Source organism: Salmo salar, chromosome ssa15 (genome assembly GCF_905237065.1).
Source record: "Salmo salar chromosome ssa15, Ssal_v3.1, whole genome shotgun sequence".
In the NCBI taxonomy this organism is placed as follows: domain Eukaryota; kingdom Metazoa; phylum Chordata; class Actinopteri; order Salmoniformes; family Salmonidae; genus Salmo; species Salmo salar.
In genome coordinates this window covers 63,670,039-63,795,442 of record NC_059456.1, presented here as the reverse complement: position 1 = coordinate 63,795,442, position 125,404 = coordinate 63,670,039, and the positions used below count along the sequence as shown (strand labels likewise).

Sequence of the window (125,404 nt, the reverse complement as noted above, 5' to 3'; positions counted from 1 at the left end):
TGTCTTCTCTATTCTTCCTGTTATTTTCCATTTTATTTTTCTGTTCTCCATATCTCTCCCCTTTATATCTCTTTAACTCTCTAGATCTTTTTTTCCCATTTACTCTCTTTTTCTGTCCTTTTCCTCCCTCTCTCTTATCCATAATTTGCTGCTGTGTATTAGAAAAAACTCCCACATACAAACAAACCCGGTGACTCTTGACCTCTCCACCCCCAGTAACTTCCTGTCCACGCTCCATTAGGACCAGTTTCCATGAGTCATAAAGACTTGCCCCATTTGTCTCATGCAACAGTTTTATACCACGTGGACGGTTTTATATGGCAAGAATATGTAGAGCTCTATTGATTTTCAGAAAAGAAGAATTGATACAAAATATAGAAACTGATAAACAATACAAGTAATAAAAGAATTGGTCCCATTCAGAAGCTGTCATTCTACAAAAATAAGGATTTATTTTATTCTAATGTCCAAGTTTATAAATTGCATTTTTAGACCACCGTGCAATTTTGATTAATAGCCATCTTACAGAAGTAGAATGGAAAAAAAGGACCATTCATTGAGTTTTTAAATAATCTATCACAGCGAGAGATGGTGGGAGAGAGGCGAAAGTTCTGCAAGCAGTGCTCTGCTCTAAACGACTGATTTCCTCCTCTAGTCCTCTCTGTAAAGGGGGGCTGATGAGGATGACTGGCTTTGGGTCTCTGAAACCCCACAAGTACAGAACAAATTCTGTCCCAAATCTGGTGACATTGAAAAGCAATGTGTGTGTGTGTATGGCCAACAGTGAGTGTGATGTCTGAGTGATGGAAGAAGTGCTCTAATCAAGACAATTAGTGGTTTGCATGCAGGGCTCAAACATGAAAACGATAATACATACTATTCATACACAAAGAATCACATACAACTAGGCTACAGTGTACCATTTACCAACCACACTACATAACAGAGACTGCCCCAACTGAAAAAAGTCCCGATTTGCAGAATCAGGATACTGTATGAAAGAAAGGTGAGAGGTCACTCCATTGGCAGTCTATGACATCACTATCCCCCACAGTGGACGCTTTGTCGTCATGGAATCTCCCCCATTTCCTGTTCATTATGCCATATGGGTCAGTGGAATATGTTCTATCCCACTGCTCCATTCAAAATTCAGGTGGTATGATTGTACTTGAAATAGCATGCAGCATCGTCTCACAGTGGTTGGTGCAGTATCCTGTCTGACCAATTGGGGTCACCATAACACTGACAAATACAGTGGTATCCAGTATCTGTCTGAATCCAATGAGATTCTTCACTCTTTTTTGAGTGATATGATATGGGTACGTGTTTGTGCACAAGTGTGTTTTGTATGTGTGTGTGAGTGTGTACGCAATTGTGAGTGTGCTGCTGTCAGTGGTTTGGGGCTACTAAACCGTAACCTAACACAAAGAGTCCTCTCTCTTTCTCAGCCATTCCTGTCATGTGATGAGCTGAACACATGAGAACCCTGAAGGAGCATTGAATGCATCAGGTGGTGCACAGAACACACACACACACACACACACACACACACACACACACACACACACACACACACACACACACACACACACACACACACACACACACACACACACACACACACACACACACACACACACACGGCCAAACAGACAGCATCACCATGTCTGACTCATGTGTCTCTGACTGCTGCGCTCGCACACACACACACAAACTCACACAAACACACACACAGCAGGTCTAACGAACTGTGTGACCTCATCCTCATCATACACCAAACATTCCATATAGTCCGGCTGGACAGGGATGTGTCTTCTCCCCTATGCTCATGAGAGAAATGGATACTCCAAAAGAGATCTATCTCCCTGGAATCTGTAGGTGTGTGCCTCTACCCTTGTTCTCATTGAAATCATGACAAAACATGTCATGCAAAATGTTCACCAGGATACTTTATTTTCAGTTCACACTCTTTGATGAGTGATGTGGTTTGATAACAGCAGAGGAGGTGTGATTTGAAATTGGTGTGAAAGAAGTGGATGGCCTAACTCACACCTCCCCTCCTTTCCCCCACATCTCTCTTATCTCTCTGCCTACCTTTCTTTTTCCTCCAATTCTCTGCGCTTCTCTTACTCCCTCCCCCCATTTTCACTCTGTTTCTTTCTGTCCTCCCATCCTCTCTCCTTTATCCATTTCCCTCCCTCTGACTATCTCTTGCCATCTCTCTCTCTTCCCTCTCAATTTCAATTCAATTTAAGGGGCTTTATTGGCATGGGAAACATATGTATACATTGCCAAAGCAAGTGAAATAGATAATAAACAAAAGTGAAGTTAACAATACAAAACAGTAAACATTACACTCACAAAAGTTCCAAAAGAATAGATACATTTCAAATGTCATTATGTATATATACAGTGTTGTAATGATGTACAAATAGTTAAAGTACAAAAGACAAAATAACATAAATATAGGTTCATTTTACAATGGTGTTTGTTCTTCACTGGTTGCCCTTTTCTTGTGGCAACAGGTCACAAATATTGCTGCTGTGAATGAACACTGTGGTATTTCACCCAGTAGATATGGGAGTATATCAAAATTGGATATGTTTTTACATTTTTTGTGAGTCTGTGTAATCTGAGGGAAATATGTGTCTCTAATATGGTCATACATTTGGCAGGAGGTTAGGAAGTGCAGCTCAGTTTCCACCTCATTTTGTGGGCAGTGTGCACATAGCCTGTCTTCTCTTGAGAGCCAGGTCTGCCTTCGGCAGCCTTTCTCAATAGCAAGGCTATACTCACCGAGTCCGTACATAGTCAAAGATTTCCTTAATTTTGGGTCAGTCACAGTGGTCAGGTATTCTGCCACTGTATACTCTCTGTTTAGAGCCAAATAGCATTCTAGTTCAGTTTTTGCTCAGTTTTTTTTGTAAATTCTTTCCAATGTGTCAAATCTTTTTGTTTTCTCATGATTTGGTTGGGTCTAATTGTGTTGCTGTCCTGGGCCTCTGTGGGGTCTGTTTGTCTTTGTGAACAGAGCCCCAGGACCAGTGTGCTTAGGGGGCTCTTCTCCGGGTTAATTTCTCTGTAGGTGATGGCTTTGTTATAGCGGGTTTGGGAATCGCTTCCTTTTAGGTGGTTGTAGAATTTCACGTCTCTTTTCTGGATTTTGATAATTAGCGGGTATCGGCCTAATTCTGCTCTGCATGCATTATTTGGTGTTTTACGTTGTACACAGAGAATATTTTTGCAGAATTCTGCATGCAGTCTTTGTCCCATTTTGTGAATTCTTGGTTGGTGAGCGGATCCCAGACCTCACAACCATAAAGGGCAATGGGTTCTATAACTGATTCAAGTATTTTTTAGCCAGATCCAAATTGGTATGTCACATTTTGTGTTCCTTTGATGGCATAGAAGGCCCTTCTTGCCTTGTCTCTCAGATCGTTCACATCTTTGTGGAAGTTACCTGTGGCGCTGATGTTTAAGCCGAGGTATATATCGTTTTTTGTGTGCTCTAGGGCAACGGTGTCTAGATGGAATTTGTGTTCGTGGTCCTGGGAACTGGACCTTTTTTGGAACACCATTATTTTTGTCTTACTGAGATTTACTGTCAGGGCCCAGGTCTGACGGAATCTGTGCCGAAGATCTAGGTGCTACTGTAGGCCCTCCGTGGTTGGGGACAGAAGCATTAGATCATCAGAAAACAGTAGACATTTGACTTCAGATTCGAGTAGGGTGAGGCCGGGTGCTGCAGACTGTTCTTGTGCCATCGCCAATTCGTTGATATATGTTGAAGAGGGTGGGGCTTAAGCTGCATCCCTGTCTCACCCCCCGGCCCTGTGGAAATAAATGTGTGTATCTCTCTCTCTTTCAGAAACTGGTGCTATTTAGCACTGATCTGTGGCTTTGACTGTGGGAGCCCCCAGGTGACCAGAGGATGTTGTTATAATTATACATTATACATGATTATTACAACAATACTCCTCAGACCTCCAAAAGATGTGATTTAGAGAGTGCAAATCTGAAACATGTATTTGTTTTGCTATATAAAACCCTAGAAAACATAGGTTTTTTCATTGGCTTTTTCCTTCGCTGGGCAAGCGGTTTGGGATTTGTTTGGCAAAATTTGAGTATACCCACTTCTCCAGGCTCCACTACACCACTGCATAGGGGCGATGGAAAAACAGCAGTCACACACAGAATGATGTTAAAGGTAAGGCAGTCCATTCTCTCGGACATAAGCCAGTAGGTCCCAATCACAAGAATACAAAAACACAAGCATTAGGCTACGCATTCCTAATAAAAATGGACAACAATTGCTTCCCATTGCAAAAAACATTTCACTAAAGTTTAAATGCAACAATGTTTCACACATAAGTTATTGTCAACGAGATGGCTAACAACAGCAAAGGCGCTGCAATACAAAACACAGTTCCACTCACCAGATGATAATTTGAAACTTAACTTCTTGTTGAAAGTTATTCTTGAAAAGGGAGAAGATGACAAACAGGCAACAACATCCTCTTTGATAACACCTGCTGCAGCTGCTGCAAACTAGCCTATAACAAAAGACAGCTAGCTAGACCGTCAGAAAACTAATTACATTTATATTTTAGTCATTTAGCAGACGCTCTTATCCAGAGCGACTTACAGTAGTGAATGCATGCATTTCATACATTTCTTTCTCCGTACTGGTCCCCCGTGGGAAACGAACCCACAAACACCATGCTCTACCAACTGAGCCACACAATGCTTGCTATTTTGCAGTTACCTTTTGGCTTTTGAGAAGGCAGAAGTTTCCATATGTTTTTTGTTAAAATGGTCCCACCCAGTTGATTCCACTGTCACTCCAAAATGTTGCCCTCATACAGTTGAACAGCACCTTCTATCTAGCTTCTGAAGGCTTAGCCAATGGCTGACTTAGCTAGCTAGATTTATCTCCCCAGAGACCACAAAAGAAGAATCCTGATTGGATATTCTTTCGCTTCAACGTTAACCCTTTCCAACAAAATTGAAGAGATTAAATCAGAACATCATTGAAAAGAATAATGTAATTATAATAATTATTGTTATTATAATTATTTTATAAATCCTTAACCCTTCTCTGAAGGGGTAGAAGGCCCTCATTGTTCCCCACTATGTTTGGGTTAGTAATCATTTGTAGAGTGGCTCTATTTTCCCTCAGCATGCATTTTTTCACCATTCTAAATGTTTAAAGAATCCATATGTCCTTCTGAAATATGAACATAGAAATATTGGACATTTTGAACTCTTATTATGGTGGCGATTTTACAAAATGTCGATCGTGGTCTAGAATTGGACTCGCATTTTCCTGGTCTCGGTCTTGACTTGGACCCCTTGTCCCCCTCCCGGTCTCACCCCTCCTCTGGTCTTGGTCTTGACTCGATTTGCTCCAGTCTCCCTTTAGATGGTCTCGAACACAACACTGTTAAGTGCCTTACTCATTTTGTATGACAAGAGCATATAAACAGACTTTTCACCTTGGGTATTTGAACAAGCACATTTTCGTTTACTTATCCCAATACTTTAACCGCTAGGCTACCTGCAGCCTACAATAATGTAGCCTACAACTTTTTTTCTGTGCTTGCCCTTAGTGCCTGGTATGGCTAGCTACAGTAGCCGGACACAGACTATCACAGACTGCAGAGTGTCAGTGAATGAACAAGTGAATGGCAGCCAGCCAGCCAGTGGGCATGTCACTACAGACTCCAACACTTTGTCTGTGTTGATCAAGGGCAGACGAGGAGCGTGCAACGACAAACAAAAGGCACAAAAGGGGTTAATTGCGCATAGCTAAATTGACATGGGTTAACTCAAAGGGAGGGAGAGAGACAGGAGAGAGAAGGACCTACCACAGTCGACCATTACCCACGTGATTGGTTCAAAATGGTAACACAGTTAGCCAAACAGTAGGCCTTGATATGTCTAGGAAAGTTAGACACCATTACAACATGCCACAAACATACTTTACGATCATATGGTTATTGATGGCAGAGGGTGGCTACAGACAGTAGCTCTACACAGTATCACATGTTCGTTGACATTATTTAAAAAATATATATTTAACCTTTATTTAATTTGGCATTAGACATTAAAATGAATTGTAATTCAGGGTGTCATACCGTCACCTCAAACTTTGCATTTTTATTCTGAGGGGCAAATTAACAGTTGGTTATGAAACAGAAATAGCAAAGTATTTCATATTTAAGCAAGCAATTTGGCTTTCTGCCTCTATCAATTCCGTGTTCCTCTGAAAACTAACTCACAGGGACAGCTGACAAGGTTTATTCAGCATGCTGGGAATTCAAGAGGAATCAACACTGCTCATCTATGGGAGGGAGAATGCAGTGACATAGAAATGCCAGTTAATATTTGTGTTTCAGTGTCTTTTCTTCTCAACCATTATAGATGAATCTAGTCAAAGGACCAAGGGGGAAGCCAAGCCCAATGATAACCATTAATGCAGTGATGAAAGCACCCAACGACCCTTATACAAATGGCCAAATGGGGCATCGATTTAGGCCTACAGTGATGCTCATTTCAACATATGTTCTGTTATAATGACCCTGTTAAATGGTCAGTATTAAAGGTAAAACAATCTGTGTTTTCCAAGGCCTGATCCTGCCACTTTGTTTGGTAGAAGGATGGGGCTGGGTGGGAACTGACAGTCCATGAGACTGACGTGAGAGTTTGTTTAAACATATTTTGAAGCACTGTTTACGGACTCAAAAACATAATCATTGGAAATATGTGATTTGGGGTTATAATATGGTAATAGGTTCAGGGTTGGGTAGGTTACTTTATAAATGTAATCACTTACTAATTATCTGTCCAAAATTGTAATCAGTAAGGTAACTTTTGGATTACCCAACTCATTAACGTTACTTTTGAATTACTTTCCCCTTTAGCGGGATTAGAAGAAGACAAAAGGGATCCATCAACCACATTTTGGTGTGTCATCATAGTGTTCTCAGATTTGCTCAGGTGGAACAAACTTAAACTTGCACCTTTTTTTAATGGTGAATTTAATGTAATTGAAAAAACAAACATTTTGTAAGTTATTGTGTAAAATAACAAAGCAAAAGACATGCTTTATTATAATAGTCCCATGATTTATTTTATTCTACTGTACTCAATGAATGACCATGGTAGTCGTGACCGCGCATCAGCGTGAACGCGCAACTCCTTTCTCCAGTGGCGGAGTTGAGCGCACTCAACGCATAGAGAAGAATAGTTTTGCTATAAGGAGGACAGAGCCGGGAGGAGTGAATGGATCAGTGCTCCAATGCATCAAACGCGCTCATTGGACACCCTCCTATATCCGCGAAAGAAACCCTACATGCCCGTTATGCCCTGCCGCGGAGGCTAGAGATTTTTGCCAAGAGAAGGGAAAACGCAGAGGACTCTGAAGTCGGGACACTCCTTCGTTTGAGTTGACTGTAACGTTAGTTCGTCTGTGCACTGTTTTCAATCTCCTGTGAGCCTAGCGTCGGAGAGGGGGGATTCAGCCAAGCAGGACAACAACTGTAGGCAAGATGCAGGGGGTTTCAGCAACAACTGGTAAGCCAACGCTTAGGCTACACATTTTACAGCTCTGAATTGTTCTGTTTCTTGTTTTGGGTGGTTTGTCTTGAAGTATCAATTTCTAGTGGCAGTATGGTGCTACAAAGTTACAACAGGGGAGAATACAAAAACGATCTCCTTTATGGCGCAAACTTGTCCTTTGTATTGTTCCCCGATACAAGTCTAACTAATGCAGTTTATGCGGGTGAGAAAGACGAACTTCAACAAACGGATTATCATTATTCGTAGGCCTACATAACAGGATATTTACCTTTCAATGAAATGTCACACACACACATCACAAAAAACGTCAAGGTCCTTGGGGAGAAGAGGGAAAATCGTCACCAAACCCCAAGTGGCAGCAGCTCTGACTTCACCATTGCCCCTGTGCCACGCATTATAAGGCATATGCTTCTCTCAGCCGTTCTCTTAGACACACACACACAGCTCAGCTCTCTAGACACGGGTGGATCGGCCATCTGGCAATTCTGGCAAATGCCAGATGGGCTACACAATTGTTTTGTTGGGTGGGCCGGTCAAAATTCACACCTAAAAATATATAAAGGTGACATGGCATACTAATCTATAATGAGCCTTTGGCTGATCATTGGGCAATAGCTGGCACTTACCAAGATGGGTTTTCTGAGCTGAGGTAACGCAAATACACATTCAAAGTCAAATGCGGTATCAGCAAAGAGACCTCCCCCGACTCGTGATCAGTTCGACAGCCAAGATCAGGATCGTAAAAAACGGAAAGGGTGCCTATAAATGCAGAAAGAGCACATTCTACATTGTCATCTCACTCAAAATGTCAAACTTTTTGTGCGGCTAAAACCATGATTTGGTCAAACAGTAAAGTGTATTATCCTCATGATCCCTGTAATGAAAGTGTCTGCCCTGCCGCTGTGCCTGCGCCCTAGATAGGGCCTGCTGCTGTGATGGTCAAGCCACTCTCATCTCCCACCATGAGCTCGAGAGAAAAATGCATTCTGATCATATAACATTTCAAAATGCAATTGCGGGAAAAGGCTTTCGAAGCTTCGTCCCCTTGTCACTGTCGAAGAGAAAAGGGTCTTAGTTTTCTGTAGGAACAGAAAACTTTCAATTTTCAGCTCAAAAGCAACTATTTTACAACCAAGATATTTGATATGGGTTTGAGATATGCGCACCAGCCATTGCAAGGGCATAGGCCTATAGATCTCGTGCTTGCAACTGCAAAGTTTGTTAGGACATTACATTTACTATTGGATGAATACATGGCTACTAGCAGTGGGTATTATATTTAGAGTTAGTGATCTAGTTAATTTGCGTTGAGTTTCCACTTCCTCAGGTTTTGAACCACAAATGAATTACCCAACATTAGTTAGTGCACATAACGATGTATGTAATTCATCTCTATGAGGAAAAAAAGGAGATTCTGGAGTCCTATTTTGACTAGGGTGACCAGATGTCCGGGGACAGTCCCCGATTTTGATGGCCTGAGCCCGGTTGGAGCTGTCCCCGAAAATGGCCCAGATTAGCCCTCAGAAGAAAAAGCAACTCTGAAGTTAAATTGAGGCCGATATCTCAATAATCAAATGATGTATCCAATGAGATTTGCATATAAAAGTGATGTCTATCCCTGTACCAAACTCTTTTGCTAACATAACCTTTTATGAGAACATTTGACCAGTGATACATTGTAACCACCGCATGAGCAACCATGCCCATGTCCAGAAAATGCATACAACAGCATAGGCTACCAAATTTAGGTGATCGTAAAATTACTAGATAGGCTAAGATTCTGTGTTATACAGTGTATTCAGACCAATGCCCCTTTTCCACATTTTGTTACATTACAGCCTTATTCTAAAATTGATTAAATATTTTTTCCCCTCATCAATCTACACACAATACCTCATAATGACAAAGCGAAAACAAGTTTTTAGACATATTTGCAAATGTTAAAAACAACAACAACAGAAATACCTGATTTACATAAGTATTCACACCCCTTTGCTATGAGACTCCAAATTGATCTCAGGTGCATCCAATATCCTTTGATCATCCTTGATTTGAGTCCACCTGTGGCCAATTCAGTTGTTTGATATGATTTAGAAATAAACACTATTGTCTCTATAAGGTCCCACAGTTCACAGTGCATCTCAGAGCAGAAACTATACCATAAAGTCCAAGAAACTGGCCGTAGATCTCTGAGATGTTGTGATGAGGGATATATCTGGGGATAGGTATAAAATCATTTCTAGTGTTGAAAGTTTCCAAGAGCACAGTGGTCTCCATCATTGGGAAATTGAAAAAAATATAGAAATACCCAGGCTGCCTTGAGCTGGCCATCCAACCAAACTGAGCAACCGGGCAAGAAGGACGTTAGTCAGGGAGGTGACCAAGAACCCAATGACCAGTCTGACAGAACTACAGAGTTCCTTGGCTGAGAAGAACCTGCCAGAAGGACAACAGTCTCTACAGCACTTCACCAATCTGGGCTTTATGGGAGAGTGGCCAGACAGAAGCCAGTCCTGAGAAAAAGGCACATGACAGCACGCCTGGAGTTTGCAAAAAGGCTATGTGAAAGACTCTGAGATCATAAGGCAAAATATTCTGTGGTCTGATGAGATAACAATTCTATGTCTGGAGAAAATTAAGGCACAGCTCATCTCCAATCTAACACCATCCTTACCGTAAAGCATGGTGGTGGCAGCATTATGCTATTGGGATGCTTTTCAGCGACAGGGACTGGGAGACTAGTAAGGTTAGAGGGAACAATGAATGGAGCTAAATACAGGCACATCCTTGATGAGGACCTGCTTCAGAGTGCAAACGACCTTAGACTGGGCCAAAGAGTTACTTTCCAACAGGTCAATGACCCCAAGCATACAGCCAAAGCAACACTTGAATGGCTTCAGAACAAGAATGTGAAAGTCCTTGAGTGGCCCAGCCAAAGCCCAGACTTGAGTCCCATTGAAAATCTGTGGAAAGACTTTAAGATTTCTGTTCACTGCCGCTCCCCATCTAACTTAACAGAGCTTGAGAAAATCTGCAAGGAAGAATGGGAGCAAATCCACAAATCCAGATGTGCAAAGCTGATACAGACATACCCAAGATGACTCAAAGCTGTAATCGCCGCCAAAGATGCTTCTACAAAGAATTGACTCGGGTGTGAATATTTATGTGAATACTTATGTAAACGAGAGAGTTCTGTATTTCATTGTCTATAAATTTGATCGTTTTCACTTTGCCATAATGGAGTATTGTGTCACGGCACACTCAGTGATGTGGCTGGTGTGGATATAAAATGCCAGGGCCGAATTCTTGTCCCAGTCCGCCTCTGCCAAGACATTAATATATTCTTTGTTGTAAAGTCCCCTCCTCATTTTATCCTATGTGTTTTGTCTGATGATGATTATTAGGCTACAGGGAAATAGTTGTCTTGAATGGAGGGAGGAGGAGGATGTTTGAGATGAGGATGTTTATATGACATGTAACTGGGGGACAGGATGTTCAGGGTACATATAGACTGAGATATGACAAGTGTGATGAAGATGGTGATCATGAGAGGCCAATAACTGATACTTGTAGAGAGGAGTTGGATTCTGATGTGTGCTGTTGAAGATTATGAAGCCAGTAAATAGGGGTGATGATAATGATCACAATTAATTATAATAATGATGATCATGATAACGTTCAATGATATGCAGGCTGCTATCTGGTGTGCAGGATGTAATCAGAGGGGAGTCAGAGGCTGAGGCTGATACGTGGTGTGTGTATGAAGACTAGTGTTCTAATGCTCTGCTCCATGTGAATCCCTCATGGTGATGAATATGATTAGACTGGAGGAGAGTGTCTGCAGACAGAATCTAGGAGAGGATCGCCTGGCCTCAGGATCGCCTGGCCTCAGGAATGAGATGACTAGATAGGAGAGGGGAAGGGAGAGGGAGCGAGAGGGAGGGGGAGTGGGAGAGAAAGAGAGAGTGAGTATGTAAACTCAACAAAAAAAGAAACGTCCTCTCACTGTCAAATGTGTTTATTTTCAGCAAACTTAACATTTGTAAATATTTGTATGAACATAACAAGATTCAACAACTGAGACATAAACTGAAGTTCCACGGACATGTGACTAACAGAAATGGAATAATGTGTCCCTGAACAAAGGGGGGGTCAAAATCAAAAGTAACAGTCAGTATCTGGTGTGGCCACCAGCTGCATTAAGTACTGCAGTGCATCTCCTCATCATGGACTGCACCAGATTTGCCAGTTCTTGCCGTGAGATGTTACCCCACTCTTCCAACAAGGCGCCCGCAAGTTCCCGGACATTTCTGGGGGGAATGGCCCTAGCCCTCACCCTCCGATCCAACAGGACCCAGAAGTGCTCAATGGGACTGAGATCCGGGCTCTTTGCTGGCCATGGCAAAACACTGACTTTCCTGTCGTGCAGGAAATCACGCACAGAACGAGCAGTATGGCTGGTGGCATTGTCATGCTGGAGGGTCATGTCAGGATGAGCGTGCAGGAAGGGTACCACATGAGGGAGGAGGATGTCTTCCCTGTAACGCACAGCATTGAGATTGCCTGCAATGACAACAAGCTCAGTCCGATGATGCTGTGACACACCGCCCCAGACCATGACGGACCCTCCACCTCCAAATCGATCCTGCTCCAGAGAACAGGCCTCGGTGTAACGCTCATTCCTTTGACGATAAACGCGAATCCGACCATCACCCCTGGTGAGGCAAAACTGCGACTCGTCAGTGAAGAGCACTTTTTGCCAGTCCTGTCTGGTCCAGCGACGGTGGGTTTGTGCCCATAGGCGATGTTGTTGCCGGTGATGTCTGGTGAGGACCTGCCTTACAACAGGCCTACAAGCCCTCAGTCCAGCCTCTCTCAGCCTATTTGTTGAGAGTCTGAGCACTGATGGAGGGATTGTGCGTTCCTGGTGTAACTCGGGCAGTTGTTGTTGCCATCCTGTGCAGGTGTTGTTACACGTGGTCTGCCACTGCGAGGGCGATCAGCTGTCCGTCCTGTCTCCCTGTAGCGCTGTCTTAGGCGTCTCACAGTACGGACATTGCAATTTATTGCCCTGGCCACATCTGCAGTCCTCATGCCTCCTTGCAGCATGACTAAGGCACGTTCAAGCAGGTGAGCAGGGACCCTGGGCATCTTTCTTTTGGCGTTTTTCAGAGTCAGTAGAAAGGCCTCTTTAGTGTCCTAAGAATTCATAACTGTGACCTTAATTGCCTACCGTCTGTAAGCTGTTAGTGTCTTAACGACCGTTCCACATGTGCATGTTCATTAATTGTTTATGATTCATCGAACAACCATGGGAAACAGTGTTTAACCCTTTACAATGAAGATCTGTGAAGTTATTTGGATTTTTACGAATTATCTTTGAAAAACAGTGTCCTGAAAAGGGACGTTTATTTTTTTGCTGAGTTTATGTGTGTGTATGCGCGTGTCAATGTACGTGTGAGACATTTGTTCTCAGTCTGTTAATATAGAATTGTGTAGAGAGCAGGGGCGAAAATCTGATATCAACTTTGGAGGGGACAATTACATGAAATTTTCTCAAGAGCAATTCATGAGGGGGACACCAAAAGTAGTGCTGTAACACATAGCCTACATTGTAATATGGTAAATGTATATTGAGGAACCAAAGAAATAAGGTGTTTGCCGTACTCCTAACTACCGGTACCCAAAACTACACAACTAATCACAACAGCAATACCATTGCCTTTAACAAATCTAGGTTCAGTCACCAGTTTAAGTTGAGAGTGGGGGTATCCATTGCATTTTCCAATTATGTTCCTATTTTACAAGTAAAAAACATTGAGAACCTTTCATAGTGTTGCCAAACAAAGACTCAACAAACTTACCTGAGACTCCCTGTCTCTGCCAGTCTGTCCCTGCATATCTGTCCCCAACTCTGCTGTCTGTGTGCCATCTGTTGCCTGCTCTGCCTAATGACATCATTGTGAAACATTTCCATTAGAATTTCATTTATTTCTTATGAACATTTTATCAACTAGTCTTTGAGATATTAAGCTACTAGGGTTCTTACTTTGCGTTTTGGTGTACTGAAAAATACTCTGTCTGTCTTTTATTTTTCTGCCATTTTTCTACCTGGCTGGCTGGCTACACACACACAGTGTGTAGGTTATTTACAGTAGTAGATGGGCTTCTATCATCTTATCTTTTATCATTCTATTTGGGCTTCGATCTAAAAGGTAGCTAGCAAATGTGAAACGGATTAAAATGACAAGAGTTGACAGCTGTATGAGTTCACCATTTACACAACATATGCTGTAACCTTTTGTAATTTTAATAGTTTGTTTCATATTGGCTGGCTTCCAACAATAGCTGAATTTGCAAAGCTAGCGAGCACCAATTCCGTTTCAATGGTGTTTGCTATAATCTTTGCTACCCGGGTTAAATAAAGGTGAAATAAAATAAATAAATAATAGTTCCCTTGCGACAATTTAGCTTTTGCAACGAGACCATTAAATATATTTAAGACAATGGTAGAAGAGAGTGTAGTTCAGTTTGGACTTCATTTTATCGCTAACCTTATCACAGGGACTTTGAAGCACTAACTTACATCATCTGCATGCTGATCTTGGAATAAATTCACGATAGCAAAGATTCCATCTTTGACGAGGCCACATAAACGGAATAATTACTAGCTAGCTTAATAGTTAATATTTGCCCGCTAGCTCTGCATATTCAGCTAGTGTGTGTGCGCGATTGACTGGATTAACCTCACGTCAGTTACGTTCATTGAGTGCCTTTCAGACAGTGGATAACACCCCTCTGTTACCTTGCCAACTAAGGAACTGGCAGTGGATCAAACCATTGTGAGGCAAAGGGTGGGGGGGTCGCAATCTTTTGAAACTTAAAAACGCGCTATTAAGTGTCTATAATCAGCACAATTGCTTTCATTGCGTATTATTAATATTATTTAAATTACATAGTTATGTTTCAGTGATATATTGGGGGGGGACAAATCATATTTTTCCCAGGATGGGGGGGTCATGTCCCCCCCGTCCCCCCCGGGATTTCCGCCCCTGGTAGAGAGTTAACTACAGTGGTGTGATCACACAGTTGCCACAGGTACCCAGACAGCCACTGACTTAACAGTTAAAGGCAATGTCCTCTACCTGTTAAGGTCTTTTGCATGGGTTTATTTGAAATATCTTGGTCATTTTGCCTTTAAGAGTGTCAATCATTGGGCCAAAGTGCACACTAAACCAAAAAGAGTTTGAGAACCATAGAACCATACCATTCTAATGATATTAGAAAACTAAATCTTAGCATAGTCATAGAGATGAAACGATATACTGTAGGTCTTAGAAAGATATGTACTAAATGGGAGACAGTCAGAGAGAGATGGATGGAGAGAAAGATGGAGAGAGAGTGATTGTCACGGGCTGGCTCAAGAAAGCAGGAGAGGTAGAGTCAGGCGCAGGAGACAGAGAATTCTTGACCACACTTCTTTATTCAAGAAAATGGATGTGGTCGCCAAAAAATAGGGACGCAGCCCTTAAATACTTCTGCGGTGGTGAACACAATGAAACCAACCACAGGCAGAGGAAAACCAGCACACGTTCCTCAAGCACATAAACCGGACAAGAAACACAATCACGCACAAACACAGACATCCTACGCTAAACTAAATAACCCCCCCCTACTAATGACTAACCCAAAACAGGTGCGTGCCTACCTAGACCTAACCAACAGAAAGTGAAACAAAAAAGGATCGATGGCAGCTAGTAGGCCGGCGACGACGACCGCCGAGCTCCGCCCGGCCGAGGAGGGGCGCCACCATCCGTCGGTGTCGTGACAGTGATAGTGTTGATTGGACAATAACAAAGGTTGTTGGGGTGGTGAACTGTAGAGAGTGTGTTTGTTGGTGGTCTCTGGGGAGGGATCGATTGGCTCTCCTCCCGGCTGCCTTCCGCCAGTCTGTCTTCTTTCTCCCACAGTTCTCTCCCTCCTACATATCTCTCTCCCTCTCTCAGACCTCCAGACATTCTCTTTTTCAGACCTCTCTCTTTCAGATCTCCCCTTTCTCTCTCTTCCACACTCTCCTTGTCTTATGCTTAGCAGCTTTCAAATGAAATAAGATTTTTATGATGTTGGCAGTTTTTGCGGACATTACTGTAGTGTTTATTGTAGTGTTTTTGCAGACTGTAGTATTTACAATAGTATTCTACAATATACTACAACATTTTATAGTAAGTATTTCACATGATCGAGGATACTACAGTGTGTAGTATATTTAAGCAATAAGGCACAAGAGGCAGTACTGTATCATGAATACAGTCATATGTAAATGGCCTTGTTCAGCCCAATGGCGAGCAATAATGAATGACACATTTTCATAAAAAACTTTATTTTAATAAGTAAATTCATACAAATTCATAGTCCGGACAGACATCTGGTCGTTGGTTATTTTGGTCATGTTGCTACAAACGTTAATTATTTTTGCAGAGTTGCTATGGAAAAAGACTGGTTATCCATTCGAACAAAAATGGTTGCTATCAAATCAAATCAAATTTTATGGGTCACATACACATGGTTAGCAGATGTTAATGTGAGTGTAGCGAAATGCTTGTGCTTCAAGTTCAGTAATATCTAACAAGTAATCGAACAAATTCACAATGACTACCTTATACACTCAATGTATTAAAGTGGCCAGAGATTTGAGTCTATATGTTGGCAACAGCCACTCTATGTTAGAGATGGCTGTTTAACAGTCTGATGGCCTTTTTAGATAGAAGCTATTTTTCAGTCTCTCGGTCACAGCTTTGATGCACCTGTACTGACCTCACCTTCTGGATGATAACGGGGTGAACAGGCAGTGGCTCGGGTGGTTGTTGTACTTGATGATCTTTTTGGCCTTCCTGTGACATCGGGTGCCGTAGGTGTCCTGGAGGGCAGGTAGTCTGCCCCCGGTGATGCGTTGTGCAGACCACACTACCCTCTGAAAAGTCTTGCGGTTGTGGGCAGAGTAGTTGCCGTACCAGGCGGTGATACAGCCCGACAGGATGCTCTCGATTGTGCATCTGTAAAAGTTTGTGAGTGCTTTCGGTGACAAGCCAAATTTCTTCAGCCTCTTGAGGTTGAAGAGGCGCTGTTGCGCCTTCTTCACCACACTGTCTCTGTGGGTGGACCATTTCAGTTTGTCCGTGATGTGTACGCCGAGGAACTTAAAACTTTACACCTTTTCCACTACTGTCCTGTCGATGTGGACAGGGGGGTTGCTCCCTCTGCTGTTTCCTGAAGTCCACAATCATCTTTGTTTTGTTGACGTTGATTGAGAGGTTATTATTTTGCCAAAGCAGCAGCTACTTGATGTGGAATAGAGTTCCATGTAGTCATGGCTCTATGTAGTACTGTGTGCCTCCCATAGTCTGTTCTGGACTTGGGGACTGTGAAGAGACATCTTGTGGCATGTCTTGTGAGTAGAGGTCGACCGATTATGATTTTTCAACACCGATACCGATTATTGGAGGACCAAAAAAGCCGATGCCGATTAATCGGCCAATTATTATTGTGATTTTTTAATTTTTTATGTGTATATATATATATACACACACACACACACACACACACACACACACAGCTCTGAAGTGACAACGATACTGAAGAGTCTGCTTAGGAGACAAATACTCTCAACTGTTTGAATAATAAAAATAGAGTTTAAGTTACCTGTGATGAATGCTGAAAACAAAAACTGTAATTTCTATATGCAGGAAATCCTATTTTAATAATGGGCATGGTAAGAATTGACTACCAAAGTGCGAGTCATAATTCCCATGACACCTTCTAGCAAAATCTGAAAAGCGGTTCCTTCATTTATTCCATAGGATATTTTTAGATTAACTTAAAATAAGGTCTGTGTTTGGTTTAGGCTTACACCACCTTGCCAATTTTATAACTGTGTAGATATCCATAGGATATAACTCTGGTCAATATAAGCAAAGATACATTTTTTTGTGGAGTGGATTTATGAAAATATGTTGACAAACATTACCTAGTGAGATTTACACGGTTATTAAAACACCGAGGCGGTTTAAGCACAAAACACAGACCTTATTTGAAGTAGATCAAGACATTCTCTATGGAAGACATGAACAGTAAAATAACGAAGGAACCCCTTTCAAGTTCAGCCGCAAGTTATTAAAGGAATTATGACGCGTCGACTATTTCTCTCTAAACCATATACCTTTGACTATTACGAGCCTGCTGCTGCCTACCACCGCTCAGTCATACTGCTCTATCAAATATCAAATCATAGACTTAACTATAATATAATAAACCTTAGGTCATTAATATGGTCAAATCCGGAAACTATCATCCTTTCACTGACATACGGAACCGTTCCGTATTTTATCTAACGGGTGCCATCCATAAGTCTAAATATTCCTGTTACATCGCACAACCTACAATGTTATTTCATAGTTCCGTAAAATTCTGGCAAATTAGTTTGCAACGAGCCAGATTCTGTATACCCTGATTCTGCGTGCAACGAACGCAAGAGAACTGACACAATTTCACCTGGTTAATATTGCCTGCTAACCTGGATTTCTTTTAGCTAAATATGCAGGTTTAAAAATATATACTTCTGTGTATTGATTTTAACCTCTCTAGGGTAGGGGGCAGTATTTGCACGGCCGGATAAAAAACGTACCCGATTTAATCTGGTCATTACTACTGCCCAGAAACTAGAATATGCATATAATTGTTTGATTTGGATAGAAAACACCCTAAAGTTTCTAAAACTGTTTGAATGGTGTCTGTGAGTATAACAGAACTCATATGGCAGGCCAAAACCTGAGAAGATTCCTTACAGGAAGTGCCCTCTCTGACCATTTCTTGGCCTTCTACACTCTCTTTATTGAAAACTGAGGATCTCTGCTGTAACGTGACACTTCCTACGGCTCCCATAGGCTCTCAGAAGGCGGCAGAACGTTGAATGATGACTTTGCAGCCCATTGCTGAAAAACAGTAGCGCATTTGGATAGTGGTCGATCAGAGAACAATGAGACTGGGGGCACGTGCATGAGACGACTCCATGTTTTTATTTTTTCGTCTTTGAACGAAAACAGGGTTTCCCGGTCGGAATATTATCGTTTTTTTTACGAGAAAAATCGCATAAAAATTGATTTTAAACAGCGGTTGACATGCTTCGAAGTACGGTAATGGAATATTTAGAATTTTTTTGTCACGAAACGCGTCGGGCACGTCACCCTTCGTCACCCTTCGGATAGTGTCTTGAACGCACGAACAAAACAGAGGATATTTGAACATAACTATGGATTATTTTGAACCAAACCAACATTTGTTATTGAAGTGGAAGTCCTGGGAGTGCATTCTGACGAAGAAAAGCAAAGGTAATCCAATTTTTCTTATAGTAAATCTGAGTTTGGAGAGTGCCAAACTTGGTGGGTGTCAAAATAGCTAGCCCGTGATGGCGAGTAATCTACTCAGAATATTGCAAAATGTGCTTTTGCCGAAAAGCTATTTTAAAATCGGACATAGCGATTGCATAAAGGAGTTCTGTATCTATAATTCTTAAAATAATTATGTTTTTTGTTAACGTTTATCGTGAGTAATTTAGTAAATTCACCGGAAGTTTGAGGTGGGTATGCTAGTTCTGAACGTCACATGCTAATGTAAAAAGCTGTTTTTTTATATAAATATGAACTTGATTGAACAAAACATGCATGTATTGTATAACATAATGTCCTAGGAGTGTCATCTGATGAAGATCATCAAAGGTTAGTGCTGCATTTAGCTGTGGTTTGGGTTTATGTGACATTATATGCTAGCTTGAAAAATGGTGTCTGATTATTTCTGGCTGGGTACTCTGCTGACATAATCTAATGTTTTGCTTTCGTTGTAAAGCCTTTTTGAAATCAGACAGTGTGGTTAGATTAACGAGAGTCTTGTCTTTAAAATGGTGTAAAATAGTCATATGTTTGAGAAATTGAAGTAATAGCATTTCTAAGGTATTTGAATATCGCGCCACGGGATTCCACTGGCTGTTGAGTAGGTGGGACGATTTCGTCCCACATACCCTAGAGAGGTTAAGAAAGGCATTGATGTTTATGGTTAGGTACAGTCGTGCAAATGCAAATGCGCTTTTGTTAAATCATCCCCGTTTGGCGAAGTCTGCTGTCTTCGTTAGGAAGAAATTGACTTCACAGTTCGCAACAAGCCAGGTGGCCCAAACTGCTGTATATAAGCTTGACTATGTTTGCAAGAGAAGTGACACATTTTCCGTAGTTAAAAGAAATTCATGTTAGCAGGCAATATTAACTAAATATGCAGGTTTAAAAATATATACTTGTGTATTGATTTTAAGAAAGACATTGATGTTTATGGTTAGGTACACGTCGGAGCAAAGACAGTCCTCTTTTGTGAATGCGCACCACATCGATTATATGCAAAGCAGGACAGGCTAGATAAACTAGTAATATCATCAACCATGTGTAGTTAACTAGTGTTTATGATTGATTGATTGTTTTTTTATAACATAAGTTTAATGCTAGCTAGCAACTTACCTTGGCAATGTAAAGCAGGTGGTTAGAGCGTTGGGCTAGTTAACGTAAGGTTGCATCCCCAAGCTGACAAGGTAAAAATCTGTCGTTCTGCCCCTGAACAAGGCAGTTAACCCACCGTTCCTAGGCCGTCATTGAAAATAAGAATGTGTTCTTTAACTGACTTGCCTAGTTAAATAAAGGTAAAAAAAACCCCATATATATATATATATATATATATTTTTTAAATCGGCAAATCGGTGACCAAAAATACCGATTACCGATTGTTATGAAAACTTGAAATCGGCCCTAATTAATCGGCCATTCCGATTAATTGGTCGACCTCTACTTGTGAGGTATGCATGATTATCTGAGCTGTGTGCCAGTAGTTTAGAAAGACAGCTCGGTGCATTCAACATGTCAATACCTCTCATAAATAAAAGTAGTGATGAAGTCAATCTCTCCTCCACTTTCAGCCAGGATAGATTGACATGCATATTATTAATATTAGGTCTCTGTGTACATCCAAGGGCCAGCCGTGCTGCCCTGTTCTGAGCCAATTGCAATTTTCCTAAGTCCTTTTTTGTGGCACCTGACCACACAACGGAACAGTAGTCAACGTGCGACAAAACTAGGGCCTGTAGGACCTGCCTTGTTAATAGTGTTGTTAAGAAGGCAGAGCATAACTTTATTATAGAGGAGCAACCAGACGCTGCAATGTTGAATGCACCGAGCTGTCTGTCTAAACTACTGGCACACAGCTCAGACACCCATGCATACCCCACAAGACATGCCACAAGAGGTCTCTTCACAGTCCCCAAGTCCAGAACAGACTATGGTATCGTTTGCAAATGTGATTATTGAGTTGGATGCGTGTGTGGCCATGCAGTCATGGGTAAACAGGGAGTACAGGAGAGGGCTGAGAATGCACCCTTGTGGGGCCCCAGTTTTGAGGATCAGCGGGGTCGAGATGTTGTTTCCTACCCTCACCACCTGGGGGCGGCCTGTCAGAAAGTCCAGGACCCAGTTGCACAGGGCGGGGTCGAGACCCAGGGTCTCGAGTTTAATGATGAGTTTGGAGGGTACTATGGTGTTAAATGCTGAGCTGTAGTCAATGAACAGCATTCTTACATAGGTATTCCTCTTGTCCAGATGGGATAGGGCAGTGTGCAGTGGGATGGCGATTGCGTTGTCTGTGGACCTATAGGGGTGGTAAGCAAATTGGAGTGGGTCTAGGGTATCAGGTAGGGTGGAGGTGATATCATCCTTGACTAGTCTCTCAAAGCACTTCATGATGACAGAAGTGAGTGCTACGGGGCGATAGTCATGCAAGGGTTAACATGTTTAAACGTTTTACTCACGTTGGCCACGGTGAAGGAGAGCCCACAGGCTTTGGTAGCGGGCCGTGTCAGTGGCACTGTATTGTCCTCAAAGCGAGCAAAGAAGTTGTTTAATATGTGTGGGAGCAAGACGTCGATGTCCGCTACAGGGCTGGTTTTCCTTTTGGAATCCATGATTGACTGTAGACCCTGCCACATACGTCTCATGTTTGAGCCGTTGAATTGCGACTCTACTTTGTCTCTATACTGACGCTTTGCTTGTTTGATTGCCTTGCGGAGGGAATAGCTACACTCTTTGTATTCGGTCATCTTTCCAATCGCCTTGCCATGATTAAAAGCAGTGGTTTGCGCTTTCAGTTTTGCACAAATGCTGCCATCAAACCACGGTTTCTGGTTAGGGAAGGTTTTAATATTCACAGTGGGTACAACATCATCGATGCACATGCTAATAATCTTGCTCACCAAGTCAGCGTATACGTCAATGTTGTTGTCTGAGGCTACCCGGAATATATCGCAGTCCATGTGATCGAAGCAATCTTGAAGCATGGAATCCAATTGGTCAGACCAGCGTTGGATAGACCTGAGCATGGGCGTTTCCTGTTTTAGTTTCTGTCTATAGGCTGGGAGCAACAAAATGGAGTCATGTTCAAATTTGCCCGAAGGGAGGGCGGTGGAGGGCTTTGTATGCATCGCGGATGTTAGAGTAGCAATGGTCCAGGATGCTACCAGCTCGTGTCGCGCATTCGATATGCTGATAGAATTTAGGAAGCCTTGTTCTCAGAGTAGCTTTGTTAAAATCCCCAGCTACAATAATTACATCCTCAGGTTATATGCTTTCCAGTTTACATAGAGTCCAGTGAAGTTCCTTCAGGGCCGTCGAGGTGTCTGCTTGGGGGGGATATACACGGCTGTGACTATAATCGAAGAGAATTCTCTTGGTCGATATTGCGGTCGGCATTTGATTGTAAGGAATTCTAGGTCAGGTGAACAAAAGGACTTGAGTTCCTGAATGTTGTTATAATTACACCATGAGTCATTAATCATAAGGCATACACCCCCGCCCTACTTCTTACCAGAGAGATGTTTAAAGAACCGGTTGGCTGTACTGACTCTGACAACATATCTCGAGTGAGCCATGATTCCGCAAAACAGAGAATGTTACAATGTCTCTCTGGAAGGCAACTCGTGCCCTAATTCTGTCCACCTTGTTGTCTAGAGATTGGACATTGGCGAGTAATATGCCCGGAAGCGGTAGATGGTGTGCTCGCCTTCTAAGTCTGACCAGTAGGCCGCTCCGTCTGCCTCTCCTGCGGCGACCGCATTGTTTTGAGTCAGGCTCTGAGATAAGATCCCATGTCCAGGGTGGAGGTCCGAACAAAGGATCCGCTTCGGGAAAGTCGTCTTCCTGGTCGTAATGTTTGTAGGTTGACGTCACTTTTATATCCAGTAGTTCTTCCCGCTGTATGTAATAACACTTGAGATTTTCTGGGCTAACAATGTAAGAAATTATACATAAAAAAACAAATTATTGCATAGTTTCCTAAGGACCCAAAGTGAGGCGACCATCTCTGTCGGCGCCATTGTGTAACCACTAACGTTCTCGTCACTTTCTAGCTAGCTAGCCAACTTCAGCTAACTCAGTCACCTCAAACATTACACCTGGAATGACTAGCTGCATTTTTGTTTGTTTTGAGTGTTTTTTTCTAATTGCATTTACTTGGATATGTCCATGATAATTACATTAACGCGGGATTTCACCTGCCGTATATTAACCCCCGCTGTACCAAACTAAATTAACCTGTTGAGTACAGACGTTCCGCTAGCGGAACCCCGTTCTGCCTGCGGAACCCCTAGCCAACAGCCAATGGCATCACACGGCGCGAAATACAAAACCAACGAAAATACCACAATTAAATTTTCTCAAACAATCAACTATTTTACACCATTTTAAAGACGACTCTCGTTAATCTAACCACATTGTCCGATTTCAAAAAGGCTTTACAGCGAAAGCAAAACATTAGATTATGTTAGGAGCGTACATAGACACAAATAATCACACAGCCATTTTCCAAGCAAGCATATATGTCACATAAACCCAAACCACAGCTAAATGCAGAACTAACCTTTGATGATCTTCATCAGATGACACTCCTAGGACATTATGTTATACAATACATGCATGTTTTGTTCAATCAAGTTCATATTTATATCAAAAACCAGCTTTTTACATTAGCATGTGATGTTCATAACTAGCATACCCACTGAAAACTTCTGGTGAATTTACTAAATTACTCATGATAAACGTTGACAAAATACATAACAATTATTTTAAGAATTATAGATACAGAACTCCTTCATGCAATGGCGGTGTCAGATTTTAAAATAGCTTTTCGGCGAAAGCACATTTTGCAATATTCTGAGTACATAGCTCGGCCATCACAGCTAGCTATTTTGACACCCACCAAGTTTGGGGCTCACTAAACTCACAATTACTATTAGAAAAATAGGATTACCTTTGCTGTTCTTCGTCAGAATGCACTCCCAGGACTTCTACTTCAACAACAAATGTTGTTTTGGTTCCAAATAATCCATAGTTATATTCAAATAGCTCCGTTTTGTTCGTGCGTTCAGGTCACTATCCGAAGGGTGACGCGCGAGCGCATTTCATGACAAAACATTTCAAAATATTCCATTACCGTACTTAGAAGCATGTCAAACGCTGTTTAAAATCAATTTTTATGCTATTTTTCTCGTAAAATAGCGATAATATTCCGACCGGGCAACGTTGTATTGATTCAAAGGCTGAAAGAAAGAAATGGAGTAGTCTCGTGAATGCGCATCTCAGTCTCACTGTCCCCAGGCTGACCACTTACAAATTCTGCTGCTGTTCTTTGCCCAGAGACAGCAGACACCCCATTCCACTTTCTGGCGGCTTTAGAGAGCGAATGGAAGCCTTAGAAAATGTCATGTTACAGCACAGATGCTGTATTTTCGATAAAGATGCAACAGAAGGACAACAAATTGTCAGACAGGGCACTTCCTGTATGGAATCTTCTCAGGTTTTGGCCTGCCATATGAGTTCTGTTATACTCACAGACACCATTCAAACACTTTTAGAAACTTTAGAGTGTTTTCTATCCAAATCTACTAATTATATGCATATTCTAGTTTCTGGGCAGGAGTAGTAACCAGATTAAATCGGGTACGTTTTTTTATCCGGCCGTGAAAATACTGCCCCCTATCCCAAAGAAGTTAAGAATATAACCAAATGTAGAATAGAACCAAGGGGAAATCATGTGTGAGTTGTGTGATAAATACAATAGATGATTCAGAAAGCAACATGAACAGCAGGTAGCCTAGTGGTTAGAGTGTTGGGCCAGTAACTGAAAGGTTGCTGGATCAAATCCCTGAGCTGACAATGTAAAAATCTGTCATTCTGCCCCTGAATAAGGCAGTTAACCCACTATTCCCCGGTAGGCTGTCATTGTAAATAAGAAATTGTTCTTAACTCACTTGCCTAGTTAAATAAAGTTTACATTTAAAAATGATGGTACTATTAGCAGACACGGAGTGTCTGTGACAGCCAATATGGCTTGGAACACTGCCGTTTTATAATATGAAATGGGTTGTTTGGATCCTGGATGGTGATTGTTGTTTGATTTCAGGGAGTTATTCACCTCAATCCACAGGTAATGCCTGTTAAAGGGGAATGGAAACACTAGCCTTTAGAACACCAGCTAACTCTAACTGTAAATCGCCATATTGGCATTGTTGCATCACTGACAGGAGAGTTTTGGAATTCCTGAATTAACTGAGACCATGACCTCTGTGTGCATTATGAGCATAATTTGATGGTGCCAAACCATATATGAAACCATGATACATATTTTGAAAGATGAGAAACAGCCCTTTAAAATGCTATGACATACAATAGCACCACATAAATGAATTGTAATCAGTCAAGAAGAAAGTCCTGTGAAAATGTGTATCTTATACAAAAATCTGAAATCAGAATAGTACTACCTTTTACTGTAAAATCTGACATAGCGATTGCATAAAGGAGTTCTGTATCTATAATTCTTAAAATAATTGTTATGTATTTTGTCAACGTTTATCATGAGTAATTTTGTAAATTCACCGGAAGTTTTGGGTGGGAATGCTAGTTATGAACATCACATACTAATGTAAAAAGCTGTTTTTTGATATAAATATGAACTTGATTGAACAAAACATGCATGTATTGTATAACATAATGTCCTAGGAGTGTCAACTGATGAAGATCATCAAAGGTTAGTGCTGCATTTAGCTGTGTTTTGTGTTTTTGTGACATATATGCTTGCTTGAGAAATGGCTGTGTGGTTATTTGTGTCTATGTACTCACCTAACATAATCTAATGTTTTGCTTTCGTTGTAAAGCCTTTTTGAAATCGGACAATGTGGTTAGATTAACGGGAGTCTTATCTTTCAAATGGTGTAAAATAGTCGTATGTTTGAAATATTGAAATTATTGCATTTTTGAGGTATTTGTATTTCGTGCCAAGCGATTCCACTGGCTGTTGAATAGAGCGTCCCACCTAGCCCATAGAGGTTAAGTATTCTAGAGTATACTACAGTTTACTACAGAATTCTATAGTATGTAGTATGGTAGTATTAGATAGTAAAGTGGAGTTTTTTTTTTCTTGTGGGAAGTTCCTTCCTCCTTTTGATGTGTTGATTGCGGCCCCCTACAGGTTTTAGCCTCCTTAAAGGTTCTACTCCTCTGACAAAAGATGACAGAGTACTTGTCACATTCCCTCTACTGTACAGATGAATCTGTCCCTGTTTGTCCCTGTTTTCTCTTCTTTTCTACATTACCACACACACTATTCCACTCTCTCTCTGTCTCTCTGTCTCTCAACTTTCCCTCTCTGTTTCTCTACCAGGGAAGTGGGTAAATGTGAATGTGGGTGCTGTCTCTCTGTCTGTTAGTGGGTCAGATCCAGATACAGGACAATGTCCCTGGCACACCAGCCATCCCAGCATGCTTTGCGGCGTATTGCAGCTTACGTTATTTATTATTAACAAAAGTGATTGGCTCCGGCTGTGTTTAACCTAGACTGTGTAAACATCACCCCTATGTGTTAAATAAACACTGAACACGGGAGAAGAGAGGAGGAGGATGGGGAAAATGTAGAAATGTCTCCCATCCAACACCCTCTTTTAATCTCACTCCCAAGTCCCCAACTCTCACACACTTGCTGCTTCCGTACTTTAGCTCTTTCACACTCAATGTCTCAAACTCTCCCTGATTCTTTCAGCGCTCTGTGTTATAAGTCTTTCTACCTCTCTCTCCCTCTTTCCTCCCTCCCTCTCGCTCTCTGAGACAGCATGACTCAGTACTAAAGGCCTATAGAAGCCCCAGGTTTCTTCCCTGCATGTGTGTCACATTGATTTCTCTAATTGTGTTCCTGCTTGGGACACACTCACTGTTGGAGGCAAGTCACGGAGCCTGCAGAAAGAGAGAGAGAGAGAGAAAGTGTGATTGTTGTGTGTGCATGTGTGCCTGCGTGCATGCGTGTCCATCTCTATGTAAGATGAGATCAAGGCCATTTAAAAAAATGTTATGTTTTTGCTGGATGTCCGGAAGGAACGGAAGCCCTTGCCTGGACTCGCTGTTTGAATGGACTGTAGGAATGTGTGTGCTTGTGTTCGCGTGCCATGCAGTGTGTGATTGTTTCCCTCAGATGATGCTGCTTGACTGGTGACATGACATTCATTTGTAAATTTACATTTTACATTTACATTTTAGTCATTTAGCAGACGCTCTTATCCAGAGCGACTTACAGTAGTGAATGCATACATTTCATACAATTTCATACATTTTTTTTTTATTTTTTTATTTTTTTCCTGTGCTGGCCCCCCGTGGGAATCGAACCCACAACCCTGGTGTTGCAAACACCATGCTCTACCAACTGAGCTACAGGGAAGGCTAAAGGAAAGCCGCACACTCTAAGAGCTCAGATGCAAAAATTTTATAACCAACGTTTCGACAGCGAAGCTGTCTTCATCAGGGTATCATCACAAACACTGCGAGATGAGTCATTTATATAGTGTCAAGAGACACACAGGTGTTTGTAATCATGGCCAAGTATGGCCTAATATCATTGGTTAACTCAAATATTTAAAAAAATGGCATACAAAGAACATACAAAAAGACAAACAAATGGATAGCATACAATCATAGCATTTGTAGTCTAAAATGTATCTAACAAACAATTACAAACATTGGCACATCACAAACATTGGCATATTCTGAAATATGATGATAGTCTCGGTAATGTGTTTTCTGATCTTCCCCTGGTCGTATTCTCGCGGGGCAGAAATCTCAGAGACCAATTGGTACACTCTGATTTACCACCCCAAGATATTCCTGAACAACGCCTATTTGCGCCCATACTGGATGGAAATTACAAGTGTAATGGCTGTGCTCAATGCAATGGCACTTATAAATGTAGATCCTTCAAACACCCCCAAACAGGGAAATCTATCCCAATTAAAGGTGTTATTACGTGTTCCACTATGGCAGTTATTTATCTTATAATTTGTCCCTGTGGTAAAAATTATGTGGGTAAAACAAAGCGTGAATTAAAAGTACGTATCTCAGAGCACCGTAGCACCATTAGGTGGAAAAACTTGACTTACCCAGTTGCGGCCCACTTTTTGGAAGCAAACCATTCGATTTCGTCTCTGCGTTATATTGGCATCGAACATGTCACCCTCCCGAGGAGAGGGGGTGACCTTGATAATTTATTGTTAAAACGAGAGGCTGCCTGGATCTTTAATTTAAAGACCCTTGCTCCCTTGGGTCTCAACATAGACTTTGATCTGAAGCCATTCTTGTGATTATTGTGATTTTGCCATTGTAATTGTTTGTTAGATACATTTTAGACTACAAATGCTATGATTGTATGCTATCCATTTGTTTGTCTTTTTGTATGTTCTTTGTATGCCATTTTTTTTAAAATATTTGAGTTAACCAATGATATTAGGCCATACTTGGCCATGATTACAAACACCTGTGTGTCTCTTGACACTATATAAATGACTCATCTCGCAGTGTTTGTGATGATACCCTGATGAAGACAGCTTCGCTGTCGAAACGTTGGTTATAAAAATTTTGCATCTGAGCTCTTAGAGTGTGCGGCTTTCCTTTATTTTCTAGTGTTCTGCTCCGCTAGCCAGCACCTCGCTTTATAGGTGTGCGTTTCTTTTTTCTAGAATGACATTCATTTGTGACATTCAGAGTAGGGAACATTCACTACAGTCTACTATTCTATTCACATTTTCGATCCTAAAGCCCATTGTTTGGATCTTGCTCCATCTCCAACTGTTCTGATGATATATGTGTTTATGTTGTGTTAAACATTAGCCATAATGACAGAGAACACAGGGGCTGTAAACTGGTGAACAGTGATGCTTTAATCCTCCCAGAGGTGCAGAGAAGAATGCTGGTGTGGTCCGTTACTGACACCCTAACCTCGTCCTCAGGCTATTGCACATATACAGTTGAAGTCGGAAGTTTACATACACTTAGTTTGGAGTCATTAAAACTCGTTTTTCAACCACTCCACAAATTTCTTGTTAACACACTATAGTTTTGGCAAGTCAGTTAGGACATCTACTCTGTGCATGACACAAGTAATTTTTACATTGATTGTTTACAGTCAGATTGTTTCACTTATAATTCACTGTATCACAATTCCAGTGGGTCAGAAGTTTACATAGACTAAGTTGACTGTGCCTTTAAATAGCTTGGAAAATTCCAGAAAATGATATCATGGCTTTAGACGCTTCTGATAGGCTAATTGACATCATTTGAGTCAATTGGAGGTGTACCTGTGGATGTATTTCAAGGCCTACCTTCAAACTCAGTGCCTCTTTGCTTGACATCATGGGAAAATCTAAAGAAATCAGCCAAGACCTCAGACAAAAATTGTAGACCTCCACAAGTCTGGTTCATCCTTGGAAACAATTTCCAATGCCTGAAGGTACCACCTTCATCTGTACAAATAATAGTACGCAAGTATAAACACCATGGGACCACGCAGCCGTCATACCGCTCAGGAAGGAGACACGTTCTGTCTCCTAGAGAGGATCGTACTTTGGTGCGAAAAGTGCAACTCAATCCCAGAACAACAGCAAAGGACCTTGTGAAGATGCTGGAGGAAACAGGTATAAAAGTATCTATATCCACAGTAAAACGAGTCCTATATCGACATAACCTGAAAGGCCGCTCAGCAAGGAATAAGCCACTGGTCCAAAACCACCATAAAAAAAGCCAGACTATGGTTTGCAACTGCACATGGGGACAAAGATCGTACTTTTTGGAGAAATGTCCTCTAGTCTGATGAAACAAAAATAGAACTGTTTGGCCATAATGACCATCGTTATGTTTGGAGGAAAAAGGGTGACGCTTGCAAGCCGAAGAACACCATCCCAACCGTGAAGCACAGGGGTGGCAGCATCATGTTGTGGGGGTGCATTGATGCAGGAGGGACTGGTGCACTTCACAAAATATATGGCATCATGAGGATGGAAAATTATGTGGATATATTGAAGCAACATCTCAAGACATCAGTCAGGAAGTTATAGCTTAGTCGCAAATGGGTCATACAAATGGACAATGACCACAAACATACTTCCAAAGTTGTGGAAAAATGGCTTAAGGACAACAAAGTCAAGGTATTGTGTGGCCATCACAAAGCCCTGACCTCAATCCCATAGAAAATTATGTGGGCAGAACTGAAAAAGTGTGTGCGAGCAAGGAGGCCTACAAACCTGACTCAGTTACACCAGCTCTGTCAGGAGGAATGGGCCAAAATTCACGCAACCTATTGTGAGAAGCTTGTGCAAGGCTACCTGAAACGTTTGACCCAAGTTAAACAATTTAAAGGCAATGCTACAAAATAATAATTAAGTGATTGTAAACTTCTGACCAACTGGGAATGTGATGAAAGAAAGAAAAGCTGAAATAAATCATTCTCTCTACTATTATTCTGACATTTCACATTCTTAAAATGAAGTTGTCATCCTAACTGATCTAAGACAGGGAATTATTACTAGGATTAAATGTCAGGAATTGTGAAAAACTGAGTTTAAATGTATTTGGCTAAGGTGTATGTAATCTTCCGACTTCAACTGTAGGCCTGGGACATCAACGATTCAAAGTTGGCGTTATTGGGAATGGGGAGTGACCTTACTGAGAAAATTACAAATACTTATGTAATTTTAAGGAATCACACGACTGCTTGGCGGGGCTCCAAATGGAGGCAGGACCTAGGCAGGAACTTGTGGGGCGAAGGTGTTGTGGTAGATTTTTTGGACGATTAAGATTATGCGTCTGGAGTTTCTCCCGATCGTTCTTTATTGACCAACGAAGGCCAAGTTTGACGCGTTTGACTCTTTGCGCATTTGGGCAGAAGTGTCAGGGAACGAGATTACTGACACCCAGATAAAGTGTGATTGACAGACGTTGTGTGTCTGTGTGTGTGTCTGTCTGTGTGTGCACGCTACATTTATGTGCATGTGTGATTACTGTCAACAACAAAAAAAACTATGTTACTGTAGATCACGTGTCTAACATTTAAAAGGACTAAAGCCGGGCCGAGTGGTGCAGCGGTCTAAGGCGTCACTACTGACCCAGGTTTGATCCCAGGCAGTGTTACAACTGGCCTTGACCGGGAGTCCCATATGGTGGCGTCCAATTGGTCCAGCGTCGTCCGGGTTAGGGGAGGGTTTGGCTGGGGGCCCTTTACTTGGCTCATCATGCTCTAGCGACTCCTTGGGGTGGGCCGGGCGCCTGCAGGCTGACTACAGTCGTCAGTTGAAATCAAGGCCAAATAATCTGGCCCGTGGGTGGTTTGAGTAAAAAACTATCAAAAGTTTAGATCTTTTGGCGGGCCGGGCACATGCAGGCTGACTTCAGTCGTCAGTTGAACGGTGTTTCCTCTGACACATTGGTGCAGCTGGCTGGTTAAGCGGGCGGGTGTTAATTAAGAAGCACGGTTTGGCGGATCATGTTTTGGAGGACGCATTGAAAACGCATTGAAAATGTTCAGTGTAGAAATGATAATGGTGGCTTCTACCTGAGAGACTGAGAGACCGACCCATTCAACATCACCAGCTGTCATCATAGGCAGCTCTATGGTGAGAAATATCTCGGTCCCAAAGGCAAAAACCCTGTGCTACCCAGAAGCACGAGTACAGGACATAACAAGGTTGCTTCCGACTGTTCTACCACAGATGCCGGGAGCTGACACACTCGTAGTCCATGTGGGGTCAAACGACGTCAGGAGGGCTAGCTCGGAACATTTGAAAATGGATTTTAAAGAACTGATTTTAGCATTAAAATACTCCAAAAAACAGCCAATAATTTCTGGTCCAGTACCACCACCAGATTCAGCGGACTGCTGGCATTACACATCTAGCTAAACGACTACTGTAGCTCTGTTGGAGTCTTTTATTGATAACTTTGACACTTTCTCGAAACAGAAGATACTCTACAGCAATGACGGAGTCCATCCAAGTCATCTTGGCTCCTGGACTCCTGGCATTTCAAGGTTGCGTTGAAACAATGACTGGTAAATAATCCAAGACCAGCGCAGTTAATCCCTACCATTGTGACAATGAGTTGTCATAATGCTGCATCAAATGTACATTATCTTAGGGGCATTGGCAAACACAATGTAAATAATTTAATTTATTTACCCCTAATTGCACTGAATACATCTGTTTATCCTATAGCTATTGTAAGCAGTATTCATGGGCCTATAAACCAGAGTTTCACTGTTAGCGCTGAGGCGGTGTGCAATAGTAGGAAGACCACTTTATGCAGCTCACCCTGCACTATCAACTCCAATGTAAATAACATGAGTAAGTCCACCTCTGATAAGCTTCCCAGTAAAGTATTAAAAACAATCAAGTAACCCAGAAAAGTGCTAAAAATAGCCCATATTATCATATGTAGCCAAAGAAACAAGGTCCATGAAGTCAATAACTTTCTCTAACAGATGACATTCATATTCTGACTTCTGACTCTTTGAAACTCACTTAGATAATACCTTTCATGATACAGTGGTAGCAATACATGGTTATAACATCTACTGAAAAGACAGAAATGTCAATTGGAGGCGGTGTTGCGGTCTATATTCAGAACCACATTCCTGTAAAGCTTAGAGATGATCTAATGTTAAATACTGTTGAAGTAATATGGCTACAGGTTCATTTGCCTCACCTAAAGCCCATTCTTGTTGGAAGCTGCTATAGACAAGCAAGTGCTAACAGTCAGTATCTGGATAATATGTGTGAAATGCTTGATAATGTATGTGATATCAACAGAGAAGTATATTTTCTGGGTGATTTAAATATTGACTGGCTATCATAAAGCTACCCACTCAGGAAAAAACTTAAAACTGTAACCAGTGCCTGCAACCTGGATCAGGTTGTCAGTCAACCTACCAGGGTAGTTACAAACAATACAAGAATTAAATCATCAACATGTATTGATCACATCTTTACTAATGCTGCAGATATTTGCTTTAAAGCAGTATTCAAATCCATAGGATATAGTGATCACAATATACAGTGCCTTGCGAAAGTATTCGGCCCCCTTGAACTTTTCGACCTTTTGCCACATTTCAGGCTTCAAACATAAAGATATAAAACTGTAATTTTTTGTGAAGAATCAACAACAAGTGGGACACAATCATGAAGTGGAACGAAATTTATTGGATATTTCAAACTTTTTTAACAAATAAAAAACTGAAAAATTGGGCGTGCAAAATTATTCAGCCCCCTTAAGTTAATACTTTGTAGCGCCACCTTTTGCTGCGATTACAGCTGTAAGTCGCTTGGGGTATGTCTCTATCAGTTTTGCACATCGAGAGACTGACATTTTTGCCCATTCCTCCTTGCAAAACAGCTCGAGCTCAGTGAGGTTGGATGGAGAGCGTTTGTGAACAGCAGTTTTCAGTTCTTTCCACAGACTCTCGATTGGATTCAGGTCTGGACTTTGACTTGGCCATTCTAACACCTGGATATGTTTATTTGTGAACCATTCCATTGTAGATTTTGCTTTATGTTTTGGATCATTGTCTTGTTGGAAGACAAATCTCCGTCCCAGTCTCAGGTCTTTTGCAGACTCCATCAGGTTTTCTTCCAGAATGGTCCTGTATTTGGCTCCATCCATCTTCCCATCAATTTTAACCATCTTCCCTGCCCCTGCTGAAGAAAAGCAGGCCCAAACCATGATGCTGCCACCACCATGTTTGACAGTGGGGATGGTGTGTTCAGGGTGATGAGCTGTGTTGCTTTTACGCCAAACATAACATTTTGCATTGTTGCCAAAAAGTTTGATTTTGGTTTCATCTGACCAGAGCACCTTCTTCCACATGATTGGTGTGTCTCCCAGGTGGCTAGTGGCAAACTTTAAACGACACTTTTTATAGATATCTCTAAGAAATGGCTTTCTTCTTGCCACTCTTCCATAAAGGCCAGATTTGTGCAGTATACGACTGATTGTTGTCCTATGGACAGAGTCTCCCACCTCAGCTGTAGATCTCTGCAGTTCATCCAGAGTGATCATGGGCCTCTTGGCTGCATCTCTGATCAGTCTTCTCCTTGTATGAGCTGTAAGTTTAGAGGGATGGCCGGGTCTTCGTAGATTTGCAGTGGTCTGATACTCCTTCCATTTCAATATTATCGCTTGCACAGTGCTCCTTGGGATGTTTAAAGCTTGGGAAATATTTTTGTATCCAAATCCGGCTTTAGACTTCTCCACAACAGTATCTCGGACCTGCCTGGTGTGTTCCTTGTTCTTCATGATGCTCTCTGCGCTTTAAACGGACCTCTGAGACTATCACAGAGCAGGTGCATTTATACGGAGACTTGATTACACACAGGTGGATTCTATTTATCATCATTAGTCATTTAGGTCAACATTGGATCATTCAGAGATCCTCACTGAACTTCTGGAGAGAGTTTGCTGCACTGAAAGTAAAGGGGCTGAATAATTTTGCACGGCCAATTTTTCAGTTTTTTATTTGTTAAAAAAGTTTGAAATATCCAATAAATTTCGTTCCACTTCATAATTGTGTCCCACTTGTTGTTGATTCTTCACAAAAAAATACAGTTTTATATCTTTATGTTTGAAGCCTGAAATGTGGCAAAAGGTCGAAAAGTTCAAGGGGGCCGAATACTTTCGCAAGGCACTGTAATAGCCATATCTAGGAAAACCAAAGTTACAAAGGCTGGGCCTAATATAGTGTATAAGAGGTCATACAATACGTTTTGTAGTGATTCATATTTTGATGATGTAAAGAATATTTGCTGTGTAATGAGCAACCAGACGCTGCACTTGAGGCATTTATGAAACTACTTATTCCAGTTACTAATAAGCACACACTCATTGAGAAAATTACTGTAAAAACTAGAGGTTGACCGATTATGATTTTTCAACGCCAATACCGATACCGATTATTGGAGGACCAAAAAAAGGCCGATACCTATTAATCGGACGATTTTTAAACATTTATTTATTTGTAATAATGACAATACTGAATGAACACTTATTTTAACTTAATATAATACATCAATAAAATCAATTTAGTCTCAAATAAATAATGAAACATGTTCAATTTGGTTTAAATAATGCAAAACAAAGTGTTGGAGAAGAAAGTAAAAGTGCAATATGTGCCATGTAAGAAAGCTAACGTTTAAGTGCCTTGCTCAGAACATGGGAACATATGAAAGCTGGTGGTTCCTTTTAACATGCGTCTTCAATATTCCCAGGTAAGAAGTTTTAGGTTGTAGTTATTATAGGAATTATAGGACTATTTCTCTCTATACGATTTGTATTTCATATACCTTTGACTATTGGATGTTCTTATAGGCACTTTAGTATTGCCAGTGTAACAGTATAGCTTCCATCCCTCTCCTCGCTCCTACCTGGGCTCGAACCAGGAACACATCGACAACAGCCACCCTCGAAGCAGCGTTACCCATGCAGCGCAAGGGGAAAAACTACTCCAAGTCTCAGAGCGAGTGACGTTTGAAACGCTATTAGCGCGCACCCCGCTAACTAGCTAGCCATTTCACATCAGTTACACCAGCCTAATCTTGGGAGTTGATAGGCTTGAAGGGGTGGGTATAATTTGTCGAATGTTCCAACCGGAATCTGTTCCAAAAAACGTAAAGTAAAAGGTTGCCAACCAACAACGCATACAAAGTAGCAACGCATACAAACCTAGCTAACTAGCTGCCGAATAGGCATCAACTCACCACGTAGCTTATTCTTAATGTTTGTCCATAGGCAACCAGAGTGAGGACAGACATTTTTTGCAATAAACGTGATGAGTGAAAAACGCAATGAAATAGACCACTCCCTACCCGGTATCTTATTCTGCCGCTATACAACTTTGTATGCGTTGTTTTTTTGTCAACCTTGTTATTTACGAAGTTTTTGGAATATATTCCTGTTGGAACGTTCCACAAATGATACCCACCCGGCTTGAAGTCATAAACAGCTTGAATCACAGCGAAGAGCTGCTGGCAAAATGCACAAAAGTGCTGTTTGAATGAATGTTTACGAGCCTGCTGGTGCCTACCACCGCTCAGTTAGACTGCTCTATCAAATATCAAATCATAGAGTTAATTATAACATAATAACACACAGAAATACGAGCCTTAGGTCATTAATATCGTCGAATCCGGAAACTATCATCCTTGAAAACAAAAGTTTTTTCTTTCAGTGAAATAAGGAACCGTTCCGTATTTTATCTAACGGGTGGCATCCCTAAGTCTAAATATTCCTGTTACATTGCACAACCTTCAATGTTATGTCATAATTACGTAAAATTCTGGCAAATTAGTTTGCAACGAGCCAGGCGGCCCAAACTGTTGCATATATCCTGACTGCGGCAATATTAACTAAATGTGCAGGTTAAACTATATACTTGTGTATTGGTTTTAAAGAAAGGCATTGATGTTTATGGTTAGGTACATCGGTGCAATGACAGTGCTTTTTTCGCAAATGCGCTTGTTAAATCAACACCCGTTTGTCGAAGTAGGCTGTGATTCAATGAGAAATTAACAGGCACCGCATCGATTATATGCAACGCAGGACACGTTAGATAAACTAGTAATATCATCAACCATGTGTAGTTAACTAGTGATTATGTTAAGATTGATAGTTTTTTATAAGATAAGTTTAATGCTAGCTAGCAACTTACCTTGGCTTCTTGCTGCCCTCGCGTAACATGCAGCCTCCTCGTGGAGTGCAATGTAAGGCAGGTGGTTAGAGCGTTGGACTAGTAACCGGAAGGTTGCAAAAACAAATCCCCGAATCCCCCCTGAACAAGGCAGTTAACCCCCGTTCCTAGGCGTCATTGAAAATAAGAATGTGTTCTTAATCTGACTTGCCTAGTTAAACAAAGGTGTAAAAAAAAATATATATATATATGTTTTTTTTTTAAATCGGCAAATCGGTGGCCAAAAATACCGATTACCGATTGTTATGAAAACTTGAAATCGGCCCTAATTAATCGACCATTCCGATGAATCGGTCGACCTCTAGAAAAACTGTTAAATCCCCTTGGATTGATGAGGAATGGAAAAATTGTATGGTTGAGAGGGATGAGGAAAAAGGTATGCCAATTAAGTCTGTCAGCCCAACTGATTGGGAAACATACTGCAAATGAAAAAATCATGTGACTAAACTAACGAAAAAGATAAAGAAACTACACTATGAAACAAAGATAAACTATATAAAGAATGATAGTAAAAAGCTTTGGGGCACCTTAAATGAAACTTTGGGAAATATAGCCAACTCGGCTCCTTCATCCCTCCTGCAGTATAGAGAGAGGGTTCACAGTAGAACAAAGGTACTTCTTCTACCTCACAGAACTTGAGAACTGAACAATATCCATGTTTTGGAGAAGGTGTAAATGGTCGGTGGAGAATCCAGCTACGACTGGTCCATTTTGTCTAATGTTTGTGACCTCATGAGAGACAATACAGCCACATTACCATAACTCTGTATATACAAGAGTCTCCGTTATGAGATTTACATCTAATTATTGTATAAAATGAATGAGAAAAGATAAAACTATTTGTGAAATTATGTAATGTGATTTTAAACTGTTTAATGAAAGATAATCCAATTCCCTTTAACATTTAAAGTCATTGGCCCGCCCCATGAGCACAGACATTGATCTGGCATCATGGGACAGCCCTTTTCTGCTGTTCCGAATATAAACCCCACTTGGAGAAGCCCACTTGAGACCATGCGTACCTCGATTACTGAGAGGGCTAAGGTTTGAGTAAAGACCATGCATTCCTCGGTTGTTGAATTCCTAACCAAACCACGTGGAGCATTGGCTACACTGATGGAAATGGTTAAACTCTGAGACTATCAATACCGACAGAAAAGAGCAAATCTTCGATACTAATTACTAGTCTGCAGCTAGAATTTATGTCGACTGAATGCGAAGACCGACAACCGCCGAAACATCTATTCTATAAGAAAATTTCTGAATGGGACTCTGAAGTATCCATTCTAACCACGAAAGACTCCAGGGACGCAAAGAGAAGTTCAGATGATCTTTCCAACAGAAAGACGGACGATTCCAACAGAGATCATGACGTTATAGTGTTATTGTGACTATGCATATTTGATAAACAGAGAGTAACAGCAGCATAAAAAGAGGGGTTTCGGGGGGGAGGTTTGGGGGGGCTCACAATGCAAATAGTCCGGGTAGCCATTTGATTACCTGTTCAGGAGTCTTATGACTTGGGTGTAAAAACTGTTGAGAAGCATTTTTGTTCTAGACTTGGCACTCCGGTACCGCTTGCCATGCGGTAGTAGAGAGAACAGTCTATGACTGGGGTGGCTGGAGTCTTTGACAATTTTTAGGGCCTTCCTCTGACACCGCCTGGTGTAGAGGTCCTGGATGGCAGGCAGCTTAGCCCCAGTGATGTACTGGGCCGTACGCACTACGCTTTGTAGTGCCTTGCGGTCAGAGGCCGAGCAATTGCCATACCAGGCAGTGATGCAACCCGTCAGGATGCTCTCGATGTTGCAGCTGTAGAACCTTTTGAGGATCTCAGGACCCATGCCAAATCTTTTTAGTTTCCTGAGGGGGAATATCTCTATCTCTGCCAATATAGAGCTGATATGCTCAGTGACTTGGGAATAATGTATAGCTTTGACATATTGACTATCACTAGTAGCTTATCTTGTTCTACATACTAAACACTGATGCAGTAATATTGTATCTGTGGACCAGTATAAAACCTATGGACATTGTAGAGCCTCCATGCACACTCAAACAACTACTGTATCTGGGCTATAGGTATAGGAGAATGATAGAGACTCTCCATGCTCCTTCTTTGTCTGTCCTCCCCAGGCTCAGGGCTGTCTGACTGGGTTGGACCTACACTGATGAGGGGGATTTTACTGGGAAAGTCATATGGAAAGAAAAAAAAAGTAATATTAAATGCACGTACCATTGGATTTCTCTGTGTTTGTGCGTGCATGCATGTGTGTTTTATGAGTTGTGCTCCTTCTAGCACACTGTAGGAATTGTGTTTTTCCCCTCTGATCATGAAAGAAGCCCACTCTCTGGAATGGAAGCTTCCTGCACACACAGGGGTGAGGCTGAGGGATCTGGAGGGAGGGAGGAAGAAGACAGGAGGAGGAGGAGGAGTAGAGGAGAGAGAAGATTAGAGGAGGGAGAGAGGTAGAACAAGGGAGGATAGAAGAGGATTGAGGGGAGAGAAGAGATAGATGTAAATGGAGGAAGAGGGAATGAGGGAGGGAGAGAAACAGGGAGGGGGGGTAGAGGGAGGTGGCGGGTGGTCGGTCATGGGTGGAAGAGAGGACAAGGAAGCACCTGTGTTAGTCTGCTGTGGAGCTCAACAACAATGTGTTCTAAATTGGTACTTTGGGCTGGCACAATTACCGTATGACTGTGTAACCAATGGTTATGGATGAAAATAAAATAACCCTCATAACCGTTTACATTTTACACACACACACACACACACACACACACACACACACACACACACACACACACACACACACACACACACACACACACACATTCATGCTCACCTGATGTAACCCATAAAACAAGTCATAAATGTAGTCTCAGTGCTGCTGATTGCACGTCCCTTATGTTCCGTGTCAATTTTACACATATTTGAATTTGAAATCACATCAGAGATTTAGGTATGTTTTCCCTATGATGCTCAGAGGGTGAGCAACACTCATCTGAAGTCAATTTGACCTGCAATTTGATCTTTGACCTCTGACCTATAACTCTGAAACGGTGTGTCTTAGAAGCAAGCTGCTTCCTGCACATGAAAGGTGTGACCATGTCGATCACATAAGTATGATTTCCTTATGACGTTCAGAGGGTTTGCGCTAAATACAGGGTTTTGACAAATTATGATTTATGATGTCGGATCACTGACGATCTGCGGGATGTATTACTTTTGACACGCATCAAACATTTGGCAAAAAAAAAAAAAAAATCCGGTTTAGACTATCATCCCAGAAAAAATAGCATCTGGAAGAGGACATTCTCAGCAACATTTAGATAACTGTATTTTCTGTGTTTACTGAGCTTATTGTACTGTGTCAAATTGACCCGGAACATAACAGTGTATAGTCAAATAGAACATAAGGGAAGGGTTAGAAGAATAGATACAAATAAGGTGCTATCTAGAACCTTAAAGTATTCTTTGGCTGTCCTCATAGGAGAACCCTTTGAAGAACCCTTTTTGGTTGCAGGTAGAACCGAACCAAAAAGGATTCTCCTATGGGGACAGCCGAAGAAGCCTTTTGGAACCCTTTTTTTGAAGAGTGTAGCCTACCTGACAGAAATCGAACAGTTTTAACACATTACATTCTTGTACATAATGAACTAGGCCAAACCCTCCATACAACCTGATGGGCTATGCTAAGCTAAGCTAATACCATGTCCTCAGCCCTCAGGTCATATCAGTCAGCTGGAAACCAAACACATGTCATCCGTCTTTTCTGTAGCACCTGTCCAAGCCTGTCACCATGTCTCCCCAGACTAAATAGCTTGCCTGTTTGCACACTCTCAGAGCATTATTACAAATTCACTGTGAGGGGAGAGAGAGGGAGGTAATAATGTATTTTTATTTTTTATTTAACTTTTATTTATTAAGGTGCGTCCAACTGAGACCAGGGTCTCATTCACAATTGTGCCCCGAGTACAAACATTCAAAATAAAACAAGAAGAATAACAAAACTACAAGGTACAATTAAAATACTACAATTTCAACAAATAAACCATTACAATCAAAAAAAGTGTGGGGTGGGGCAGGAAAATGGGATAACAGAAAGAGGGAAAAGAGATATAGGGGTGGGAAGGGTGTGTGCTGGTATCAGCAGAACTTTGGTTCTTAGCACCATGCTGTGTTTGAGAGGAAGGCTTTATGAAATGAAGTGTGTTGTTATCTTTAGACCCCTCTAGGCCCCCTGTTGGCTTATCATACAGAATACAGAGAAAGAAGGATCTGGAGACCCCATTTGGAACTACTCAATGCTGTGGAATTGTTAACGGTTCAGTAAATAGTTGTTAACACTAGTTCATTGTTAGTTGTACTTATGGAAATGCTCAACTGTCTCTTTGTATGGCTTTGTGATAATGGCTGCATTTAGTCTGTCTGTTTATCTTTCCTCCCATACATTGTCTCTGGAGTGTTAATTAGCGATCTGAATTTGAGGAGCTCAAGAAATTGAAAGTGTCAATCAAATTCAATCAAATGTATTTATAAAGCCCTTCTTACATCAACTGATGTCACAAAGTGCTGTACAGAAACCGCAAGCAATGCAGGTGTAGAAGCACGGTGGCTAGGAACAACTCCCTAGAAAGTAATAATACGAAGGGGAGTCATGCGTTCCTTTTCACATAGGACCTACTGGTACTGTTCTACTGTACTATCTCTGCCTGTACAGTTCCAGTTTGACCACTAGAGGCCTCTGTAACACAGCCTGAATGGTGCCTTTTCACAGCCTTCACACACACTGCCTTCACAGGAGAGGAACCATCTACAGGCCATGGCCACTCTGAGTCAGTGTTCAGCCAATGATGAATACACAATGGCATTTCATTACGGGAAGGAATTGGTATCAATTTACATGAAGTTTTAAGATATCATTCACTGGCTGCATGGCATTGCATAACCTTATTGTCGATTCCTGTGGTCTCTTTGGCCTGCACTCTCTATTCAACAAATCTTGCCTACTACAAGTTTAGCTCTACCTGCCTCAAACCATCATGAATGTGAACGCTCTAACTCTATATTTCTCATTCATTTGGGTTTGAAGTCCGCAGATTTCAACTGATTCACCTTGACTTTTAAGATATGAGAAGTTACAACCTGACATGTTACACTGTGATTGCTTAGTGTTCGCTGACTCACTGGTCTTGCCCTGAGTTTGGGGCCCTCTGGGGTTTGAGGGCATCCAGATTGAGCTCAGCGGTGCTTGGCTTGTTCTGGCTTTTGTCAAGGTGTTTGACTCTGAAGGTCACCGTGACAACGACAGACTGATTCTCCCCATCTCCGCTCTTCCTCTCTTTCTCTGTCCTATTATAGTCAGCACACACTGTGAGCCATATATCATGTCACTCTCTTCTTCTATCCTCCCTCACTCTCCCTCTCTGGGTTCAGGCAGTAATGATTTTGTAAAACTGGATACTCTCTTTGAATTCAATTTAATTCGAGGGCTTTATTGGCATGGGAAACATATGTTAACATTGCCAAAGCAAGTGAAGTAGATCGTAAACAAAAGTGGTATAAATAATACAAATTAACAGTAAACATTACACTCACAGAAGTTCCAAAAGAATAAAGACATTTCAAATGTCATATTATGTATATATATACAGTGTTGTAACGATGTGCAAATAGTGAAATCTCTCTTTGTCTCTCTCTTTCTTTATATATACAGTTGAAGTCGGAAGTTTACATACACTTTGGTTGGAGTCATTAAAACTCGTTTTTCAACCACTCCACAAATTTCTTGTTAACAAACTATAGATTTGGCAAGTCGGTTAGGACATCTACATTGTGCATGACACAAGTAATTTTTCCAACAATTGTTTACAGACAGATTATTTCACTGATAACGCACTGTATCACAATTCCAGTGGGTCAGAAGTTTACATAAACTAAATTGACCTTTAAACAGCTTGGAAAATTCCAGAAAATGATGTTATGGCTTTAGAAGCTTCTGATAGGCTAATTGACATAATTTGAGTCAATTGGAGGTGTACCTGTGGATGTATTTCAAGGCCTACCTTCAAACTCAGTGCCTCTGCTTGACATCATGGGAAACTCAAAAGAGATCAGCCAAGACCTCAGACAAAAATTGTAGACGTCCACAAGTCTGGTTCATCCTTGGGAGCAACTTCCAAATGCCTGAAGGTACCACATTCATCTGTACAAACATTGTACGCAAGTATAAACACCATGGGACCACGCAGCCGTCATACCGCTCAGGAAGGAGACACGTTCTGTCTCCTCGAGATGAACGTACTTTGGTGCGAAAAGTGCAAATCAATCCCAGAACAACAGCAAAGGACCTTGTGAAGATGCTGGAGGAAACAGGAAGGACAATTATCTGGATATTTTGAAGCAACATCTCAAGACATCAGTCAGGAAGTTAAAGCTTGGTCGCAAATGGGTCTTCCAAATGGACAATGACCCCAAGCAAACTTCCAAAGTTGTGGAAAAATGGTTTAAGGACAACAAAGTCAAGATATTGGAGTGGCCATCACAAAGCCCTGGCCTCAATCCCATAGAAAATTTGTGGGCAGAACTGAAAAAGCGTGTGCGAGCAAGGAGGCCTACAAACCTGACTCAGTTACACCAGCTCTGTCAGGAATAATGGGCCGAAATTCACCCAACTTATTGTGGGAAGCTTGTGGAAGGCTACCCGAAACCTTTGACCCAAGTTAAACAATTTAAAGGCGATGCTACCAAATACTAATTGAGTGTATGGTAACTTCTGACCCACTGGGAATGTGATGAAAGAAATAAAAGCTGAAATAAATCATTCTCTCTACTATTATTCTGACATTTCGCATTCTTAAAATAAAGTGGCGATCCTAGCTGACCTAAGACAGGGAATCTTTACTAGGATTAAATGTCAGGAATTGTGAAAAACTGAGTTTAAATGTATTTGGCTAAGGTGTATGTACATTTCCCGACTTCAACTGTGTTATATATATATATATATATATATATATATATATATATATATATATATATTATATAGATATCTCAAATATGATTTGCACTTTTCCCACAGCACCCCACACCACACATTATCAGAGCTATGATGTGAGATGTTAAAGGCATAGTTCACTCAAATTACAAAATTGTTTCCTTACGCTGTAAACAGTCTATGGAGAAGGTATGACTGCAATCAATGCTTTGGTTAACTTTCCCTGGCACTGTTTCAACATGCTGAATTTTTTTGCATTTGTGGTACACATCCCATTCAAGTCATGGGACTGATATTAGCATTTTTTACTCACAAAGTCCAAATCATCCAAAATTATCCAAAATTGATTGTGAATATCATCAAGGTAACTTATAGATGATTTATTATAAATTATATTGGTATTATGTGTGCACTGTATGACTTCAATGTGATTTGTGCCACAAATGTTAAAACGTTAGCATGTGGAAACAATGCCAGGAAAACTAAACCAAACCATACATTGCTCTCATATTGTACCTTGTCTATAGACTGCTTACAGGGTAAGGAAACCAATATGTTATTAAATAATTTGGGAGAACTATCCCTTTAAATTCACTATAGATGCACCTTCCTGTTCAGTGTGATTTGAACCGGGAACCCTTTGGTCTAGTGTCCACTTCACTCACCACTACATCACCACACCTTGACAGCTCTAGCTGTCATCACAAGAGCAATACAACACCCAGGCCTTAATGAGGGGATGAGGGCTACATCCCAAACAGATGGATCCTGTCACTCTGGTCTTTGTCCATTCATTTCCTCCTTCAGTTATTGTAGTTAAGGTTTTATTTTCTCATTGAGGCTCTAATTCACTAACAAGCACTTCATTAGATTAACAACAATCCAGTCGCGTCAAAATGTAATAAAAACCAACAACACGCCTCAGGCACACTGGCAGCGTGTGTTTGTGTGTGTGTGTGATTGAGATGCTGAGAGCCTGCAGGGCTTCCTTCCTATTTCCACTGTTCCAAATGCCTGCAGGTAAATGGATGTAATTAATTACCTCAGTGAAATATGTCTGAAATATGAAGCGCATGTACCCTCTTCAGCTGCCATCTATCAATGTGGAGCAAGACACAGCTGAATGATTGGGCTCATTATAGAGAACACTAGGCTTGGGGGATAAACCATTAATAGCATATACCGGGATATTTAAGAAAAACCAATGGTATGGTTTTCAATCCCGTAAAAAAAATTAAAATAATAATAATAATATATATATATATATGAGAGTTGAAGTCGGAAGTTAACATACACGAAGGGCACTTTTCGGCATTTGCTGTATGATTGATGAGAATCTCCATATACTAGACGTCTGCGAATGTTTCTAAAATTCGCTGACGGCGGCGGGCCGTGCACCGGGGCAAGATCTTCCGGGAAGTCATCGAACGAAGTCTTTCGGACATTCGGTTTCCGTTTTATAAAATGTTCAAATTTTGGTCATTTTTCCAGAACGCAGTTTTTTAAGGGGGTGATAAGTTTTTCAAATTTTTCTCATCTTTTCAAAATTTGACCCTTGGGTCTTGACTTGATGTGCATTTGCAATATGAACATTTACTGTGGCGCGCGCTCGCCATCTATTGGATTTTTCTGTGTGACACTTGGCATTTGCCATATGACATTTGCCATAAGCTTTGAATGAAATGCCATCCATTTCAGTGGTATTGTACATCGTGTATATATTTCGTACGGTGCCAATATATTCCTGTTCATTTTTGTCCATTTCAGGGGGGTCTTCCCTTACATACATTTAGGTTGGAGTCATTAAAACTTGTTTTTCAACCACTCCACAAATTTCTTGTTAACAAACTATAGTTTTGGCATGTCGGTTAGGACATCTACTTTGTGCATAACACAAGTCATTTTTCCAACAATTGTTTACAGACAGATTATTTCACTTATAATTCACTGTATCACAATTCCAGTGAGTCAGAAGTTTACTACATACTTTAAGTTGACTGTGCCTCTAAACAGCTTGGAAAATTCCAGAAAATGATGTCATGGCTTTAGAAGCTTCTGATAGGCTAATTGACATAATTTGAGTCAATTGGAGGTGTACCTGTGGATGTATTTCAAGGCCTACTTTGAAACTCAGTGCCTCTGCTTGACATCATGGGAAACTCAAAAGAGATCAGCCAAGACCTCAGACAAAAATTGTAGACCTCCACAAGTCTGGTTCATCCTTGGGAGCAATTTCCAAATGCCTGAAGGCACCACGTTTGTCTATACAAACAATAGTATGCAAGTATAAACACCATGGGACCACACAGCCGTCATACCGCTCAGGAAGGAGACACGTTCTGTCTCCTAGAGATGAACGTACTTTGGTGCGAAAAGTGCAAATCAATCCCACACCAACAGCAAAGGACCTTGTGGAGATGCTGGAGGAAACAGGTACAAAAGTATCTATATCCACAGTAAAACGAGTCCTATATCGACATAACCTGAAAGGCCGCTCAGCAAGGAAGAAGCCACTGCTCCATAACTGCCGTAAAAAAGCCAGGCTACTGTTTGCAACAGCACATGGGGACAAAGATCATACTTTTTGGAGAAATGTCCTCTAGTCTGATGAAACAAAAATAGAACTGTTTGGCCATAATGTCCATTGTTATGCTTGGAGGAAAAAGGGGGATGCTTGCAAGCCGAAGAACACCATCCCAATCATGAAGCACGGGGTGGCAGCATCATGTTGTGGGGGTGCTTTGCTGCAGGTGGGACTGGTGTGCTTCACAAATAGATGGCATCATGAGGATGGAAAATTAGGTGGATATATTGAAGCAACATCTCAAGACATTAGTCAGGAAGTTAAAGCTTGGTCACAAATGGGTCTTCCAAATGGACAATGACCCCAAGCATACTTCCAAAGTTGTGGCAAAATGGCTTAAGGACAACAAAGTCAAGGTATTGGAGTGGCCATCACAAAGCCCTGACCTCAATCCCATAGAAAATTTGTGGGCAGAACTGAAAAAGGGTGTGCGAGCAAGGAGGCCTACAAACCTGACTCAGTTACACCAGCTCTGTCATGAGGAATGGGCCAAAATTCACGCAACCTATTATGAGAAGCTTGTGGAAGGCTACCTGAAACCTTTGACCCAAGTTAAACAATTTAAAGTTAATGCTACAAAATAATAATTAAGTGTTTGTAAACTTCTGACCCACTGGGAATGTGATGAAAGAAAGAAAAGCTGAAATAAATCATTCTCTCTACTATTATTCTGACATTTCACATTCTTAAAATGAGGTGGTGATTCTAACAGACCTAAGACAGGTCTTTTTACTAGGATTAAATGTCAGGAATTGTGAAAAACTGAGTTTAAATGTATTTGGCTAATGTGTATGTAAACTTCCGACTTCAACTGTATCAAATAGGGCTATCTTCTGTATACCAGCCCTACCTTGTCACAACACAACTGATTGTCTCAAACGTATTAAGAAGGAAATAAATTCCACAAATTAACTTTTAACATGGAACACCTGTTAATTGAAATGCATTCCAGGTGACTACCTCATTAAGCTTTTTAAGAGAATGCCAAGAGTGTGCTAAGCTGTCATCAAGGCAGAGGGTGGCTACTTTGGTACTGTTCTTTTTTGGTTACTACATGATTCTATATGTTATTTCATAGTTTTGATGTCTTCACTATTTTTCTACAATGTAGAAAATAGTAAAAATAAAGAAAAACCCTTGAATGAGTAGCTGAGTTCAAACCTTTGACTGGTACTGTATATATAAAAAAAAATGTTATAGAGTCCCTTGTATGCACTTCCGGCAATACCGTATACCCCAGTAGGGTACAGAAATGGTATGACAGTATACAAATCTGGATACCTCCCAACCCTAGAGAACACTCACACAATCCAATCTGCCTTCCAGCTAACATGACTCCCTCACTATAGCATATGTCGGGTCTACGTTGTTACTGTTTCTAGACTGATAATAGTAACAACACAACAGCACGCTACCGTCTTTCAACTATTTTGACAGCCAGGACGTGCCAGCAACACAGAGGTGAACCAGTCACACTGACAACTAATTGGAGCCTGGTAGTACTGTCATAACCACAAACAGGATCTCTGCATGGATTGCCTTCTTCAATAGCCTTCTCATTGTCCTCTATTTAATTTTAGATCCTTGTTTTGTTGAGTGATATGAATAAGTAAACATTAAACAATAACTTGGCCCTAATGCCTCCTGTGAATCAAGGTTTGTCTGTATATTATGTGGAACATCTCTAGTTACTGTATATACATACAGTACATATACTGTACATTTATGTTTATAAAACGTGTAAATCTCTACTGTTGTATAAGTATGTTTATCTAACCACATCATACATTTAGCTCTATAAACTGAGTCTGCAGATACTTTCACTTGGGATGTCCCTTCATATTTAACATAAACCTTTCAAAGCCACTTCAAAATCAGCCTCCAGCTACTAACATAAACTGTATAACTTAAATGGTATTTTGGAAAGGTGAGGCGGTACTTATTTTTGTGGGCTATGTCGGTGTGCTTTATGAGCAATGGCGTGATCCATCATGTCACCCTGGAGTCTAGTGACAAATGTCCTCATGGGGAACTCTGGGCTGACAGAGTCACACTGGAATAGGCCCCAATCCATCAACTGCTGCTGCTGTGTGTGTATCACCCCACAGAATGTAGATAGGAGCTCTATTCAGTTATCACGATGACACCCTCCACATCTGTGTGTCAGAGAAAGGTTGAGGTGACATTTTAGTTAGGGAATGTTGGTTGCATGTTGAGGGATGATGATGAGATTTAGGGAGTATGTATTAGAATTAGGCCCCCTGTGTCTGGTCTGGAGCGTGAAGTCACGAGCCAAAAGTCCTGGTCTGCCCTAGAAAGCCTATATGTAAAGTATGATAGCCAGAACGGCCAAGCAACAAAAATGTTGATGGCCGTTCTGGGCTCTAAAATGAGTTTATAATAAGCTAGTTCGATTCCCACAGTGAATTCTTTTGAACTTCACTTCAAATCGAGATATTTAATTCAATAGTACATTTTTCGTCACACAGGACCATGTACTGACACAGACCAATCACGGGCCAGCAGGCTACGAGGTCGCTCACGCCCTCATGCCATAGACATTAAGGTTGACTCAGGCAGGATGAAAACGACTACATCGACCATGATCCTTTGCTAGTTATGGCCACTTTCACCATGATCCTTAGAATTTTTTTGGTGCCATTCAGCCCCCTTCAGCAATATGGGGATCTTCAAATTCAAATTTCCAGACATGAGTCCAGCGTGTGATCGGGAGCGTGCCTTTCTTGTTTCTCCTTTTCTATTGATGAAGCTTTTGTCCGGTTGAAATATGATCGATTATTTATGACAAAAACAACCTGAGGATTGATTTTAAACATCGTTTGACATGTTTCTACGAACTTGTATTGTACTTTTTTGACTTTTCGTCTGGATGTTGAGAGCACACTTTGTGCCTTTGGATTACTGAACTAAACGCACGAACAAAACAGAGGTTTTTAGACATAAAGAGGGACATTATCGAACAAAACAAACATTTATTGTGTAACATGGAGTTCTGACTTTTGTGAGTCCTCTCCTTGGCTGGAAAATGTCTGTATGGTGTTTTGTGGCTAGGCGCTGTCCTAACATAATCGCATGGTGTGCTTTCGCCGTAAAGCCTTTTTGAAATCTGACCCAGCGTCTGGATTAACAAGACGTCTATCTTTAATCCTATGTATAACACTTGTATCTTTCATCAATGTTTATGATGAGTATTTCTGTAATTTGATTTGGCTCTCTGCAATTTCACTGGAAGTTATTTGAGACAATGCATTACTGAACATAACGCGCCATTTAAACTGGTTTTTGGACATAAAGAGGGACTTTATTGAACAAAACAAACATTTATTGTGTAACATGGAGTCCTGGGAGTACCACCAGATGAAGATCATCAAAGGTTAGTGATTCATTTAATCGCTATTTCTGACTTTTGTGAGTCCTCTCCTTGGCTGGAAAATGTCTGTATGGTTTCTTGTGGCTAGGCGCTGTCCAAACATAATCGCATGGTGTGTTTTCACTGTAAAGCCTTTTTGAAATCGGACACTGTGGTTGGATTAACAAGAAGTTTATCTTTAAAGTGGTGTATAATACTTGTATGTTTGAGGAATTCTAATTATGGGATTTCTGTTGTTTGAATTTGGCGCCCTGCAATTTCACTGGCTGTTGTCAAGGTGGGACGCTAGCGTCCCAATGATACCAGAGAGATTAGAATAAGGTTGAGATAGTCAGTCAGTTATGGGAAAGGATGAGGGAATGACGTAGTGTGTGTGTTTGTCACATTCCATTGAAGCACAGTTTGTCAGTCCTCTGCCCTATGCCAGGTGTCCTACCCTGCAGCATCCTACTGCCACTACCTCTCTCTCTCCATCACTCTCTCCCTCCCTCTCGCTTCCTCCCACTCCCGCTCCCTTCCTCCCTCCTCCTCTCTCTCCCCCTCTCTCTGTGTTAATCTCTGCTGAGCCGTGTGTAATAGGCCATCTGGGCTTGTTGGGGAGATGAGATGAGCCTGCAGCTTGTCAGATGAACAAACCCCACCGAGGACCCTGCTCACTACACACACAATCACACCTTTAACAATAGCACCATACAATGCACAGACACACTAAATCACCCCTAAACTTACATCGCACAGGAATATACATATTTACACAATATAACTTGCTTAGATAAATACAATCACACACAGTGTACTGGGTACTAAACACAGCGGGCAGAAAAAGATTCTAACAAGCTTGGCAATACACAAAATATCACACCTTTACGAGAAGCAGAAAATGGACAGTGTGCACAGAAACACTTTAAATAATATCACACCTTTTCTAATGGACCAGGATAAAGCCATGGGCTCTCAAACACAGAACATCACACAGTTTATCACACATGCTCTGGCACAAAGGGATAGCAAAAAAAGAGCGGGATATCACACCTTAATTACTCTCTGTCAAACCCCACTGAAAAGAGCATGTGATATGCCAATATTAATGATATCGGTAATAAAAAAATAAAAAACGTTTTATTTCACCTTTATTTAACCAGGTAGGCCAGTTGAGAACAAGTTCTCATTTACAACTGCGGCCTGGCCAAGATTAAACAAAGCAGTGCGACAAAAACAACAACACAGAGTTACACATAAACAAAAGTAGGGTCAATAACACAAAAGAAAAGAAAAATCTATGTACAGTATGTGCAAATGTAGAAGAGTAGGGAGGTGGACAATAAGTAGGCCCTAGAGGCGAAAATAATTACAATTTAGCATTAATACTTGAGTGATAGATGTGCAGATGATGATGTGCAAGTAGAGATACTTGGGTGCAAAAGAGCAAGAGGGTATGTAATAATATGGGGATGAGGTAGTCGGGTGTGCTATTTACAGATTGGCTATGTACAGGTACAGTGATCGGTAAGCTGCTCAGACAGCTGATGCTTAAAGTTAGAGAGGGAGATATAAAGACTCCAGTTTCAGAGATTTTTGCAATTTGTTCCAGTCATTGGCAGCAGAGAACTGGAAGGAAAGGCGGCCAAAGGAAGTGTTGGCTTTGGGGATGACCAGTGCAATATACCTGCTGGAGCGTGTGCTACGGGTGGGTGTTGCTATGGTGACCAGTGAGCTGAGATAAGGCGGGGCTTTACCTAGCAAAGACTTATAGATGACATGGAGCCAGTGGGTTTGGCGATGGATATGTAGTGAGAGCCAGCCAACGAGAGTCATACAGGTCGCAGTGTTGGCTTTGGGGATGACCAGTGCAATATACCTGCTGGAGCGCATATATGAATACTGCTCAAAAAAATAAAGGGAACACTTAAACAACACATCCTAGATCTGAATGAAAGAAATAATCTTATTAAATACTTTTTTCTTTACATAGTTGAATGTGCTGACAACAAAATCACACAAAAATAATCAATGGAAATCCAATTTATCAACCCATGGAGGTCTGGATTTGGAGTCACACTGAAAATTAAAGTGGAAAACCACACTACAGGCTGATCCAACTTTGATGTAATGTCCTTCAAACAAGTCAAAATGAGGCTCAGTAGTGTGTGTGGCCTCCACATGCCTGTATGAATTCCCTACAACGCCTGGGCATGCTCCTGATGAGGTGGCGGATGGTCTCCTGAGGGATCTCCTCCCAGACCTGGACTAAAGCATCCGCTAACTCCTGGACAGTCTGTGGTGCAACGTGGCGTTGGTGGATGGAGCGAGACATGATGTCCCAGATGTGCTCAATTGGATTCAGGTCTGGGGAACGGGCGGGCCAGTCCATAGCATCAATGCCTTCCTCTTGCAGGAACTGCTGACACACTCCAGCCACATGAGGTCTAGCATTGTCTTGCATTAGGAGGAACCCAGGGCCAACCGCACCAGCATATGGTCTCACAAGGGGTCTGAGGATTTCATCTCGGTACCTAATGGCAGTCAGGTTACCTCTGGCGAGCACATGGAGGGCTGTGCGGCCCCCCAAAGAAATGCCACCCCACACCATGACTGACCCACCGCCAAACTGGTCATGCTGGAGGATGTTGCAGGCAGCAGAACGTTCTCCACGGCGTCTCCAGACTCTGTCACGTCTGTCACGTGCTCAGTGTGAACCTGCTTTCATCTGTGAAGAGCACAGGGCGCCAGTGGCGAATTTGCCAATCTTGGTGTTCTCTGGCAAATGCCAAACGTCCTGCACGGTGTTGGGCTGTAAGCACAACCCCCACCTGTGGACGTCGGGCCCTCATTCCACCCTCATGGAGTCTGTTTCTGACCGTTTGAGCAGACACATGCACATTTGTGGCCTGCTGGATGTCATTTTGCAGGGCTCTGGCAGTGCTTTTCCTGCTCCTCCTTGCACAAAGGCGGAGGTAGCGGTCCTGCTGCTGGGTTGTTGCCCTCCTACGGCCTCCTCCACGTCTCCTGATGTACTGGCCTGTCTCCTGGTAGCGCCTCCATGCTCTGGACACTACGCTGACAGACACAGCAAACCTTCTTGCCACAGCTCTCATTGATGTGCCATCCTGGATGAGTTGCACTACCTAAGCCACTTGTGTGGGTTGTAGACTCCGTCTCATGCTAACACTAGAGTGAAAGCACCGCCAGCATTCAAAAGTGACCAAAACATCAGCCAGGAAGCATAGGAACTGAGAAGTGGTCTGTGGTCCCCACCTGCAGAACCACTCCTTTATTGGGGGTGTCTTGCTAATTGCCTATAATGTCCACCTGTTGTCTATTCCATTTGCACAACAGCATGTGAAATTTATTGTCAATCAGTGTTGCTTCCTAAGTGGACAGTTTGATTTCACAGAAGTGTGATGGACTTGGAGTCACATTGTGTTGTTTAAGTGTTCCCTTTATTTTTTTGAGCAGTGTATATGAGTATATGGGGCTTTGGTGATAAAACAGATGGCACTGTGATAGACTACATCCAGTTTACTGAGTAGAGTGTTGGAGGCTATTTTGTAAATGACATCGCCGAAGTCAAGGATCGGTAGGATAGTCAGTTTTACAAAGGTATGTTTGGCGGCATGAGTGAAGGAGGCTTTGTTGCGAAATAGGAAGCCGATTCTAGATTTAATTTTGGATTTGAGATGCTTAAGTCTGGAAGGAGAGTTTACAGTCAAACCAGACACCTAGGTATTTGTAGTTGTCCACATATTCTAGGTCAGATGCTAGTTGGGCGGGAGGGTGCAGGCAGCAATCGGTTGAAGAGCATGTACTTAGTTTTACTAGCATTTAAAAGCAGTTGGAGGCCACGGAATGAGTTTTGTATGGCATTGAAGGTCGTTTGGAGGTTTGTTAGCACAGTGTCCAGAGAAGTGCCAAATGTATACAGAGAACCATCAGCAGCAAGAGCGACATCATTGATATATACAGAGAAAAGAGTCAGACCGAGAATTGAACCCTGTGGGACCCCCATAGAGACGGCCAGAGGTCCGGACAACAGGCCCTCTGATTTGACACACTGAACTCTATCTGAGAAGTAGTTGGTGAACCAGGCGAGGCAGTCATTTGAGAAGCCAAGGCTATTGAGTCTGCGGTAAGAATGCGGTGATTGACACAGTCGAAAGCCTATGGCCAGACTCGAAGAAGACTGCTGGACAGTACTGTCTTTTATCGATGACGGTTATGATATCGTTTAGGACCTTGAGCGTGGCTGAAGTGCACCCATGACCAGCTCGGAAACCAGATTGCATAGTGGAGAAGGTACAGTGGGATTCAAAATGGTCGGTGATCTGTTTATTAACTTGGCTTTCGAAGATTTTAGAAAGGCAGGGCAGGATGGATATAGGTCTATAACAATTTGGGTCTAGAGTGTCTCCCCCTTTGAAGAGGGGGATGACCGCGGCAGCTTTGCTTTCCAATCTTTGGGGATCTCAGATGATACGAAAGAGAGGTTGAATAGGCTAGTAATAGGGGTTGCAACAATTTCGGCGGATAATTTTAGAAAGATAGGGTCCAGATTGTCTACCCTAGCTGATTTGTAGGGATCCAGATTTTGCAGTTCTTTCAGAACATCAGCTGTCTGGATTTGGGTGATGGAGAAGCGGGGAGGGGTTTGGGCAAGTTGCTGCAGGGGGTGCTGAGATGTTGGCCAGGGTTGGGGTAGCCAGGTGGAATGCGTGACCAGCCGTGGAAAAATGCTTCTTGAAATTATCGATTATTATAGATTTATTGGTGGTGACAGTGTTTCCTATCCTCAGTGCAGTGGGCAGCTGAGAGGAGGTGCTCTTATTCTCCATGGACTTTACAGTGTCCCAAAACTTTTTGGAATTAGTGCCACAGGAAGCACATTTATGTTTGAAAAAGCTAGCCTTAGCTTTCCTAACTGACTGAGTATATTGGTTCCTGACTTCCCTGAAAAGTTGCATATCGCGGGGGCTACCCTTCAGTTCTGCTCTCTGCACCCTAATGTAAAAATGGCGGAGCTCTGAAATTCGAGCTGTGCATTATTTGATTTGGTGTATACAATCTCCTCACTGCACAGAGGACACATATCTGACCTCTCTAGCCTTTTCTAATCCCAATAACAATTGTGTACAGTGTACTCTATATTACCTGGTATTTCTCAGTATATTGCTGTAGGATGATTGAGTAAAGTTCCTGATGAAGCTAATGTAAATGTAGTCAGTAATATTCTAGCTCCCTTGTCATATCTCTGTCCATCCTGGCCTGGGGCCTGTTTGGTGTTGTAATCCCACAGTGTTGTAGTCCCACTCTGCTTCCTGTCATTATGCAGTCGCACTGTATGAATGCAACTCTATGAGCTTAATGATGTTATCATTATTTTACTTCTGGCTCGGAGTCATATTGCAGCTACAGCTACTATAGTATTTCACCTCACTAAACTACACCATTACAACATTCTAAAGCACAGTTGTAGTTCTCGCCACCACCATTACAACATTATAAACTACAACACTTATAATGTCTCTGCTGTCTGAAGTTCAAGTTAATCGATACCCACATAGAAGTTAAGTCAACTCAAACTGCACTCTTTTGCAACTATCAACTTGTAGTAGTCTTATTTTAGATAGATAAAAAGCTCTCATATGACTGAGTCCATGTTCAGGCCACAGTGGGTTCCATGCCCCAGGGTAAGGGGGTCACGGGACGGGCTCGGCGGGTGTTGAGGGGGACTCTGGGGGGACAGTGCCTCAAAACTGGGTTTCCATGGTCCAGCACCTCTAACTGTCACCCCCTGGGGCAGTGTCATCTGTTACACACGCTAACAGCTCATGTGACTCCTCTATCTCTCTCTCTCTCAGCCCCAGGGCCAGTCAACCTCAAACAGTGTGACAAGCATAGATATGCATTCGCCAGATCATTCCACTCTAGTCCACTGACATGCCTGACCGCTGCTCTCATTAGGAGAGCAGGTCTAGTAACTCTATCTAGCGGGCACTACAGGGATTATACAGTGGTTTGCCCTCTTTGTTATTCCGTTTCTTCTTCGCTCCACCAGATCTGTTTTAATTTTAATAATAAATTAAAGGCTCCTCCAGCTGGGTGAATTATTAATGGCTTTGCACCTTTAAAGATACACTGTGGCTGATGATAATGGGTGAAAGAGATGAGCAGATCAGAGGGCTTTAAACCCCATTGTGATTTGGGCTACTGAATATTTGAGGAGCTAAGTAAAGCCTACCACATGCTTTGGTTTGGCTGGCGCCTTAGGTGAACTGAACGATGATGCTCGTATACTCCCTTAAAAGACCTTTGCTTTTAAAACAAGAAAAAAGTGGCATTAGTACTGTTTTTCCATCTTGAGATGCCGTAGCCAGTATACACTTCCTCAAAATAGGCAGAATTTATCTTAGATAACTCAAGAAATCTGTAATTCATTTTGGCATTTTGGCCGATGAGATCTTAGTCGCGCAATTGTACATCTAACTAAGATGTTTGGTGCAGTATTTCTCATGAAAAAAAATTACATGAAAACGAGTCATCTCTCATTGAATGACATCAAACGCTTTATTGAAGAATCCCTACTGTTGATCAATCACCGATGAAGGGCTGTAGACTTCGGCTTGTCTCGAGAATTTGTTTTGTGTGCATGAAGAGCCGAAAAAACCCTTGACGAAGATCATATTGAATAAAAACATAATATAATGTATGCACAAACTGTTCTGAACTGTTTCGGATGGGAAGCATGCGGACGCCCTAAAGGGGATTGTCAGTGTCAACATTAGAACATTCAGTGTATTTGATCGTCTGGAGACTGATTTGATTAGGTATACACACTTGGGCAAAGCTTACAATGTTCCACCCATTTTTTTCCTGTTTGTAATTCCCAAACTCTTAGTCAATTACATTATTTTAGTAGCTTAGCAATAGAATTAGACCAGAATCTCTTTGATGCTTAGTGTGTATAAAGATTGTGTCTTAGTAGCTGTAGAGGGGCCTTCTGTTACAATGCCAGTGTCCTTTCGCGACCTCTTCCCCCTACAGAACAGAAGCCAGGCAGCATGTTGTGTCTCTGACATTGGCGATATTCACACACACAGGCCTTCAGAGATAAGCCTGAGTTCACTGAAACGCTGTCTGTCCTCACAGGATAGGCTATGGGGCATGCTTGCACATGCATTTGTGTTCTGCATTCACGTTATGTATTTGTACTTGTGAGTGGACTGTGAGCATGGTCTCCATGACGACAGCCCAGTGTCCTCTTTCCGGCTCACATCCGTAGGGTGCACTGAGCCTCACCATGGCGACATCTCATCGATTTATATGAACTATTTAAAAATCATTTTAGTTGTAGTATCTGTAGAATTCAGTATCAGGTCCCCTGCTCTGGAAGTAGGTAATGTCCTTGGGAGGGGGGTTTGTGAGGCAAATGCAGACATAGTCTTTGAAGGCTTTGGCAAGACTATGGCAGGCTTTCGAAATAATTGTTGTTTAAATGTTTTTGTCTGCATGTGAGTGGGTGAGGGGGGATTTGTGTGTATACAGTGGCAAGTGTGTGTGTGTGTGTGTGTGTGTGTGTGGGTAGGGGGTAGTTAGTCAGGTTGTAATGGTGGATGGTTTGCTGCAGGACTTCATGTGCCTTGTTCTCTGCGAGAGCACACACACAGACACACATACAAACACACACCCACCCACACAGACACACACACACACAGACTTTTTCACAGTGTCAGACCTTGCCAAAGGAATATAATCTTCCCTCAAATTAGAAAACATCTCCAAATAGTGTCTTCCATCTGTCTCCGTGTGTCTGTCTGTTTATGCAAGTGTGTGCTCTAGTGTTATTTGAGCACTGTTGGTCAAAACGAGTGCTATTTCATGCATATGTGTGTGTGTTGACCCCCTCAGGCAGCTGTGAGACAGATGCTGTGCTCAGGTCAGTGGAGCATATGCATGAAGAACAGGAGATTTAGACTGGTGTTCTTCACAGTGTGTATATGTGCATGTGTGTGTGCATCCGTCAGTGTGTGTGTTTGCATCTCTGTGACTTGATCAGAATAAAGCCCTACACTGTACTGTGAAGATATAATGAATCTGACTAAAGTCGTAGATGAGAGTAGAGTACAAGCAGTGTAGATGGTGAGAATCGCCTGGTTGTAGGACATAAGGAAAGAGGGTACACGTATAGGCCCGGGAGAGTTGACCAACTTAACTCAGTCCTACTTTCCCAAGACACACACACACACACACACCGTCCCTGTTCTCCAGTGTTGCATAAGCCAAAGGGATGTAGCAGGAAGGATGATGGGAAGTTTTTGAATTCCTTTCTGTTTCACAGTGTCCCAAATTCCTCTCGTCTGTGTGAAGAGTAAAAGTGTCTCTTCATCAATCCTTTCGATATTGCTCCCCTGCTATCTACTCCTAAATAGAAGATTAGGTCTGCTGCCCTCCTTGTGTTTTTCCTCAGATCGGTTTTACCTAAGTAGTTGTGTTTGGTTCAGCACCCTGCTTTAGTACAATGGAGAGGAGAAGCTGATCGACAGCAGAGAATATCAATCACCATGCATGCTTCAGACAGCAACAGTACAGTAAATGCTGAGGTATGTGAATTAATACAGGTTACCTCCCTATACCACAGTACATTTACAGCTTAGAAAGGCAAAGGCAGGATCAACACAAAATCAACAAGCTCTCATGCTAGCTTTTGACTCTCTTTCCTAAATTTGCACCGGCGTCTCTTGACATAATTTCACCCATCCCCCTCTCTTCCTCTCCTCTAATTCAACGTCGTGATTTAGGAACAGTGATTACTTCGACGCCGTTTCCATGGAAATCACAACTATTCATGGTGGGTTCCGTGCGGGCGTCAGGCGATGTCACCTGCTTCTTTCAGACAAGCCCCTCACCCGTCACCCTGACAGTGACTTTGCCCATTGAGGGAAGGAGGGAGGAGGGGAAAGGGAGAGAAAAAAAGAGGTATAATAGTCTGTGCATATGAAGAAGGCTGGGGCGCGTCTGGTTGAAGAAGGCTTTCTCCGTTTGGTTGAAGTCACTTGGGGTATGCTGCACCCTAGACTCTAGTGATCCGCTGTGGAGTAACTAGCTCTCTGGAGGTATGGAATTTATGGAGTTATATTTTAGGATTGGCCCTTTATCAATAAAATATGTACTGTATATCATCACCGTCTGAACCTAGAATTCTCAAACCTTCCCCCTATCGCTCATTCACTCACACACTTCCCCATCTTTCATTCAACCACTCCTCTCCCTTCATTCTCTATCTCTCCTCCTTATTCTCTCTCTCTTGCTTGCCCTCCCTCTCACCCACCCGGCAGGGCCTTCATTAGTTTCCATAGTGACACTGGATAGGCATTATTGCCAGCTGAGAACGGCTTTGAGAGTTGCGGCGGTGGGGGCATTGTTCACCAGCGCTCTGCTGAATGGGAGAGAGGGATCAGTACAGGGAGAGCGAGGAGGAGGACAGGAGCACACTTTTGGGGCTGGGACAGTGTGTTTGTAGTGTGGGGGAAGGAGGAGAAGGAGGAGGCTGGGACAGTGTGTTTGTAGTGTGGGGGAAGGAGGGAAGAGAGAGAGAGAGACAGAGAGAGAGTGGTGGAAGCTTGGGCAGAGTAAGTCAGTGAGAGATAGTGAGAGAGAGAGAGCCTGGAGTAGGAGAGTCATGCTGCCTGACTGACTGACTGAAGATCCACATTACTACTGTAATAAACCCATCCAGGCTTCTCTCACAACAACCCCGTGGCTGTAACGACATGCTGCTGGACTAAACTGGACCCTTGTGATTGGTGTTAGTGTGTGTGTGATGTGTGTCGGACTGGAGAAGAGTGACCCTTCAGAGATTTCAGGGAGAGAGAGAGAACAGGAAAAACATAGAGTGCAGATGGCAGCCTATGCTTAGCTGGTGAGTTCCTGTGTGTGTGTGTGTGTGTGTGTGTGTGTGTGTGTGTGTGTGTGTGTGTGTGTGTGTGTGTGTGTGTGTGTGTGTGTGTGTGTGTGTGTGTGTGTGTGTGTGTGTGTGTGTGTGTGTGTGTGTGTGTTTGCATAAGTGGAAATGTTTTAGCACTCTCATTTATGATAAATATGTGTATGTGGTTATATCTTTGACTTGTGTTTTCATATTCTCTGTTTATGCACATTGCTTATCTGTGCATCCGTAGCCAGTTGTAGTAATGTCTATAACGTTCGTCTCAGACCGTCTGTAAATATGTGTGTGTATATGAGTTCTCTCTGAACCTCTGTCTGGGTCGAAGGGGTACGCAGGGATGTATGGCGTAGAAGCTGTCTGCTGAATGTGGGCTAATTCTTTTAGCCTGTTGAAATATTCATGCTAGCCTGCATGTTTTATTGAGAGACTAACATTGGGGACAATTTATGCTGCCTTCAGTCTCCCCGCTGGTGTTATTTCAGTGAATATTATAGTGCTGGGTGTATTTTTACTCCTTGAAAGAGTGATGTTAGCCGAGCAGTGTGGGAATGAGTGTGTGAACTACGTTAACTGCTTACATTCCTGCTCAGTTTGTCTATATTACTGGGTGTTTGACTGATGAGGTGAGTAAGAGTTGCCCCTTCCTTCCGTTGTTTAGATCATTTATAGGGGTTTTCAAATGTAATGGCCGTGGTTTAAAATGTCCTTCTGGGTTTTTTTTACAACGCCCGGTCCCATCCCAGTTAATGATCAGCAGGAGGTAGAGGTCATGTTGAAACAAGGTGACACACCACTGACCTCATTCAGCTGTCCACTACCATCTAGGGCATGACCACATCCCACACTATCCCCAAAGATTACTCAGCTATAACAGCAAGCTAATTGAACCACTATTATTACTATTTTGGAGGTATTTTACTGTCATGTGTCTATTCACTGTCTGTGTTTCGCCACACCATCCTTCAGCTGACAAAGGGGCTTATCTTGAGTCGTATGGAGTCGTAGTGTTTCCATGACGACCGGCGCCAGCTGTGCGAGGCAGGGGACTGTTGTGTTCGTGTACTCACCGACCTTGTGACCGGGGATCAATGTGAATGATCCAGGAGTAAAACCCTAAAGGATTAAATATCTACAGCCTTCAAAATCTACAACCTCAATATCCACAGCCTTCACTATCTACAGCCTTCACTATCTACAGTCTTCACTATCTACAACCTTCGCTATCTATACCCTTAAATATCTACAGTCTTCACTATCTATACCCTTCAATATCTACAGCCTTCACTATCTATACCCTTAAATATCTATAGCCTTCACTATCTATACCTTTCAATATCTACAGCATTCACTATCTACAGCCTTCACTATCTACAGCCTTCAATATCTATAGCCTTCAATATCTATAGCCTTCACTATCTATACCCTTCAATATCTACAGCCTTCACTATCTACAGCCTTCACTATCTACAGCCTTCAATATCTACAACCTTCAATATCCACAGCCTTCACTATCTACAGGCTTCACTGTCTACAGCCTGTTATCTATACCCTTTAATATCTACAGTCTTCACTATCTATACCCTTCAATATCTACAGCCTTCAAAATCTACAGCCTTCAACATCTACAAACTTCACTATCTACAGCCTTCAAAATCTACAACCTTCAATATCTACAGCCTTCAAAATCTACAGCCTTCAAAATCTACAACCTTCAATATTCACAGCCTTCACTATCTACAGGCTTCACTATCTACAGCCTTCAATATCTACAACCTTCAATATTGACAGCCGTTACTATCTACAGCCTCCAATATCTACAGTCTTCACTATCTATACCCTTCAATATCTACATCCTTCACTATCTACAGCATTCACTATCTACAGCCTTCACTATCTATACCCTTCACTATCTATACCCTTCACTATCTACAGCCTTCAATATCTACAGCCTTCACTAGCTACAACCTTCAAAATCTACAGCCTTCAATATCTACAACCTTCAATATCTTCAAACTTCACTATCTACAGTCTTCAAAATCTACAACCTTCAATATTCACAGCCTTCACTATCTACAGGCTTCACTATCTACAGTCATCACTATCTACAGCCTTCAATATCTACAACCTTAAATATCTACAACCTTCAATATCTACAACCTTCAATATCTACAACCTTAAATATCTACAACCTTAAATATCTACAACCTTCACTATCTACAGCCTTCAATATCTAGAACTTTCAATATCTACAACCTTCAATATCTACAGCCTTCAATATCTACAATTTTCAGTATTTACATCCTTTAATATCTACAACCTTCAATATCGACAGCCGTTACTATCTACAGCCTCCAATATCTACAGTCTCCAATATCTACAGCCTCCAATATCTACAGTCTTCAATATCTACAGCTTTCATTATCTACAACTTTCAATATTTACATCCTTTAATATCTACAACATTCAATATATACAGCCTTCAGTATCTACAGCCTTCAATATCTACAGCGTACAATATCTACAACCTTCAATATCTACAGCGTACAATATCTACAACCTTCAATATCTACAGCGTTCAATATCTACAACCTTCAATATCTACAGCGTTCAATATCTACAACCTTCAATATCTACAGCCGTCACTATCTACAGCCGTCACTATCTACAGCCGTCACTATCTACAGCCTTCAATATCTACAGCCGTCACTATCTACAGCCTTCAATATCTACAGCCTTCAATATCTACAGCCTTCAATATCTACAGCCGTCACTATCTACAGCCGTCACTATCTACAGCTGTCACTATCTACAGCCTTCAATATCTACAGCCTTCAATATCTACAACCTTCAATATCAACAGCCTTCAATATCTACAGCTTTCAATATCTACAGCCTTCAATATCTACAGCCGTCACTATCTACAGCCGTCACTATCTACAGCTTTCAATATCTACAGCCTTCAATATCTACAGCCGTCACTATCTACAGCCTTCAATATCTACAGCCTTCAATATCTACAGCCTTCAATATCTACAGCCTTCAATATCTACAACCTTTGATAATCTACATCCTTTAATATCTACAACATTCAATATCTACACAACATCAGTTTTTTTCTGGACAGCTGCTACAAAGATTAAACCAACTATTAATTCAGATTTGTTTTATATATATTATATGTTGTCGTTACGTTTTGGGCTATTAAGCATAACTATGACTAAAGATTCTAACCATGATGAATAGGAAGATTGATTGAACCTCTCCTTGAGTGTCAGATGGTGGTTGTCTGATCTCCTGTCCTTGGTAAGTCAGGAGGGACAGGAGGAGTAGATCTAATAGGCTGGCTACACCACACCAGACACCAAAATACCAGGTTGAATTGTCAGCATGATCAGGCTGCTGTATCACAGCTGTAATTATCCTGGGCTGGTTTATACAGGGCACCTGGGGTCCTTCACTGGAGAACTGGCCCTGGCATTTCCTCCCTGCCTGCAGTGTGTCATATAGGATTTGGCTGAGGGTTTAAATATTGTTGGGTGTCGAAAGAGGTGTTTTAGCGGACATCGATTTTGGTACCACTTTAGGGAGTGGATGGCACAGTGTCTGTCTGAGCTCAAGAGTAGCGTTGTTGTCATAGTAACAATCAGCCCTGGCCTATCCCATCCCTTGGTGAACTTTCCTTCAGATTCTTTGGTGTGTTGGATTCTAAGGAGCATGAGGACAGTGTGTTTGTTTGTATATGTGCCAATGTTTATCTGCGTGTACTGTATGTCAGTGGTTTTGTTAATTATACTATGTGTGTGGCATGTGTGTGTTCCTGCTTAGCCAGTCAAAAAGCATTAGGGGCAATCTCCGATGAAGCATGTGTGTTGTGTCCAGAAGAAACGTCAGCTTCAGATCAGAGAAGGAGGATAACCGCACACACACACACACACACACACACACACACACACACACACACACACACACACACACACACACACACACAGCTAACCTTGTGGGGACACACAATTCAGTCCCATTCAAAATCCGATTTTCACTAACCCCTAACCCTAAACCTACCCCTAACCCATACTCTTACCCTAACCTTAACCCTAACCCTAAACCTAACCCTAGCTCCTTACCCTAACGGTAAAACTAACCCTAACTCCTAACCTTAACCCTAAACCTAAATCTAACACTAATTCTAACCTTAAACCTAAACCCCCTAGAAATAGCATTTGACCTTGTGAGGACTAACAAAATGTCCCCAGCTGGTCCAATTTTTGTTTGTTTACTATTCTTGTAGGGACTTTTGATCCCCACAAGTATAGTTAAACACATCCAGACCTACACACACACACACACATACACACACACATAAACTGCCTACATCTAAATAAAAGAGCTGTTCAGCAGAGCATTGTGTGTGTGGGGGGGGGGGTGTTGAGAGCCAAGTCTCTGTAGTGCTAGCAGCCAAGATGATATTTAACATCTCTTATCTTGCACATCCTCTTGGAGGGGAGGCCATTTGCCTCTCATTTCTGTCTCCTGTTTTAAAGAGCTTCATTACTTCAAAAGGAAGCAGGAGCCGCGAGGTATCAGTGATGCTGGAGCTGTGCCTTTGTAGTGCCCTCCTCTAGTCTCTTACCAGTCTGGGGAAGAAGAGGGATGAGTTCCAGGAGCGAGTAACAGGATATTTAACAAACCCAAAGAGCCCCTCTCTCTGCCGTAGGCCACGTTGTGTGTATGTGTGTGAGGATGTAAGACCCCAGAATCCAGGCCCTCTAGACTAACATCAGGAGGCAATTTTAAAGGCTGCTTTAAAGCTGGAAACTCAGTGCTTATACTCACACATGGGCAAGTGACAGGAATACCTTCAGCTGTAATATGCTGTTTTATAGATACACATAAATGCATCACAACGAAATGGCATTCTATTTCTCTCATTTATGTACTGTAGTTGGTGCATATGATGCTGCTGTGCTCTGTTATTAGATAGGCTATTGGGTGCTACTGTTGCAGGAATAGAAATGGGGAAACTATTATTGTTCTGTTTTTCCACCAGATTTACCACAGTATATGATTGCTAAACGCTTTTATGGGTACCACATTTGTTTTGTGATGCAATTTCCTGAAAAACGCTCTGCATTTTTTGCTTACCTTTTATGAATTTACCTTCAGGAATTCTCTCCATCCAGACTAAAGCTCCACAAATGTACATCCTCCACATATCATTGTCCTGGCTTTGGCTTTGACCAATAGGCTTCCTCTATCCCACTAATATGGTAATATATCTTAGCAGAATTGTTTTATCCAAAGTCGAGCCATATTGTCACATCCTGACCATAGAAAGATGTTATTTTCTATGGTAGAGTAGGTCAGGGCGTGACAGGTTTTTTTCTTCTTCTATGTTTTATACAGTGCCTTGCGAAAGTATTCGGCCCCCTTGAACTTTTCGACCTTTTGCCACATTTCAGGCTTCAAACATAAAGATATAAAACTGTAATTTTTTGTGAAGAATCAACAACAAGTGGGACACAATCATGAAGTGGAACGAAATTTATTGGATATTTCAAACTTTTTTAACAAATAACAAACTGAAAAATTGGGCGTGCAAAATTATTCAGCCCCCTTAAGTTAATACTTTGTAGCGCCACCTTTTGCTGCGATTACAGCTGTAAGTCGCTTGGGGTATGTCTCTATCAGTTTTGCACATCGAGAGACTGACATTTTTGCCCATTCCTCCTTGCAAAACAGCTCGAGCTCAGTGAGGTTGGATGGAGAGCGTTTGTGAACAGCAGTTTTCAGTTCTTTCCACAGACTCTCGATTGTATTCAGGTCTGGACTTTGACTTGGCCATTCTAACACATAACGTTTTGCATTGTTGCCAAAAAGTTCGATTTTGGTTTCATCTGACCAGAGCACCTTCTTCCACATGATTGGTGTGTCTCCCAGGTGGCTAGTGGCAAACTTTAAACGACACTTTTTATGGATATCTTTAAGAAATGGCTTTCTTCTTGCCACTCTTCCATAAAGGCCAGATTTGTGCAGTATACGACTGATTGTTGTCCTATGGACAGAGTCTCCCACCTCAGCTGTAGATCTCTGCAGTTCATCCAGAGTGATCATGGGCCTCTTGGCTGCATCTCTGATCAGTCTTCTCCTTGTATGAGCTGAAAGTTTAGAGGGATGGCTGGGTCTTCGTAGATTTGCAGTGGTCTGATACTCCTTCCATTTCAATATTATCGCTTGCACAGTGCTCCTTGGGATGTTTAAAGCTTGGGAAATCTTTTTGTATCCAAATCCGGCTTTAAACTTCTCCACAACAGTATCTCGGACCTGCCTGGTGTGTTCCTTGTTCTTCATGATGCTCTCTGCGCTTTAAACGGACCTCTGAGACTATCACAGAGCAGGTGCATTTATACGGAGACTTGATTACACACAGGTGGATTCTATTTATCATCATTAGTCATTTAGGTCAACATTGGATCATTCAGAGATCCTCACTGAACTTCTGGAGAGAGTTTGCTGCACTGAAAGTAAAGGGGCTGAATAATTTTGCACGGCCAATTCTTCAGTTTTTTATTTGTTAAAAAAGTTTGAAATATCCAATAAATTTCGTTCCACTTCATAATTGTGTCCCACTTGTTGTTGATTCTTCACAAAAAAATACAGTTTTATATCTTTATGTTTGAAGCCTGAAATGTGGCAAAAGGTCGAAAAGTTCAAGGGGGCCGAATACTTTCGCAAGGCACTGTGTATATATATATATATATATATATATATATATATATATATATATATATATATATATATATAAAAATCGTCTGATTAATCGGTATCAGCTTTTTTTGGTCCGCCAATAATCGGCATCGGCGTTGAAAAATCATACTCGGTCGACCTCTAGTACAGACAGTAACAGAGTCACTGCTCAACCAATCTGGAATACCTGATGATTAGGTGCAAGCCTTTCTACTTGCCTCGGGAGCTTACATCCATTGTTGTTACTGCAGCCTATATACCTCCGGATGCTAATGCTAAACTAGCAATGAAAGATCTGCAGGTTGCTATTAGCAAACAGCAAACTACACATCCTGATGGTGCTTTTATTGTTGCAGAGGATTTTAACCACTCAAATCTGAAAACTGTTTTTCCCAAATTCCACCAAATTGTCTCCTGCCCCATTAGAGGAGACAATACACTAGACCACATGTATACAAACATTCTGGAGGCTTACAAAGCCATTCCCCTCCCCCACCTGGGACAGTCTGATCACCTTTCACTGTTCCTGCTCACCAAGTATTTACCCCTCATTAAACGCGTGAAACCATCAGTGAGGACAGTCAAAATGTGGCCAGAGGGGTCAGACTCATTACTACAGCACCAGTTTCAACACACAGACTGGAGATTGTTTGCCACTCAGGCCACCCCTGACTCCCATACGGACATTGAAACATATGCTTCTTCCATTCTGGATTCCATCAACATCTGCATAAACAATGTCACCACCCATAAACTAATAAAGACCTTCCCCAACCAGAAGCCTTGGATGAACAGAGAGATCCGACTACTGCTAAAAGCACGCGGTGCTGCTTTTAGATCCGGTGATGCGGAAGCCTACAGTTCATCCAGGGCCAATCTGAAAAAGGGCATCAAGATGGCTACACATGACTACAAACTGCGGATTGAGGAACACTTCAACAACAACTCCGACCCTCGACGCATGTGGCAGGGCATCCAAGCCATCACAGACTACCGACCAAAAAACCCTACCCCCACAGCGAGCGACTTCTCCATCACTGACGAGTTAAATAGGTTCTATGCTCGCTTCAAAAGGGACAACAAAGATCCAGCCATCAAAGCTGAGCTCCCCCAGACGACCTCCCCCTCAGACTATCCATCGCAGATGTGTTGTCTGCACTGAGCAGGGTGAATGCACGCAAGGCTGCTGGTCCTGATGGCGTCCCCGGTCGTGAGCTCAGAGCATGTGCTGGGCAGCTGGCCGAGGTCTTCACTGACATTTTCAACCTGTCACTGGCCCAGGCGGCCCAGGCGGTTGTCCCCACGTGCTTCAAGACCGCAACCATTATGCCAGTGCCGAAGCAGTCGACCGCATCAAGCCTGAATGACTGTCGACCTGTTGCACTCACCCACACGATAATTAAGTGCTTCGAAAGACTGGTATTGGCCTATCTTAAGTCCTGCCTCCCTCCATTACATTTACATTTAAGTCATTTAGCAGACGCTCTTATCCAGAGCGACTTACAAATTGGTGCATTCACCTTATGATATCCAGTGGAACAACCACTTTACAATAGTGCATCTAAATCTTTTAGGGGGGGGGGTTAGAAGGATTACTTTATCCTATCCTAGGTATTCCTTAAAGAGGTGGGGTTTCAGGTGTCTCCGGAAGGTGGTGATTGACTCCGCTGTCCTGGCGTCGTGAGGGAGCTTGTTCCACCATAAGGGTGCCAGAGCAGCGAACAGTTTTGACTGGGCTGAGCGGGAACTGTGCTTCTTCAGAGGTAGGGAGTCGAGCAGGCCAGAGGTGGATGAACGCAGTGCCCTTGTTTGGGTGTAGGGCCTGATCAGAGCCTGAAGGTACGGAGGTGCCGTTCCCCTCACAGCTCCGTAGGCAAGCACCATGGTCTTGTAGCGGATGCGAGCTTCAACTGGAAGCCAGTGGAGAGAGCGGAGGAGCGGGGTGACGTGAGAGAACTTGGGACGGTTGAACACCAGACGGGCTGCGGCGTTCTGGATAAGTTGTAGGGGTTTAATGGCACAGGCAGGGAGCCCAGCCAACAGCGAGTTGCAGTAATCCAGACGGGAGATGACAAGTGCCTGGATTACGACCTGCGCCGCTTCCTGTGTGAGGCAGGGTCGTATTCTGCGAATGTTGTAGAGCATGAACCTACAGGATCGGGTCACCGCCTTGATGTTAGTGGAGAACGACAGGGTGTTGTCCAGGGTCACGCCAAGGTTCTTAGCACTCTGGGAGGAGGACACAATGGAGTTGTCAACCGTGATGGCGAGATCATGGAACGGGCAGTCCTTCCCCGGGAGGAAGAGCAGCTCCGTCTTGCCGAGGTTCAGCTTGAGGTGGTGATCCGTCATCCACACTGATATGTCTGCCAGACATGCAGAGATGCGATTTGCCACATGGTTATCAGAAGGGGGAAAGGAGAAGATTAATTGTGTGTCGTCTGCATAGCAATGATAGGAGAGACCATGTGAGGATATGACAGAGCCAAGTGACTTGGTGTATAGCGAGAATAGGAGAGGGCCTAGAACAGAGCCCTGGGGGACACCAGTGGTGAGAGCACGTGGTGCGGAGACAGATTCTCGCCACGCCACCTGGTAGGAGCGACCTGTCAGGTAGGACGCAATCCAAGCGTGGGCCGCGCCGGAGATGCCCAACTCGGAGAGTGTGGAGAGGAGGATCTGATGGTTCACAGTATCAAAGGCAGCAGATAGGTCTAGAAGGATGAGAGCAGAGGAGAGAGAGTTAGCTTTAGCAGTGCGGAGAGCCTCCGTGACACAGAGAAGAGCAGTCTCAGTTGAATGACCAGTCTTGAAACCTGACTGATTTGGATCAAGAAGGTCATTCTGAGAGAGATAGCAGGAGAGCTGGCCAAGGACGGCACGTTCAAGAGTTTTGGAGAGAAAAGAAAGAAGGGATACTGGTCTGTAGTTGTTGACATCGGAGGGATCGAGTGTAGGTTTTTTCAGAAGGGGTGCAACTCTCGCTCTCTTGAAGACGGAAGGGACGTAGCCAGCGGTCAAGGATGAGTTGATGAGCGAGGTGAGGTAAGGGAGAAGGTCTCCGGAAATGGTCTGGAGAAGAGAGGATTGGATAGGGTCAAGCGGGCAGGTTGTTGGGCGGCCGGCCGTCACAAGACGCGAGATTTCATCTGGAGAGAGAGGGGAGAAAGAGGTCAAAGCACAGGGTAGGGCAGTGTTAGCAGGACCAGCGGTGTCGTTTGACTTAGCAAACGAGGATCGGATGTCGTTGACCTTCTTTTCAAAATGGTTGACAAAGTCATCCGCAGAGAGGGAGGAGGGGGGGGAGGGGGAGGAGGATTCAGGAGGGAGGAGAAGGTGGCAAAGAGCTTCCTAGGGTTAGAGGCAGATGCTTGGAATTTAGAGTGGTAGAAAGTGGCTTTAGCAGCAGAGACAGAAGAGGAAAATGTAGAGAGGAGGGAGTGAAAGGATGCCAGGTCCACAGGGAGGCGAGTTTTCCTCCATTTCTGCTCGGCTGCCCGGAGCCCCTCCAACACTGGATCCCCACCAGTTTGCCTACCGACCAAACAGGTCTACAGAGGATGCCATCTCCACAGCTTTACACTCTGCCCTGATCCACCTGGACAAAACCAACACCTATGTGAGAATGCTGTTCATAGACTTTAGCTCAGCATTCAATACGATCATTCCCTCTAGGCTGGTCACCAAACTCCATGACCTAGGGATCAGCCCCTCTCTCTGTAACTGGACTTTGGATTTCCTAACTAACAGACCCCTGTCTGTCAGGTTAGACAACTTCACTTCCTCAACCCTGAACCTGAACACCGGTGTGCCACAGGGCTGCATGCTGAGCCCGCTCCTGTACTCCCTCTTCACCTACGACTGCGTTCCTGTACACGGTTCCAACACCATCGTCAAGTTTGCAGATGACACCACGGTGGTAGGCCTGATCAATGACACTGACGAGTCAGCCTACAGGGAAGAGGTCAAGCACCTGGTTGCATGGTGCGCTGACAACAACCTGGCCCTCAATGCAAAGAAAACTAAGGAGCTCATTGTGGATTACAGGAAGTCTAAAAGCTGCAGCCATGCCCCAGTTCTCATTGATGCCACTGAGGTGGAGCATGTGCCCAGCTTCAAATTCCTGGGTGTCTACATCTCCGAGGACCTCTCCTGGACCCTCAACACCTCAACCCTAGTCAAAAAGGTGCAGCAGCCCCTGTACTTTTTGAGGAGGCTGAAGAAGGCCCGCCTGTCTCCCAAGATCCTGGTGAACTTTTACCGCCGCACGGTCGAGAGCATTCTGACTAACTGTGCCACAGTGTGGTTTGGTGGATGCTCCGTGGCCGACCGGAAGGCCCTACATCGGGTGGTGAAAACCGCCCAGCACATCACTGGTGCTCAGCTCCCTGCCATCGTAGACCTCAAACACAAACGGTGTCTGCGTAGGGTGCGCGGTATCATCATGGACCCTTTACATCCATGCCACAAATTGTTTGCCCTCCTACCATCAGGCAGGCGGTACAGGTCTCTACATTCCCACACTAGCAGGCTCAAGAACAGTTTATTTCCAGCTACTGTAACCCTGCTGAACTCTGTGACACGGCACTAGCCATATCCACCCACCCACCACTTAGTACTGCCTCTCAGGGACCTTGTTGCGCTACTCTCTTTGCACTCTTCACGGTACTACTGGACTCTGACATTGCTTTGCAAAGTCTGATTAAGGACATTATTCAGGTGTACATGTACATGTCTACCTCGGTAACCTCATTGCTGCTATCCCTGCATTTCAGTTGCATGTCTCCTTGCACTTTCAATTTGCCTTCCTTGCACATTTAGACTTGTCATTTGTACTTGCCACTGCTCCATATTCCAATGGCGGCGAGCTTTACACCACTCCAGCCAACGCTTGGCATTGTGCATGGTGATCTTTGGCTTATGTGCGGCTGCTCGGCCATGGAAACCCATTTGCTTAAGCTCCCGACAAACAGTGCTGACGTTTCTTCCAGAGGCAGTTTGGAACTCAGTAGTGAGTGTTGCAATTGAGGACAGATGATTTTTAATGCGCTTCAGCACTCAGCTGTCCCATTCTGTGAGCTTGTGTGGCCTACCACTTTGCGGCTGAGCCGTTGTTGCTCCTAGACATTTCCATTTCACAATAACAGCACTTACAGTTGATTGGGGCAGCTCTAGCAGGTCAAACATTTGACAAACTGTCTTGTAGACAGGTGGCATCCTATGACGGTGCCACGTTGAAAGTCACTGAGCTCTTCAGTAAGGCCATTCTACTGCCAATGTTTGTCTATGGAGATTGCATGGCTGTGTGCTTGAATTTTATACACCTTATGCCGCCCTGTGATAAGCAGTGCCCACGTTGTCAAAGGCTAAATATTTTGCTTGTCCATTCCCAGAGTGCCTATCCAGATGATACAGGATATGGTAAAAAATTGTATGTGGCTTACAGGCTGGAGATAAAATGTATGACAATTTATTTAGATGGACACTTTCTACATCATCCATGCAGGTTTCTCCGCTCAAATAGGTTAACCTAAATGGTGCCTAATCAACAACAAAAAACATTCGGAGTCACGTTAACAAACAACATATCCTAAAAACAGGACAGGTCAAAGTAAAATGGACAATATGGAATGGACAATCACAACTGTTTTCGTGATTCAGTGATTTTTGACAAGCTGATCATAGCGAAAAATAAAATACTCCTGCATTTCCTGCTGTGTAAACACATTGTAAATAGGCTCACGATATCTCCCCCCCAAAATTGTGTAGCTGATATTCAGAGCTTAAATAGCCAAATTGAATTGGTCACAGGAATCAGGACTAATAAAGTCAATTCAACAGCCTGTTTTACAAATGGTGGGCCTACCACATGGATGGGCATTCATAACATTCCATTGCTGGCTGACATGGAAGGCTACACTCCAGTAAGCAGGAGCCAACGTCTTTGGGACGTCTTTTTTTGGTCCTGTCCAGGCGTCTTTTTTTGGTGTTTTACCACATAGATGGCCGTTCATAAAACTCTATTTCAGGCTACACCTCAGTAAGCAAGGACAGATGCTGATGCCTTTTGGACATCTTTTTTTGGTGCAGCCCTTACCTGCCTTGATTTCTATATCCACATTTTTGTCACGGTCCGAACCAAATCTGAACCTATCATAGATGTCTATGTTTGGTTCAGATTTGGTTCGGTCTGGACCAGTCAAACATAGACTCCTATAAATGACATCTTTTCAACTTTCATTCAGAACAAAAAATAAACCTAATTTCAACGTCCAGAAAAAACATATTTTCAACGTCTGGAAAATATGAGTTTTCAATGTCCAGAAAATAAGTATTTTCAACTTTCATTCAGAACTGAAAATTAACCTGATTTCAAAGTTTGGAAAATACAGATTTTTCAACATCTTTGGTGCCTTTTCAACATCCTGGAAGATGTGTATTTTATACATCCAGAAAATACGTCTTTTCACCTTTCATTCTGAACCTAAATTTAACCTAACTTCAAAGTCTGGAAAATGTATCTTTTAGATGTCTTTTCAAAGTCATTTTGCTTACTGGGACAATTTTAGTTTTGCGGTATCAGCATTTTTTGGTCTCGCCTTGGGCGGCAGAAAGGCAAGAACCGGCCTTGGTGACAGCCCTCTCATTAAGAGCCCACTGGCCTGGCCAGTTTACATGATTTAACTGAGTGAACAGGAAAGTGGCATGTCTCCTGTGGGCTTGCTAACATGCCTCAGGTGTAGAGTAGACAGGGTAATAAAGGACCTTATTTCCTCTCTAATGGCTCCAGAGTTTCCCCCTATAGCAGAGCAACACTCTGTGCTCTATAACCAAGGCCACGTTTTCCCACTCTGCACTGTGTTTGTGTGTGTGTTTGCTAGCTATCACGATGAACTGAGGGATTTTTTAAAATGTATATTTTTTTATTTAACCTTTATTTAAGTAGGCAAGTCAGTTAAGAACAAATTCTGATTTACAATGACGGCCTACCAAAAGGCAAAAGGGCTTCTGCGGGGACGGGGGCTGGGATTAAAAATACAAAATAAAATGAAAATATAGGACAAAATCACATCACGACAAGAGAGACACCACAACACTACATAAAGAGAGACCTAAGACAACAACATAGCATGGCAGCATCACATAACAACACAGCATGGTAGCAACACAACATTACTCTTTTTTTGATGGGAGGCTCTGCTGAAGACTGTAGACTACCTTTTGAGGTGTTTTGAGAGAAGGTCAGCAGTTGTTGTTTTTCCAAGGATATCACATGGCCAAGTCCTGTTTTGTTATTGTTTCAAGTACAAGAGTCACATGAAATGTTAAACCTTTCTCTCCGAGTCCTGAGTCTCACATATTATTCCCCGCATAGTTTTGAAAACAGGAGCATGATTGGTGTGAGCTCTTCAATTTTGGAACGTTCCCATGCTGACGCTGCCATTTTGAGGCCCAAAACACTGAGTGACTTTATAAAACAGGTAATTACGTCAAATTAAGACACTAAAGCCCAGTTAATGTGTAGTGACCTTTGTCTGTTTGTTGGGTAGAGTTGTGTGTATCAGCACAGGAGATCAGTGGGGGGTGTCGCCCCATCATGCCCTTAGCACACCCACCCTCACCCCTTCCATCCTCTCTTCTCCACCTAACCCACCTCTAGCACACATTCTCTCCCTGGTCTCTTCTGTTCTGTCCTCACCCCTTTCACCTCTCTCTCCTCCATCTCCACTCCTCTCATCCCCTCCCATCAGTGTACTGGTGTGGTCTGGACAGGGCTTGTCCTGTCCTGGGCGATACCCCAATCCCAACCCCAGACCCAGGCAGTACTGTATCTATCTTCCCCCACAGGACCACTCTGACTGTCAACAAACAGGGTGACACTCCCCTCTACAGGCACACACCCGTCCGGTCCTAAGGAGGACCCCACCACACGTGTGAAGGAAAAGAGAGGGAGGAGGGTTATGAAGCCAGGCTGGAGAGAGGTTAGGGGTGAGGATGAGGGGGAAGCTGGTCTCACCCCCCCCCCCCCCCCTGTCAGTGAGAGCAAACCACACTAAATAAACACACACACACACTGCCTCTTTAAATGCCACTTCCTGCTGCTGGTCTCTTGATAAACTGTCTCCAAGTGATACTGCAGGCTGTACTACACACACACAAGCACACAGACTGTTTCTCTCTCCCTACTGTCTGCACTGTTACATAGCCAGTAAATTACAGTGTGGGAGAGAATTTAGGGTTTGAGTGAAATGTTATTTTGCGGTAGTGAGAGGTGTCTAGGTTGTCTGTGAAATGTTGTACATGTGGAGTGTGTTTTTTTTGGGCGCTGTGTGAAATACTTGCTTTTTAGGGCTATGTTTTTGGTCTCAGTAGAATGTTATTGTGTGGTAGCGGTGGGACTGTTAGTAAGAGATGTAAAATGTTAAAGTGGGAATGTAATGTTAACAAGGTTAACATGTGTTAAGTGTCACAGGGATTTTGTGGTCTCTCTCAGTTTAGTGCTTGACGTCTTAAAGGACGTGGCTTACCTGCAGAAGCAATGAGTAGTAGTGGACCTTCACTGATCTGAGAGTGTGTGTGTTCAGTGTGTTTGTGCGGGCTTTTGTACGTGTGTAACCAGTGGCATTGGGTGAGGGAATATGGGGGTGGACATAATAATTAACATCCAAAATCACATTTAAAATCATCAATTCATCAATCATGCTGTCATCTGCTGGTCATTCAGTAAACTGGCCCTATCCGTCATAGTCATTGGTTAAATCAGACATGTCAATATTAATTAAAATAATCACTACTTTCACACATCAGGAGTCCTTAGTCAGTAGAAGATAGCAGACCGAGTATTGACCTGTAATCTAGAGGGAATCAAGTCTCAGAATCTACATAATCAAGGAATAGTTAAATTGTAGGCAATTTTCTCTTTATAGTAGGCTAGTTGTTGGTAGGGCCATGACTCATGTTTACTGTAGTGCAACCAACGTCCCCTAGTGACAGTGGTCACGGTGGGACTGTTGTGTTCCACCAGCTATGTGTGTGTTCTCCTTTCCAATGAGAGGATATGTGTCTGTCTGAGTAGCTGTAGATCAGTGATGGGCAACTTTGATGGGGGTGTAGGCCACAAAAAATCTGAACTCATCATGAGGGGCCACAGTGGTTTGCGGGTCTGCATACCCACATCCTACCCACACATGTAGTCAACTGATTTGTGCAATCAATCCATTTGTGCAGTTAACTTAACTCTCTAACTAAATACCAGTAGCCAGGTCCGGCCGTTGAATTCGTCATCTTTCTTCTCGAATCCGGAGCACTAGACAAAATAGAGGTAAGATAGATATCGATTTTGAGACATGTTCATTTTAGTATGCGAAATTCCTGTTCTTATTTTGAAGATTTATCACAACAACAAGCGTATTTTGCGAAATGTCACAGAGCACTGAGCTCATTTTATTCAGTTCGTGTCATGTTAGTTTTACTTTTTGCGACCCGTGTAAACAACTTTTCAGATAACCACTACAACATGTCAAATCCTCAAAATTCGCTTCGAGAAAGTGCACCGCTCTGTAAACAAAGCTTGGTGGTTATTATGGGATGTATTCGGTTACGAAATCGGACTTTTTGGATATAATGTTAATGATATGTTAGAGAAAGAACCCACTGAATGATTCAGAACATGAAGAATCATATTTGTCTTGGTAAAATGTATTTTATAACACAAGGAAGTGATCCACCCTAAGATAAAGGGCTAGTTTTCCAGTCCCAGTAATATCCATCAATCATGGTTGGTGAGCAGCATGCATGATGATTCATCTCTGTGTTCAACCACACACTCTTTTTCTCTTAATGTCATCAGTTAGTGGAAGCAAGAGTGGTAACCTTCTAAGTGCTCTGATATTATATCACGTATGGTACAAGTGTGTTAATGAGTATGTTAGGCTGCATGTGATGCACTTTAGCCACTGTTGAAGAGAATCTGCTCACCACAGTGGATCTGTATCCTCCCACACATCTGACCTCTCCTGTACACCACACGACATGAACAGTACACAGACTCCGGGCTTTATGTTTACACTTTCTCCCCCTGAGATGTTGCCTTGCCGTTTGTCTGTGTGCATGCGTGTGAGGCTGTGTGTTACTGGTTTGACAGAGTGCTTTGTCGTAGTACCTGGTGTCTGCACGCCACACTGCTCTCCTGTAGAGGTGTGAAGGAGAAGAAGACTGGACTGCTCATTAAAGGGCAAACAGATAAACTTTATTTCTGCACACCTTTGGGTAGAAGTGTTGGCTTCTGTTCAGCTCAGATGGCTTAGGCATGGTATTTAGAGTATGTAGTCCTTTTGAAAAAGTGCCTGCTGAAAACTAACAGTATATATAGGCTAAGTGTGAAACTGGGCAGCTGTGGTAGTAGTCCCAGTCTCCCTGACCCACCTGCTATCTTACCAATATGGATCAGCTGCATGTTGCCATGACGATGCCCTGTTCCACTGGTTTCCCCTGCTCCAGAGCATTCGCTCTGGCATTGCTTCATTTAGCCTCCGACTCCACAGGCAGGATGTCACTCTGGCATTAACTCGTCAGGCCTGGTTGGTGCTAGCTTTTTGTCTGCCTGCACCCTACATACTGCTTACTGTTACTGTGTGTGCGTGTGCGTGCGTGCGGGCGCGTGTGTGTCAGCACTCTCTTTGCTTATTATTGTCCGCATGTCATTTAGACCTCTATAATAACTACAGCTTGGCTTGAGGGGGATTTTTTTCTCCCTTAAATGTTCTCCTCTATCACTTCCCTTGTTCTCCCTTCTAAACATACTCTCTATTTCTTTCTCTCTCCCCTTCCTTCTGTCTCATCCTCTGTCCTCTCTCTCCTCTTTCTCATCCCCCAAAATCCCTCTGTCTTAATCTGTGGGAGCTGGTGAAATACTCCTACTTAGTGTGTGAGCTGGGTTGATTTACTCTACTGCTGTGCCCACTGACCTGATTTAGGACAGGGGCAGGAGCAGGATGACTTATCCCTGATCCCCCTCTTACCCCGTTCCCCTTCCGTCTGTAGCGTAGCTTGGGGAGCCATGATACCATGGAGGCTTTGAGGCATGACTCATTCCTGGAGAACCACAGCCTGGTGTTAGGTCTAAATGTCTGAGAGAGGCTGTCTGATGTTGTGTGGTTAAATCAAACAGATAGGAGGAGATAAATGAATGGATGTGCAGTAATAAAGTAGTAATATGTTGAGGGAGGCCAGCTGTTACTGTACTATAGCCTGTGTGATTGGATGAGATACTTATCCCTCTGTATGTGTATGGATTATCCACAGATTGAACTAGGCACGCTGCAGCATCACTCTAATGTACTGTAGCCTACTGTACCTGACTGAGAAATCTGCTGAATTGCCATCGATTGGGAAGAGCTCAAGCCTATATCCTATATACCTTGTGTCCCTAGAACAGCTCTTGTACTGCATTTCCACTGTGAGCCTTTCCCCTGTGTAGAAAATAGTGATCCTTTTTTTGAGCTGTAAGAGCAGTAGAGATCTGCTCTAGTTAGTAATATGAATCCTGTCCTTTAGTTCTAAGCAGTACAGCTCTGGTTCTAAGTAGACATCAGTCCAACAGCAAACCATGCCAGACCTTACACTGTAGATCTAGGCTAGTCTGACTTGTACAGTACAGGTGCCAGGCTGTGTTTATCGATCTCTGTGTTTTCAAACTGTACTGAACAAAAATAGAGACGCAACATGTAAAGTGTCGGTCCCATGTTTCATGAGCTGAAATAAAAGATCCCAGAAATGTTCCATACTCACAAAAAGCGTATTTCTCTAAATGTTGTGCGCAAATGTGTTTGCATCCCTGTTGGTGAGCATTTCTCCTTTGCCAAGATATTCCATCTCCCTTACAGGTGTGGAATATCAATAAACTGATTAAACTGCATAATCATTACACAGGTGCACCTTGTGCTGTGGACATAAAAGGCCACTCTGAAATGTGCAGTTTTGTCACACAACACAATGTAACAGATGTCCCAAGTTTTGAGGGAGCTTGCAATTGGCATGCTGACTGCAGGACTGTACACCAGAGCTGTTGCCAGAGATGTTCATTTCTCTACCATAAGCCACCTCCAACGTCGTTTTAGAGAATTTGGCAGTAGGTCGAACCAGCCTCACAACCACAGACCACGTGTAACCATGCACAGATACACTGTGACATGATCCTAAGGCCCATTGTTGTGCCATTCTTCCGCCACCATCACCTTGTGTTTCAGCATGATAATACAAGGCCCCATGTCGCAAGGATCTTTACACAATTCCCGGAGACTGAAAATGTCCCAGTTATTCCATGGCCTGCATGCTCACCAGTCATGTCACCCATTGAGCATGTTTGGGATGCTCTGTATTGACGTGTACGACAGCGTGTTCCAGATCCCTACAATATCCAGCAACTTCGGACAGCCATTGAAGAGTGTTGGGACAACATTCCACAGGCCACAATCAACAGGCTGATCAACTCTATGCAAAGGAGATGTGTCGCACTGCATGAGGCAAATGTTGGTCATACCAGATACTGACTGGTTTTCTGATCCACGCCCCTACTTTTCTTTTAAGGTATATGTGACCAACAGATGCATATCTGTATTCCCAGTCATGTAAAATCAATATATTATGGCCTAATTAATTTATTTCAATTGACTTATTTCCTCATATGAACTGTAACTATTTTAATTTGTTACATGTTGCGTTTTATATTTTTGATTAGTGTATTTACAGTATTTCAATCAATGTGTTTTCCATTGTCTATTTGTGTATCTCTGTGTATCTCTGTGTATCTCTGTGTGTCTCTGTGTATCTCTGTGTGTCTCTGTGTGTGTATTTCCATGTGTTTTCCAGTCTCTCTCTCTCTCTCTCTGTGTACATGTCTCCTGTGGAGCTCCTTTATGGGGCTCTGTGTGTAATTACGGGGGTTTGACCGTCAGGGGATAAATATCAGAAACACATCAAGGTCAGAGCACTCGTTACTGTCTCAGAGTTGCAGAAAGGAAAGAGAGATGGATAGAGGGACGTATAGAGAGAGAGAGAAACCCATTGGATGCCTCTGTCAGCCTAGTGTGGCAGTAGGGAGAAGTAGATTGGATGCAATCCACTGTGAGTATTTGTGTCTCTGTGTTAGTCTGCGTGTGTAACACTGCTCTGATCAATGACCATTATAAATCAAAGTGCCATTAGATGAGAGTCTGTTCCAGTCTGTCTCGATATGTCAGGACAACAGACAGTGGAGGCCAGGGTCAGAGAGAAAGGGAGGGAGGGATGAGTTGTAGAGAAAGAGAAGTTGGGGGAAAGGTGGACAGAGAGAGGGAAAGATGGATAGAAGGACTGTCTACGAGAGAAGAAGAGGCAGATAAGAGAGCGTAAGAGGGAGATTATGAGAAAGATATAGAGAGAGACGCACAGAGAATGACGTACTGACTTACTGAGTGAAGGGGAGAGAGAGAGTGTTGGTAGGTGTGGGGGTAGCTGTGTGATTGGGAGATGGGGCTTGGGGAGTGGTGACTGACGGACGAGACGCTCCCACGTCGGGAGTGATCCATCTCCCAGACAGCACTGGGGCAGGAAGACTTTACTCTAGGGATGGTGGGTAATAAACAACTCCAACAGGGTCGCCTCAGGGGTGGCAGTGATTGGCAGCAGTGTGTGTGTGTGTGTGTGTGTGTGTGTGTGTGTGTGTGTGTGTGTGTGTGTGTGTGTGTGTGTGTGTGTGTGTTCAACATTCAGTGTTCAGCAAGAGAAAGGGGGAGGGGAAGAGTGAACATTGTGTTTGAATGTACTTCTCAGTGCATGTGAATGCCTGAGTGTACATGTGCATGCAGGAGATGGGTAAGGATTGTCAATAGAGGTCAAGTCTGAATGGCAAAGCATATATATATTTTTAAACATGCCGCCCTCTCCACTCTCGCTACTCTCTGCAGTAGTATAAATTATTATACCTTTATTTCAACAAGGAACACAGACTGAGACCAAGGTCTCTTTTACAGCTGGGCCCTGCGTATACATGTTACACACACAGTTTAGACACAATGACTAAGAAATGACACAAGACAAACAAAACCATCTAAAATGTTCAGCTCTGGCCTGTGACATCAGACTGTCATGCCATAGCTGTTTCTCCTGTGATGGAATCTGAATGTCACCCATAAAGTTGCATTATATTAGTGTGTCACCTCTGGCACACACACACACACACACACACACACACACACACACACACACACACACACACACACACACACACACACACACACACACACACACACACACACACACACACACACACACACACACACACACACACACACACACACACACACACACACACACACACACACACACACACACACACACACACACACACACACACACACACACACACTACACACACAATACCTTTATGCTTCCATATCCGCAGTCCAAATACTTAGAGTATCAGAATACCTCAGTGTATCCGAACACACACTACCTTACCACTGTCTTAGCGCTAGCAGTACTGCTGTCTTTCAGTTTACTGCTCTCTCTAGTGTTGTTCTGTGCTCTCTGAGTCCATCTCATTCTCTCCTGTTCTCTTCTGACTGGTGTGTGGCGATGACATCACCATCTCCACTCTCAAGGAACAGGCAAGTGAGTCAACAGCTTGCCTAAGAGACGCAATCCTTTGCCTGTCTGTAATGATGGTGTATGGTCATTGATGAGTTGGCCTTCAGGTCGTCCTGGCAACCCGCTGCTCCCCAGGGCATGGTTGTCCTTGGAAGCAAATTGTTGTATTTTTCTGTTCCTCATCATGATTGGAGCTTAGAAGAGGAAATCCACTTCTCTATTCTCTCGTGTGTGTTTATTAAATTGCGGTTAAATGGATTCTCATAATTACAGAATGTTAATCTAATCTCTCCCTCTGTGAGCAATTGTATTAGTTTACTCGGTTTGTGTCAAACATTGTTTAGTGCCTGTTTGTCCTTTAGTTGTTTGCTATGTTCTGATCAAGTTATTATCGTTCTGTGTTTTTATATTTGTTTTTTGTTTCTATTCGTTTTTAAATTTGATTAGAAATTCTGTTAAGTTTCAGTTAGTTTTCAGACCTGATTTGGATTTCCCATTGAAACCCCCATTACATTTTTGCCCAAAGTTTAGAAGAACAAAACACTAAAACTGAACATAATTCATGATGATTTTGTTAATTCTTTTTTTTTTTTCAGTTTACTAAATCATTTTTTCGTGATTAGTTTTAGGTTACTATAATAACCTTGGTTCTGATTAGTCATTTCCCTCTTTTTAATCACGTGCGTGTGCACATAACTATACCACTCTGACATTCTGAGCAGGACCTGACGGAGTGTGTAAAGTATCAGACACAGAGGTTCATATCTTTCCCATAAACTTTGTGTTCATGCAGTGTGTGGACCATCATTGTTGTCATGTTTGATCTAGGCTCCTGCCCTGTACACTTGCATAGACAGGGGTAATCAGGAAATCTGTTTACCTCCTGTTGCCATAACTGTCAATCTGCATGTGTGTGGTTACTATTCAAATGTGTCTGTTTCTGTGAAGTGCAGACAGACACACACATACACACACGTCAGCTGGGCACAGGGACAGGTGTGTAGGGCAGGTTTTGCAGGTGCAGTTAAACTAAAGCACACCTACAGTGCCTTGCGAAAGTATTCGGCCCCCTTGAACTTTTCGACCTTTTGCCACATTTCAGGCTTCAAACATAAAGATATAAAACTGTAATTTTTTGTGAAGAATCAACAACAAGTGGGACACAATCATGAAGTGGAACGAAATGTATTGGATATTTCAAACTTTTTTAACAAATAAAAAACGGAAAAATTGGGCGTGCAAAATTATTCAGCCCCTTAATTAAGTTAATACTTTGTAGCACCACCTTTTGCTGCGATTACAGCTGTAAGTAGCTTGGGGTATGTCTCTATCAGTTTTGCACATCGAGAGACTGAAATTTTTTCCCATTCCTCCTTGCAAAACAGCTCGAGCTCAGTGAGGTTGGATGGAGAGCGTTTGTGAACAGCAGTTTTCAGTTCTTTCCACAGATTCTCGTTTGGATTCAGGTCTGGACTTTGACTTGGCCATTCTAACACCTGGATATGTTTATTTGTGAACCATTCCATTGTAGATTTTGCTTTATGTTTTGGATCATTGTCTTGTTGGAAGACAAATCTCCGTTCCAGTCTCAGGTCTTTTGCAGACTCCATCAGGTTTTCTTCCAGAATGATCCTGTATTTGGCTCCATCCATCTTCCCATCAATTTTAACCATCTTCCCTGCCCCTGCTGAAGAAAAGCAGGCCCAAACCATGATGCTGCCACCACCATGTTTGACAGTGGGGATGGTGTGTTCAGGGTGATGTGCAGTGTTGCTTTTACGCCAAACATAACGTTTTGCATTGTTGCCAAAATGTTCGATTTTGGTTTCATCTGACCAGAGCACCTTCTTCCACATGTTTGGTGTGTCTCCCAGGAGGCTAGTGGCAAACTTTAATCGACACTTTTTATGGATATCTTTAAGAAATGGCTTTCTTCTTGCCACTCTTCCATAAAGGTCAGATTTGTGCAGTATACGACTGATTGTTGTCCTATGGACAGAGTCTCCCACCTCAGCTGTAGATCTCTGCAGTTCATCCAGAGTGATCATGGGCCTCTTGGCTGCATCTCTGATCAGTCTTCTCCTTGTATGAGCTGAAAGTTTAGAGGGACGGCCGGGTCTTCGTAGATTTGCAATGGTCTGATACTCCTTCCATGTCAATATTATCGCTTGCACAGTGCTCCTTGGGATGTTTAAAGCTTGGGAAATATTTTTGTATCCAAATCCGGCTTTAAACTTCTCCACAACAGTATCTCGGACCTGCCTGGTGTGTTCCTTGTTCTTCATGATGCTCTCTGCGCTTTAAACGGACCTCTGAGACTATCACAGAGCAGGTGCATTTATACGGAGAATTGATTACACACAGGTGGATTCTATTTATCATCATTAGTCATTTAGGTCAACATTGGATCATTCAGAGATCCTCACTGAACTTCTGGAGAGAGTTTGCTGCACTGAAAGTAAAGGGGCTGAATAATTTTGCACAGCCAATTCTTCAGTTTTTTATTTGTTAAAAAAGTTTGAAATATCCAATAAATTTCGTTCCACTTCATAATTGTGTCCCACTTGTTGTTGATTCTTCACAAAAAAATTACAGTTTTATATCTTTATGTTTGAAGCCTGAAATGTGGCAAAGGGTCGAAAAGTTCAAGGGGGCCGAATACTTTCGCAAGGCACTGTAACTACAGATGTGTGTTATTCAGGACTGAGTTTTAGGGTGCTCCAGGGTGTGTGTGTTTAGGGAGCTGGCACAGAGAGCTTTTATACACACACGCACGCTCGCACGCACACACACACATACAGACACACACACACACACACTGGGAGAATATGAGTTACTTTGTTGGCCAAGGAAGGTGTGTTAGATTTTCCTATTGAAATGGTTCACTGGATTCTTGGTATCTAAGGAAAGGCAGAATATTCAACGAGACGGTAGCTTTTTCTTTCTTGTTCTTGTCTTTTCTTGTCTTTAACACTCCTAAAAAAAGAAAAGTCTGGCTATCAGGTTTAGGTCGTTGTTCAATTGAACGACCTTTAGTCTTTAAGACCTTTGGAAATGTTTGAGTTTTCAGTATCGTATAGAGGTGTAGTATAATTGGGAGTGTTGTGTTGAGTTTTAAGTGGGTGTTGTGTAGAGTTGTGAGGGTTGTGTAGAGTTGTATAGTTGTGTAGAGTTGTATAAAGTTGTATAAAGGTGAGTTGAGTGTTATGTAGAGTTGTAGAGTTGTGTAGAGTTGTATACAGTGGTATAAAGTTGTATAAATTTGTATAAAGGTGAGTTGAGTGTTATGTAGAGTTGCATAGTTGTGTATAGTTGTATACAGTGGTATAAAGTTCTATAGAGTTGTATAAAGGTGAGTTGAGTCTTATGTAGAGTTGTATAGTTGTGTAGAGTTGTATACAGTGGTATAAAGTTCTATAGAGTTGTATAAAGGTGAGTTGAGTCTTATGTAGAGTTGTATAGTTGTGTAGAGTTGTATACAGCGGTATAAAGTTGTATAGAGTTGTATAAAGGTGAGTGTTATGTTGAGTTAAGTAGATGTAGTTCCTCTCGGTGCTGTGTCATCAAGTTCCAGTTTACTGTTAGGATGTTTGATCTGCGGGCCAGATTTCACTGTCTTAGGTAACCATGACTATGGAATGTTTCCATATGCCAGACCCCTATGGCACCATCGGTCTCATTAGTGTCTGTCTGCTACAGACTGTTTGTTTTTCCCAAGACCTGACCTGTGTCTAGAGTCAAAGAGTTTCTCAGTGGTTTAGCTGGACAATGTCAGAGTAGATAGATGTTGCCCCTAACCACTTGCTCTAATTTCATCCCCCTAATGGTTAAGGTTAGGATCGAGTGTAGAACAGCTGATCCCAGAGTCTGTTTTACGATGTTCAAGACACCAATTATTTTTGGTGAATGGCGGAAATCAGCTTTCCTCTATAGGAGACTGTAGGATGTTATTTACTCTACACTGTAACAGAAAACTGTAATTTATACGATAATTTTAGGAATTATCAACAGTAAAAAGAACTGAAATGTTTTACTGCAGCATACTATAAATTATTGTGCATTGTGGGAAAAGTGCTGTATTTCAAATGGTACTGTAATTCAACCCCACAGAATACAGTAACGTATCCTTGGAGAGTGAAAAATCTATTTGACCAATAGTGGGTTCATAGTATTGTTGTTTCTGGCTCATTAACATATTTTCAGCCATGCCTTGTAAGAGGCTATATTTGTTGCACCCGTGAGTGAGAATTCTGTACCTATTTAACTTCTATGTGGTTAAAGTACCCCATCAATTTAAAATGTATAGGGGACAGGTTGGAAGGGCAACTACTCTTAAACCTTAAATGGTTGAGCATTATGCCATGCCGTTTTGGTATTTTTTTGCCCTTTCACTGCCAGTCCGGAAGGCTTTATTACGGCTTCTAGAAATGCAAGTAATATAAAACACCAAAAATGAATTAATATCCTGTAATTTGTAAACACTTTACCTAGCAGCCAACCTGCTTGCACCATCCCTTGTAAAATACTGTAATTTCCGGACTATTAAGCGCACCTGAATATAAGCCGCACCCACTGAATTTAAAAAAATATATTATTTTGAACATAAATAAGCCGCACATGTCTATAAGCCGCAGGTGCCTACCGGTACATTGAAACAAATGAACTTTACACAGGCTTTAACGAAACACGACTTGTAACAAAAATAAATAGGCTTTAACGAAACACGGCTTGTAACAAAAATAAATAGGCTTTAACGAAACACGGCTTGTAGCAAAAATTTTAAATTAGCAGTAAACAGTAGCCTAGCAGTAGTCAACATCTTCCTTCTCCTGTGCACTGAAACCATCTCCTTCGGTGTCGGAGTTGAATAGCCTCAGAATTGCTTCATCCGATATTGGATCATTTTCATTGTCGCTCTCGTCACTTTCATCCGGAGGCAAATCCCCCGCTGAGCCCTCTTCAACATGCAGCAGTCCAGCCTTTCGAAACCCGTTGATGATAGTGGATTTTTTGACAATGCTCCACGCTGTCAGGACCCACTGGCAGACTTGACCATAAGTTGCTCTTCGCATGCGGCCCGTTTTAGTGAAGGATTTCTCCCCACTTGTCATCCAAGCCTCCCACTGAACAAGGAGCGCCACCTTAAATGCACGATTTACACTGATGTCGAGTGGCTGCAAATACTTTGTTGTGCCCCCAGGAATCAGGGTGACAAAATGACTCCCGTAATCAGAATGATGGGAAGTTTGAGAGCGCTCGATTTAATCTAAACAGTAAACAAAAAAGTTGCTTGACCTTAACCCGTTCGGCAATTTCATTGGTCTAATGAAAGCTTCATGCCGCCAAAAAACTGAGCACGTCACAGAATGTGTTTTAAAAAATTTTAAAAAAATGAAATCGGGAAAAATCCATATATTAGCCGCGTCATTGTTTAAGCCGCGACGTTCAAAGCCTGGGAAAAAAAGTTGCGGCTTATAGTCCGGAAATTACGGTACTGTGAAATACATACCCCTCCCCTCAATGAATTTCATTCATCCATTCATTAATTCTGATTAAGGTAGAATTAGCTTTTTTACATTATAATACAATATTTTACTTGCTTTGGTACTATATGTATATTACAGTAAATGTACAGCTGCCTGTAAATTACTGTCAAATTTACGGTAACCCCTTTACAGTGTATAGTCAATTTCTGTTGCAACGGTAGTAAGGTGAGAGTTGGAACTGGGCTATATTTTAAGATTTGCTACTGTACATCTATTGACCCAGTTACTGCACGTATTATTGGCTGTGTATTACAGATACTGTTTATGTCTGAAGTGAAAATATGTGTCTTTCACAGATGTATGTAAACTCTCTTTCTCTCTGTCTCCCTCTGTGGTTTGGTAAAATTGTATAACATGGTGGGAAAGCCAGCCTTCAGCAGGGCCTCATGGGGGCAGACAGCGTAGCAGGACTTATTGCAGACTCACAGAGCTCTGCCTTCCGTGACTGAAGCTGCAGGCTGAAGCTGGGCTGGAAAACACCAAATTAGACATGGAAGTGCTCCTCAGGGGTCTCACTACCATCTCCGAACTAATCCTTTGGAGATGCGTGTGGAGTGAATAGATACAGCCCCTAAGCTTGCATGAGATAGAGCAATGTGGATGTTAGTTTACATAGCCATTATCATAATGTACTGCCGGGGTTATCGTTGACGTCTAATGGACAACCACATCCGATAACACACAGCCAGTCTAAACAAAGGCTGTGATAAGGGCCCTTGGAACAAAGACATAGCAGTACTTAGACACACACACACAGGCGCACACACATAGACACACATACAGTACACAGAAACACACACATAGGCACAGTAATACATAAGTGCGCGCGCACACACACACACACACACACACACACACACACACACACACACACACACACACACACACACACACACACACACACACACACACACACACACACACACACACACACACACACACAGGCGTACACACAAACGCATAGGCACAGAGTGTTGGGCCAGTAACCAAAAAATCGCTGGTTCGAATCCCAGAGCCAACTAGGTGAAAAATCTGCCGTTGAGCCCTTAACCCTAATTTCTCCTGTAAGTCGCTTTGGATAAGAGCGTCTGCTAAACTGTGAACTGTATACTGTGTATATACTGTAAACACACACTTCCCCCTCTTTCAATGCAAACACAAACCATACATTATGTGACCCTACCAACATATTGCACAAGACAGCACTCATTACAAAGTCCACGCTTCAATTCACTTGACTGGATTTCACAAAGCCCCTATAGGCATCACATGATTGGAATCACTGACAGACAATTCCCTGATGTAACTAGCTAGCTGCTAAAGGTCTCATTGTCCCACTGTTTGTAGTTCTGTTGAGTGGGTTGTGATGCGCTTTTACAGGGACACACACGCTCACACACTTTCTCAAAAAGCCTGATAACACAGACATACAGAGAGAAAGTAAGACACACACATACACAGGCCAGTATCACTCCCAGACAGTCTGAAAGGATAGAGGATCAGGATATAGAGATGTATTAAATATAGGCAGGCCTATCAAAGAGCTCTCTGTAGACTCGTTGAGGCGGAAGCCTCACCTCTCTCTCCCCTGGCCTGGTGTCAGGATTGATGCAGGGGCTGTCTGCTCCCTCTCTGGTTCCTCTCTGCTCCCTCTCCGGTTCCTCTCTGGTTCCTCTCTGCTCCCTCTCTGGTTCCTCTCTGCTCCCTCTCTGGTTCCTCTCTGGTTCCTCTCTGGTTCCTCTCTGCTCCATCTCTGGTTCCTTCTGCTCACTGCAGCATGACAAAGGCATTGGGGTGAAGGTTGTTTGTTCACCTCCTACTGTTACAGTAACACACTGCACTGCACCACTCAGGTGGACTGGGGCTGGGACTGTATAGAACTGCATCAGTCAGTTCTGTTTGGACTGGGGCTGAAGCTGCTGGGTATTTGGTCTCAGCCATGACTCTTTCGTGCAGTCTCTTTATAGGCAAAGTAATACTGCACTCTTAGAAAAAAAGGTGCTATCTAGAACCAAAAAGGGTTATTTGGGTGTCCCAACAGAATAACCCTTTGAAGAACCCCTTTTGGTTCCAGGTAGAACCCTTTACACAAAGAGTTCTACCAGGAACCAAAAGGTATCTCCTTTTCGTGTGTGTTGCTTCCGAACAGGTTGCGTTCCTGCATGTTGTGTGAATGGAAGTAATGCACTCAGTCAATCTAATATATTCTCTCTCTCTCTCTCAGACCTCCCTCCCTCCTCTCTACAGTGCCAGTGTGGATCGGTGGACTTCCAGTGTTCCCCGCGGCTGGCGAAGAAAGACCTGCCCCCTCCCAGACAATGTCACGTCCGGCCTGCCGTAAAGCCCCGCCCCCAGCCCACAGCCACACCCACCTTTCAGAAACCTCAAGGTACACTGTTGGTTTATCACCATTTTCAGCACTACTACTAGTTGTTTATAATATCAATATTGTCATTATCATTGACTAAGAGTGTTGGTACAATATAAAACCTTGTGTTTATCAGCCTAACCCCAGAGTTTTACCTGGTCAGGTCACCCATTCACACGTAAACAGTATTTATCCCACAAACGCATCAGTCAGATAGACACATGGATGGCTCCTTGTTAGTCCTACCATAGCCTCATGCTATCTGCCTGTTGATGCATAAGTTTAATTTCCACACGATACACCCTGCCATTCTCTACTGTGCTGTAGCTGCACACACACACAATCAGAGAGGAAGGAAGCAGAGGCACCTCACACAGAGAGAACTGAGGCAGAGATACCTGCTTCCTCATTCAGCCCTAATGCAATACCAAGAACACAGCAAAGACTGGCCTAAATAAATTATATAGAGAAAGCCTACTGTCCTCTAAATGCATTCTGCAGTAACCATGTTTTAAGAACATGTAGCTAGCCAAACAGTAGTATTTTAGCTTCTGATAGCGTGGGCGGCCATTTGTGCAGTCTGTTTCTGGACCACGCTCGGCCTGTAATTTGTGCGACTGCGTGTGAATGTTTTTTCTTTCTCTGTCTGTGAAACCACAGTGACTTAGACACACTCATCTCCGCATCCTGTTCTGAAATCAGGAAGCTGTCTTGGCTCTGTGAAGCACGATCAGAACCGTCTCCTGCGCTGCATTTGAGAACCTACTCTCAGAGTTTAGCGACTATATGGTGTGTTTTGTGGTGGTATTTGGACTGTGGTTTTGTAATTTGTAGGGGGTAGCAGCAGCAGCCATCTGGAATACAGTAATGGAGGCTTTCTCTCTCGGAACTCAACGGGGCACTTGAAACAGGACTCTTTCCGTGGTTACACCAGTGACCTGACTTCGTCTCTCTCTTTTTCTCTCTTTCCTTCTTCCTCCCTCCATCACCGCTCTTCCTGGACCTGGACCTGCAGTGCCCCCTAAACCCCCCTTCCTGCTGGTCCTCGGACAGGATAAGAAGCCCAAGAGGATTCCCCCAGCCCCCTCCAGGCCTCTGCCTGCCCCTCCACCTCCACCCAAACCACGGCCCAGCCAGACACCACCTGGCCTGGCCACACAGTCTCAGAGAGAGGCCCAGAGCGTGGGGCTGCTCATCGAGAGGTTTGAGAACTCCAGGTACTGTACTGTCCTGCAGGGGGTAGGGTATTCCACAAGGTGCTCTTGCCCTGTTGACGCATCAGAAGAGTGTTTTGTGCATGTGTTTGTGTGTAAAAAAACTGGAGGTGTGACACACATCATTATATTTTGTTGGATGATTTATGATGTGGGTATTGTTATACACCATGAGTAGGACTTTGAATGTTTTGCACGGAATACACACTCTCTTACCCTCTGTCACGTAATACACACTTTTCTGATGTTACCCAACCTGTGTTTCACACTTCTGTCTGTGGGAATGTTAGGCTCTGGTGGTGTGTTGTGGTTTCAGCCCAACCAAGACTGAAACTGAGAAAGGTTTAATTTCACAAGGGTTTATTTTTTATATCCCAGGGTTCCAATACTTGGCGTCCCTCCGAGGAATCAGCTCCACTTGTGCCTGAGTATGGACGCGACATCCAAAACCACAACTCGCTCTGCCCCTGACCCCACAGCACATGCCCCTTCAGGGTCAGCAGGAGCAAAGGACTCTGGGGAACCCTCCCCCGCCGACAAACTTGCTCTTATCGTCTCGGAGCAGACTGATGAGGTCACCGAGCTGAGGGAACTTTCGTGCCTGGCCTCACTCCGCATTGACGGCCCCGGTGACGTTCATTTGGACTCTACAGAGGACGACCTCAACGTCGTCCATGGCGATCGAGTTGGTTGCCTTGACAACACGGAGAGGGAGGAGAGAGACTCTTCCCATGAGCTCCAGGACAATCCGGACTCACAGTCCTCGGAGCAGAACGGAAACGGGAAGATTCCCAACCGGGACAGCGGGATTGACAGCCCATCGTGCGCAGCAGAGGGCGAGGTGTTCCCCAACGAGGACGCCATCGACGAGGAGGAGCGCTACGACAGCGTCACGGAGACAGAGACTAGCGTGTCCTGCTGCGTAACACTGGGCAACAAGCGTGACTCCACGCAGGACGAGGACAGTGACCTGGATGAGGTCAGCAGTGGCGAGACAGAGGGAGGGGAGAAGGCGGACACACACACAGAGGTACACAGGGTGAGTCTCACACACACATTCTTATCAATCTCCTTAGTCCCTAGTTCAGCAACTGTAATTTGTCTTTCTCTTGTTATCTGTGTCAGTTTCAGGCTGTCTAGACTCAGGTGTTTTGTTATGGGTATTTGGGCCTACACACACACACACACACACACACACACACACACACACACACACACACACACACACACACACACACACACACACACACACACACACACACACACACTATTTCAGACGCTCAAGTGTGTGTGGTGGTCACAAGCGTCTATGCCGTATCTAAAAATGGATGTGCTGTGGGGTGTGGAGGAAAACAGTAGCTGCCCAGGGCTGTAACAGGAGCTTGTGACTGCTACTCCTAGAGGACAGACAGAAACAAAGCTGCGCTCAGCTCAGCTACTGTTTCCACCATTGATCTGTGTGAGAGTGATACCGACACCTCCAAAAGAGAACTTCGCATCATACCGGTATTCATGAACCCCCTGACAGAAAAATACAGTCTATTTATTGAAATAAAAGGATGGCGGGAAGGTCAAGAAACATCAGACAAAAATAGGGAGAGGGAGAAAAGGAGGTCGAGAAAAAATAGAGAGGCAGAAAAGTGAGAGCGTGTAATGAAAATGAGTGTGTGAAAGAGAAAGAGACAGGATGGGTGTGTGAGTGGGAGCTGAAACTCTGGTTAGAGTTGTTGTGTGTTGGCACAGTACAGTCAGTTTTTATCCCCTCAGCATTGTTATAATGGGGCAAAGCCCGACACACCCTGTACCTAGGCACCACACCAAACACACATGAGCACACACGAGCACACACAGACACACATACGCCCTGAATTGGCAGCCAACACCCTTTGCCTCATGTGGAAGGGATCTCTGGTATCCTATGTTTCCTGATATCAGCATTACTGCCCAGAGGAAAGGTGAGTGTGGATGGGTTTGAGGGAACAGTGCCACTTCTCTGACACTAATAGCTGACATGTTGATCGTTTTTTAATGACACTGCTGTCGCAGAGGATGTGGGTTTTGGGGATGCACATTGAAACAGGAAAAGAAAGAAATCTATTCTCTTCTTTCAGTCTTTAGCATCGTCTGCTACAGAAATAGATTAGACACATTGTTTGTATGTGTATGTGAGTGTATTCAAGTGTGTGTGTCATGCTTACAGTATGTGAATGTGTGTTTGTTTGTGGACATATCTCTCTACTGTACACTCTTAGAAAAAAGGGTTCCAAAAGGGTTATTCAGCTGTCCACATAGGAGAACCCCTTTTGGTTCCAGGTAGAACCCTTTTGGGTTTCATGTAGAACCCTCTGTGGAAAGGGTGGAACCCAAAAGGATGGAACCCAAAAGGGTTGCACCTGGAACCAAAGGGACCCAAACTTTTTCACTTGTATTGCTTTCGTTTTCGCTGTCAATTGTTTGTCAGAGTTGTTTTGTATTGTATGAATTTGTTGTTTACTAATGTTGTGAGGCTTTTCTGCCACTAGGTGGAATACTTGAAATACTTGAAAGAGAAAAGGGTTCTACCTGGACCCAAAAAGGGTTCTTTAAATGGTTCCCCTATGGGGACAGGTGAAGAACCCTTTTAGGTTCCACATAGCACCTTTTTTTCTAAGAATGTATGTTTCACAATTTCCTCCAATTTCCTGATTTTGTGCGTGCATGTGATTGTGTACCGGACAGCTGTTGCAAAACACAATGTCACAATGTAGTACACCCTCCCTTTCTGAAGACTGGTCTCAGTCACATGTCACAGGAATGTCATTTCATCCATTAAGTTAATTGCTGTTCCTGAAATAGTCAAACTGAATACACATCCGCAGCACCTTACATGTCATCTCAGCTCCACTAGTAAACACAGTATTGGTGACTAACTCAGCTCTCAGTAAAGCAGCGCTGACTGACGATTGTTACAACATGCACTGACACATTATGAGGTTGGCCCAGTTTCATTCAACAACCGAGATGAAAAGAGCACATGCGGACATCCCCATTTAAGACCACTTTTATCTTATATGTAATCACTGGTTAGAGTTTGGTTGCTTTCACCAACAGGCCCAGTTCAACTAATATGTTTTGTGTTAATGTTGCTGATATTCTCTCTCAAAGGTCATAGGCCCAGAGGCATATGTTTAATGGATGATACAGGTCTAATGTAGGTTTGTGTAGGGAGTGTATTCTATATGGTATGCTATGGTTCTGACTGTTTTTGTCCTCTTCTCTCCCTCAGTACTCAGAGACCCAGAGGTTACTGAACATCGCCAGAGAGCTCCTTCACACTGAGGAGGCCTACGTCAAAAGACTCAACCTCCTAGACCAGGTATATACACACTCACACACAGTGGGTTGTGTACTCTGAAAAACACAACCACACGCAAAGGACGTCAGAGTGCTTGCTTAGAGAGTACCACTTCTTCCCGATTCGGCACATACTTGGCTTGAACCTGGGGCCTCAGCTTCATTAACACACGTTACCGTTCTCCCTCAAGCACCTCTACCAGTCGCTAGCTCTTGAGTGTCGCAAATGTGGACACTTAAGGCTGAGGAGTACGTTTCACACATCTCCATGTGCTACACATACACACCAAGTCATGGTAAAACACATACAGTGCATTCGGAAAGTATTCGGACCCCTTCCCTTTCTCCACATTTTGTTACGTTACAGCCTTATTCTAAAATTGATTTAATAATTTTTTTCCTCATCAATCAACACACAATGCCCCATAATGACAAAGTGAAAACAGGTTTTTGGACAGTTTTGGAAATGTATTAAAACATAAAACATATATAACATTTCTGCTACATTGACGGTCCCCAAGAACACAATAGTCTTCATCATTCTTAAATGGAAGAAGTTTAGAACCACCAACTCTTCCTAGAGCTGGCCGCCCGACCAAACTGAGAAATCAGGGGAGAAGGTCCTTGGTCAGGGAGTTGACCAAGAACCCGATGGTCACTCTGACAGAGCTCCAGAGTTCCTCTGTGGAGATGGGAGAACCTTCCAGAAGGACATCCATCTCTGCAGCACTCCACCAATCAGGCCTTTATAGTAGACGGAAGACACTCCTCAGTAAAAGGCACATGACAGCCCGCTAGGAGTTTGCCGAAAGGCACCTAAAGGACTCTCAAAAAGTTCAATGAATCTTGCTTCTCAGGTCTGATGAAACGAACATTGAACTTTTTGGCCTGAATGACAGTGAAGCCTAGTGGTGGCAGCATTCTGAGACTAGTCAGGATCAAGGGAAAGATGAACGGAGTAAAGTACAGAGAGATTCTTGATGATGAAAACCTGTTCAAGAGCTCTCAGGACCTCAGAATGGGATGAAGGTTCACCTTCCAACAGAACAACAACCCTAAGCACACAGCCAAGACAACACAGGAGTGGCTTCAGGACAAGTCTCTGAATGTCCTTGAGTGACCCAGCCAGAGCCCGGACTTGAACCCGATCGAACATCTCTGGAGAGACAAGTGCAGCTACGCTCCCAATCCAACCTGACAGAGCTTGAGAGGATCTGCAGAGACGCATGGGAGAAACTCCCCAAATGCAGGTGTGTCAAGCTTGAAGCGTCATACCCAAGAAGACTCAATGGCTGTAATCGCTGCCAAAGGTGCTTCAACAAAGTTCTGTGTAAATGGTCTGAATGCTTATGTAAATGTGATATTTCAGTTTTGTATTTTTTTATAAATTTGCAAACATTTATAAAAATCTGTTTTTTCTTTGTCATTATTGGGTGTGTATATTTATGAGGGGAAAACACTATTTAATCAATTTTAGAATAAGGCTGTAACGTAACAAAATGGTGAAAAAGTCAAGGGGTCTGAATACTTTCCGAATTCACTGTCCTTAATGAAGGCCTACTCCTCCCATATTAGACCATATTCATATTGTTTTATATCTGGTGTGAGATATACATATTTGTTGTTGAAGTTGACCGTCACATACATGACTACAGACAAAAGGATATGTGCTGGCACAGACAGTAGGCTAATCTCAGAGCTGCTTCCTGTTTTTGTCAAGCCTCTGCTCCCTCACATTGGTACCGTTTGTCACGGAAACTCAGGTGCACACAGGCCTGTGGTTGGGTGACTGACAGGGAGGTGAAAGGTCATGGACCTGATGATGACAGACAGACCTAACCATCATACACATCCCCCTATAAAAAAAGATTATTCGATCAAAGAGCCCATGGTTTGTTATATCATTTATAGTAATGTAGTTAGTAATGTCACTGTGTGTTTAATATCATTTCTACCATTATTCTCCTGTTGTTTGTAGGTATTTTGCACTAAGCTGACTGAAGCTGGAATCCCTCAGGATGTGATAACGGGGATCTTCTCCAACATATCCTCCATCTACTGCTTTCACCACAAGTTCCTGCTCCCTGAGCTCAAGACACGCATCACTGGAGAATGGTGAGGAGACCAGGGACAATGCGAAATGCTTACTTACAAGCCCTTAACCAACAATGCAGATATAAGAAAATAGAGTTAAGGAAATATTTACTAAATAAACTAAAGTAAAATATGTTTTATATATATATATATAGACCTCAGAAAAAAATGGTAGACCTCCACAAGTCTGGTTCATCCTTGGGAGCAATTTCCAAATGCCTGAAGGTACCACGTTCCTCTGTACAAACAGTACGCAAGTATAAACACCATGGGACCACGCAGCCGTCATACCGCTCAGGAAGGAGTCTCGTTCTGTCTCCTAGAGATGAACGTACTTTGGTGGGAAAAGTGCAAATCAATCCCATAACAATAGTAAAGGACCTTGTGGAGATGCTGGAGGAAACAGGTACAAAAGTATCTATATCCACAGTAAAACGAGTCCTATATCGACATAACCTGAAAGGCTGCTCAGCAAGGAAGAAGCCACCGCTCCAAAACCGCCATAAAAAAGCCAGACTACGGTTTGCAACTGCACATGGGGATAAAGACCGTAGTTTTTGGAGAAATGTCCTCTGGTCTGATGAAACAAAAATAGAACTGGTTGTCCATAATGATCATTGTTATGTTTGGAGGAAAAAGGGTGAGGCTTGCAAGCCGAAGAACACCATCCCAACCGTGAAGCACAGGGGTTGGCAGCATCATGTTGTGGGGGTGCTTTGCTGCAGGAGGGACTGGTGCACTTCACAAAATAGATGGCATCATGAGGAAAATTATGTGGATATATTGAAGCAACATCTCAAGACATCAATCAGGAAGTTAAAGCTTGGTCGTAAATGGGTCTACCAAATGGACAATGACTCCAAAAATACTTCCAAAGTTGTGGCAAAATGGCTTAAGGACAACAAAGTCAATGTATTGGAGTGGCCATCACAAAGCCCTGACCTTTAATCCTATAGAAAGTTTGTGGGCAGAACTGAAAAAGCGTGTGTGAGCAAGGAGGCCTACAAACCTGACTCAATTACACCAGCTCTGTCAGGAGGAATGGGCCAAAATTCACTGAACTTATTGTTGGAAGCTTGTGGAAGGCTACCTGAAACATTTGACCCAAGTTAAACAATTTAAAGGCAACGCTACCAAATACTAATTGAGTGTATGTAAACTTCTGACCCACTGGGAATGTGATGAAAGGAATAAAAGCTGAAATAAATAATTCTATACTATTATTCTGACATTTCACATTCTTAAAATAAAGTGGTGATCCTAACTGACCTAAAACAGGGAATGTTTTGTAGGATTAAATGTCAGGAATTTATGTCAGGAGTTTAAATGTATTTGGCTAAGGTTTATGTAAACTTCCGACTTCAACTTATATATATATTAAAATAAAATAAGGGCCTCCCGAGTGGCACTGGGGTCTAAGGCACTGCATTGGAGTGCTATCTGTGCTACTAGAGATTCTGGGTTCGAATCCAGGCTCTGTCGCAGCCAGCCGCGACCAGGAGACCCATTGGGGCGGTGCACAATTGGCCCAGCGTCGCCCTGCTTAGGGGAGGGTTTGGCCGGCAGGGATGTTCTTCTCCCAGTGTGGCGCACGGCTCTTGACCTTCACCTCTCCTCAGTCCGTATGGGAGTTGCAGCGATGGGACAACACTGTAACTACCCCCTGGGGGGTCTGGTGTGTGTGCCAGGCTGGTAGAATGGGGGCATTATCCGCCTGTCTTCATCTGCTGGGAGTAAATTTACCAGAAGTGTGTGTGCCAACGCTAGTCTCTCTCTGTCTAGAGATTATTGTTTCATAGAAATGATGTAGAGGGATTCCACCTGTCGCCTTCTGCGCACATTAAACAGTAAATGTACTGTAGGTTACTATTTCTGTGAATTCCATATTGTAATTTTACATTGAATGGAATGTGTACTGCAAGTATACTCTAAGTTCAGAGTACAGTACAAAAATAGACATGGAAATCTACCATGAGAGTTTTTTTTGTTGAATTTCTTTGAGAGTTTTAAGCCCTATGGGCGGGTGTGTGTTCTGTGTGTTAGGGACTCAAACCCACGTATTGGAGACATCCTCCAGAAGCTGGCTCCATTTATGAAGATGTACGGAGAGTACGTGAAGAACTTTGACCGTGCTATGGACCTGGTCAACACATGGAGCCAGCGGTCATCACAGTTCAAGAGTGTGGTCCAGAACATACAAGTAGGTGGCATCTCTCCCACAGAATCAATGTGTATATATGGTAACGTATGCTGCTGTTATCTGTGCGTTAGTGTGGTGTACCTACAGTATGTTTACAGTACTGTATGTGTAACTGTGTTGCTGTGTGTTCTATCCCTACAGAAGCAGGATGTGTGTGGGAACCTGACTCTCCAGCACCACATGTTGGAGCCTGTGCAGAGGATTCCGCGCTATGAACTCCTGCTCAAGGACTATCTAAAGAAACTGCCTGATGATGCACTGGACAGGAAGGACACGGAGAGTATGTCTGTCTGCCTTCCTGTCCGTCCGTCTGTTTGTCTGTACCTACACACTGATCACCCACTCATTACCTGTCTGTCTGTCTGTCTGTCTGTCTGTCCGTCCGTCCGTCCGTCTGTTTGTCTGTACCTACACACTGATCACCCACTCATTACCTGTCTGTCTGTCTGTCCGTCTGTCTGTTTGTCTGTACCTACACACTGATCACCCACTCATTACCTGTCTGTCTGTCTGTCTGTCCGTCTGTCTGTTTGTCCGTACCTACACACTGATCACCCACTCATTACCTGTATGTATGTTTGTTTGTCTGTCTGTCTGTCTGTCTGTCTGTCTGTCTGTCTGTCTGTCTGTCTGTCTGTCTGTCTGTCTGTCTGTCTGTCTGTTTGTCCCTCACTACCATTCCTAAACTAGGACCGATACTAGCCACTCTACAAGCTCCATGTCTTGTGACCTTACCATAACCTTGTACTGTACATTGTCCCTGTTTGAAGTAATGTCTAGGTAAAGCCTGCATAATCCACCGTGGTGTGTCAGGACTCTCCTACGACTGGTCATGTAGAGGGGAACGTCAGCTCTGTTTATGTAGTTCATGACTTTAATGCAGTGTGTGTTAATGTGTGTGTGTTTAATGTAGAATGTGCGTCTCTGATGTTGGGTAATGTACATGGTAGGAGAGGTCTACCACTCTCCCTGTCTGTGTAACACAAACATTGTATATGTTTGATGCATGGTCATTTACAGTAGGCCCATAGTCTGATGATGCACAGGCTGGCTGCAGTGAAAGGTTGGACACTGACCTATTTGTCACAGTATTCAATTCAATTCAATTACTAAGAGTCGTATATACAATGAGGATACAAAACATTAGGAACACCTGCTCTTTCCATGACATAGACTGACCAGGTGAATCCAGGTGAAAGCTATGATCCCTTATTGATGTTGTTATTCAGAAGGTGGATGTGCAAGACAAAATATTTAAGTGCCTTTGAACGTGGTATGGTATTAGGTGTCAGGGGCCCCAGTTTGAGTGTGTCAAGAACTGCAACGCTGCTGGGTTGTTCACGCTCAACTGTTTCCCGCATGTATCAAGAATGGTCAACCACCAAAAGTACATTCAGCCAACTTGACACAAATGTGGAGTCAACAGCTTTGGAGTCAACATCGGCCAGCATCCTTGTGGAACGCTTTCAACACCTTGTAGAGTCCATGCCCCAACGAATTGAGGCTGTTCTGAGGGCAAAAGGGGGTGCAAACTCCTAATGTTTTATGCACTCAGTGTATAAACAGTGAGTGTTTCAAATGTGTAGGGCTGATGCATGGTTATGTAGAGTTGCTGCAGACAGGTCTAACACTGTCTGTGTGTGTTTTATAGAAGCACTGGAACTCATATCCACAGCAGCCAACCACTCCAATGCTGCCATCAGGAAAATGGTAAGATTATGTTTTTTTCTGCTTGGAGCCCTCTCTGTTCCCTCCATATGTGAATCTCTCTGACATACTTCTCCTACTTTTCAATGGTTTTCATGATGGTGGTGTTGTAGTACACAACAGTGTGGGAAGGAGGGAGAGAGTTTTGATTGATTGATTTTATTTGACAATTTAAAAACACAATACAACCACAAACGTGGATACAACGCATTTAAACATGTGTTGATGATTTAAAAAATTGCAATAAACATCACATGGCCTGAATAATGAAACAACTGTGCAAAGACCAAAACACAACACATTTGAATAGTTCCCCAGATGACAGTAGTTACTCTCCTTGGGAATAGCTCACAGAACTAGCCAGTCAGCGTCCAAACTGCATTGGATGCGATGACTTGCGGGAAGGGAGGGTGCTTCAGTGCAGACAGGATGCTGCCGTTTCCTGCCACTAGTTTCACAGCCTGCAGAAGAGTGAATTCTGTCTCTATGACACACACACACACACACACAGTCACACTTCTGCCCTCTGGTGTGACTTATCGTGTGTTTTTCTGTCTCAACAGTTTTAGTTCAATAGCTCCAGGTTCCCCTGACTTAAATGAATGTATTATTTTGCTCTGTATGTGTGTGTTTCACATTGTTCCTTATCCTTGATGTTCCTCAGGAGAAGATGAACAAACTGCTGCAGGTCTATGAGAGACTGGGGGGAGAGGAGGACATCGTGAACCCAGCCAACGAGCTCATCAAAGAGGGACACATCAAGAAGATGTCTGCCAAGAATGGGACGGCCCAGGACCGATACCTCTACCTGGTAAGTGGCAGAAGGAGTTGGAATGAAGAGAATGTGTAGGAATGGGACTATATCAAAGTGCGTGTGTGTATTCATGTGTCTATTTAATGTGTATTCTCATCCTTTGTCCCTTCTCTCTGCGTGTCCGTGCTGCAGTTCAACAACATGGTGCTGTACTGCGTTCCCAAGCTGAGGCTGATGGGGCAGAAGTTCAGTGTGAGAGAGAGGATCGACATCGCTGGGATGGAGGTCAGGAAGGAGGTAACGGAAGCCGCTCATCTTCTCTTCTCTTGTTACTTATTTTCCTTCCATTCTGAATGGGTGACGCGTAGAAGGGGCATTGCTCTTTAGTATCTCAGAGGTAAAGTGGCACTGTTCTCCTCTGCGGCTTCAGGTGCAAGAGAACGTGAAGCAGAACCTCCCTCACACGTTCGCCATCATCGGCAAGCAGCGCTCACTAGAGCTACAGGCCAGGTAAGAACTATGGAGCAATTACATGGGAGAACTGTAGAACTGTGCCTTTTGTAACAGAAACACAACATTTCAGGCACAGCAGTAACTCATAGAAGTATTAATAGCTATAGTGCTGTTGTTGAAACATTCCCTCTGTTTTTCAGGACGGCTGAGGAAAAAGAAGACTGGATACAGGTCAGGAATACCAGACCAACACTAACATGGAATGGGTTTTATAGGGGATTTGTGTATTAGGAACAGTATTCGTATTACTGCGGCTTTCCTCCACTCTGCCATACTGAGTTGGGAAATTGTTTCCTCTCGTTAAGCTGCTATTTAAAGCTAATTTAGCCCATTAAAGCTAACTAAAGCTGGTTAAAAGGGCTCATAGGCTGGAGGGGAGGAGTGTGAGCCAGGCAGGGGGTCTGGGAGTGTGTGGAAAGGAGTGGAAGGGCCCTTCAGCAATCTGAAGGACACAGAGGAATGTGTGGTGTCTCAAGACTTTGGAGAGGGCTGCACAAAGATTGTGCATACCCAGAGTCTATTATTCACACATGAATACAGTGCTCACTACACACACACACACATACACACACCCACACACACACACACACACTTTGTTAGTGCAGTAGAGAGGCCAGTCTCTGACACAGACCACTGGGCTGGACCAGAGGTCCCTGATACATTTGTCCCTCTTAAGTCATGGCTGATGTCATCTCTGTATAACAGGGTCAGTCCAGACGACAACAATGTCTCTCTTTTTGTTCTCCTCTCTTTGTATTTGTATTTATTACGGATCCCCATTAGCTGCTGCCGAAGCAACAGCTACTCTTCCTGAGGTCCAGCAAAATTAAGGCAGTTTATACAATTTCTAAACATTTTAATACATTCACAGATTTCACAACATACTGTGTGACCTCAGGCCCCTACTCCACCACTACCACATATCTACAGTACTAAATCCATGTGTATGTATAGTGCGTATGTTATCGTATGTGTGTGTGTGTGCATGTGTCTGTGCCAATGTTTGTGTTGCTTCACAGTCCCCGCTGTTCCATAAGGTGTTTTTTTAATGTTTTTAAATCAATTTTTACTGCTTGCGTCAGTTACTTGATGTGGAATAGAGTTCCATGTAGTCATGGATCTATGTATTACTGTGTTCCTCCCATAGTCTGTTCTGGACTTGGGGACTGTGAAAAGACCTCTTGTGGCATGTCTTGTGGGGTATGCATTGGTGTCCGAGCTGTGTGCCAGTAGTTTAGAAAGACAGCTCGGTGCATTCAACATGTCAATACCTCTCATTAATAAAAGTAGTGATGAAGTCAATCTCTCCTCCACTTTCAGCCAGGAGAGACTGACATGCATATTATTAATATTAGCTCTCTTTAACTCAGACAGGCAGAGGCCCTCTCTCTCCCTCTCTCTCCATCTCTCTCTCCCTCTGTCTCTCTATCGCTCTCCTAGGGGGCTGTAGATTGTTGTAGAATTTCTCCCATTGTAAAATCTGTGACTTCACTGCCTCTTGACTTTTAAAGTAAACCAGTTAAGAATATTTTAACTGTCTGAAACTGTTAATGGCTTATCTCCTTCTCTCCCCTCCATTTTCTCCTGTTTCCCTCTCCCCCATCCCTTCCACTTCCAGGTGATCCTGGCCACCATAGAGAAGCACAAGCAGAACAGTGAGACCTTTAACAAAGCCTTCAATAGTTCCTTCTCCAGGGACGAAGACCACCTGCCAGACTCACCGGTCAGTCTGTCTGTGTTTTTTTCTTTCTCTCTGTCAAGCCATGCGTAAACCAGCACTATGCATGTATATATCAATACGAAAGCGCTATTGCTTTGTCAGAAAGTGTGTTACAGTCAGGTCTTTGTCTGACAAAGCACCTATCCTCACACAACACGCGCACACACACACACAGCCGTGTGTGTCACATGTCCCTCACTGCAGACACTGATAGACACACAAATAAGCTCTTACTTAACTCACACAACACGCGCACACACACACACACAGCCGTGTGTGTCACGTGTCCCTCACTGCAGACACTGATAGACACACAAATAAGCTCTTACTTAACTCACACATACACACACAAACACACAAACATGTATACTTATGAAGGAGCTCTTTATTCAGTTGCACACCCACACAAACGAACACACACACTGTCATGGTCTGTCTTTAGTTCCCCGGCACTCTCTCATGACCTAATAGGGGAAGCCCCCATGCACACTGTACAAAAATCTCTTCTGAATCTCCACTGACCCACTTTGGGCTGGCTGGACCTGGACACAGGCCAAAGTAGGAACACATGCCAGGCCTATTGTCTGTCTCTGAGGCATGGCTGCCATCTAGTGGGGATAAACACACACAGCAGCTTTAGGTAATATTCAGAGGCTGATGGTCCATTCTCTGGCAATGTGTGAGAGAGCTTTGTTAGTGATATGTTGACACCTGAAATTAAGTGCTAGCCATGTAATAACAATGGATGTACAATGTAACGCATACATCTCTCCCAGGGTTAAATATGTCACTCTGATCAGGTATTCATGTTCTTCTCTTCTCAGGGTCCCTGGAGCAACACATCCGTAGACTCAGACAGTGAAAGACTGCAAGAAAGGGTAGGTGTCAAATGTCCTAATACAATACATTTCCTCAGGCTCTGTTGCCTAATGCTGTTATGTTACTGACTCTGCTTTCGATTAGAAGAGAATGTATCTTTCTTTGCTACAGTATGAATGGCATCGCCCCACATAATAATAGAAACCATACAATGGGCAATATAATGTGAATACATTGTACCATGAATGACTGAGTTCATAACAAGAAGTACATTGATCTCTCCTATTCTAAAGCCTGGATGTCTGTCTGTGTTTGAGGTAGCAAGACAATGGTAGTATTACAATGGTAGTGGATCTATAATCCACACAGTAGGCTGCAGAGGTATAAATAGTAAGTTGTCTTCTCTATGGGGATAGCATCACTAGCTCACTTTCTAGTAGCAGTGAGGGGTGTCTGTGGAGAGATGAGACAGGATCAGGGGGTGAATTTCACACACCCTCCCACAATGCAAATGTGCTAAATGGCTGGTGGTGCTATCGATGCCCCAGTCTGAGAGAGCAGAGGGAGGGGCTTCGATTTTCACTTTTTGGTTATAGAGGAAGATGTTGGGAGAGAAAGAATAGGGTAGATAACAGAGAGAGTGTGGAAATGGCAAGATAGAGAGCGAGAAAGGGCCCTTGTAGTCAAATCAAATCAAATTTATTTATATAGCCCTTCGTACATCAGCTGATATCTCAAAGTGCTGTACAGAACCCCAGCCTAAAACCCCAAACAGCAAGCAATGCATGTGAAAGAAGCACGGTGGCTAGGAAAAACTCCCTAGGAAAAACTCCCTAGAAAGGCCAAAAACCTAGGAAGAAACCTAGAGAGGAACCAGGCTATGAGGGGTGGCCAGTCCTCTTCTGGCTGTGCAGGGTGGATATTATAACAGAACATGGTCAAGATGTTAAAATGTTCATAAATGACCAGCATGGTCAAATAATAATAATCATAGTAGTTGTCGAGGGTGCAACAAGCACGTCCGGTGAACAGGTCAGGGTTCCATAGGTCGCAGGCAGAACAGTTGAAACTGGAGCAGCAGCACGGCCAGGTGGACTGGGGACAGCAAGGAGTCATCATACCAGGTAGTCCTGAGGCATGGTCCTAGGGCTCAGGTCCTCCGAGAGAAAGACAGAAAAAGAGAAAGAGAGAATTAGAGAGAGCATATTTAAATTCACACAGGACACCGGATAAGACAAGAGAAATACTCCAGATGTAACAGACTGACCCTAGCCCCCCGACACATGAACTACTGCAGCATAAATACTGGAGGCTGAGACAGGAGGGATCAGAAGACACTGTGGCCCCATCCGATGATACCCCCGGACAGGGCCAAACAGGCAGGATATAACCCCACCCACTTTGCCAAAGCACAGCCCCTACACCACTAGAGGGATGTCTCCAACCACCAACTTACCGTCCTAAGACAAGGCCGAGTATAGCCCACAACGATCTCCGCCATGGCACAACCCAAGGGGGGGCGCCAACCCAGACAGGAAGACCACGTCAGTGACTCAACCCACTCAAGTGACGCACCCCTCCCATGGACGGCATGGAAGAACACCAGTAAGCCAGTGACTCAGCCCCTGTAAAAGGGTTAGAGGCAGAGAATCCCAGTGGAAAAGAGGGGAACCGGCAAGGCAGAGACAGCAAGGGCGGTTCGTTGCTCCAGCCTTTCCGTTCACCTTCACACTCCTGGGCCAGACTATACTTAATCATAGGACCTACTGAAGAGATAAGTCTTCAGTAAAGACTTAAAGGTTGAGACTGAGTCTGCGTCTCTCACATTGGTAGGCAGACCATTCCATAAAAATGGAGCTCTATAGGAGAAAGCCCTACCTCCAGCCGTTTGCTTAGAAATTCTAGGGACAATTAGGAGGCCTGCGTCTTGTGACCGTAGCGTACGTGTAGGTATGTACGGCAGGACCAAATCGGAAAGATAGGTAGGAGCAAGCCCATGTAATGCTTTGTAGGTTAGCAGTAAAACCTTGAAATCAGCCCTTGCCTTAACAGGAAGCCAGTGTAGGGAGGCTAGCACTGGAGTAATATGATCCAATTTTTTGGTTCTAGTCAGGATTCTAGCAGCCGTATTTAGCACTAACTGAAGTTTGTTTAGTGCTTTATCCGGGTAGCCGGAAAGTAGAGCATTGCAGTAGTCCAGCCTAGAAGTAACAAAAGCATGGATTAATTTTTCTGCGTCATTTTTGGACAGAAAGTTTCTGATTTTTGCAATGTTACGTAGATGGAAAAAAGCTGTCCTTGAAACAGTCTTGATATGTTCTTCAAAAGAGAGATCAGGGTCCAGAGGTCCTTTACAGTTTTATTTGAGACGACTGTACAACCATCCAGATTAATTGTCAGATTCAACAGAAGATCTCTTTGTTTCTTGGGACCTAGAACAAGCATCTCTGTTTTGTTCAAGTTTAAAAGTAGAAGGTTTGCAGCCATCCACTTCTTTATGTCTGAAACACAGGCTTCTAGCGAGGGCAATTTTGGGGCTTCACCATGTTTCATTGAAATGTACAGCTGTGTGTCGTCCGCATAGCAGTGAAATGTAACATTATGTTTTCGAATGACATCCCCAAGAGGTAAAATATATAGTGAAAACAATAGTGGTCCTAAAACGGAACCTTGAGGAACACCGAAATTTACAATTGATTTGTCAGAGGACAAACCATTCACAGAGACAAACTGATATCTTTCCGACAGATAAGATTTAAACCAGGCCAGAACTTGTCCATGTAGACCAATTTGGGTTTCCAATCTCTCCAAAAGAATGTGGTGATCGATGGTATCAAAAGCGGCACTAAGATCTAGGAGCACGAGGACAGATCTAGAGCCTCGGTCTGACGTCATTAAAAGGTCATTTACCACCTTCACAAGTGCAGTCTCAGAGCTATGATGGGGTCTAAAACCAGACTGAAGCGTTTCGTATACATTGTTTGTCTTCAGGAAGGCAGTGAGTTGCTGTGCAACAGCTTTTTCTAAAATTTTTGAGAGGAATGGAAGATTCGATATAGGCCGATAGTTTTTTATAATTTCTGGGTCAAGATTCGGCTTTTTCAAGAGAGGCTTTATTACTGCCACTTTTAGTGAGCTTGGTACACATCCGGTGGATAGAGAGCCGTTTATTATGTTCAACATAGGAGGGCCAAGCACAGGAAGCAGCTCTTTCAGTAGTTTAGTTGGAATAGGGTCCAGTATGCAGCTTGAGGGTTTGGAGGCCATGATTATTTTCATCATTGTGTCAAGAGATATAGTACTAAAACACTTTAGTATCTCCCTTGATCCTAGGTCCTGGCAGAGTTGTGTAGACTCAGGACAATGGAGCTTTGGAGGAATACCCAGATTTAAAGAGGAGTCCGTAATTTGCTTTCTAATGATCATGATCTTTTCCTCAAAGAAGTTCATAAATGTATTACTGCTGAAGTGAAAGCCATCCTCCATTTGCGAAGGCTGCTTTTTAGTTAGCTTTGCGACAGTGTCAAAAATAAATTTCGGATTGTTCTTATTTTCCTCAATTAAGTTGGAAAAATAGGATGATCGAGCAGCAGTGAGGGCTCTTCGATACTGCACGGTACTGTCTTTCCAAGCTAGTCGGAAGACTTCCAGTTTGGTGTGGCGCCATTTCCGTTCCAATTTTCTGGAAGCTTGCTTCAGAGCTCGTGTATTTTCTGTATACCAGGGAGCTAGTTTCTTATGACAGATGTTTTTAATTTTTAGGGGTGCAACTGCATCTAGGGTATTGCGCAAGGTTAAATTGAGTTCCTCGGTTAGGTGGTTAACTGATTTTTGTCCTCTGACGTCCTTGGGTAGGCAGAGGGAGTCTGGAAGGGCATCAAGGAATCTTTGGGTTGTCTGAGAATTTATAGCACGACTTTTAATGCTCCTTGGTTGGGGTCTGAGCAGATTATTTGTTGCGATTGCAAACGCAATAAAATGGTGGTCCGATAATCCAGGATTATGAGGAAAAACATTAAGATCCACAACATTTATTCCGTGGGACAAAACTAGGTCCAGAGTATGACTGTGGCAGTGAGTAGGTCCAGAGACATGTTGGACAAAACCCACTGAGTCGATGATGGCTCCGAAAGCCTTTTGGAGTGGGTCTGTGGACTTTTCCATGTGAATGTTAAAGTCACCAAAAATTAGAATATTATCTGCTATGACTACAAGATCCGATAGGAATTCAGGGAACTCAGTGAGGAACACTGCATATGGCCCAGGAGGCCTGTAAACAGTAGCTATAAAAAGTGAGTGAGTAGGCTGCATAGATTTCATGACTAGAAGCTCAAAAGACGAAAACGTCATTGTTTTTTTTTTTGTAAATTGAAATTTGCTATCGTAAATGTTAGCAACACCTCCGCCTTTGCCGGATGCACGGGGGGTATGGTCACTAGTGTAACCAGGGGGTGAGGCCTCATTTAACACAGTAAATTCATCAGGCTTAAGCCATGTTTCAGTCAGGCCAATCACATCAAGATTATGATCAGTGATTAGTTCATTGACTATAACTGCCTTGGAAGTGAGGGATCTAACATTAAGTAACCCAATTTTGAGATGTGAGGTATCACAATCTCTTTCAATAATGGCAGGAATGGGGGAGGTCTTTATACTAGTGAGATTGCTAAAGCGAACACCGCCATTTTTAATTTTGCCCAACCTAGTTCGAGGCACAGACCCGGTCTCAATGGGGAAAGCTGAGCTGACTACGCTGACTGTGCTAGTGGCAGACTCCACTAAGCTGGCAGGCTGGCTAACAGCCTGCTGCTTGGCCTGCACCCTATTTCATTGTGGAGCTAGAGGAGTTAGAGCCCTGTCTATATTCGTAGATAAGATGAGAGCACCCCTCCAGCTAGTCCCCTTCATCCAACTATTTCAGGGCAGGGTTACTTAGGTAACACAAAGATGTATTGAGACAAGATGACCTTGTGATTGGACAGATCTTGATACATGGTTTGTATGTGTTTCTCTGTTTTCCAGAAAAGTTCCAAGAAGAAGGAAAAAGAGACATGTAAAGGCTGCAACGAGAGCTTCAACTTTACCAAGCGCAAGCACCACTGCAAAGCCTGTGGAGCGGTGAGCACAGAGAGGGAGAGGAGGTTGGAGGCTGGAACAGTTAGTGCCAAGATGCTGCATTTTCATCAGTGGATGTCCTGTATAATTGATTTTCTCGCTCCATTCCTCCCTCTTCCTCTTTCGCTCTTCCCCTCCCTCTGCAGGCCATCTGTGGTAAATGCTCTAAGATGTTGGAGAATAAGACATGTCGTGTGTGTCCTGAGTGCTTCGAGACTAGCCAGGGCCCTGAGGGGCCTGCAGGGGCCCCAGTAGAGCTGAAGAGGAAAGCTACAGCCGAGGTGAGGACCGACTCTCAGCTTATACTATAGAAAAGAGTAGAATATAACTTAATTTAAACAAATTTTCCATCCAGAGACTTCCTTTTCGCTTCCCCTCACAAACATCATAAGACAATCAAACATCATACTTATTGTTGTTGAGAAGCTAGCATGGACAGGCTGCACAGAGTGGACTCCCAGCAGAGTGGACTCTCTGGAGAGAGCGGCATAATCACGTTAGTTGCACCAGCATGACAGAGAAGACAGAGCCCAGCCCAGACAGACCCACAGAGCATCATGCACCTCTATCAATCACACACACACACACACACACACACACACACACACACACACACACACACACACACACACACACACACACACACACACACACACACACACACAGCAATATTAAGTCACCTCTATTTGAGAACAAGTACCATGACTAGTTAAGGGGCTTAGTGGAAAGCAGCAGACTCTGCTGAGTGAGTAGTCTCTCCACTTCATGCCTATGATGCAGCAACTGAGCAGTCTAATCTGTCTGTCTGTCTGTCTTGGGGTTATACTGTCTCACACACACAAACTAGATCTTTCACAGTAGCAATACCATAATGGCAGTGATCTGCAGTGGTATTATTTCCCACCAAGGGGGGCTACAGCACCACATCTGTAACAGTGGGGCAGCAGCATGAACACCTGTCCATGTCCAAATCTCCCAATAAATCTTTCCTATATGCTGGACACCAGGTTTGTTATGTAAGCGAATGTCCCAGACCTTTATCCTCGAGTGCCCCTTAAACGTCCAGGCTGATTACTTTGAATTAAAAGTAGAATTGACAGTGAAAGTGAATTCCAATTCCAAACGTTGGTTTGTGCATGGGGAAAGAGCTACTGTAATTGTGTTGAACTATAGAATATTATTTGAGTATTGGCACCCACTGCAGTAGATCAACTGTGGGATTGGGCCTTTAACTCTGCCTCCTGTGTGTGTCTCTGTCTCTCCAGAAGCAGGTGTCTCTGTCGGGGGACAACTGTCTGCTGTGTGCCCAGCTGCAGGTGCAGGAGAAGGGCAAGAGCTGGACCAAGACCTGGGTGGCCATCACCAAGACTGAACCACTGGTGCTCTACCTGCAGACCAGCGGACAGGTAAGGGTTAAACTCACACACACCTGTGTCTGTCTTTATCTGTGTCTGTGTTTCTGTCTGTTTATTTGTGTCTTTGTACCGCTGTCTTGTCTACATCCCGTCTCCATGCCCAGGTCACCTGTATATGTAGGTAGAAGTTTCCCCTAACAACTGACACAGGGTCAGTTATTTTTCATCCCATCAATGATATTTTGTGTGTCAGTGTGCTTTACACCTCCTGTACTGTACAGTCTGTGTCCTTGTGTTCCCACTGTCTGTATTCAGTAGATTTGGGTCAGGGGGATTTGTCTGTCCTCACTCTGACCTCAGATGGAGCTTGCTCAGCTGGCTGACTGTCACACTGTTAATACCATGGTGTTATTACTCTATTATTACACTGTTATTACCATGTCATTATTACTCTATTACTACACTGTAATTACCATGGCGTTATTACTCTAATAAACTGTACTTACCATGGTGATTACTCTTATTACACTGTAATTACCATGGCGTTATTACTCTAATAAACTGTACTTACCATGGTGATTACTCTTATTACACTGTAATTACCATGGCGTTATTACTCTAATAAACTGTAATTACCATGGTGATTACTCTTATTACACTGTAATTACCATGGCGTTATTACTCGAATAAACTAATTACATGTGTTATTACTCTATTGCACTGTAATTACATGGCGTTATTACTCTAATAAACGAATTACCATGGTGATATTACGCTATTATTACACTGTAATTACCATGGTGTTATTACTCTATTATTACACTGTAATTACCATGGTGTTATTACTCTATTATTACACTGTAATTACCATGGTGTTATTACTCTATTATTACACTGTAATTACCATGGTGTTATTACTCTATTATTACACTGTAATTACCATGGTGTTATTACTCTATTATTACACTGTAATTACCATGGTGTTATTACTCTATTATTACACTGTAATTACCATGGTGTTATTACTCTATTATTACACTGTAATTACCATGGCGTTATTACTCTATTATTAAACTGTAATTACCATGGCGTTATTGCTCTGTAATTACCATGGTGTTATTACTCTATTATTACACTGTAATTATCATGGTGTTATTACTCTAATAAACATTACCATGGTGGTATTACTCTAATAAACTGTAATTACCATGGTGTTATTACTATAATAAATGAATTACCATGGTGTTATTACTCTATTACTACGCTAATTACCATGGCGTTATTACTCCAATAAACAAATTACCATGGTGTTATTACTCTATTATTACGCTAATTGCCATGGTGTTATTACTCTAATAAACAAATTACCATGGTGGTATTACTCTATTATTACACTGTAATTGCCATGGTATTTTTACACTAATAAACTGTAATTACCATGGTGTTACTCTACTAAACTATAATTCCCATGGTGTTATTACTCTGTTATCACACTGTAATTACCATGGTGTTATTCCTCTAATAAACTAATTACCATGGTGTTATTACTCTATTATCACACTGTAATTACCATGGCGGTATTACACTGTAATTACCATGGTGTTATTCCTCTAATAAACTAATTACCATGGTGTTATTACTCTATTATTACACAAATTACCATGGTGTTTTTACTCTAATAAACTAATTACCATGGTGTTATTACTCTATTATTACACAAATTACCATGGTGTTTTTACTCTAATAAACCAATTAACATGGTGGTATTACTCTAATAAACTGTAATTACCATGGTGTTATTACTGTTATTACACTGTAATTACCATGGTGTTATTACTCTAATATACTGTACATTCACAGCAAAAAATGGAAGCACGATGGAAGGTTGCGACCCTGTATGTAACTGATAGTAGGCTACTAAGACCTGCGACTTACCGTCATGCCACAGAGATTTTATGAATATTGTAGAAAAAAACGTCTATTTGAACATAAAACAGTGTTTTTCATTGCCGACCAGTAGATGTCACTAATGTGTATTGTGTTTAAAGCTCAGCGTAATGAACCATTTTCCGGCACAATTTGGTAAAAGCCCCAAAAGCTACTGGAAGCCAGTCACTGTAGCCTCTGCCCATTCCATTTTAGAGACCAAAATCCCAACCAAATCCTTTCTCTGCGACAATCCCAGGCAGGCAGAAAGCTGACATCCCCTGGCAAAAGATTAAGATTAAGGATTGTTAGATGAGCATTTTTGTATGATTCGATAGAAACTGGGGAAAGAGAAGGGGGAGGGGAGGGAGCTTACAGTGCATTCGGAAAGTACTGTATTCAGACACCTTGACTTTTTCCAGCCTCGAGTCTTCTTAGGTATGACATTACAAGCTTGGCACACCTATATTCAGTGGTGGCAAAAGTACCCAATTGTCATACTGGAGTAAAAGTAAAGATACCTTAATAGAAAATGACTCAAGTAAAAGTGAAAGTCACCCAGTAAAATACTACTTGAGTAAAAATCTAAAAGTATTTTGTTTTAAATATACTTATGTATCAAAGTAAATGTAATTACTGAAATATACTGAAAGTATCAAAAGTAAAAGTATAAATATTTTCAAATTCCTTATATTAAGCAAACCAGCAGCACCATTTTCTTTCATTTTTAAATGTATCGATAGCCAGGGGTGTGCTCCAACACTCAGAGATAATTTACAAACAAAGCATGTGTTTGGTGAGTCTGCCAGATCAGAGGCAGTAGGGATGACCAGGGATGTTATCTTGTGTGAAATAGACAATTTTTGTGTCCTGCTAACCAAAGAAAATGTAACAGTACTTTTGAGTGTCAGGGAAAATGTATGGAGTAAAAAGTACATTATTTTCTTTAGGAATGTAGTGAAGTAAAAGTTGTAAAAAATATAAATAGTAAAGTAAAGTGCAGATACCCCAACAAACGACTTAGGAACTACTTTCAACTATTTTTACTTAAGTACTTTACATCACTGCCTATATTTGGGGAGTTTCTCCTATTCTGCTCTGCAGATCCTCTCAAGTTCTGTCATGTTGGATGGGGAGCGTCTCTGCACAGCTATTTTCAGGTCTCTCCAGAGATGTTCGATCCGGTTCAAGTCCGGCCTCTGGCTGGGCCACTCAAGGACATTCAGAGACTTGTCCCGAAGCCACTCCTGTGTTGTCTTGGCTGTGTGCTTAGGGTCGTTGTCCTGTTGGAAGGTGAACCTTCGCCCCAGTCTGAGGTCCTGAGCGCTCTGGAACAGGTTTTCATCAAGGATCTCTCTGTACATTGCTCTGTTCATCTTTCCCTCGATCCTGGCTAGTTTCCCAGTCCCTGCTGCTGAAAAACATCCCCACAGCATGATGCTGCCATTACCATGCTTCACCGTAGGGATGGTGCCAGGTTTCCTCCAGATGAGACGCTTGGCATTCAGGCCAAAGAGTTCAATCTTGGTTTCATCAGACCAGAGAATCTTGTTTCTCATGGTCTGAGAGTCCTTTAGGTGCCTTTTGGCAAACACCAAGCAGGCTGTCATGTGCCTTTTACTGAGGAGGTGCTTCCGTCTGGCCACTCTACCATAAAGACCTGATTGGTGGAGTACTGCAGAGATGGTTTTCCTTCTGGACGGTTCTCCCATCTCCACAGAAGAACTCTGGAGCTCCGTCAGAGTGACCATTGGGTTGTAGGTCACTTCCCTGACCAAGGCCCTTCTCCCCTGATTGCTCAGTCTGGCCAGGCAGCCAGCTCTAGGAAGAGTCTTGGTGGTTCTAAACTTCTTCCATTTAAGAATGATGGAGGCCACTCTGTTCTTGGGAACCTTCACTGCTGCAGACATTTTGTTTGGTACCCTTCCCCAGATCTGTGCCACAACACAATCCTGTCTGGGAGCTCGACTGACAATTCCTTTGACCTCATGGCTTGGTTTTTGCTTTGACATGCACTGTCAACTTTGGGACCTTAAATAGACAGGTGTGTGCCTTTCCAAATCATATCCAATCAATTGAATTTATCACAGGTGGACTCCAATCAAGTTGTAGAAGTGAAACAGGATGCACCTGAGCTCAATTTTGAGTCTCATAGCAAAGGGTCTGAATACTTATATAAATAAGGTATTTCAGTTTTTTACTTTTAATACATTAGAAAAAAATTTAAAAATATATTTTTTGTGTATAGATTGATGAGGAAAATATTTAATAAATTTTAGAATAAGGCTGTAACGTAACAAAATGTGGGAAAAGTCGTGGGGTCTGAATACTTTCCGAATGCACTGTATGCATGTGCCTTATAAAATAAAATCTATCCCCCTGCATTAAAGGACAGGGAAAACTGCACTGTTATGCTTCCTCTTGACTCTGATTGGCCTGTTTGTTGTGTCTCTTCAGGACTCTCGCGGGGCACGGGCCATACCCCTTCCGGGGTTTGAGGTGAGCGTGGCAGCGCCATCGGCAACAGAGAAGTCTGAGCTTAAGCACGCGTTCCAGCTGAGTCACTCCCAGCAGGCTTTGCTGTTCAGCGCCCAGGATACAGAAGTCCAGGCCAAGTGGGTGGAGCTTCTCTCTAGAGCCGCCCGCGGGGAGATGCCCACAGACACGCCCTTCAGCCTGACGGAGCACAGGGAAAGCCAATAGGGCGCCTCCGCTGAAGCCACAGGACCCTCCTTCCCACCTTTCACCCCTCTCCTGTGGACAGAGCACACGTTACTTGAATTCACTTTTCCTTTGCACTTTTTATTTTCTTTGAAGGGAGGGAAGATTTCCCCCCTCTGCTGCCACTTCACCCTTTCCTCCACCAGACACACATTTACACACAGACTTGCTCTCTCTTTCATTCGCACACTCTAGCTATCTCTCTCTCTCTCTCTCTCTCTCTCTCTCTCTCTCTCTCTCTCTCTCACACACATTACACATACACACCTGTTTCACCAACTCCGCCACCATTGTATGCGTGGTTACATTATATTTCTCTCAGTGTTCTCTGCAGTTCAAGAAGAACAGAAGACTCTTTGATTTAATGTTTAGAATTATAGCCGAAGTCATTTATTAGATGGATCCTGTATGATTTTGTAAAAAGGTGAGGTTCCTTGTACATTGTGTGACTGTGAACCATTAACCCCTGTCAGTCTGTCTGTCTGTGTGTGTGTGTTGCTCCTGTGTTTTATTTCAATATTCAATGTTAGCGTATTGAACCCTACATGCAGATACCCCCTCTCCCCACCACTGTGGACCCAGTGGCAGCTCAGTGGTGATTGTACAGTGTGTATACTATCGTGTGTCATTAACTAAAATAACTCAATTTTAACTTAAGAGATGTGAACGAACGCTTGTGGCTGGCCACCTGAAGCTCCCACAATCAGCCTCCCAACTCCTCACACCCCTTCTCACCCCCCAAACACACCCTACTCCCTTGCTGTGTCCCAGTGTTTTAAAAATGACGTTCTTTCTTTGCTCTCCCTCCTTTGTAAACCACTTAATCTGACTGGATAGTCGATTCAATATGGTGGATTTTGTTCCTCTTCCACTAGTAGACTGGGTGGAGTTCCTGCCAATGTTGTTTTGACCTGTCCAGTAACTGAAGAGAGGAAGCCACTGTAGAGGATCAGGACATTACTTACTACAGATCTAGGATCAGCTTCCCCTCCCCAAATCACCATCTTGGGAAACAACGCAAAACTGGCCTTAAATCAGTTTCTACAGACAATGTATAGCTAGTCCCTTGCTCCTGTATGGTCTTGCTCCCTCCCTCCTCTCTCTATCAACTCTGCCCTCAGCAGCCAGGAATATACTCCCAATTCCTGTTTCTACCGCTCACCTGCTCTGCCCCTTCTGGTCACGTGATAGAAACCATAGCCACAATACAAGTACTGGCTAAGCAAATTTAAGCTTGATCCAAAAATATGGTAGGAGGCTTCGTATGGAGGGTGTGACGCAATTGCGGAGCCTTCAGAGGCATGCAGAGGCCAAATCAATCTTCCTACCACATCGCCGTGCGCCTCTCAAATTTTGTAACAATGCAGAGGGCTCCGTATAGCTCCACAATGGCATGATTGGTTGACGGTAGGTGGGGGCGGTACGTCCTGTATAAATACAAACTCACTTCCTTGACAACTTCCTTTACAATAGCTCTGCCCTGCTCCGCTAAACGCAAGAAGTATGAAAGCCCTGATGTCTGCGGAGGCTGCATCGCAGAGACAGCCACTTTAGATCTCGGATTGACCATGCAAAGCCTTTAAGACTGTGTATTTTGCCTTGTCCCCCTCTACTCCCCAACCCCCCTGGCACCAGCTTGTAAATAACCAGAGGACTGTTCAGTGGCTCTCTATGTGCATGTATAAACTCACTCATATTTATGTACCGTACTCTGAAAACCCCAGTGCCCCTCTTTCCTCTTTGCCGTACTGTAAAGTGAGCAGACTCAGTGTTGCGTGTTTTAACCCTGGCTTGTGCACTGTGGATAAGCAGTCAAGCATATCATCAATAAAGAGACGAATGGCTCACTCAGTGTTATACTGTCCAACATGATCCCTCTAGTGTCCTGTCGGTTTGTGTTCTCTCTCTCTCTCTCTCTCTCTGTCTCCTATCTCTCTGTAAATGGGTCTCTTTCTTATGCAATTTCTATTCCCCAAGTTGAGGTAATGTTTGATCAAGTATGAATATTGGATCTCATGCTATGTTTGTCAAGTAGGCCTACACTACACTAATAGATGGAGAGAGGTACTGAATGCTTACTTGCAAACGATGCAAACTTGATGTGTAAGTGACTTCTTGAATTAAAGCTCACACTTGTCTTTTCTTAATAGCGCTGACTTTGCTGATAGCTACTTTATTGAGGAAAACATTTACTTACTGTGACTATAATATGTGGTTGTCTAACCTAGCTATCTTAAGATGAATGTACTAACTTTAAGTCACTCTGGATAAAATGTAAATACAATGTCTATGGATTTAGGATTTAGTTTATCATGAATGTAAAGGGATGGACCAATCCTCTTGGACTGTTACCAGGTAACTGAAATTAGATCCTCCATTGACTGGATTGACAATCTCTCCTAACAGTGATATCATACATCAAACAGCCATCAGATATAAAATGCCAGCAGATATTTGATCTTATCTTTGGATAGGGTGCAGATGGATTAGGTGTGTGTGTGTGTGTGTGTGTGTGTGTGTGTGTGTGTGTGTGTGTGTGTGTGTGTGTGTGTGTGTGTGTGTGTGTGTGTGTGTGTGTGTGTGTGTGTGTGTGTGTGTGTGTGTGTGTGTGTGTGTGTGTGTGTGTGTGTGTGTGTGTGTGTGTGTGTGTGATAGATAGATAGACAGGATGAATAACTGGCCTTGATGAAGAAAGGAAACCTATCTGAATTAACTGAAGCCTATAGTACTGTGGGACAATTTTATACCGTCATTCTCCAGTCACATCTCTCCATGAGAACAGAACAATACATATCTACTTTACATTATGAAAACAAAAGCCTCTCAGGTTGGTAAGCCAGAACATTTTTTAATACAACACAAGTAGTCATAAAGCCACAGAGCCTTTGAGCTTATCTGAGACACAGTGTGAGTGTGTCCCTGAGAAGGGTTATGTGTACTAGAGAGTAGAACGTTACAAATGACATGTGAATTTTGTCTGTGTGCTTTTTGCATGTCATTTGGTCATTGTACTGTATGTGATGGTCAGTGAATGTCTTTGACTGTCTCGCTGGCTGTCTCCAGGACGTATGTGCTTCTGCCTTCGTACCAGAGGACAAGTGTCTGTGTCTGAAACTACCACACAGACTGAGATCTGGTTTGGTCAGAAAGGAGGGGAATAGCGAAACCCAGGTGTAGTCGGAGGGTTAAACCATAGCAAGCGAGCAGTGGGGAATAACAGGCCTGCCCTAACACACATTCCACAAACATACCTTTTCTCAGCTCTTTGTTTTCCATCCTGCAATGACCTTCTGTGATACAACATTTAGATTTGTGTGTGTTAACACCTGCATATTTGTGTGTGGGTCTGTGCATGTGTGTGTGAGGTGCGTGTGTGCTGTGTGTGATAAAGAGGGACAGTTATAGATAGTCTGAACCCCATCTTTTTAAAGCAATTTGAGCTGCCAAAGTGATGTATTAAAAATGTGCCCTCTCCCAAGCTGAGAGCTGTGGTGCAGAGAGATAGTCCCTAAAATGCTGACGGTTACTTCCTGTCATAGTTTACATGCAGTTAGAACTGAGTGCTGGGTGCATTGTGTCTCTGCTAGACAGAGACCATGCTGAGAAACTCTTCATGTCTTTCCCTTCAAAAGAAAACTACATTTCTATGGGGTTTTTTTTCTTCAACTTTTTGGTTGGTAGCAAAGGCAGATTTCGAGCAGCATATCTCCCCAGGCAGCAGAGGCAGTTTCAAGTATCTGGAGGCTGGGGCTTTTGAAGTATAGCAGCAAAACTGTTTTGTCTTTCCCTAATTGTTCATAATGGCATATTTTGTTTTTGTGCATTAGGGATGCTACTCTGTTTCATACTGATCCTTTCTCTCCTGCTCCTCCCTGTAGACACCAGCTGACTGGCTTATAAAATGTGTATGTGCGCATGTGTTTGTGTGTGTGTGTGCATTAGAAAATACCATCGAAAGAGAAAGACAGAGTACCCAACCCAGTTTTTCTGTGTACAGTCAGAGCCACCAAGGTAGCGTAGGGTGTGTTACCTTGGCCTCTACCAGGTGCCTCAAGGCTCATCCTAATGACTTCATTCATCAAGGCCACAAACCTGCTTTCATCAACACAACAGACTAGGTCCAACATGGCTGCTATCATTGCCAGCAACTCAATAGAGAACCGCTTTAAGTCAGGTCAAAGAACACACATTTCCATACAGCCTTAGTTCTGCTGTGAGATATCTTACCATACCGTACCAAGCAATATTTTTACACACTGAGCAGGGTAGTCTGGGTACCGGGCTGCAGGGTGGGATTGGATCTCTAATATTCCCCAAACACAGCTGATGAGAATGGTTTTAATGTAGATGTGGATGCTTTTTAAGGCCATTGGAACGTAAGGCTCTTACCAGTGTCTGTTTGTGAGTGTGTGCACACACAAAGCTAGCATTTCCTGTGACTGTTTGTCACACAGACAGACACACACCCACAGCAAAGCTTTTGTTGCACTGTTTGGCAAGACTGTGTAGACATTTCTTCATTTGTGTCGGGGAAGTCGGTTGCAACTGTCATTTGGTTTCTGTGGTACAGTATGTTGAGATGTAAATGTCCTCAGATGTTGGTTTTCTCAGAGGTTGTGTTTCAGAAGCCATAGGTTCCTGTCATGTCTGTCCTGTGTGGTAAAGGAACAAACTTTATCCGGTTTTGCATTGTGTCACAAGGGAGTCTCAAAAGAGGACAAAGCTTCACAGGTGATTTACCTTGACAATTTTAATCTAAACAGTCCTTCAAGAGCTACAGTCTAACTCACAGCTTTCAAAATCTAGGAATCACAAGCTTTAACTTCAAGCCCTGAAAGGTGGTCCTGTGTTTGAATATACTGTATATGGGACATTTACTAGACGGTAACATAATGACACAATACAATACTATCCCACAGCTTAAAAAGCATGCATTCCCATTCACAGACTCACAGCCAGAAGTAGGAGGCTTAACATTGCATCATTACTCGCTAATTAAAGCTGTTAAAGTGGAACTGACAACGTTTTAGGAACATGAACTCTTATTAAAATATGTTCATACACACCCCCAGGAAGAATATGACACATTTTGTACATTTTCTGACAAGTGAGCTCTTAGATATGGTCATTTTCACATTTTCATACATTCATAGGAATGTTTGGGAATGACGTAGAGTAAGGCATTTGTGAAAATTCTATAACGATATAATGTGGGAAAGCGGCCGTGCGTTTGGGTAATTAATAGACACTGCAGTAAATAAAACCTAATAAAAACATCTGTCTTGTCCAGGACTGGATTCTACACAGACCCCTGCGCCATAGCTAATCATAGCTACAGTAGGCCTACTGTGTATACAAATAAACCATGTTACGTCTAGTCTGTGAGACCAGTCTGAGCAAAGTGATTCACATTTCTTGTCGGCTAACCAAATGACACCTGCATCTCGAGCTGTAGTTGACCACTCATCTACTGACACAACATCCTCCCAGCCGATAGCTAGCTAGCTAACGTTAGGCTCTGTGTTTTTAGCTTGGTAAATGAATACCTACATTAATAGATAAGCTAGCCTATTAGCTATGATATGACTGACTTGTGATTATTGCTAGTTTCATTGTATTGACATTCCCAGGCTTAGTTACATTTGTTCGTTTTGTCCAAAATATTGAGTCACTGAAACTGAAACGGATGGCTGGAGGAATCCAACAATGTACCAGGCCAGCTGTGATTTAAAACTTGAAAACAATATTTGTTGGACTACCAAGACATTTATTGGGGAATTATACCTTACTCAATGTCATGGAATTTTGAGTCAAGTATAACTTATTTTTAAAGCCGCTTATAAAGTTGTTTTTGTAACATAAACTGGGAATTTTACATTTTTGACTGATATGATTGTCTGTTTGTTTCATATCTGCATAGTTAAAACACTGTCAGTTCTACTTTAAGCTGAATGTAATGTTGATGAGTGCGAGGTTCATTTAACTGGGAGTGTGTTTCAGAGAGTGACCAGTGTTTTCCGTGCGCTGGGAACTAGAACTGCGATTTTTCCAACTAAAGAAAGATAAATAGACTAAGTGTGTCATTTTTACATTTTAGTCATTTAGCAGACACTCTTATCCAGAGCAACTTACAGTAGTGAATGCATACATTTCATACATTTTTTCCCCCCGTACTGGTCCCCCGTGGGAAACAAACCCACAACCCTGGTGTTGCAAACACCATGCTCTACCAACTGAGCCACACGGGACCTTCTCCACCCTTAAAAACCTATCCCTGTAAAGAGGAGACATTTATCAGGACAGAACCACAGTAATTTCATGGGACATTAACACATCTCCCAACAGATATCAAATTCCCCCTTGAGAGTGTTCAACCTGAAAACAACCTGCCTACTGCACAGTGTACACACACACATGCACGTGTGCATGCATGCACAAATGCACACATATACAGTTGAAGTCGGAAGTTTACATACACCATAGCCAAATACATTTAAACTCAGTTTTTCACAATTCCTGACATTTAATCCTAGTAAATATTCCCTGTTTTAGGTCAGTTTAGGATCACCACTTTATTTTAATATTAAGAATGTGAAATGTCAGAATAATAGTAGAGAGTGATTTATTTCAGCTTTTATTTCTTTCATCACATTCCCAGTGGGTCAGAAGTTTACATACACTTAATTAGTATTTGGTACAGTTGGGACTGTAAAGCAACACAAACATTGGCACAGACACATGCATGCACACAGACACGATAACATACGCACTATACATACACATGGATTTAGTACTGTAGATATGTGGTAGTGGTGAAATCTGTGAATGTATTGTAATGTTTTTAAAATTGTATAAACTGCCTTAATTTTGCTGGACACCAGAAAGAATAGCTGCTGCTTTGGCATAATAAATAAAAATAAAAAATACAAAATGTGTGGGGCCACTGATTAGTCGAGGTAATTGAGGTAATATGTACATGTTGGTAGAGTTATTAAAGTGACTATGCATACAGTGAGGGAAAAAAGTATTTGATCCCCTGCTGATTTTGTACGTTTGCCTACTGACAAAGAAATGATCAGTCTATAATTTTAATGGTAGGTTTATTTGAACAGTGAGAGACAGAATAACAACAAAAAAATCCAGAAAAACGCATGTCAAAAATGTTATAATGCAAATAGTCTAGGTAGCCATTTGATTAGATGTTCAGGACTCTTATGGCTTGGGGGTAGAAGCTGTTTAGAAGCCTCTTAGACCTAGACTTGGTGCTCCGGTACCACTTACCATGCGGTAGCAGAGAGAACAGTCTATGACTAGGGTGGCCGGAGTCTTTGACAATTTTTAAGGGCCTTCTTCTGACACCACCTGGTATTGAGGTCCTGGATGGCAGGAAGCTTGGCCCCAGTGATGTACTGGGTCGTACGCACTACCCTCTGTAGTGCCTTGCGGTTGGAGGCTGAGCTGTTGCCATACCAGGCAGTGATGCAACCAGTCAGGATGCTCTCAATGGTGCAGCTGTAGAACCTTTTGAGGATCTGAGGAACCATGACAAATCTTTTCAGTCTCGTGAGGGGAAATAGATTTTGTTGTTCCCTCTTCATGACTGTCTTGGTGTGCTTGGACCATGTTAGTTTGTTGGTGATGTAGACACCGAGGATCTTGAAGCTCTCAACCTGTTCCACTACAGCCCCGTCGATGAGAATGGGGGCATGCTCGGTCCTCCTTTTCCTGTTGTCCACAATCATCTCCTTTGTCTTGATCGCGTTGAGGGAGAGGTTGTTGTCCTGGCACCACACGGCCAGCTTCACTGTCCTCCTCCCTATGACGAGGCTGTCTCGTCATTGATCAGGCCTACTACTGCTGTGTCATCGGCAAACTTAATGATTGTGTTGGAGTCGTGCCTGGCCATGCAGTCATGAGTGAACAGGGAGTACATGAGGGTACTGAGCAGGCACCCCTGATGGGCCACGGTGTTGAGGATCAGCGTGGGAGATATGTTGTTACCTACCCTTACTACCTGTGGGTGGCCTGTCAGAAAGTCCACGATCCAGTTGCAGAGAGAGGTGTTTAGTCCCAGGGTCCTTAGCTTACTGATGAGCTTTGAGGGCACTATGGTGTTGAACTCTGAGCTGTAGTCAATGAATAGCATTCTCACATAGGTGTTCCTTTTGTCCAGGTGTGAAAGGGCAGTGTGGAGTGCAATAGAGATTGCATCATCTGTGGATCTGTTGGGGCGGTATGCAAATTGGAGTGGGTCTAGGGTTTCTGGGATAATGGTGTTGATGTGAGCTATGACCAACCTTTCAAAGCACTTCATGGCTACAGACGTAGTCATTTAGGTAGGTTACCTTAGTGTTCTTGGGCACAGGCACTATGGTGGTCTGCTTAAAACATGTTGGTATTACAGACTCAGACAAGGAGACGTTGAAAATGTCAGTGAAGACACTTGCCAGTTGGTCAGTGCATGCTCGGAGTACACGTGGTAATGATAATCCGTCTGTCTCTGCGGCCTTGTGAATGTTGACCTGTTTAACGGTCTTACTCACATTGGCTACGGAGAGCATGATCACACAGTCATCCGGGACAGCTGATGCTCTCATGCATGTTTCAGTGTTACTTACCTCGAAGCGAGCATAGAAGTAATTTAGCTCGTCTGGTAGGCTTGTGTCACTGGGCAGCTCGTGGCTGTGCTTCCCTTTGTAGTCTGTAATAGTTTGGAAGCCCTGCCACATTCGACGAGCGTCAGAGCCGGTGTATTCAATCTTAGTCCTGTATTGACACTTTGCCTGTTTGATGGTTTGTCGGGAGGCATAGCGGGATTTCTTATAAGCTTCCGGGTTAGAGTTTCGCTCGTCGAAAGCGGCAGCTCTACCCTATAGCTCAGGGCGGATGTTGCCTGTAATCCATGGCTTCTTGTTGGGGTATGTATGTACAGTCACTGTGTGGACGACGTCAGTGACTTATGTGGTGTACTCCTTCCTCAATGCCATCGGAAGAATCCCAGAACATATTCCAGTCTGTGCTAGCAAAACAGTCCTGTAGCTTAGAATGTGCTTCATCTGACCATTTTTTTATTGACCGAGTCACTGGTGCTTCTTGCTTTAGTTTTTGCTTGTAAGCAGGAATCAGGAGGATAGAATTATGGTCAGATTTGCCAAATGGAGGGCAAGGGAGAGCTTTGTACGCATCTCTGTGTGTGGAGTAAAGGTGGTCTAGAGTTTTTTCCCCTCTGGTTACACATTTAACATGCTGGTAGAAATGAGGTAAACCGGATTTAAGTTTCCCTGCATTAAAGTTCCCGGCCACTTGGAGCACCACCTCTGGATGAGCATTTTCCTGTCTGCTTATGGCCATATACATCTCATTGAGTGCGGTCTTAGTGCCAGCATCGGTTTGTGGTGGTAAATAGACAACGACGAAGAATATAGATGAAACTCTCTTGGTCGATAGTGTGGTCTACAGCTTATCATGAGATACTCTAACTCAGGCAAGCAAAACCTTTAGACTTCCTTAGATATCGTGCACCAGCTGTTGTTTACAAATATACATAGACCGGCACCCCTTGTCTTACCAGAGACTGCTGTTCTATCCTGCCGATACAGTGTTTAACTCGCCAGCTGTATGTTATTCATGTCGTCGTTCAGCCACGACTCGGTGAAACATAAGATATTACAGTTTTTAATGTCCCGTTGGTAGGATATACGTGCTTGTAGTTCGTCCACTTTATTATCCAGCTATTGTACGTTTGCCAATAGTACCGATGGCAAAGGCAGATTAACCACTCGTCGCCAGGCACCCCGATCTCCTTCCGCAATATCTCTGTCTCTTTCTCCTGCAAATGATGGGGACGATGGCCTTGTCGGGTTTCTGGAGTTAATCCCTCTCGTCCGACTCATTAAAGAAAAATAATTTGTCCAGTTCAAGGTGAGTAATCGCTGTTCTGATGTCCAGAAGCTCTTTTCGGTCATAAGAGACGGTAGCAGCAACATTATGTACAAAATAACTTACAAACAATGCAAAAAACGAACAAAATAGAACGGTTGATTAAGAGCCCATAAAATGGCAACCATGCCCTCCGGCGCCATCTATGTACATTATTGAGGTGTGATACTTAAAAAATATCTCTCTTTGCATCAGGTAACAAAAAGTTGTCGGTGTTGTGTATTCCATGAATAGGGAGCGTTTGAGATAAACTGTTTACTGATGTATAGAAAACAGAGCCATGCTTGACAGAATTCAGCCACAGTGGGAGATACTGTATATATCCAGACGACTCACACTAAATTAACACGCTGCTCTGCCATTCGCTACGTAGTTTAGTCTGAGTGCATCATTGAAGTTGTTTGTGGTGCCGAGGAGCATGAGGGGCTTTGTACCAAACAAAGTAATAAGCGATTGGATCGTCTCTAACTAATCAGAGTATCAAAGCCAATAAAGAATTTTCAGACCGCCGCTTTACCCATGTGTGTTCTGGCTCTGGCCCAACCCATTGTTGAAGGGTCGGGGAAGTACTCAGATCCAGACTCATTGCGGCGAATAAACTAACGTCCGTGGGTGTGGCATAGCGTTTGCCCGGAGAAAGGAGTCTGGGTAGCAATGCAAGGAGATACTGTATATTGACTCAATCCGATCAATATTGCATACAGATACAAATTATTCCCAAAGAAGGGTTGGTGTGTTGTGTGTGTGTTAGAATCTTTTCCCATTTTTTTTCCCACACAAATACCTGACAGCCATACAAGTCTTTCGATTGTTTCGTTTCTGGTAAGATGGAGAAAAAATTGATCAAAGTTGCAGGAGGGAAGGTGGATAAAAGAAGTAACAATTAGTTATTGAACCGTCCCACTCACTCAAATAACCGTTATTATGTCTCACCCTCAGTCTCAGAGCTACTCAACAGAAGCAGTCATATCACCATGGCAACCCGAGACACTGGTCAGGGAGTTCTTTGTAGACACAGCAACTAGCAATCTGCCATAGA

The 125,404-nt window shown here is 42.9% G+C and overlaps 1 protein-coding gene across 4 annotated transcripts; it reads left to right on the top strand.

Moving 5' to 3' along the window:
- The first annotated feature begins 7,223 nt into the window (after positions 1–7,223).
- Positions 7,224–116,298, top strand: LOC106571892 (FYVE, RhoGEF and PH domain-containing protein 3). 4 transcript variants are annotated; one of them, XM_014145424.2, is made up of 19 exons: positions 7,224–7,575; positions 88,812–88,976; positions 89,971–90,172; positions 90,548–91,199; positions 93,435–93,524; positions 95,481–95,617; positions 97,640–97,796; positions 97,938–98,076; positions 99,448–99,506; positions 100,168–100,314; positions 100,450–100,554; positions 100,688–100,767; positions 100,911–100,941; positions 102,389–102,493; positions 103,315–103,368; positions 108,332–108,427; positions 108,571–108,705; positions 109,690–109,830; positions 114,163–116,298. In XM_014145424.2, the coding sequence occupies exons 1-19, from the start codon at positions 7,551–7,553 to the stop codon at positions 114,406–114,408; spliced, it is 2,766 nt and encodes a 921-aa protein (XP_014000899.1). In that variant the 5' UTR covers positions 7,224–7,550; the 3' UTR covers positions 114,409–116,298. The 4 variants fall into 4 exon arrangements, with proteins under 4 accessions (XP_014000899.1, XP_014000898.1, XP_045551875.1 ...); XM_014145423.2 differs by having other exon boundaries at positions 7,226–7,575; positions 90,548–91,208; XM_045695919.1 differs by lacking the exons at positions 7,224–7,575; positions 88,812–88,976 and adding an exon at positions 89,590–89,744 and having other exon boundaries at positions 90,548–91,208.
- The last annotated feature ends 9,106 nt before the right edge of the window (positions 116,299–125,404 follow it).

Excerpts from the sequence above, each read along its gene's own strand:
- LOC106571892 (XM_014145423.2), top strand. The coding sequence starts at position 7,551 with ATGCAGGGGGTTTCAGCAACAACTG. Across the intron at positions 7,576-88,811 it reads GGGGGTTTCAGCAACAACTG|ACCTCCCTCCCTCCTCTCTA; the intron begins GTAAGCCAACGC and ends TCTCTCTCTCAG. Across the intron at positions 102,494-103,314 it reads ACCACCTGCCAGACTCACCG|GGTCCCTGGAGCAACACATC; the intron begins GTCAGTCTGTCT and ends TTCTCTTCTCAG.